Source organism: Urocitellus parryii, assembly GCF_045843805.1.
Source record: "Urocitellus parryii isolate mUroPar1 chromosome 13 unlocalized genomic scaffold, mUroPar1.hap1 SUPER_13_unloc_9, whole genome shotgun sequence".
NCBI classification, from domain to species: Eukaryota; Metazoa; Chordata; class Mammalia; order Rodentia; family Sciuridae; genus Urocitellus; species Urocitellus parryii.
In genome coordinates, this window is record NW_027551777.1 from 3,238,152 (window position 1) to 3,382,330 (window position 144,179).

General features: G+C 42.5%; 2 protein-coding genes across 2 annotated transcripts; one reads left to right on the top strand and one right to left on the bottom strand.

Moving 5' to 3' along the window:
• Nucleotides 1–8,578: 8,578 nt before the first annotated feature.
• LOC144251477 (cholecystokinins-like) lies at nt 8,579–12,633 on the top strand. The gene is made up of 2 exons (XM_077794360.1): nt 8,579–8,792; nt 12,500–12,633. The coding sequence occupies exons 1-2, from the start codon at nt 8,579–8,581 to the stop codon at nt 12,631–12,633; spliced, it is 348 nt and encodes a 115-aa protein (XP_077650486.1).
• An 18,327-nt stretch (nt 12,634–30,960) lies between these two features.
• Nucleotides 30,961–73,226, bottom strand: LOC144251482 (trafficking kinesin-binding protein 1-like). The gene is given in 14 exon segments (XM_077794362.1): nt 30,961–31,263; nt 31,266–31,822; nt 34,679–34,781; nt 35,893–36,111; nt 42,652–42,968; nt 43,952–44,188; nt 49,450–49,595; nt 50,289–50,363; nt 51,837–51,967; nt 52,950–53,028; nt 54,989–55,097; nt 55,948–56,048; nt 72,530–72,646; nt 72,939–73,226. Coding segments are annotated over 14 exon segments (2,718 nt in total). The 3' UTR covers nt 30,961–31,024.
• Nucleotides 73,227–144,179: the final 70,953 nt, after the last annotated feature.

The window sequence follows — 144,179 nt, forward strand, 5'->3', positions numbered from 1 at the left end:
TAGGAATTCATCTCAGAGATAGATTTACATGTGTGTAGAATGGTGTCTGTTCCAGGAAGCATCAATTATATGTAGAAAATATTGAAAACTACATACATTTCTATGTGTCGGGCACTGGCCAGATGAATTAAGGCACATCCATATGATGGATTATTCTCCGTTATTGAGTTAGAATTATACTAACCATATAAAGTGACATATTTTGCTCAGTTTTGACATAACTTACCAAGAATATGAGGGATATTAAGTCAAGTGAAGATTAAATGTTTTCTACTTTGCTTTATTTTTTTATGCTTCTGCTTGGAGTCCATGCACATGTGTGTATGTGTGTGTGTGTGTGTGTATGTGTGTGTGTGTGTGTGTGTGTGTGAGAGAGAGAGAGAAAGAGAGAGAGAATGCACATTGACATATATTTGATGTCTTCTATGTGCATAGACTCTTTTTAGAAGTATTTACTAAAATCTCCTGCCTCTGGGAGGTGGAGGGCGGAGGTGGGTGGTGGAATTTCTTTACATTCCTTTTTGTAGTTTAAGTTTTGAAATATGTGCAATTAATACCTATTCAAACCAGTTTGTTTAAATTTTTAAAAACGTTAAATCCTTCTCCAGTAAGATTGTCCTGAGGAGCTGTGTCCAAATTCCTAAATTGGACTCAGGGACATCAGGTGGGGCAGGGGGGAGTGGCTCCCATTTGGCTACCTGGCAGGTTGGTGAGGTGGGAGATGTCTCTGCTGGGGACTGGGATCATTTCAGGGGAACAGACTTACCCCCAGCTTCAGAGGGAAGGGGATCCATAGGACCAGAAAGACTCCTAGACCACCCCTCAAATAATTAGTCTTATCATTTGTTGATTTTTCCTGAGTGAGGCCATAGAGGCTTCTTCTAAACCTTCCGTAAAGGAAAGAGAGCTGAAGGGCAGGCCTGAGGACACTGGCAGACGGTTTCCCTGGCAACTACCATTCCTCTTGTGTTTTTTTTTTTTTTCAGTATTAGTTTGAAAAGCAAAAGGAAAGTTCCTTCTGCATGGAGATCAGCCAGCTGGGAGCTGACCTCTCCTCACTCCTGTCATCCATTCTTGAGGTAGTGACCTCCCATTGATTTCTGGTGGCTCTTAACATCCCTGACTAAAAGAAATGGCCCTAAAAACAATTCCTGTGATGATTTTCACCACTCTACGCCTTGTAAATCCAGTCAACTAAACGAAAACTTTAGCTGGTAGTGTTTATTGGTCACTTGGCATGTGTCTGGTACAATCCTTGCACTAGTGAATAAGTCATAATTTCTGTCCTTTGGCATACGGGCAGATGGTATCCATATAGATGAAGAGCTCATTCAACGCTTTTATTGAGCAACTTCTATGCACCAAGCACGTTGTAGGAAATGAGGTCAAAACGTGGTGAGTTCCAACGTTGGGCACATGTAAGTGCTGAGGGAGTACAACTGCTCTGTCGCTGCTCCACTCATACCTACTCAGGTCTTGCCGTTGTTCTGCCTTCGGGCATGGCTTCAGGTGCCAGCATCTGTGGCTCTTCCTTGGAGGGTTTGCCCTGGGGCCAGAATCCCTCTTGGCCCACACACCCAGCTAGTCAGAAATGCTAGAGAATGAATGTCCCCAGGAACTGCCCTTGGCCAGTGACTGACAGGAGCTGATAGACACGTATTCCAGCTCCCTGTCCCCTTCAGTGACAACAAGCAAGTGTTCTACACTGGGCCCTGGAGCACCCCAGGAGGATTAACCACTTAATCTTTATCACCGTTTTTATTTCTCTTCTCAAGCACAATCTCCTCACTCCACCAGGTGGTGTTGAATGAGAGGGCCTTCAAGGTCCTTCCTGGATTTAGGATCCCCTTATTCCATCATCTTTACAAAAATGCCATTGGAAAAAATGTAAACTCTTTTTCAGTGCACTGGGGTTTTCCACTCTGTTGTGGACTAAATGTTTTTGTACCCTCGGAATTCAGAGTTTGAGGTCCTACCCCACAGTACGCTGGTATGAGGGGGTGGGGGCTTTTGGGGGAGGTGCTTTTGCTTAGCTGAGGTCCCTGGGCATTTGTGTGGGAGGGGGTTCTCATGATGGGATTAGAGCCCTTATATTTAGAAACCAGAGACCTTTCTCTCCAGCATGCTGTTGCCCTCCACCCATCCCCCTCCCTCCTATGTGAGGACAGAGTAAGAAAATAGTCATTGGCAAACCAGGAAAAAAAGTCCTCACCAGGACTCAACCATGCTGTCACCCTAATCTTGGACTTGCCAGCCTCCAGAGCTTATGAACAATAAATGTATTTGTTTAAGCCACCCATCTTGTGGTGCTTTGTGACAATCTACACCAAGATGTGGTCACCGTTGAGTTCTAACCTTGTTCCTGTAGCTATTTCCACCGTGGCTGCCTGCTTCTCTCTTCTCTGCCTGATGGTTTTCTGTGGCATTGCAGGGGCAGGGAGGCCCATCTGGAAGTGAAGGGGGCATAACACCCCTTGGCGCAGCCTTATCCAATGGGGAATGGGAGTCACTGGGTAGATGTTGGGCTCTCTTCCTGGCCTCTGCTCAGCTGGATAAGGAGTATCAGATGAGACCCTGGGGGGATCAGCTTTAGCAGTAACTCACCCTTACACTTCAGCGTCTTCCCTCTTCCTCCTCCGACACCCCTGCTTCCGTGGGATCACTCCCAAACCCACCATGTAATCAGACACTTGCATCCAGCTCTGCTTTTATAAGAATCCAAACTAAGACAAGTATCCTAAGGAAATCCATCAGACACTAAGACAAGTGTCCTAAGGAAATGTTTTTTTTTTTTTTTTTTCAGTCAAACCATTTCGGATAAAGGCCAATGATGTTGGCTATGTGGGCCTTTAGATGTTTCAGAACAAATGTGAGATTTCTAATACATGTTCAGGAGAAGAAAAGACCCCAAATAGAAGCCTTCAAACCAATTCATTTCTGATAAGAGCAAGCGGCCTCCTGACCTCTGTTAAATGGAGACGGCTTGTAACATGTTTAAGTTCTATGAATAATAAATTAGAAGGTTCCTGCATGCCCCTGGAATTCTACCAATTTTTCTTTGATACAAAAAGGATATATATCTTTGAGACAATCCATAACTGGAAAATCTTACACTGAAAATATGATATTTCTCTCAAGGACTTCATTTATGCACTTTGATGTATCATACATAGATGGGATATAATTTCTCATTTTTCTGAGTGTACATGTTGCAGAATCATATTGGTCATGTGGTCACATATATATACATACAGTAATAATGTCTGTTTCATTCTACTATCTTTCCTATCCCCACATCCCCTTCTCTCCCCTCCCATCACTTCCCTCTACCTAATCTAAGGTAACACTATTCTTCCCTACTGCCCCCCCTTACTGTGAATTAGCATCCGCTTATTAAAGAAAACATTCGGCCTTTGGTTTTGTGGGATTGGCTTATTTCGCTTAGCATGATATTCTGCAACTCTAACCATTTACTGGCAAATGCCATAATTTCACTCTTCTTTAAAGCTGAGTAATAGTCTATTGAGTATACATACCAAATTTTCTTTATCCATTCATCTGTTGAGAGACATTTGGGTTGGTTCCATAGTCTAGTTATTGTGAATTGAGCTGCTATCACATTGATGTGGCTATGTCACTATAGTATGCTGATTTTAAGTCATTTGGGTATAGACCAAGGAGTGGGATAGCTGGGTCAAATGGTGGTTCCATTCCCAGTTTTCTGAGGTCTCCATACTGCTTTCCATAGTGGTTGCACCAATTTGCAGTCCCACCAGCAATTTATGAGTAGCATCTCTCTTCTTTACTAGGACGGAGAAGTAAAAGCCATTTCTCCTTAGTGTACATAGTAAGTCCACAAACCAAAGAGCCTAATAGAGGGTCCTCAACCAGAGATTGGCATATGTTCAAGTGAAGGGGCTGCCCAGCCCTCCACACGTCCTGTCCTGCTTCCCTGTGAACCCATCCATGACCCTCCCACATCAGTGTTCTTTTCCCACTATAAGAGAAGTACCATGAGCAGAAGGATTTTATGTGCTTTTGTTCACTGTTGTCCCCCTACAGTGCCAGAAAGACAGTTGGCATCTTCAGTAGGATTATATTGAAATCAGACAGACTTAGGGGCCTGCAGTGATGATGATCTAAGAAATCAAAAGTAAAGAGATGTTATCAAGGTCACTGCTACAGGCAAAGAAACTTTGGAAAGTTCCCAAGAGCTTCTGGAATGGGCCATACAGAGGAGGAGAAACTGCTTCTATCCCACAGACACTGAAGGGTGAGTTCACACCCTTACTTCCAGGCTGAACCCAGCTGGGCAGAGCCTTGAGCCAGGGAAGTAGAGTGGGGTGCTTTGAAAGCTTGAGGAGGGAATAAGGTTTGGGTATTTCAAACTCCCCAGCTCAGCAGCAGCTGGAGCCAGAGGGGGGGGGGTCTCTGAGCGGTGGTGAAGGGCACCAAAAGCATCTCCCTCAGGAAGCATTAAGCAAATGGATTCTCCTCAATGCAGATACGCATAGGTATTCCAGGAAAAAGTCAGGCCCCAGGCCCATTTTGCCAGAAAACAAAGGTCAGAATTATTAGTAAACTCTGATCCATTAAGAAGGAAAAATCATTACTATGGCCCAAAAGTTCAGACTTCTTTGGACTTTTTATTCTCTTGGCATATCTTCCATAACAAATTCCGGCTCAGAATTCCCATCCCTGGAGGGAAGTGGCTACAACTTTATTGTAAATAAAGACCTGTTGCCCCAGCCCTCCTTCCAGCCTCTGAAAGTCCTTGTCCCCTTTGACTTTTCTTTGCAGCATTTCCACTCTGGGCTCTTGGCCACCCCTCAGGTTCTGTGCCAGCTCCCTTTCTTCCACTCATTTCTTCTTGCTGTCACTCCTCGGGGTCTCTCTAGAGGCATCCACCCGCCCCACTACTGTCCTGCTATCTGCCTTTCTAGATTCTACCTACACCTCCCAGATGGGCAGCTGTCACCCACATGTCACACTCTAGATCCACACTTCCAGTGCCCCTTCTGCCCTGAGCTCAGGACTCAGGTTCCCAAACTCCTCTAGGATGGTCCATGCACAAACAATAAACTCAATCTCATGCTGATCTCATTACCCACCCCAGCCCCACACTCCCAATCTGTTCTTCCTCCTGAATTCCTGTCTTGGGTAACACTCCACCATCCACTCTTGTCTCCCAACCTAGAACTTCAAGACCAGCCTCAGTCATCAAGTCCCCCCATGCTTCTACTAGTTTCTTGAAACAGCAAGAAGTCATTCCCTGGACAGTTGGAAGGTTTACTTATCTCTACTTTTACTAATTTTACAACTTGCATGATGTTTGTCATGTTTCATAAGAATTAACAGGTTTTGTAATGGTGCATTGTCCTAAATATAAACCTACCTTTTTTCTCCTTGCTCCTCTGACATCCCATGGCCCTCCAAACCAGCTCTGGGTGCCCTTCTGTCTTTGGGACACCTTCCACATCATCATCAGACTCATCTATTGAAAATGCTAACCTCGTTTCTTCACTGAGCTCACCAGAGCATTTCTTCAGGATTATCTCCCACCACCTCCACTCCAGAGTTTCCAGATACATCAGAACCCCTTGCAGAGCCTTTTGTTTACTTATTTCTTGAGCTCCCCCATTGTACTGTCTGCTCCCTAGGGCCTGGCATAAAATAATGTTCAATAAACAGAGGGAGGGAAGGGAGTCAAGTAACTGGCCTAAGGTAAGGAAGTTCCATAGCCAAGTTCTCAGGCAACTTTTTAGAAATGCAGATTCCTGGACCCCACCTCAGACATGCAGAATCAGAAACTGCTGGCATTTGAACAGGCCCTATTACAATTCCAGACATGTCTTGACTACTGTCACAAATGAAACTAGTTTCCTCAACCGAACCATATAATTGTTAGCAGCCTCGTGGGAAAACCACTAGACAGGACTTAATCAGCTGTTCCTTTTCAAAAATGGTGCTTCTAGGTTGCAGAAACGCAGCTTCCCCTTCTGATTAGAAAGGCGGGCAGCAACCAAAGGCGTCCCTCCGCCAAATTCCCCTGCCTGCCGCCACCAGACCCCCACTCCAGGAGCGTTCCCACAGTCCCTCAATCCGGACAGTCCACGCCTGGGTACAGATTCCAATTTTTAAGGAAACGTTTCTAAATCTTTTCTTTGAATTCAAGATGGATAAAAGGAAAGGAGAAGGGAGGGGTTGAGAGACTGGGTTAGGGGATGACTGGGGATCCCCAGGCTAGATTTGGTGCACGCAGGCGGTGAGGGAATGGTGCTGACCCTCCGCAGGGCTATGCTCTTTCTTTCCCCCCCGAGTTTGCTGTCTGTAAAATGGGCTTAGCAGTGCTTTTTAAGGAACTTAGCGACCTCAAGCACCAGCCCTCGGACTCCAACCTATATGGCTTCATGTACCGCGCTCAGCGCGGCTGTGTGTGAGGAGCAACAGCGCAGGGAAGACACACTGCAGCCCCGGGTGCCCTTCTTCCCTCCTCTGGGCAAGTGAATGACAAGGGGCTGTGGCAGAATCCTTATCTCCAAGCCGAGCAGTCAGAATTCTGGAGAGGCGGTGGGAGAGGGGAGTGCGCGAGTACTCGCAGAAGGCCTGAGTAGCCGGAACTTGTGGGGTGCGGTGGGCCGCTAGTTCCCTAAGACACTCACTGGCGCCACTTGGCGACCATGAACATCAGGCGCCGCGGGTGTGTGGTAACTTTGCCCAGGAAGAGATCGAAGCCCTTTCTTAAAATGGATCCCCCTGAGCCAAGCCCCGAGGTGTCATTTCCATTTTACAGCTGCATGAAGAAAGGCCCAGGACACCAACAGCCAGCAGAGGCGGGATCCCTTTCCTGGACTTGAAACACTTGCCCTTGGAATCAAGGGCTTTTATTGCGCTGAGAAGCAAATGAAGATTCTGACTTCCCCCTTCTCCCTGGAGAGAGCCCTTACAAGTCCGGAGACCAGGGCCTCAGGTGATCCAAGAGGGGGCCCACCCACCGCCACACACGCCCCCTTTCAGAATTTCACTTAGCTGTCAGTCTGGCCTAGGGTTCCTCCAGTTTCCTTGGAGGCCCAACTGGTTCCCAAAGTGAATTAAACTCAGGCAGTTTATCCAACCCAGAGGCTAAAGACTTCTGGGTTTCCCACCCTGGAAAGCGCACTGCACTGGAATGGGTCAAGGAGAGGCAGGGGACAGAGCGAGGGAGGAAGTGCATTGGGCCCCCAGGAGAACCCGCACCGGGATCCCCGCCTGGGAGGGGCTAGCCCCCTTTTCTTGAGCCGTTTCCCCTCTTTTTCTAGAAGCCACTTCAATCGGTTGTCGACCCAGTGGCCTTCCTCTGAGCACGTGTTGCTGCGGGTCTGCGTCAGCGTTGGGTAAATAGATGACTGTCCTATAGCGCCAGGCGGGGCTATTTAAGAGGCAGCCACCCGCCCGCCTACCCTGAACTTGGCTTGGCTGTCGCAGCTCCGCTGGAAACGCTAAACCAGCTGCTTTCTAATCCAAAGGTATGTAGGTCCCCTTCACTCGCCCACGCGGATACAAGTGTCCTGTGTCTTTGAAGAATGCTGTCTTCAGTTTTGTACCCCTTTATATTTTTTTCTGTTTTCTGTGTCTTCCCCCAGCTTAGCTGAAAAGACATTCTTTAAACTCAGAAATAAGGGTGCTGGATTTAAAAATGAGGGCTGGGTGGGTAGCTGCCTTAGAGACTTTCACAAGCCTGTGTGGGTCTTTTTTGCACAAAACTTTGAAATAGCCATTTGCTAGGAGTCTCAGGCAAATTGGGATTTCCTAGCAGTTAAACAGAGGGGCGGAGAACTTTGCAATCTTTTCAAATAAAATACCAAAAAGTTTTAATATTTAAATCCATTTTCTAAATATTGCAGAAAATCCAGAGCTTTAAGAATAGAAATATGTGGATTTTCTGTCTAATCACAGTTCTAAAATTCAGTCAATCGGTGCTTTGGCAATGGCTGAGAACTAAACGCATATTTCTGATTTTTTTAAACCCTACCTATGTTTTACTTAGTGATTTATTACTAATTCCCACATACACCTTGAGGAAACTTTATACATTTTTTTAAAATTATGGCATCCATAATTTTAATTCGCCATTTACTTCCGTACTGAAAGCTTCTTTTCTAATCTGGAAAAGTCTTGCCTTCCTTCAAGGGTGTCATTTCTCTCTGCTGAGATCCTGTATTTTTCACATTATCTTTAATAGAGTGCTTTTCCACCTAGAACAAAGACGCTCTACAAAAGCTTTCTCAAACTTAAGGCGAACTGGAGACATTCTTTCTGCTAAAAAGGGTGAAACACCAGTTCTCTCACCGACCCTGGCACTTGGGTGCGGATTACCCTAGAGACAAGCCAAGCGCGCTTAGGCGCGCGCGCGCAGCTGTGTGTCACTCAGCTGAGGTCTGCGCTGGGTAAGCCCTAGCGCTGGCTCCAACCTAGCGGGTCTGGTGCGCCGGCGCTGGAGTGAGCCCGCTTCCAGGTGCCCGACTCTCGGCAGGCACTGACGGATGCCGAGCATTTTTTTTTTTTTTTTTACGCCCCCTCGCCTTTGCTCTCCACAGCCATGAATCTTGGCGTTTGCCTTTGCGTGCTGATGGCGGTACTTGCTGCGGGCGCCCTGACGCAGCCGGTGCCCCCAGCTGGTGCCGCAGGCTCCGGGGTGCAGAGGGCAGAAGAGGCGGCCAGAAGGCAGCTGAGGGCGGTGCAGAGGACAGACGGGGAGCCTAGAGCGCACCTGGGCGCACTACTGGCCCGATACATCCAGCAGGCTCGGAAAGGTAAGGATGCTGCCTTCTTGTCCCTCACTTCTGTCCCTGTTCTGGACTGTCAATCCTGTCCTTCTCTAGAGCCCACCAGATGAAGATATCCCTTTTGGGAGAAAACACAGACTAATGGGATTTCCACCTTCCTTTCCAGAGTTCCACCGCACCTGAGAGTATAGTTTTGAAGTCCTCTATAAGCAAATCAAAATGAGGTGTAGAGAACTTAATTTATTAGTAAGGAAAACGTTCTTAAAAATCTTTCTCTAAGCTAATTTTTGGCACAGTGTTGCTGATTAAGCTCAACACCATTTTATGAAAATGCTTTTTTTTTTTTTGAGATAATTACTAAATCCTGGAAAGGGGTTCCAAATACACTAAACAACCTCTTCTATTAATGCAGCTGAACCAGGAGCCACACAGATGCAGACAGTTGGAAACTCTCTAGCAGGAAGTGATGGATGCTGAAAATACTTGAGATCTGACAAAAACAAGTGAGAATAGGTCAGTTTTCACTAAAGTATGTAATGGAAGGAAAGAACAGGAGCATTTTTGAGTTTTCCTTGACAGTGAGTGAATTGAAATAATTACACATGAGATGATTTAAAAAAAAAAAAAAAAAAAAAAAAAAAAAACTACTGGAGAGATGTTCCCTAAGTCAGTTTTCTCAGCATTCCTTTTTCCAGGAATACGGTGATTTAGCAGTTTCCTGGCTTAGTGCCCTTTTCCTGGGCCTGACTTTCTCATCTGCAAATAGGAGGCCAGAGCTCCCTGGAGCCGCGGTTGGCTCTTTGTGTGATTCAGAGGGACGAATCATGATTTTTTTTTCTCCCAGCTTTATCCACAATGATACTGATGATGGACACTGGCTAAGGGGCAGTGTGCTAAACTAGATCAACAACTGAATTAAAAACATCCAGCAAACACTGCCAGGATGGCTGAAGGAAGTGACTCCTTTTCCATGAGGTTTTACTCAATTGGATTTGAACTTTAACTCATGGCTTGAGTAAAGAGGAAGAAAATGGAGGGCTTGGCTTTCTAGAGTCTTCTGTGGTTTTACATGAAGATGACATTAGAAACTTTTTGACAAGGGCCTTCAGAGGGAAAAGGACAGAAGGTGATTTGTAGAATTGCTCAAACTACACCTTTTGTGTTCTTTCCTGAGAATTAAACTGAAAGAATGGAAATACTAGTCAGATGACAGAAAGTCTGACAGTTTGGAAAATTCCTTCTGTTTGCCTATCTGAACGTAATTTAGAATCTGCTCACAGATGTGGGTTGAATTTCAGCCAGACAGTCTGAGTTATCCTAGGCTATTCATTGAAATGTAGATCTCTCTCCAGCTTTAGGAAAGACCCAAGAAAACCAGTTCTAGGGGTGGGGTGAGCTACTTGCCAAATTATTTCCTAGAACCAATACCCTACCAGTGGCTCTTACAGCATAAATCTTAGATGGGAAGTTCTTCCAATCCCCTCTTTCAACACCCTCCTGTCTTTGCCTTCAGGCTGTTGGGCCAAAGGAACCCTGGTGGGAAGAGCAATCACTTGGAAAATAAGCTGCCAACACCCAGGATCGGCAGAACTAGAAAACAATCATGCTCTTCGACTGACAAATAAGATGTAGGAACAAATGTCCTTGAATATTTTATATATTTTGAGATCATATTCGATTTGACTTAACACTAGAATACATCAAAGGTTCTAAATGACAAAATGTGTTCTTTAAGCAGTGTGTAAGAGTTTATCATTAGGAACTCTCTACAGGGTTCTTAATGGTTTGGGGAGAAGCAGTTCTAGTAGAGAGTGATTGGGGAGGCATCTAGTGGCATAGTGCATCTAATGGCATTCAGTACACACTTACCCATGACCAGCAAAGCCCCAGTGTTGCAGCTGTTGTCTCTCTCAGACCTGAAAACATTTCTCTGCACAGTAAGTATTATCATGCCCATTTTTCCCATATGGAAGCCATGGCTCTAGAAGGTTGAATAACAGTTTCTGCACATCTAAGCGGCAATAAGACTGAGGTTCTCTAAGCTCTGCTTCCCTAGAGTGTCTGGAGGCCATTTGGCTTCCCAGCGGTATTATCTGTTCAGGATGTTAAAGTTTAAAGAAGTCAGACCCTTCATTTTGACTCTAAAAATCAGTTGTAAGTCCCTACTCTGTGTAGTTGGTGAATGAAGACTATAGTAAGTACACCCAGGTGAGGACAGAGCTGTAGAATGACAGCTGTACACAGTGCTCACCCCAGCAACCCTGATTGCTTGCTCATATTGAAGCTGTCACTTTGCTTCCACTAGATGGAAATTTGGTGAGCTACTTTGAACTTCAGCATTATAGCATTCGTTATAGGATTATATTCATTATAGGGTTGTAGCATTCGTCATCAGAGCAGGCAGGAGGATGGGTCATATTTCCATGTTACTGTCCATGGAGAACTGAGTCTGCAGGTCTTGCTGAATTTAAGGACAAATATTTCACCATAAAATGTCCTCAAACAGTTAAACAGCAGGGGCCCTTTCCCTTCTGGATAGGCTAGGAATGTCTACAAAAAGGGCTCAAATGTGCTGTGTTGACTTAGCTCCCAAACTGGGAAGGGATGGGGGCAGAGAGAGAAAGGATGGGGATGTTGTTATTCTGTGTGGTGTGTCGGTTTTAAATGTAGCTGGTTAATTTCATTACCCATTATGACAGGATAACTGCCTCTGAAGGGTCACTTGTCAGTAAACAGCACATATTTGGGCTCCCTATGCAGGAGCTGGCAAGGAGAGCCTCATGCAGAGGCTACACACCAACATCTTGAGAGGTGGAGACATGGTGGCCCCCCAACACAGTGGCCACCAATGGGAGGTCCTCTATTTCTCTACTCAGGAGCTGGCCTGGACTTTGCCCATTCATGGCCCTGAAGCGCCGTGTTTAACCCTTCTTTTGCACAGATCACTGTCTGTGATCTCTGAGAGGCACTGTGTCACATGCCTCCCAAGCATCTACCTTGTCATACTTCTGCCCACTCAATGGGGGTTCTAGGCAAGAATAATCCTGTTCCCAAGGGCATGGTACCCATTCAATTTCAGTTATTGATTTTAGGTCAAAATGTCTGACTTCATTTACCTCTTTTATTCTCGCATCCTTCTTGGATTATTACTGAGATGCCAAGATTTCAATCTGATAGTGTATATTTTTCGGGTTATCTTTATTTTTAAGAAAAGAAAGTAGCTTTCAAATTAATAATTTCAAAACATTGTTTGATTATCATTGGGACTTGACCCCATCTTTTAAAGCCATTCCAATATCAAGATATTGTGATTGCACTACCTTAAAGCTCTCTGGACAAGTTGGGTATGGTCAGGGATGTTAAGCAATGAAATTTAGAAATGAGCAAGTACTAGGGAAATTCTTGCTTTCTGCTGAGGGCCAAATACACAAGGAAAATACTGTTAAGGGTAGGGGAGACAAAGAAAAATTGAGGCAATTCCTCAGTTTGTATAAGGCAGGACAAAATGAACCCATCTAAATAACCTGTGAACACAAAACACACCCATAACTAGTGAACATCACTTTTATTCATTTATGCAGACATAGGTCTTTCTCCTCTTTCATCTTTGTCTGTAATACCTTTAAGAATATAAATGTATATATTTGGCCTTTTCTGTTGTTTGCCTTCACAAATTGAACTGGTTGTATTCTTAGATATAATGCTCTTCTTTTCTTTTTCTCTGTCCCTTGTAGCTCCCTCTGGCCGCATGTCCATCATTAAGAACCTGCAGAACCTGGACCCCAGCCACAGGATAAGTGACCGGGACTACATGGGCTGGATGGATTTTGGCCGGCACAGTGCTGAGGAATATGAATATCCCTCTTAGAAGACCAGCCTCCATCCACCTGACTTAGAGGAGGCAGAATAAGAAAACAATCATGCTCATAACTCATTGTCTCTGAAGTTTGACATTTTAAGTATCTTATTTATTAAGTTCTCAATGTGAAAAATCCTTCTATTAAGATTGTCCTGTGCAACCACACACCTCAGCAGAATTGTGCAATTGAAGAATATGATGTTTCCTAACTCTGTGACTTCTGGTCCTAACATGTTGCTATGCTATTAAAGTGATTTCATTCTGACTCCTCATTCCTTGAATCTACTGAGGGTCCTCAGACCATGCAAGGAAGGAAGTCTGATCTGCAGTGCCCAGGGAATCCCTGCAGTAGATGGTCCCAGACACAGCTTGGGAAATGAGTACTAGGCATGGAGCTGACCCCCTGCTGAGGCAAAGTGGCTGGAAGGTGTCCAGCAGAAGTGCCTTCTGTGGTCAGGTCTATAGCCCAGCCCTGAAAACCCTGACTCCTGATCTCTTTTGCCAATCCTACTGCCCGCCATAAGTTTTCTCTCTTTAAATAAGTTATAGGGCAGTGCCTTACCCTGCCTTTGCAAGTATTTGATCATTCCGTGGCCTGTGGCACAGAGATTATTGTCCTTCCTTTATGGATGAGGAAGCTGTCTCTGAGAGGTGAACATGACCAGTGCACCTACCAACTAGAGTCACAGACTTGAGGGCTTAATGTTCCTGTGCTAGTGGGACCTCTGTCACTCTTAGCACTTCTCAAACTCTGAAAGTGCACAAGATTCACCAGAGTACTCTCATTAAACTGTATATTCTGATTTAGAAAGCCTGAGCCTGTTCCCAGGAAGTTCCCAAGTGGTCAATGCCACAGGACCCAGCGTTTTTGCTGGAGTAGAGAAGAGCCTGTGATCGCTTTCCCAAGAGTTCTGCTGTTTTTCACTTAGTAAGCATATTGGGAGGACTCTGGTAGTTATCCAGAGCAGAAGTCAATCTGTCTGTTGGTCCTCTATAGCGATCAGTAAAGGGAACAAGTGAGTACACAGGGACACCAGAGATGATCTAATAACTACCACCCACAGTGCAGACAGACCTTCCATGCCTCCCAGCCGAGGCTCCAACAATCTCAGATCGTCAACCAGCTATGGCTCTAGGTCTGACATAGAACATGGCAGCACAAAAAGGAACTGACATTGAAAACAATATTGGCAAATATATAACAGGTCCCAGAGGGACTCTACCCAGACCACCATCACTGTGGATATTCAGTGCACCTTCCTTAAGGGTGGAAAGAGAATGGCAAGCAAGTCCTCAAAGAGGGACCCCCAAAAGATCAAGACAGTGCAATTTTTAAACTTGAACTGAAGTTAGGATTCAGTGTAGACTCCAAATAGATAGCACTCTATATCATTCCCTGCTAAGGTTACTACTTCATTTATTTAGTCCCTGCCATTTGGTTTCCAATCACCTCATATGTTAGGTATCCAATTCCCATTCAGTCCAAAATATTCAGATGCTTGTGTTTTTAGCAACCCTCTCCAGCAAAGATCACTATTTTGTGGGCATGTAGAGGGTACTGGGTAGGTATGGGGATGGCAGCATGACCCTGTGTGGGTACACACACGAGTGTGGATGTGTATTGTTTGTGTTTTATGGAGGGCATGATGAGGAACTTAGAATTTAATATAAAATCAGTGGAGAAGGGATGAAGAAGGTCTTATCTGAATTACTGATTTGTGAATCATCAAGGAAGTAGGTGTTACGTTTTCAAAGGTAAAGTCATGGCTCATATAAATTTAAAATCAACACATGTCAAAGCTTCCATTAATAAAGGAACTAGTAAGATTTTACCACCATTTCAAAAGGAGAACTCAAGGACAGACACACACAGGTAGTCAGGATGGGGAAATGATTTGCTAATATACTCAAAACGGATGGGCTGGGGTTGTAGCTCAGTGGTAGAGCACTGGCCTTGCACGCGTGAGGCCCTGTGTTCAATCCTCAGCACCACATGAAAATAAAGACGTTGTGACAATCTACAACTAAAACCATATTTTAAAAAAGAAAGAAAAGGTGCATACGGAATGCCCTTCAAAAAACAAACAAACAAACAAACGAAAAACAGGTTCATGACGATGGGTCAATAAAATGCCATGTTTGGAATGTTACCCAGAACAGACATTATTTATGTCTTCAGGGGACAGTTTTTTCTTATGTTTCTGTTTGCATTACTATCCATTTTCTAGGGCTTACCTAGTGTAAGTAGCTCAAAGACAGCTGTCAAGAGCACTGAAAGAATGCCCAGTAATCACCTCTGCCCTCTTCAAAGTCCCTTGGAAATTTTCCTAATATGGAAAAGGGAAGGAGAGAACAATCCCTGGCCTCCTCTTAGGTACTGGACGCTGTACAAAGAAACTCATGGGCATCAGCTCAGGAAACTGTCCCAATCTTCCAAGGTGATCATGATCCTGCTTCTCCAAGAGGAAACCAGAACTTCAAGAAGCTAAATGACTGATGGATCCATACACTGCCCACAAGTGGCAGTGCCAGGATTTAAGCAGCTTGTGGTTCCAGACCTCAATGAGGAGATGCGGAGCCTTGGAGGAGAGCTGGAGCCTTGGAGGAGAGCTGGCGACTTGGAGGAGAGCTGGAGCCTTGTTTGGAAACTGTGCCTGCACAGAAACTGCTGAATCACCATGAGTGATACTTCTGGAGCCTTTGAGGGGATCTGATAAAGCCTCCTGGGAAGGGGTGGGAGGGAGCCTAAAGTCCTGCTTCCCAATGCTTTCAGCACCACCTCTGGCCACCTTCTAACTGCAGTGTCCCTGCTCTCACCTCCATGCCACATGCTGTTACAGGGACCCAGGAACTGGCATATCCCGGATCTTCCTCAGCCCTCGGCAGGGGGATCACATGGAGCTCCTACAGTTGAGCTGAGCAGCTCTCACAGAAGCCAACAGCTCTTCAAGTCCCACTTGAGAAGGATCTGAGGAACCCATGCCCACCAGAAAGCCCTCCCCTCTTCCCCTCCCTTCCTCCTTCTCTTCCACTTCCTTTCCTCAATCCCTTCCCCGATCTCCTTCACTTACTCCTCTCCACCCTGTAATAGTCCCCTCTGATATACATATATATATATATATATATATATATATATATATATATATATACCCCTCCTTGTGACCCAAACTATGGGGATCCACTCTTCTTGCTGTGGCCTATGATCATGCTTTTGTCAGTGGGTCTCCAATAATTTGCACCAGTGCAATCCTAGATCTGCCTCTTTCTTTAGTCTCACTGTATTTTGGGAATGGTTTCCATACACTGAAACCAGATTGTTCCAGACCACCCCTGTAAAGTGGAAAGTCCTCTGTTCACATTATTTATCTATTCATGGGACGATATGAGAATGAAGATAGTCGTGTCCAGAGTTTGGGGTCGCAAGTATTGTTCTTCCTCTTCTCCAAACTTCTTACAATATTTGTAGATCATCCTTCTAACAACTATGGCTCATATTCTCCTCGTTGTGACAGTTTACAGAGAGACACAGAGTCATAAGAATGGCCCCCAAACTACTTCTTCATCCAAATTCTTTACTGAAGAAATACCCCAGGTCTCCCCTGATGATTATGATAATCACTGAGTTTTGTCACCTGGGTGGCTACCCAGTGTCCACCATGTTCCCCTCCATGGCTGTCTCATTAATGCCAGGAAGCCCCCTGAAAATACCACCTCTGTGGGCAGAGTATTCCATCTGCTCTGCCCATCCCCAGGTTCTGGCCCAGTGTCTAGAGCTTCTGGTGATTCCTTCCTCAGGGTGGGAGCCTGGACCACACTACTACCATTTTGTCTTTACAGTTTTTAAGAGTACCTATGGGGCCTGAACACCACGGGACGTTTTCCAATAAGCACTCGTTTTAGAGACACTAGTCTCCCCGGTCAGGAAGTTGAGCTGCCACTCTTCACTCCTGCTGGAATGTTTCCAAAATTGGCTTCTGAAGGTCACTTTGCTCATCCCAAATCTCTGCATTTACCTTGCAAATTGAAAATAGTCGCCTGAGATACATGAGTGGTACATTCTTGATGCCAAGGGGCCACCAGTTCAACTGTGGGATGGAGCCCAGACAAACCTTTCTGTCTGAGGAATATGATCAATCCCTTTAGAACAGGTTTGCTCCTGTGAATTTTCTTAGTTTTCCTTCACCAGAGAATGTCTTTATTTTCCCTTCATTCCTGAAAGATATTTTTGCCAAATTTAGAATTCTAGACTAACTTTTTTTTCCCTTTAGCTCTTTTAAAAATACTGTATTCCTTTCTATGACCTCTATGGTTTCCAATGAGAAATCTAGAGTCACTCAAACCATTTTCCCACTAAAAACAATGCCATTTTTCTCTATTTTCAAGATTTTCCTTTGTCTTTAGTGTTCAGTGGTTTGATTGTGGTGTGTCTGGGTGTAGATTTCTTTTGCTCTGTTTGTGGTCTGTTTAGGTCTTAAACACATACACTTATATACATACATACATATATACAAGCCTATATGTACATATATAAGTATATATATATGCACATACAAGTATGTGTGTGTGTGTGTGTGTGTGTGTGTGTGTGTGTGTATTTCTCTTTCTCTGGGATCTGATGACACAAATGTTAGACATCCCCTCCTTTTTTTTTTTCTTCCCATATGTCAGAGAGGCTGTGTTCATTTTTTATATCCTTTTCTTCCTCTCTATGATTTATATTGGATAATTTCTATTTATCTTCAAATTCACTGACTCTTCCCTCTGTCGTTTCAATTCTGCTAATGATTCCATCCAGTGACTTCCTTTGTTTGGCTTTGTATTTCTAAATTCTCAGATTTCTACTTTTATCTCTCATGTCTTTGCTGAGATTTTCTATTTTAAACTTTGTTTCAAGAATGGTCACAATTGCTCATTTGAGCACTTTTATCATAGCTGCTTTAAGGACTTTGATAATTTTAACATCTGTGAAATTTCATCACTGGCATCTGTTGACTGTCTTTTCCAAGGACAATTTAAATGTTCATGTTTTGTTTTTTTTGTACACTCAGTAATTTTGATTTTATATTCTGGACAATGTGAAAATTATATTATGAGACTGCAGCTTATTTAAATCTTGTAAAAAAAAAGGTGATATTTTTATTTTAGCAGGTTATCCACCTGGTCAGGTCCTGGCATCAAGGACAACCCAACCTTACATGCTCTGATGACAATGTCAGTTGTTTTCAAAGAGTTTATACTCCTTGTTGGCTCCATTTCAGGCATTCATCAATCACTCATTGGCCAGGCTGGGAACTGGATGGTGATCTCTCCATTACTTCAGTTCTCAAAGTCTTTGGTATGCTAGTTAGGACCAGATCTAAACATGTCTGGCTGCAGTGGAGTAGCGACAATAGGAAACCTTGGAGTTCATAAACACATGAAGGTCCCTTTCCTCCTCTTTAACCTCTCCAGTGCTTTGTGTTCTTTGTGTTTTTTCCCTTTTGGGTCCTTCACTTAGAAACTTGGGGTTCTGGTTACTCTGGTCTGCTTCACATTGCCATATTTGGGGCCATGTTCAGGTCTCTGTGGTAGGAGAACATAGAGAAAAAAAAAACAACAATGAGCTCACCCTCTTGAGATGGCAATCCTTCTGATCAAACAGCAGGTTTGCCCTTCCTCAGAATTTTGGTTCTGCCAGTTTCATTACTGACTGCTGCCACCACAGACATGCTCTATCTAGAGAGTAGAGAAAGCTAAGAAAGGAAGAAAACCAGGAGCATTCATGCTCTCTCTCTGGGCATTAGTAGTCCCAAATTTCACTTCTTGAACCAAAATTAGGGGACTTCTCCCTGGAGCCCACTTGCAGTCTCCTGCTCTGCTATGTTCAAACCAGAAGGACACCAGAGTAGGTGAAATATAAACTCACTACTGGCTTGATGTACCTCCTTTTCTGGTCTTCTTCCCCAATCTGCTTGCTGCTCTTTTCCTTCCATTGTCTTCAAATAGCTGATCTATGTAGTCTCTCCTGGAACTATCATCAGCTGGAAGGATGTGTGAAGTGTGCTTACTCTTATCTTATCTGGATCCAAAGTGCTCATGTTTTTAAATATGGAAATTTCCCATAAAAATCCCAACTTCTTCTCAAAGTCTCACAATGATGATCCTGCTTTTCAGCAGGATAACAATATGGAGGGCAACGGTTGGCATGCCCTCTCTCACAGAGCAACTTCACACGTTGTGTTATTTTGCCACCTTATCTTAGGGGAGATTGAAACTAATATTTCCAGAGGGAAGCTGGGTGGGTATCACCTGGGCTCAGCTGCATATCTGCCTCTTAGTTCATCAGACCTTTATGTTGCCAGCTCTTTCCTGCTTTCCCAGCCTCTAGTCCAGGTTAATTTCTCTGCACTCTGGCCCAAAACCTCTTCTACTTTGCTCTGCCCCTTGTGGAGTCTCTGCCTAGATCTCCCTCCACCTCTCTCTGCTCCCTTTTATGTTGGTTCTCTCACTCCTGCTCCTCACTCAGGACCAAGGCTTAACTCTTGAGTGATTAAGTCCAGCTATGCCTGCTTGGACTCACCCTATGGTTGTCTCCCTGTCACCTACCTTTGAGAAAGGCACCAGTACAGACTTTGGGGCCTACCCTTGGCTTCTCAACCTACCAACCAAGTCTTGGCAGGCTCTGTTGGGACTCTAAAATATTGATGAAATATTTTCTCAAGATGTGCTGAAATTTAAAACCCCAGTCATTCATGGTATCATGATCTTCTGTAAGAATGGGAGGCTTTTCTATTGTCTTAATTTTGTGTCCATTACCAGGACTCCCAAGATGCTTCTGGTTTGGAAATTTTCCAGAAGGAACAAGAGTTACTGACAAATGAAATAAGGCACATCTAATTGAGTTCCAAGAACAATACCTTTTCTATCTTTTTCTTCTTGTGGCTAATATGCAAATAGGAACAGGTACAATTAGCAGTTGTTCAAGTCATACCTGCCCAGAATCCCCTGGGCTGCAGCCAGAATGATTTCAACATGCTTGATCTAAGTCCCGTTCCAGAAAAGATTCAATTGCTCTCCCTTCTTAGCTCACAGGGACCGTTTTGAGCCCTACACAGGCTCAGCAACACACACAGAAATGCATCTGTGTGCCAGGCACTGTGTTGATGTAGCTGGTACAGAGACACAGCCACGAGGTGGAGTCGGAAGAGCTGGCAGTTGAAATACAATGCAGCAAAAACTATGAATGTAATGAGCAGAACAACAGGGCTGACTGGATGAAGAGGAAGCCAGTTAGTCTCTGAGGGTATCTAATCACCACTGTGGCTCATTGGAACCTGAGTGTCTGTGAAATTTCATACTCAGTAACTTACCTAACCAGAGAAATGGACCTTGGTTCTGCTCCTGCAGAAGACCACAGCACCCCCAAGTGGACATTTTAAAACCACTTCTCCAGGTGCCAACTTCTTTCTGTTGAGGCACGTTGTATACATTGAACTCCGAGGGGTCCAGGCTCATTTCTTCTTGCCACCCAATCAGCTGAAATATTAAAATCAGACAATTCAGGACCTGAAACTCTTTTCTAAGAATGAATGGTTGGCTTTATAATTTTGTTATTTTACTTTTGAACTTTTAATATGGCTACCAAAAGACTCCTGAGTTAGGAAAATCATCCAGTGAAACTGAATATAGAATAAGGATCACTGACATGTAAAATGCCTTTTGTAGAATTAAAAGCAAGAGGGGGGGAAAATCCTCTTCAAGACAATTTTAAGACAACTTGGTAGCTATGGTTACCTCTAATTAGTGAGCACCCTATGCTTTCCAGATTTGACTGAAGGAAAAGTGAAAGGAAAACCAATACCAAATAAGTTAAAATGCTAAGCTCCACGGAGTGCATGTAGTCTAGTATTCTGAACATAACAACAAGATCAAGTTGGCTAATAACAAATCAGCCTTCTCCATCTTCACCTTCACTTTCTCTGTCTCTCTCTGCACAACAGGGACTCATAAACTCAAATGGGAAGTTAAGAAAACCTCCATGAAGAAGGTGACACCAGAGGTCAGGTGCTGGATAGGCAGCTCATAATAGAGTCACACTGGTGCAGAAGGCCGAGCTGGCTGAATTAAGGTGAAAGTACAGAGTGTCCAGAAAGGCTCCTCCTTTTCTGTGCTGGACACCAGGCAAAGGAGGCACCTGGCTGTGGTCCCCTGACAAGTGTCCAACAGACAGTCTGTAATTACTTGGATTTGAACTTGAACAGAGAGGGAAGATCCCAGAGAACTTGTTCTAGAAAGTTCTTCAGGTTTCATAGGAGATGGGGGCACAACACAAACAGCACATCCACACACAAAGAAAGAAGCCAGGAGGAGGCATCTCCTCCTCCACCTCAGTCCCTTGGCCCCTCCTAGAGCCGAGATGTTGTCAAAGCCCTGTCTTCTGACTGAATAAGTCTCCAGCAGAATCCAGGCTGGGCCACACTTATAAAAGAAGGACAGAAAGCTCCTGTGTCTCTCTCTGAGAGGTTTCTCTCTACTTCGGGGAAGAAGGACTTCAACTTACAAGTGATGAGCTAGTAAGATGGGTTTCCAGTGAACACCAGAAGCTGCAGTTTACAGAACCAAATGGTTATTCTCTTCCTGACTGGAAAACAAGTGTGGAGTTGGAGCTTGAATAAGAAAACTTTGGCCTCAATTGGAACCTCTGCAGTATACAATTTTTTTTTTCATCCATTCACTCAAATGCTATTTTCTGAGATGATTGTGGTCCAGGCACTGTGCTGCGCACCAGAGATGCTGAAATGAGAGCTGAAAGGGACTGACATCAGGCTTCCTCATTCTAGTGGGAAGTGATAAATCAAGTCAAAGAGCAAAGATTTGGAATCATTTGCACTTGGACACCTAGTGACATTTCAAAGTCAACTGTGCATATACTTCAACTCATGGATTTCTCCGGAAAATTTATCCACCTAATACCTTCCCCAACTCAACTGATGGCAACTCCATCCTTCCAGCTGCTTAGGTCAAAAGCCCTGGGACGATCTTTGACTCATCTCACCTTTCATCTAATCCTCAGCAAACCTCTTTGTCAGATTGGCTTCAAAATCTATTTAGAATTTGCCCTCTCTTCACCTCTTTCTCCACCACCACCTGGAACAGAGCCACCAACTATCCATCTCCTGGATTATTTTGCTAGCCCCCTAATTGATATGACTGCCTCTATTCTAGAGTTTATATGCATAATCATAGCAATGTGCTAGGGTCTTTGTTTCTAAACAGGCCTCAGAGCCATGGTTTATCATCACGATTTCCTTCCTTCACTGTATTTGCGACCCTGGGAAGCCCATCTAATAGGCCTGGCCACATATGGTTTGGATCTTTCTAAAATGAAAATCTTCATTACTCTCACAAAGAATTCCGACCAACAGAGGACAAAGTTGAACTAGGTGCTGGAGGAATGTCATCACAATTATCAACCAGTAGGAAGGACTGGCTTTATTTCAACAGAGAGAATATGGGGAATTGCTTAAGAAGGGGATGGAAGATTGAAAAAGCAAATGGAACTTTGGGAAAACATAGTGCTGATAACCACAGGAATCAGAGCCCCCACTTCTGTAAGACTTGGGGAGCAAAGGAAACAGGTTAGAATAAAATAAACTGAGAAGGCTGGAGGAGGGGGTCCTGAGCAGGGGAACCCAGAGCTCTGAGGGGAGGGTGCGTCTCCACTTCCCTCCCTGAGCAGGAGGAAGGAGTGTTGTGCTGAGGCAGGTCTAGGATGAGGGAGAGCGATGTTGTTGCCAGGGTGGAGAAGCGCTGATGAGGGAGACAGCTCACATGCAGGAAGAAACAGGTCTCCTGCTTCTCCTTCTGCCCTCATGGGTCTCCCTATCTGCAGCACCTGACACAGAAGCCTCAGCAGGGCATATAATGGTGAATTCAGAGCTAAGAGACAGTAACTTAATAATTAGATTGATTTTTTTTTGTCTAAACAATGCCACATATTTCCTTTGCTCCCCCAGTCCTACAGAATTGAGGGCTCTGATTCCCGTGGTTATCAGTACCATTGCTTTATCAATTTTCCCTTTTGCTTTTTCAATCTTCCATCCCCTACTTAAACAATTCCACAGTGAACATTACAATGCACTCTCAGGTTCCAGTTCATCAAGTCAGGGTCAAGAAGGACAAGATGTGGCCTGGACATCTCCTAGAGATCCTGCACTTCTGTTTGAAGAAAACCATGAATTTATGTTTCTTAGCATGAGGGGTGGCTGTATCATCAAGCAGAAATGTTCACTGATGATGTTTGTTTTGAGGTTAAGTAAGAGAAGAAGGGCCCATCCCAAGGCATCAACTTCTCCCCACTGCTCTGTGCCATGAGGGGGATTTTTCTAGAAACAAAAATAACAAATTATGTTTAAAAGCTTCATCACTTAACCATAAATTCATTATATTTAACAAAAAGGTACTTTATACCATAGAAGTCCCCACACCAGCACTACCTAAAGAATGGTCTGCGGGCTCACATCAGTCTGCAAACTGTCCACAATGAGATAAGAATGGAAAATGAGAGTAAATGGTCAGATGCATTTTGGACAATTAACATTGTCATCAAGTCCAAGCACATGACCAAGCATGTGAGTCCACTCAAGTGTCATGGAACACTTGGTTTGAGTTGCAGGTGGCATGAGCCACTAACTAATGACCATTACAACAAGTGATGCTTTAAGGTTTGTTTGGCAACCTTTAGCCAAAAATGCTTAAAAATCAAAGCAACTGAAAGTGTATATTTATTTTTCTAATTTATTTCTTTTACCATGAATTTATTTTTTATTCAAGCCTTTCAAAATTTAAAGCTTAACATTATCATCTAACTTGGAGGCATAAAAATTTGCATTGTGTATTCTTCAGCCTGAATTACAGGCTGGAAAACAAACCCCATTGGAAATTTTTTGTCAAGAAATTACTGTAGATATATCAGCTTCCTTTCCCAACATCATTTTAGACTGGTTTTTCTTTTTTTTTAATATATATATAGTTTTGATGGACACAGTACCTTTATTTTATTTGTTTATTTTTACATGGTGCTGAGAATCGAACCCAGTGCCTCCTGCGTGAGAGGCAAGCATTCTGCCACTGAGCCACCACCCCAGCCCTAGACTGGTTTTTCAATCAGGAGTTTTGTAAAAGAGAGCTGAGAAGCTTATACATTATCCCTTGTAAATGGGACGATTATCAATATGAACTAGCTGAAAAAAATTAAAAGAATCTTACTCATTTATTATATTATAAACCTTAATACTGATAAAACAGTGTTCATTCAAAATGTGGGTCTAAGTGTTTAGTACAGAAAATCACCACTTACCTATCTTTTTACTATTTGGTTAGTTATAGCTGCAGAACTATGAAAGTTGAATTTAACAATGAGTCTCCATACTAAATGCCCTAGGCACATTTTCAATGAATAATGGGTATTGTCTTCATAATGCTTTTAGTTTTCCCTATGTTTGTTCCTATATTTTAAAATGCATTTTAATGTCTGTTGAATCCAATAAAATTTGATATTATATTTTAGTTTCCTTTGCTTTTCATTTTATTTTTTTCTCATAATTTGGTGTTATGGTATTTTATAAAAATATTGACTCATGATGAATTGATAAAAATGCAAAATATGACCAACCAGTTATCACTGAGAGTTGAGAAGTACCACTCTATGTGTCTGTAAAGCCCCAGAGGCTTGGCTGGCTGTTGTCATCTGGCTGAGCCTTCCCTCTTCATCCCTGGGACAATTATGGTGGGTGGGGATTCCATCCTTGAGAGCACAGCCACTGACAGGGACCAGGGGCTAGACCACAGCTGATGGGCTGAGGGGCCTACTTACCTGGTTCCTGAGCCCTGCAACTTTACCTGCTTTGGCTGGTTGGTTCCAGTTTCTGCAGAACACCAGAACAGCTGAGAATACAGTACAGTTGCTTTTTCCGGGGCCTGAGGGTGGCAGGTGACACCACTGTTGGGGGTCAGGCACCCAGGAGAGGCAGGGGTTGGATATGGCTACAGCTATTCAAGGCCTTAGTGTCACAGGTAATAGAGGCCCTGAGGAGGACTGTGGGCTTATATATTTTGGGATGTGGAAGAACAACACATCTCTTTTCTGTTCTTTCTCTTCTAAAAAGAGGTCCCTAAACCTTTGGCTGTACTTCAGAAATATCCTCTTCCAATGGCTTCCCTGGAAACTCATGAAAACCTTGATGGATTCTGCCTTGCTTTTCATGTTCCAGGTTCCTCTCTTGCTTCCTTTTCCTGGATTTGTCTCATCTGCTATGTGTTGCTGAGCTGCTGGTCCCCAAGTTGCTGATCTAAGCTACAGGTCCAGATTTCCCTCACTGGTTTAAGTTCTTTGGGGCTTCAGAGCAAGATTAGCCTAGCATGGTGTATGCTAGATACCATTCAACAAACATTTTAGTCCTGGATTTAATCACTGTGCTGGGCTTTATGGGGCTTGGAAAATACAGGCTAAATGTTAAGGTGAGGGCTGGGGCTGTAGCTCCGTAGTCGAGTGCCTGCCTAGCATGCATGAGGCACTGGGTTCAATCCTCAGCATCACATAAAAATAAATAAAATAAAGGCATTCTATCCATCTACAACTACAAAAAAAATTAAATGTTAAGGAGGAAAAGGGTCATAATGCCTGTAACTTATTTGCAAATGTTTGGGGGGCAGGGTGTAAAAGGAAGATGCATTAATTAGGTGGGCTAATTTCAAAAGGTGGGAAATACCCTAATAACACAGAGCATTTTGTAAAGTATTTTTTAAGATGCTTTCCTTTGATCCTGGGTATGGCAGGAGGGTGTGCAAGTGGTTTCCTCTCAATCTGTGATGTTTCTTCTCTTACATCCATACCCGTGGGTAAGTGGTCTTCTTGGCCAGGCATGCCTCCCTGCACTTCACCCGGAGGACATCAACCAGGCTTCACAACTTCCTGCCCCCAAAGCAGAGGGACTCATTCAAATGTTCCCATAACCAGTTCAACTGCCCACGCACAGGGAGGCCCTCTCTGGATCCCCAGAGGAGCATGGAACTGAGATATGACTGAGTGGGAAGAGTGGGAAGAACCCTGAATCTGGTGGGAAGACCTGCAACCTAGGGAGTCCTTGCCGGCCTGGCATTGCCCACCTACCCCCCAAGGCAACTGCAGCCTCCAGAACCCACTGACGCTCTAGAAAGGATCCGGAATGTGAGGGGCCGAGTCTCCTCCATTGGCATTTCCTGCCACCGTGCACCCATGACAAACTGTTTCCTGGCAGGTGGTGGTGTAGAGGGGTTGGGAGGTTCAGCTCCTGCCCTGGATCTCTTCTTCTTAGGAAAGCAAACCCCACATACCTGATCTTGTGCTTCCATCATTAGAGCCAATTCATTCAAGTTTTCTGCTGGCTCCAAGTGCCCTCTACTGGCGACAGGAAATATATTCTCCCATGATTTTAAAATTACAACCCTCCCCCGCTACACACACACCACCTCAATTCAATCCCTAATATAAGCCTTGCAATCAGTTCAGATAATTCAGATAGACTTTCCCTCTCCTCCAACTTTTCCCAGGGTGGTATAGGCTTCTCCTATAACCTTGGACTCAGCTCATGGACAGGGATAGATGAAGGGCTCTTACATCTGATGTAAGTGGAATCCTTGTCCAAACTCCTCCTTCCCTTGTCTACTTGAAGAACATTTATCCAGTTCTTGTCCTAGGTGATTGGCAAGTGGGATTAGCAGGGTCAAATAAGCAAAGAAAAGAACTGGCTCAGCAAGTTTCCCTTCCAGATTGTTTGGTCTTACTCCAAACATACACTTAGGTTTTTCTTTCATCATAACCAGAAACCAAGAATTTGACATCTTTATTTTTATTTTTGGGTCCTGGCAACAGTCTCTTTGACAATTCCCCCCTGGAGCCACAGTCCCCTGGTTGAACTCTCTGGGCAGGGGGGTTGCTTGGGACCCACACAAAGAATTTCAGCAGAGAACAGGAAAGAAACAGAACCACCTCAGACATCCTCCTGCCACACCCACATGACAGAAGAATGCACTTTGTAGACTGTGAAACCTCTATTAGGGTGCTTCCAACTTTTTAAGATTAACATTTATTTTTTTGCATCTTCTTTTTGAAAAACTTTTTTTTTTTTTTTTGCTTTTTTCCAAAAACACTTGAAAGTGACTTGTGGACATGAAGTGCCTTTATGTTAATTCATTAGCTCACATCTCCTAGGAAACAGGCCAGGCTCTCATATATCCACAGTATAAATTATTGAAATTTCATATTGATGTAATATTTTAAAATATATGCTCTATATTTAAATTTCTCGGACTGTCCCAACATTACCTTTTTAAAGCATTTTTTCCAGTTCAGTATCCAATTCAGATCTGAGTTGTGTTAGTTGTCTCTTTATCCTCCTTTAATACAGAACGTTTCGACCTTTCATTCACGTCATTGCCATTTTCAAAAACACAATATTGTATCACCTTCATGATTCAGGTTTTGCATTTGTGGCAGGAACAGCACAGAAATAATGTGTGTGCCTTCCAATATGTCACACATCAGGGGACACTAGTATCACTTTGTCCCATTTTGGGGTAATGAACCTTACATTTCATGATGAACTTAAAGTGGGGTGTCACAATTCTCTCCACTGCAAAGATGCTAGCCCCCGCCTTTTGTAAATTAATAAACATTCTGTAGGAAGATATGACTCTCCTGCTCCCTAACAAATTCTCACCCAATGGTTTTAGTATCCATTCCTGTCTGAATTAGCTATGAGAATTATAGCTGAACCTGGTAGGTCTTTCTAAATTCCCACTTGGTAAATTGGGAAGAACAACACCAGGTCACCAGGCCTCAAAGCCTTGCCTGCCCCTGCTGAGCAGATAAACCACCCATTCTTTCTCTACCCTTCAAGCAAGTTAGAATGAAGTTGTCTGGCCTTCTCAGGGAGAGCCTGGGCAGGGAACCAGCCCTCCTGCACAGAACTCCCACCCTACACAGCAGTTCTCAGACTTCAGTGTGCCCTAGAATCACCTGGAGGGCTTTTTAAAACAGCTCCCTGTTCCCTCCCCTGGGGATTCTGGGACACCCTCCAAAAATCTTACTGGTTTGACACAAATGCTTAGTTAGTTCTCTTTCAGATGACAGGTCTAACACAGGTTCATGGGGAATACTCATTTACGTACTTGGAGATGCTGGATGATGGAGACTCCACCATTCCAGTGTATGGCTTTGAACTTTAACCCACAGGAAGAGAGGAGCATGCAGAACCGTGCCTGGGATTCCTGCTGCTCACAGCCCACTGGCCTGCTCAATGGCAGTGGCTGGGGAATATGGTGATCAGATGGACTCTTTGGTGAGTATCATGGTTTCTTTGACCCCACAGCATTCCATTATCCTACCAGCAAATGATCACATGGGCCTTCTGTGATCCTCACTTTTCTATTCATGGGTCTTTGCACCAGCTCCTCTCTCTGCCCAAACACACCCAGGCCAGATCTCACATTGGCTGATTCAATGCCCCTCCCTGGAGAGGCTTTCCCTGACTGCCCAATCAGAAGTGGCTGCCCCTCCCTCACACCCCTCTGCTGTAATTCTCTGCATAGACTTTCTTATTCTGTAGGGTGTTGTCCTTCTCCATTCGGTAGATTGCATACTCCATGACAGCAGGACTCCTTTTGTTCATCACTGTCTCTCTAGTACCTAAAACATCTGGCACATGGTAAGTGCTCAAAAAATACTTTCTCAACTGATTAACCCCAAGGTGGATTACTATCCTCATTTCACAGATTCAAAAGTGAGGGCCTAAAGAGGACAAGTGGTTTTCCTGAGGTCGCACCAATACCGAATGGTGGTTCCTGGTTTTAATCTATGTGCCATGTCCCACTAGCGCTGGCAGGGTTTCACAGCCTTCATCTAACAAGGTGGCAGAATAAGTTGCATCCGATCCTTTCCTTCTTCTCTCAACTGCCCCTCGGGTGGGCCTCCACTGTTCTTGGTTCTTAAGTCTCTTAACATGACTCCCCAGAAGGCAGCTGGTAATGTTTGTCTGGGAACTGGTTTCACAGACGTGCTCACATATGTGGGAAATCACATAGATGCAAGCTTTTTTCACTCCAGTGCTGTGATAGCGAAAGATTAGAACTGACTCCATGACCATCTGTACTGCACAGAGGAACAGGGTGTAGCCCTGAGAAGGGAATCATATTTTGACTGGGAAAGTGTCTCACCATAAGATATGGTCTCCTGTAGGAAGAAAGGGAGGCGATCGCAGCACGGGCAGTGTATGCCTTTCATTTACTTTCCCCAAAAGAGATGAACACCCTCAAGTCTGAGAAACCCATCTCCTGGATGATAAGATGAGAAGACACTAGTCAGGAAACTAGGGTGGTTTCCATCATTTGAATTTATTTTATTGATACTTGTTAGCGAATAAAATTTTATTGATTCTTTTGATGCATTACAACTCACTTTTTGGTAGTGGTTGCATAATGTTGATCATTTAATTTATTTACTATACTAAATACTGCAACCTCTGAATTGCCCATTTTTACACTGGTGTTCCTGATGGGTGGGTCCTCTCTGAATACATAAAGTGGTCTGATCAGTCCATGGTTTTTCATATTCCTTTGTTATTCAACCTACTGCTTTAAAATACATTCAAATAAAAAGGTGTAAGTTACTTGCAGAGAGTAAGAACACACTAGGGTGAGGGGAAATTGAGAACATAACCAGCACTCTCACAGTCAGAGGACAAATGGTTTTGAAATCATAGGACCGAAGCTGGCTCCTCAGGGACTTCCTCAAAGAATCCTTGGTGGACGTAAGGTTAAACTCACTCAAATGAAGCTCACATCTTTAGCTGGGACGGAGGGCACAGAATGACAATTTCATGTATAGAGGATATTATCCTTCCACAAATATCCGGAACAGGTGGTCATGGAACACCTTGGTGGGCAGTGTTCCCAGATGAGAAAAAATAAGTTATCTGCTTGGATTGCAATGCCACAGATACACAGACTGGAGCTGGAAGGGTATTTGCTTAAAATAGGACACACACAGGTAATAAATAAAAGTTCACAACTTAATCGGCTACAGCAACAAGACCAGGCTCTCTTGTGGGCTTGTGGTTCTTTTCATAAGCACCTTTAATCTCTCCCTAAGCACAAAAGGAGGCACAAGGAGACTAAGGGCTTTGGGGGAAGAAACTATCTCACTGTGACCATCCTGTTTTGAAACAAGAGGGCAAATGTGTGGGCACTGAATGGCGACCCGATGAGTAAGAGTGGGTTGCCCATTTCAGAGCAAGAGCTTGAGCCAGCAGAAGGCCGATGCCTAATTCCTGCCCTGACCAGGTGGGTATGGTTTAGCTGGGTTTCTTCTCCTTTACCTTTACGGTTGACGAATTTCTTGAAGAAGTCTTCTTCCTATCCCCTTTCCTCAGTCCTGTTGTTAGAGTTGTCTTGGGTCTGGCCTTCAATTAACCTGCTTGTGACACTGGGTCCCAGAAATAAGCTGCTCTCTCATTAGCAACTCGGTGTGTTTGAAATTTGCATTTTGGTGTCATGGAACCAAACAGACAACAGACACTGCCGGTACCATGGCTTCCCTGCGTGTATCTATAAAAAAAAAAAAAAGGAAAAAATAAAACAAAACGTCACACAGAACACAGAGGGACTGCTGAACAAAGCGGTGGGAGTGTGAATACATTCTCTTCCGGGTCAGCCATGTGGCCTGACAGCTGATTACAAAACACAGGATGACTTCAAGTTGTAGGCATGAAAAGAAAAGATCACACCTAGAAAAGGGAAACAACTGTCCACTGAGGCAGAGTAGTGGCGGTCTTGAAGAAGCTGGGTCACCCGTAAAAGAAAGAAAAGCTCTTTGTGAAAAGCTATGCCAGGTGCGTGTGGCCAGGATGGAGGCCCCTTAGGCTCTTAGGGTGGGCGAGGCATCCAAGGACACCCCGGGGCGCCAGATGCATTATGATCTGGGCTGCTTGACAGCCCCTGGGGTGCGGTGGGGAGCTGTCAGACACGGGATTCACTGGTTCCTATCCATGGGATAAGAACACACTTGGGAGTTTCAGTGCTTCTCAAAAGGAAAGAAGAAAGGACACCACCATTCCCAGACTCCACAAGGGAAGTCCTCACCAGAGGACAGCGTGGGGGCACTTCCTGTGGGACTGGAAGAAAGGGCGGGGCAGACACAAGGTCTCCAAGTCCTATGTACACACTTGACAAAGTTCCACTCTTCCCCCTTAGGCACAAGGTTGATTTGTCTAGCTCAGGAGGTGGACAGGGACGGGAAGAGGGGGAGAGTGGGCTGCAGGGGGAAGGGGAGGCAGGGAACAGGGTGGAGAATGCCCATCTCCTCCGGGGCACAGGCCCCCCAACCTCACCGCAAGCTAGTTTGTTTGGGGAGCTTAGCACCCATCAAGATGCCCGAGGTGAGAGTCACAGGGGCTTTCATCTGCATGCTGGATCCCACCATGGTGGGGAAGCTGCGATTCCATCGGATGCCACTGTTGAGCTGCAGTCCACCAATGGCACTGGTGACGGTGGGACATCCGAGAGGCAGGCCCTCGGGTACCAGGCCTCCAGGAACAAGGGCTTGTGCTGGCCCTGGGGGCCCCAGAGGAGAGGTCCCTGATCTTCAGTCAAGGTGGGGACATGGGCTCGCCCTGAGTTCACCACTTTGGCCACCCCAAACCTCCTGACTTTGTCCACCAGGTTGAGGTTGGAGACAGACACGTCCGTCTGGCTCTCGCTGCTCCTGACATTCTTCTTTTCTCTCACCTCCCTCAGGATGGAGCTGGCTGGCTTGGAAGCCAGGAAGCTGTCGTAGGGAGGGCTCCTGCACTTGAACTCAAAGGAAGGCGGGGAGGACATGGGGGTCTGCAGAGGCGAGTTCGGAGGGGTAGAGGGGATCACAGCCATCTTGGGAGTGTAGGAGTGCAGGAGGGAGCCCCGGGCAGCCCTGTCCCAGCTCTGTGGGTCATACACAGCCGCAGAAATGCCCCGCTCCTTGAGCAGCCACACCAGCCCCAGGGATGTGCTCATGGTGGTCGTGGACTCCCGGATGTTAGTGAAGGACTCGGCCAGGCTCAGTCTCCGTGGAGTGCATGGCGTGGCCACTGGTGTGGACTTCAAGTGGCTAGTGCTGCCACAAGCTGGGGTCGGGGCCGAGTTAAGGCTGAAAGGAAAAGATGACAGGTTACCCATCAGAAATGCCCGTGAGCACCAGGGGAAGGGTCAGTGGTCATTCCATAGGGTTGGACCTGGGACATAATAGGAGGACTCCCTGCAATGGGAGCCCCAGACACCTCTGTCCACATCTGTTTCTTCCCCTCACCCATGGAGGCTTGGGAATTCCTTAAGTAGGGCCCTGGTGTGAGTTGATGGAAGATGCATGTGATTCTCTTTGCTCTCCTCTGCTGGATGGTATAACTGTTCCCTTTGCAGACCAAGAAACAGCTCCAAGTTTAGGTGGCTTCTTAGTCACACCTGGGTATTAAGTGGATAACCCAGATTTAAAGTCTGAGTGACCCCAATGCTCTCAGATGGGGAAAGAAGTTCATTGGCAAAGAGGCCTTCCTCCCCCACCAAATCCACTCAAATTCCAGTGTTCCCTCCTAATCCCTAATTCTCCCTCAGGCAAGACACTAACCAGAACCATGGGATACAATGGCTTATTTTAGAAATGGCAAAAATGGCCCCAGGGGTGGGCCAAGGCCAGGTGGCGAGCACCTTAGCCTACTGACCACTAGGACAGAGCTCCCTCCTCTGCACCTTGTTGCCCCTCACCACCTTCACATGCTGTCCAAACCCATTTTGATGAGTGGAGTTATGGGGTCAGTGGAAGGAAGCCATGCCCTGTATTATGGGACCTTCATTTACAGAGTTTCCCAGCTTCAGGCTCCCGAGTGACTAAAGGAAAGCTGAAAGATCCTTCCTTCACTCAGTGTCATGCTGAGAACCCCTAGGGGCCCAGCAGACAAAGAAGTCTACAGGAGGGGAAGCAGGGGGAAAGGCTTCTGGGTCTGCTTATGAAAACAAAGAAGACTGATTTTTAACAGCTGCTCCAGGGATGGGGGGGGCAAATAGGCACTAGCCCTGCCCTGTTTCTGAATGAGTAGCCAAGGGCAAAGGAGTACCTCCTTCCAAAGGTCTCCTGGGACCTGCCCTCCGATTTGGCAGGGGCAGGTCAGGTGAGTGTCCCCAGCCTGGCCAGGGGAGGCCCAAAAACCATGGGCAGAGCACCAACCACATAAAGGGAAGGTAGGGGACCCTTTCTGGAGCAGGTCCCTGGAGTGACCAAAGGGGCCCTTCCTGGGAAACAGTTTAACTGGAAATACAGGCTGGAAACACCATGTGGCTCCACACTCAGGTGACCTCCCCACTGGCCAATCAGCAAGGGCAGTGACCACAGAACAGGGCCATCTCCCACAAGCTAAGGTGGGAGTAAGCTGGCCGATCAGGAGTACTCTGAGAAATGTGAGATTAGAAACCACAGCATATTCCTGTGGTTGAAAATGTGGATTTTGTAAAGGCACAGGGAGAATTTTACAAATGTTGATGTATCATTAGGACAGGGTAAAAAAAAAAAAATTCTAGACTTAAAACCTTGTGTGACCATCCTCAGGGAAATTTAATTGTGTTTCTGGCTACCTTTCTTTCCAACTCTGGTAAGAAAGCCTTTCCATACTCCTGACTTCCTATGGTTTTCCTGGTCCGGGACACAGCTGGGTGGTCTTCCAGATGAAGATCCACTTGGGTGCAGTCTGCATTCTGAGGCTGTAGTTAGAAAGGGCATCTAGTTGCCCTGCACCAGCCTTCATTGAGTTCTGTGGCTTTAAAGACAGCCTCTTCCAAACACAGAGCCACAGGATGGGAAAACCTGGTTCTTCTGGGCCAGAGGGGAGATGGAGAAGACAGAACTAAAATTTAGAGATCCACAGGATGAGACCTTCGGGTTAGGCCTGTATTAGCGCTGGCACTCGACTTGCTGGGGCAGTTTAGAGGGTTAGGGGTGTGGACGGTCAAGGCTCTGTTAGCCAGGCACAACCACAGAGACACATCCAAGCCTCAGTCCCCGGGTTAGTGGCGGCCACGCGTGCACACACAGCTCTTTCCATGTGATCTGCCAGGGCAGGCACTACTGGCCGTGTGCTCACCCCCTGCCTCGCCCGTGGGCTCAGACTCTCTGCCCTACATCTCCTCTCAGTTCAGCAGGGCACAGGGCTGCTTCGTGGTCCTCCTCACATGACCTGTGGAGAATTATTCATAGTTGAAGGTGCTCCTGGGATGGCTGCTCCCTCTAAGCTGGCACTTCTCACCACTCTCCCTTTCAGCCTTACTTTCCATAAACCTCAGAATCTTGCTTGACTGCACCACAGAGGGAACGGCAGAGGGGGGCATTCTGTTATGTTGGGGAGACCACTTTCCCTTTCACTGGAAGGTGTGGAGGGAAGTTGTGCAGCTGATCAAGCCAAACAGACCAACCCACGACATACAAGGCCTCTTTCCAGATGCTGCACTAGAAGGAATTGACCAGGCTGGGCTCTGGCTTGGTCTTGGAGTTTTATCATTCGGGTCATTGTAGTCTGGCTGTGGTGCATGGTTCCTGGGGCCTGTTTCAGAGGTACAAGGGCTTCCACAGAGCTCCGTAACTCCACCATGAAAGAACGCCATGCTCTACTGGCAAGCTCTGGGGCAAACATCCAGCAGATTTGGCTGCAGGTCTGTTGGATTTCAATTGTTCGCCTGTTCGGGAAGGGCCTGAGAGTAATTCCAGGGCCAAGAAAAGGGCAATGAAAGGTGGGTTGAGGTTTCTCCATCTGTGCTGCATCTGAATCAACAGGAGCTTCAATTCAAAAGCAAAGATCTGACTCAGCATAGATGACTATAAATGCTCCTAAAATGCTCAAGCTGGCTAGAGTTGGCTTTTGAATGCGCTCCTTGACCACACTTTGCTCCATAGAAGGCCTTGAAGGAAAGGGAGTGCCCGAGTTCACCCCACCTCTGCCCACCAGGGGCCAGGGACCCTTACCTTGGTGTGACCCATGTGAGCTCGTCTGAAGGATGCAGGATGTGACAGGTGGTGAAGGTGAAGGTGGAGTTGGTCTGTGACATGCACTTCCCAGGGTGGTGCGATAAATCGGGGAACAAAACATATTCCTTGCATCCAAGTATACCATGGTAAAAACAAAACTCCAGCACAGCAAATTCTATATCAGCATCAGAATTCAGGGAGAGGAATAGCAATTGAATATAAGAAAAGTCTGGGCTCTTTATTGGAAAATGTAAATTAATGCATTTTAATCCCTGCACATTAATCGCTTCTCAGCCTTTTGACTGAGATCAAGTGTAATACCTCCCCCATCCACGGTAGCACCCAGGAACCTTCTGGTCAGGTTGAGAGAGAGGAAGAATTTAAGTAGAGAAAGCATTAATTCTAAGAAGTCCTGTCCTTCGTGTCCCCAAAGTGAGCAGCATGAGATGAACCCACATTACCATTTTCTGAAAAATTCCACTTTGAACATGTGTAAGCTAGAAAGAAAGTGACATATATGCTTTCATTGAAGTAATTAAAGTCAAAAGGCTGGTCTATCAAGTGTTGTCTGGATCCTGAACGTTTTCTGGGCTTCTCTCTCTCTCAGTGCAACCCACAGGTAACAGATTTGTCATGTGCTTTCAGAATGACCCAGAACTCACAATTCCCCTAGCACTCCTCAGGTCAGCCCCGATCAGTAGGGAAATCACTCTAGAATCTGCCCCTCAGACATGGGGCGACACCGATAACAGGAAGAAGGGTCCTGATGTTCTTGGGAGGCCAATAACCCACTTCTTTTTAGCAGCCTCTCCTGCTCCCATTTAAAAATCCCTGCACCTCCAAGATGGGCAGGGGTACGCCCATTTGTTAGAAAAAGGAGGCAAGAGACTCTGTATTAAAAAACAGAACGGCACAATGGGAATGCTTTAATTGTCACCCACACAGACGAGCGGAAGCTACAGACAAAGAGCCACTACAGATGATGCCCGGAACAGAAGTGAGAATGGCCCAGAACTCTGCCTCTGGTAAAGGTGCCAGGTTTACAGGACTTATTGTGGTGCCCTCACCAGACCCCTCCTCCTCCTCCTCCTCCTCCTCCTCCTCCTCCTCCGTGGCTGCTGGCATCTCCTGCATCTCCTCTGGGGAAGCCTGAGGCCGGCTCGGGTAACTTCTGCTGCCTGAGACAGTCACGTGTGCTCAGGACCTCTCACCTGAGGTCTCTGGGTGCTGAACTGGTGTGGAGGTAGCTAGGCCCGGGAGAGAAATGTGGTCACCTGTGTCATCTTCTTCAAAGTCGTTAAGGCAGTACACTTCATCCAGGTCAACATCCAGTGTCCGGAAGCCCTTGGTGACCACACCGGGCCGGGGGTCCAGGATGCCCCCAAGGTGAGGCTGGGCCAGCTGCTGCCAGTGGTGAAGGGTGGCAGAACCTTGCAGGAAAAAAAAAGAGAGAGAGAGAGAAGGAGGGGGTAAGGGGGAGATTTAGGATGGACTCTAAGATGCTGTGGCAAGGATAACAGCACTGGGACAATTCCTCTTTTTCAGGGTCTGTCCCCTTATCACACAGAGCTTTGCAACATGTGGATCTGGGAGATCCAGGAAGAGTAATGATGCTTAGTGTGAACCCAGGGTAGGGCCTAGCCTGCTCTGGGACTGCAGAAGGCATATCATTATAGCTGCCTTAACCCTTCCTGCTGTGAAATAGTCACTAATCCCCACCACACCCGGAGGGGGCACCAATTTATGCAATCAAACTTTTATTTGGGAGGGGGGTACTAGGGGTTGAACCCACGGCATCACACATGTCAGACAAAAGCTCTATCACCGAGCAACACTCCCAGCTTCTTAATTTTTATTTTAAAACAGGGTCTTGCTAAGTTGCCCAGGCTGACCTCAAACTTGCAAACCTCCTTCAGCCTCCTGAGTATCTGGTATTATAGGTGTGCACCACCATGCTGGGCTCAAACAATTTTTTAAGTATAATGTTACACTGTATGTCAAGGAGGTTTGGTGATGCTCTTTATTTTAATCAACCAATGCCAAAGCCCCAAACCAACACAGCATCATTTTACAAATACAAGAGGGAAAAAACATGGGGCTGGGGGTGCATATATACCAATTTCGTGCCAAATACAGACCGCTGGGAACAAGGAAGGCTGAGACTATACAAAATCCACCCCGGGAGACACACAAAGAAAAGCAAAAGGCAATTAAAGCACATGGAGGTAAGTGATAGTCTGATTGTCACCTCCTTTACTTGGGTTTTCTGCATTCTGCCAGCAACCTTGAAAGGCTGCAGGGTTAGGGAGGGGGAACTGGGTGGAGAGAGGTGTGATTTAAGAACACGGTAAGTCTGCACAGAGGTCTAAAGCCGAGCAGCCAATTTCTTCAGTGACACCAGACCCTGGGACTCAGATGACATTGTGGAAGGTCTGTAATAACACTGGAGTGTGTCTTTGAGGACTTCAAGGTGTCCCAGGTGTGGTACAAAGATAAGTGTTCCAAGGCCAAGCATGCTTGGGAAACCTAGGTTCAGAGGTGTGTTTGGGGAAGAACATCTCAGAACATCTCACCACCTGCTCTGGTGGCCTGAGTTTCTGCCCAGCCTATTTGATAGAACAAGCCTTTTCTCCCCTTGAAACACTTAGTCATGCCTCACATGAAACCAGCGCTCTGGGGACAGCCTGGGAGACTGGGAGTTCAGGATCTACTATATAAGGACAGGAGTCACCCAAACACAGCCACACAAATAAATACCCAATGCTCAAGACAGAGGTGTTTAGAGAGGCATTGAAAGTGCTCTTAGATACCCACCTCAAGATCTGCCCCAGCCTTATATGTGCACAGGTAGGAAGGCAACCCACTTAACCTGCATCTACTGACTATAAATTAAAAAATATTCTACGTGCAAAAAAGGAAAAAGATAACACAGAGGTGAGCATAACAAAAGAAGTTATATCCCAGACCTGTCAGAACATCTAAAGCAATTGTTGTCAACTGGGGACAATTCTGCCTGCCCCCCTAGGGATCAGTTGCCCAAGTCTGGAGACATTTTTGGTTGTCACAACTGTGAAGGGAGAGAAGGATGCTTATGACACTTCGTGGGCAGAGGTCAGAGATGGTGCTGAACATCCTAAACTGCACAGGACAGTTCCACCACAAAGAATGATCCAGTCCCAAATGTCACCAGCGATGAGACTGAGAAGCCCTGTTCTGGAGCTGTGGTTCTTAATGTTCAGATCTCCTGAGAATCTGAAGGAGGCCACAGACCCTAAAGGGAGTTCATGTGCCAGCAACGCTACGCAGATATGGTCAGGGGTTCAGGGGGATCCCAAGTGCCCAGTGCTACAGCATCTGTTTTATAAAGCTACCTTGTATCGAGACACATCTGCACGCCTGTCTCAGTGTTTTGACATGCATCATATCAACTAAATGGTTTTACATATGAGTCCATTAATTCACTCCTCAAAACCACCCTAGGCAGCAAGAATTATCACTCACTCACACATGCCAGGTGGAAAATGGAGCATTCCTGAAGTTTGATGATTTTTCAAAATCAATTAGTTATGGCAGAGCCAGGATTCAGTGACAAAGGCCAGGTTCTTACACTGCCCCCCTCCCTAATGTACAGGTCTGAGAAGAAGCCAGGGCATCAGTGTTCTGGCCAGGAAGCCGGGCAAGGTGAGCAGCAGTGGCTGGCTCCCAGCTGCATTAAAAAGTCAACAGCAAAATTCCCAGGTGGGTGTCTAGGTCCCAGCAGGAGACCCACACGTTCCTGTGGGGGCCAGGGGCTTCTCTGCCACTATTGGGACTCCCATTTATACTATCCAAGGGCCCACTGACTGTGCCGGCACATTTCCTAGCAATAAAACAGTACCAGGGAGAAGACTTAAGCCACTGTCATGTCTAACTTGGGACTGCACCCTAGGGTCTTAAATGATGACAAGAAATTCCCAGTACAACATGTCCATGTCTCCTCGACCTGTGGAAGGGAGGCCAAGAGACTCTGGAAAGTGAAGAACAGTGGAAAGGAAGTGTCAGCTTTCCTCATTCCTCCTAAAAGGAGCTCAGGATGCTTAAAATCCACTGGGAAAGGACCCAGGGAAGCTGGAGGACTAAGCCCTAGAAAGAGTCCCATAGGCTTGGATCTTCCACCTGTTTCACAGGTTACCCCTCACCCACCCACCCATGGATGGGGCTCTAGAAATGAGGCTACAGTGGGTCTTTTGTTTGGATTTAAGGAGGCTACAGAAATGCATGGAATTAATCCATTCCCTGAAACCACATAGCCTAAGAAACTCCGTACAATTTCCCCTGAAATATGCTGAATGGTGTATCATACTTCAATTTTTACCCCGTGCCTTGGGCATCCCCTACTCACATAAGAATAGTCAACCTTTACTGACCACTTAAGTGTCAAACACTCTTCTGAGAGGTCTATGTCTATAACTTGTTTAGTTTTCACGATAACCCTGTCATCTCTATTTTACAGACAAGGACACTGAGCACAGGGAAGTAAAAGTAACTTCCAGAAGGCACACAGGTGGCAAGCAGCTCATCCGGGCCTGAGACGGGGAACGTGTCCATTCTCTTAATCATGTAGAAGGCCTCTCAGCAATGAGGCAGCCTCATATATGTAAAGCCTCAGGAGTCTAGAAAATAATGTCCCTGAATGGGCTTGCCAGTCCCCACGCAGGCGTTTTATATGCTGCACAAGTGACTCCTGGTGAAAGCCATCTCCAGCCCAACTGTTCAATTTCAGTTATGCCAGGCTGTGGGGCTCAGGAACCCTTTACTCCTTGCTAGTTTTCAGGCTCCAGCAGGGTTTGCTGAACCTAGCACCTGTGCAGAACACCTCCTACCTCCCAGACCTGCCACATCCCCAGCCAGAACCAACACCTAGGAATTCTATCCATCTCCTGGCTGCCTGAAGTCTTTCATGTGATACAAGGAGGCATGAAAATTAAAGAGTAAACATGAATTACATATTCAGAGCTGATCCCAGGTTGCCAATTTCCTAGGCCTCTTTTTTTCCAGTTCACTACCTTGCCTAGCTTCCTTTACAGAGCAGGAGAAGCACTGTGCTATTAGCTAATATCACCTAGAACCTAGGACCTGCTTACTCTTCTCACCCTCATGATTATAGGCTGGGGAAAGAGGCAAACTTTGAGTTCCTGGTTGGCACCAAAACCAAAGAGTTTTCTACAGAACAAGGGTGTGGAGAGCAGGGAAAACATAATTATGGTCACAGCCCCCTTCCCTCTGTCTGCTTTCTTCCACACCCCACTGTTTTATCTGAAAAGTTTTCCTCTAAAGAGAAGAAAACCAAATCTACTATGTCAGAGGAGCATTGGGGCTTAAAAGTCAGAATAAAATCTGCAGGATAACACACAGCTTAGAAGTGTATGCTTTCCCTCATTACATAGTAAGTTGTTTCTTTGGAAGTATCGCCTCAGTTATAATGAATCAGAAAGAAGAACAAAACAGAGGGAAGAAATACCACCTTCCTCAGTCTTTTTAACACTGATTTATCCCTCTTTCCAGTTGGAATATTTTGTTTGTTCTTTTACCTGCTTAAAACTCATAAGATGCAGACCTAAGAGTGCTAGGCTAGCATTCTTAAACATCTAGCTCAGCTATTTCGGTTGACACAATAAGCAGATGGCAAGATTAATCAAATGGGTAAGAAATGGTCTGTCTGCTAAGATCCCACCTAGCACTCTCCAAGGGCTTCAGCCTAGATGCCTTCACCTAGGCTGGTAGATGGAGATCAAGGGAATCCTGTCAGGTTCTCATCTGGGTCAATGGAAAAGGATAATGTAGGAAAATGATCCCAGTACAATGCTGGCCCAGGTCTCAACACTGATACCTGGGCCCTTGAGACCTGAGATGCTGGAACTAGAGTAAATTTGAGGTGCCTAAGTTTTAATAAGTATCTGTTGGGTGCTAGGCACAATACAAAACACACTGCATTAACTCTTCACCACAATCTATTTAACGACTATAAGCCTATTTCACAAATAAGGAAAACAGCTAAATAGATGGGTTATCTTATCAAATACTATAGTTACAGGGTACAGAAGCTAAGCTTCAGGCAGACTTCTATGTCACATCCCCCCTTATCAAATTAAACACAGTAACACAACAATTATAGAAGGAGTAATAAAATATTGCTTGTATTTTAAACAGCTAAGAAATCAGAGAACTACAAAATGGAGCCCAAAGGATCTTTATTATGAGGATGAGTTACAGGGTGTAGTGATAAGACATGACTTTTTAATGGTAGTAATTTAGCTTCTTGGGAACAGGGTGCTACAAATGAAATTTTTCTTGCATATCAAGTGGGATTTTCTCTTATTCTATTAACTTATCACAAAAATATTTCTAAGTCAGAGGTTAGAAGAAATAAAGATGAATTGGTCAAAATAAATTTTTAAAAATCTCATTCTGCAATATACTTGGGAAATTAATCCAAAAAACATATTCTTAGATGATCCAATGAAACACAGTAAAATAAAGAAAGGAAAGGATAGAGATGATAACATCCAATGATCTTTGAGAGACAAAGGAAGGAAAAGAAAAGAAAGGCAGAAAGGAAAATTGCAGAAATGGAAGATTTTATTGAAAGGAAAACAGACATAATTGAAAATCAGAAAACAATTGCCAAGCTTACAACTGAATAAATAATTTAAAAAAAAGAATGAGCCATCCCTTTTCTGAAATCTAGAAAGGTCTTAAATTATACAATTAAAAATTACCATGGAGACAAAAAACAACCCATTTTCTTCCCTCCTTTGGAAAATAAAGGATTTTGTCATGTCTTGAATCTTTAACAAGCACAACCTAATTTTACAGCCTGCATTTTCAACAGGGAAAAAACAGATGTCTTTGAGGTGAGAAAAATTATTCTCCTTTTAGGCACAGAATATATATTTTTATATTTGACATATATCTACATATAGATTATATATGGAGTACATAAATGATATTTCTATGATATTAAAATTGCATGGTGGGTGCAATTAGGTAAAAGTGTCTAAAAATGGTTCTTAAAGAGGTAATAAATGTTGAGAAGTATTGACTCACAGAAATTTTGGCTTTGCATCAGAAATATAATGCAGAATTCTAAAACACCTTCTCAAAGTCTCTGTGGGTTTCCACACTAAAGGAGTGAAAAATGAAAACTACAAATATGGTGGCTCTTGGCAGGTAGCAGTAGGCACAGGGAAAATGTTTTATAATACCCAAAGCAAAAAATGAAAAAAGGAGAAAGAAAACAAAAGCTGAGTTTTTCCATGAGTCTAATCAACCAAGAAGCCCTGACACTAAAAAGTGAACTGCCCCTGCAAAAGGGTGGCTTAAACTAGAGAGCTACAAAGCTCACTGGCCTACACAGCTACCCTTTCCTGGTCACCAAACTGCAGACTCTAGGAGTCTTGCTCAGAACACTGCATCTGTAGAAAGCCATACTCTTTGTATGATGATCAAATCAGAACACATGAGCCCACAGATCATTTTCACGTGGTTATTGAAAAAGAAAAAAGAAAAAAAATTATGGTAGTTGCTTGGCCCTACTCCTTGATGGCAAAATGTCTAACAAGTGAAAGTGTGAGCTCCCTATATTCCTCAGGCATGGCTAATGATTTTCGGGGTCTGTCGGCAGTGCCTCTGCCTCTCCAAAAGGTCTCATATCTAAGGCACTAAGGCAAAAGCAAGAGAATTAGAAGGCTACTATGTGCATCTCCCTGGAGTTACTTCGGTGGCCGGGGCATGCACTGCCAAACCCACTGAGACAGCAACAAGGCCAGGTTATGGGCCACCCTCAGAGGAACTGAGCCAGCAGCGTGGGTGGCTGTCACGGAAGAAAAAGGAGTAGGTGTGGCAGCGGTGGCCACGCCTACTGTGGTGGATGAGGGACCACAGGGAGTCGCTCAGGAGGACAGAGAGGGGCCATGGCCCCTTGCGATCACCTTCCAGCGGCTTGACGATCTGCAGCTTCTCGGGCAGGTAGGAGCGGCTGGGGAAGGACATGCCTGAGAAGCCAGTGAACTCGGAGCAGCGCGAGTGCGTGCCCAGCGACATGATGCTCTCGGTGGGCGTGAGGGAGCCGCTGCGCAGCTCGCCCTTCTCCGCCAGCTCCCGCAGCTTCCTCTCCTGCTCCTCCTCGAAGAACCTCCGCTCGGACAGGTAGTTCTCCAGGCGGAGGGACAGCCTCCACAGGGCCGTCTCCAGGTCATGGGAGCCGGGCGTGCCTGGTGTGCCTGGCTTCTTGCTCCGCTCCTCGTTCCTGCAAGAAGAAATGCCACGAGGGTGCAGTGGGGCAGCCGGCAGGACTGTTGAGGTGGGACAGACCCAGAGGACAGCTCCAGGGCGGGCAGCTTGGCTCTGCACGCAGGACTAAGGAAACCAAGGCCAGCGGCTGAAATGGAGGCAAGAATGGAGAAACAAATGCCTGTCGCCAAGAACTACTTCACTCTGTGGGTGTGAATTAGTGTTTTTTTCAGAAGGGCCATGGCACTAGGGTAGAATGAAAACTGAAGTAAAATTCACCCCCTAGTAGCATCTCCCTCCTGAGCCTGCAGGAAGAAACCTTCCATAGGCTGCAGTTCCTCTCTACCAGAAGGGCAGCCACTAGTTCAAGAGCGGCTTCTCTTTCCTCTTGAATTAAAGGAGCTGAATTTTAACTCTAAAGGAAATCAGCTCTGATCAAGGAGCTTCTCATCTGTCTTACTCTGTTGGTCCAGAAGAATCAGTTTTGATAAATAAGAGGACAAGGGTGTAGAAAGTAGGCAGTGCAGGGTTGGGGGAAGGATCTGCAGAGCTTCAGGCCAGGGAGGAACTGACCACTGCACAAAGTGCCCAACCTACAGACCCACAACATGGCAGACATTTGCTAGGTGACTGGGATGCCTGCACCCCACCTCCACAACAAACAAGACAGAGAGCCTGAGTCCTAAGCATTTTCAACATTCAACTACAAAGGGGTTCACAAAACAAATGTCAGTGATGATTAATGGAAAAACATATTTATCAATCCTCTTCTTCAACAGAAAAGCATCAACTTGTTACACCTCTTTCAAATGGGTAAAATATCAGTCTCAAGGATAAGGATGAGCTTGGTGGGTTTGTAGAATGTATTTGGAGAAGTACAGGTCTAATTTTCTAGGAAATTCTTATCAAGCTCCCTCTGATGACTAATGAGCCTGTGGTTCAACCCATACTACCTCTCTTCTATCCAAAACAGACACAGAAAACTCCCAGCTCACTCACCCCAGATCTGCTGCTTCAGTTTCCAAGATAATGCTGTTGGTCTTGTTATCAAGGACAACATTGCCAACATCACTGCCATAGAAGCTGGACTGGGGGGTGCTGACACAGCTGGACAGGAGGGAGTTCATGGCTGAGGACTGGTTGGAGCCAGGGATGTTCATAGGAGAAGGGGTCAGTGACCTCTGCTTGACAACCTGGTTGATGTTTCTCACAGTCTCAAAGACACGCTTCTGGTGACTGCAGAGAACACACAACATCCATGAGTAAGCAAGTTAGATCTCCCACAAAAGACCAGCAGATGGCCCACAAAGACACCTGGCCCTCAAGAAACCCCTGAGCAGCCTACTATATCCTGTGCTTTCAACATCTTTCTTAGGGTGTTGGGTGCCTCCTTCATAAAGTGAAACCAGAAGACTCAACACTCACTGATTCCAAGACTGTAATGCACAGTTGAATACTAAAGGTGATACTAGCAAATGTGACATTGCTTTTCATGTCCCGAAAGCTTGACTTACAAGTAAAAACACTTAAGTATAACTTGTGTTGGGCTGGGGTTGTGGCTCAGTGGTAGAGCACTTGCCTAGCACATGTGAGGCCCTGGGTTCGAGCCTCAACACCACATAAAAAAATAAATAAATAAAACAAAAGCATTGTGTCTGGCTACAACAACAACAAAAAAAGTAAAACTTATGTCTCCTAGCAACCACTCTTCTTTCATAATATCCACTCTAAAGCAGGCTCTAGGAGGGCAGTGTTCACTATTGAGCACTGAAACAGCAACAAGGCCAGGTTATGGGCCACCCATAATCCTGGCTATGCTATCTCAGTGCAGCTCAATAAATCTTTGTAAAAGGAATATTTATTGACCATTCCTATTAAAAAAAAAAAAGCAAGACCCCAAATCAGTCTTAAATTTCCGGAATGAAATGATAAATATCAGATTTTTCTATTTTCACAAACAGCTATTTCTAAGAGCAGAACCACACTTTGATGCTAATTCATTCTCTTTTGAGGAGAAAAGGGTAGATATGTTCCATAATGGCATTTCCTTTGGGGCCACAGTGGGCTTCCTTCGCATGAAGTCCTTTGGACACTGATACACCCGGGGTCCCATTAAAGATCTGTCTGGGGAGTATGGATACAGAGAAAACACCACAAAACCTGGTCTACAGGTTCCTTATAATAAGCACCTTGGAGCAGGCCAAGCACCAGATCTTAAGTTAGGAAGAGAGATGTTGAAGCTGATGTCCATACATGCATCCAGAAAGGAATTTGAAGCCTTGCTCACACCACTGAAGAGCCCTCTGCACATAGTGGGGTCATAGTGGGGCTTGATAAATATTTGTAGAACAAATATTTGTTGACCGAGCCTATATGCGCGTCAGGTCCTGGGTTTGATCCTCAACACCACATACAAATAAATAAATAATAAAATAAAGGTATTTAAAAAAAAAGCAAGACTTAAAATTGATCTTAAATTTGTACAATGAGAGGATAAATATCCAATTTCTTTTTTTTTTAGAAACTGCTATTTCTAAGAGCAGAATCATACTTCAATGCTTCACCTCTTCTTTTCCAACTTTCTAGAAGTTTGTAATATATCTTCACAACCTCTCAAGAGGAGATGAGGGATGTTAACTGCATTCTCTTATGTCCCTTTATCACCTGGGAAGGACCACAGTCATTACTGTTGATACCTAAGACCTACACACATGCTAGATTTTGAGCACCATGGATCACAAGTCATTCTCTGGGAGATTTAGCGCTATAAAAGTGGTTTAGAGTCTCTATGTAGACCACTGGATTGTGGGCACTATCATCTCTAGGCCTCTGTCCTTAACCTCCCCTGGCCTCCCACAAGGGAAGGCCCTCTCCCCACCAACCCACCCACCTTCTCTATGAAAGGCATGATTCCTGTTCCACTAGGAGCCTTGCATTTGCTCCCAAGCAGACCCCAAACATAAGTTCTTGCTAGTTTTCTGAACAGCTCACTCATTTCTCTTTCTACCTAGGTTGTGAGCTTTGGGATGAGGGAAGAGCCAGTCAACGATGACTTCTCACTTCCCCAGTGGTCCAGGCTCCAAGCTGAGACTCAACAATATAGACTGCCTGATGGAACCCCCTCTCCTATACCACCCACTGCTCCTCGCTATTTGAGGAAGAACCTAACACAGTCCCTCCTCACAGTGATGTGGCAGATGCCCATGGGGTCACATGTGTTCAGAAAAGCAGCTGCTGAGCACCAGGGGAAGACATGGAGGTAGGACAACCTAAGGGGAGGGCTAACTCCACGCTAACCCACAGAACTTTTGGCAGTGATGGAATGTCCTCTATACTGTCAACATGATGGCCACTAGCCTAGCACTTGAAATGTGGCCAGTATGACTGAAGACTGACTTTTTAATTGTACTTAATTTTAATTATTTAAATTTACATAGTCAGGTGTTGCCAGTGCTTCCCAGCGGGCAGTGCATGGAATCTCCTGGGCATCATCTCCTGGGCCCCATGGTCCGCAGGGACACTCCAGTCTGAAGCTGAACCAAGTGTGGAGACGGCAGAGGAGCCAGCAGGAAGCTCCATAAGTAAAGGGCTAGTGAGCTTGTTTTCAATCCTAACTCACAAATAAGCCATTTTACTTCATAATTACCACCCACAGATTGCCATAAGCATAAGCCTTGTTGAAGGGCTTCCCTAGGTGAGTCTGAGGTCTGTTAAGGTGAGGATATTTTTCTTAAGACTTCTATTCACCATGTGGTTTATATCCAGAGTTCTGTGGAAAAGAGAGAAAGAAGGGACCTTTGTATACCCTAAGAAAAATGAGATACCAAACTACTAATTTCAAAACCATGCTGGGGCAAGTCATAAGTGGGCTCCATGACATTTTGGAGCCATGACCCCCCTCTAATCTAGCAATCCAGGGAAACCTATGGATGCCTTTTCAGAATACAGTTTTTTAAAAAAATAAAATAATTAGGACTATAACGAAGACAAATTATTTACTTATGTATGTATTTGGGTTCAGGAATGATAACTGATTTTGACATGGAGATTAGTTAGCATCACTGATATTTTGAGGCATCTGTGACAACTGGTATTGCTATATAAATACCTATGATTTCTACTGGTCATAGATGGTGTTCACATCACTGTGGCTTGTTGCTTATCTTCATGGAGGAAGGAAATACTGAATACAGTTAGGGATTAATGAAAATAACACATGATTTTCCCTCCAAGTTCACAGGCCTCCTGAATTCCATCTGTGGATCCTAGATTAAGAAATCCTGCCATAAGGCAAAAGAACTGGGAACACCATTACACAAACTACTACTCGCTGTTTTATTCTACAATTAGAATGGCAGGGAGCGAAAGAGACAGAGCTGGGCATTCTGCTCCAGAAACAGTCATGGTATGATCTTTAGAACTGTTTTAAATACCTTCAATGCATAACGCACTTTAAAAATAGCCATCTTCAAAAACTGGGCTTGCCAACAACTACAGAAAAAAAACAAACAAAAGCTTTACATCAGCAAATATGAAAGCTGAGACTCCTTCCAGAAGGAAAAAAAAATGAAGTATGTGTTTTCAATTCAACTTTTCCCTTACAATGGTTTGGTTTTCAAAGACAGATTTGTCCTTGAGAGCTGGAGAGACAGTCGAGTGAATCCAGGTACTTACAAAACAAGACAGCCCCAGGAGCTCACTACATCAGACTGAGAAGCCAGGAGAGAAGGAAACCCAGGCAAGAAGTCTGCAGAGCTACACAGGCCAGGGGGAAGCCTCAAGCAGTTACTGCTAGATTGGGAAACTTGGGGGACAAAATATTCTTTGCTTTTATTAATCATCCATCTGCCCCTTAGAAAACCGACTCTTAACATTTTTCTTTTTGGTTTCCCTTACATTTCAATCAAGTTGTTTCTTTTTTAAATTTTTATTGTTTTTTAGTTGCAGATGAATACAATACCTTTATTTATTTTTATGTGGTACTGAGGATCAAACCCAGTGCCTCACACGTGCCAGGCAAGCGCTTTACCACTGAACCCCAGCCCCAGCCCCTCAATCAAGTTTTTAAGAGAGAAAGGGAGAAAGGGTCTGAGGTTGTGCCTAGCATGTGCGAGGCACTGGGTTTGATTCTCAGAACCACATATAAATAAATAAATAAATAAATAAATGATCCATCAACAACTAAAAAATATTTTTAAAAAAAGAGAAAGAAAGAAAGGCAGAGAAAGGTCTAGTCTGACTCTAATATGTAAAAGCAAAGAAGAGAGATCAGGATTTAGGAAGAAGACCCAACAGAGCGGGGAATGGCAGGATAGTGTCCTCCAGGGTCAGCAATGGGACAAAAAAGGGAAAAAGCTCAAGAAAAGGGGGACCAAAACCAGAAGGGAATTGGTTTTACAAACTTATATAGTCATCTATTTTTATCTCATTGAGATGAGCTTCTTTCCAAATCTCTTCTCACCTCAGAGAGAATTTGGTATTTCATCAAATCATGAAAATGAAGACTGAATATAAAGAAGTTCTTGATAGTTTGTTGTTTAGGCCTTCTATTCATCAATCATCCATTCATCCATCATCCTTTCATCCATCTATGCTTCCTTCAGCCATCATCTATCCATTCAGCCCACCAGCCAGCCAGCCATCATCCATCTGTCCATCCGTCCATCCATTCATCATCTGTCCACCCATCCATTCCACCCACCCACCGTAATTCAGCATCTATTAAGGATCTACAATACTACAACATACAAATTGCTGTGTTTGGTACAGAGTATTAAAGAGAGGAAGGGAGAGAAGAATATTACTAATAAGACATTCCTCTCCCCTTCCAGGGATTTATACTGATAGAAGATAAAATAAGTAAGCTGATTTCCCTATAACCAAATGCCATGTAGAAATGACCAAACAAGGAGCTTAACCCTAATGCTGTCCAGAGAGATTAACCTCCTGAAAAATCCCCTTCTCTACCACATTCCCCCTAAAGCACCAACATGAAACAAATTAAGTGAGGCTAAAGGAATAAGGTTGTGTGAAAATAGTATGAGAAAAACAACAACAAAACAAGAAAAATTTTTTAGAGATCACAGACACTGAAAGTCACCAAGAGAATGATTCATAAGTATACAGAGATCCAACAGAACTGTATGGAACTTTAAGAATTGTGGAATGTACTTTTGGAGCCAAAAGAAATAACACATACTCTAATAAGGTCAGAAAAAAAGTCATGTAGAAAATACATCTAAGTAAATAAGTTGATAGTAAATTTATGTTTTAATGGCAGGAGTAGGAAAGACAACAGATTTAGAGGGATGGAAAATAAAGCAACAATCTGTCTTATGCAGTTAAGAAGACATCTACTGGCCTCACTTGCCCTTGACTGTGAAATAAGAGGCTAAGTATAAACGCCCAACTCCAGTGCTCACAATATCAGGCACCACGGCCATCCTACCCGACAAGCCTCCCTGTGGGTGGGAAGAGGGGTGCTGGGAAGAAAGCACCAGCTCACCATGGGAAACAGGCCCAGTGAGTGGTAGCGCCGGGACATGGCATTGGGCATGGTTTTGTTCCTGAGGTTCTTCAGCTCTTCCTGCGCTTCGTGAAGCATCTCCATGCACTCTGCGTACTTGTCCTCCAGCTCACGAAGCTAGAGAAGACCAAGAAAGATGCAGAGGGTCAGGACCTCGTGAGTAGTTGGGCGCATGCCCCCCACAAGAGCCAGAAACACACATGCAATCTAACCAGGCCTCCAGTGTGGAACAGCTGCCCTGCTGGCCAAATAGCAAAAACTCTCAAGATTGGTTTTTCTTTAACTTTTAGTTAGAGTAAATCTACAGTCTCAAAAATCTCCTAAAATACCAACAATGAGCAATGCAGATAAAACAACCTTAAATGAACAGAAAAGCAAACCAGCATACCCTGCTTCAAGGCATATCCTTGAACAGGCTCCTCTCAAGCCATATGTTGCATGGTTTACACTGGTGAGCATTTACAGAGCCAAGATTTAGCAGGGGCCAGGCCCTGGGCTGGTGTGGAACATGGCCTCCCTGTGTTCACAACCAGCTACAGGGGCAGCAGGCACAGAACCGAGGTGAAAGCTATATTAAAGTCAATATAAAAACAGTTGTTCCTCAGCAACTTAGTGAGATCCAGTCTCAAAATGAAAAGTAAAAAGGGCTGGGGATGTGGCTCAGTGGTTAAGCACTTCTGGGTTCGACCCCTAGTACAAACAACAACACCAACAATAAAAACAGTTGTTACCATGGACATGAACAAAGCCTGTCAAGTTCTACCTTCACTGGAACCAAAAGCCCTCAAGAGGTAAGGGAGACACACCCACCTCGGCCGTGAGCTGCCGCTGGGCATCCTTGGCATCTCCCAGGTGTTGGACGAGTTCCTCATTTTCCACTGCACACTAAAACACAGCAAAGACACGTAAGTAGACACCAGATAAGCCCAACTCTTCCCCTCATTACCTGATCCATTAGGACCCCATCCCCTTTCTACAATGAAATGTGTTATCTCAAACTGGAGTAAAATTTTGTCTTATATAATTTTGAAGGTCTTACAGTCCAATTTCCACTCCCTACCTCCAATGTAAAGGCTGCTTTCTAGAAGCCAGTCTCTCTCCTTCCTTCCATCTTTCTTCTTTTTCTCTCTCTGTTTCTTTCTTTCCCCTTTTCATTTTTCCAAAATTATTTAGCCTCTCACAGCAAAGGTTTCATATGGGAAACAAAAACTGTTTTTTGCCATTTCACTTAATCCTCAAGGGGCTACTTGTACTGCACAACATACTTGGTGCACTGAGTCCAAACAAATACTAGGCAGGTGATTAAATTAAAGTTCAGAACTTCACATCAACAGCACCTTTTTATTTTATTTTATTTTCTAAATAATGTCCTCCTGTGGGATTTCTCATTGGCCAAACTCCCACAAGGACAGTCATAACTGCATTGTAAATTATCTAAGTTGAGTTCATTGAAAAATAAGAATTGAAATCCATTTAATTACAATAAGTGAGGAATGGATACACAACAAGTAATGTCTACAATAGTCCATCCTTTGACTACCCAACATCATCTATATAACTCTTCATGACCATAGAGCGAACTCCCATCCTTACCCCAAAGCTCATCAAAGTACTGAATCTACCTCAAAGTGGAGACCTCTGGATGAAGAGCACTGTGCTTCATCAGGTCTCAATTTAGATTCTAGGGAACTGGTAACTTAGACACTTTCAAATGCATGCCCTGAGCACATAATATAAAAGTACTGAGAAATAATAATAATAATAATAATAATAATAATAATAATAATAATACCACCTCCCATTAAGGAAAGAAGAGGAAGGAAAACATAGAGTGGCAGAAGTAGAAGAAAGTAGAATTGGGCAGGAAGAGAAAAATTTCTTGTTTTGTAAGTACAGTAACTCTCATTACCCTGGCCTCTGGCCTCTGGAGGAATGTTACTTCTCTAATTAATTAGTATGGTCACATCTAGGAATGTCACACTCAGAGGAGGATGTACTCATGGAAGGCTGCTCCACTCTAGTAACCCAATTCCTGCTGATGTAAATTTGGGTGCTGGGATTGCACTGAGGACTGAACAACCACAGGCTATTGTCAAGCATAATTACTGTGGCCAGTATATTAGCTTCTAATGAATTCCTGCAGCACCTTTTTTGATGAATTCTATTAATCTGTAGATTATTTTCAGGAGGTAAGAGGTTATGAAAAGACCCTTTGCCAACTCAGGGCCACAAGACATTTTATTACTGAATCCACTAAGCTTTTTCTCCAAAGGGGCAGCACACACTCTTCTAGAGTGATAGCCCCTTCCCATCTTGGCACAACCACTGTGGTGTTAGCCAGAGTGACAGAAGCCTTACAGCTTTTGCCTTTTTCTGCAAGTCGACGATCTGTGACAGCAGGTGCGTGATCTCCTCTTGCTGGCGGGCAGCATCTTCAGTCTTCTTGGCCAGCTCCTCTGAGATGCTGGCAATCTGCACGTTTGCATCCCCTTTGACAAAGAAATGACAAAGAGTAAGAGAGAAAACTACACACACAGACCAGAGAGAGTGGTTTCCTGGTGGTTCACACATGAAAACCCATCTTTATGGGGAGGAGTACAGAGGGTACATGATGAAGGGATGCATAGTGACTGTGTTCTTCCATGGTGAAGCAAAGTGGCTTCTCAGGACTCAGTCAGTCATGAGAAGGAACATGATCTTCCCATGGGCTGTCATCCTGGGCTCAGTGCAAGGGCCTAACCCCACTGATCAAGTCTGTCTCCTCAGAGCCAATCAGGCAGGCACTGGGAGTCAGCCAGGAGGAGACACCCCAAACATGGTACATCTGGCCAAATCTCAACATTCCACACATGAATGGATCCATGTCACCAACAGGAAGCCCTGCTACATGCACCTTGTTCTAGAAATCCCAGTTGCTGATGCATACTATAATTCCCTTTGGTTTTCATTCCTATTCAGACATAACCCATTTTATAAGACTTAAACATGGGGTATGGTTCATTTGCTTAGAATTTTGATGAAATGCAAAAGATTCTATTTGCCCTTTTATCTTACCTTGCAAACTTACAATGGAGAAAATGGTAGGGGGGTACTTATTTGCAAAACTGAGAACTTGGGCCTCAATTTTCACAAATCAACTCACTAAAAAGCAGTTTTCTTCATATTCTCAAGCCAGATTTCTGTATCTGAGCCAAACTTTGGCATTTAATAATTCTAATATTCCAGCAGAAAGCCAAAATTAAATATCCCTTTCAGAAGAAACTGAGATAATATATGGTTAATGGCCTAGAACCCAATTCACAAATGGGGAGGGGGTGCCATACAAGGTCAGGTCTCCTTTCACTGATTTCAGGCTGGCAGGGAGCCTGCTCTTCATCAAGGACGATACAAAGCCATTGGGTCATGACAATGGGAGATACAAGGAAGTAGAAGCTGGGGTGGGGGTTGGGAGCGAGTGGGCAGGGGACATACTCAGCTCCTTCACACAGTCGTTGACCAGCTGCTGCTCCTTCTCTTCGTAGGTGATGGTTTCTGTCTTTAGCTGGCAGGCCTGTAGAAAAGGCTCAGGTCAGGGCCCAGCACTCACACTGCACTGTGACTTGCCATGCGGGTGAGGGCGAGGCATGGAGCAGGGGCAAACCCGAGTCTGGGAAGTGCTGGTCAGTATCTCTTCACCTGTCATTAGTTAGGCCCTCAAGTACAAAACATTTCCTACTTAGTTAAGGGGACACTCTCAAAGCAGAAAATTGAAAAACACACACCACTAGATGGCGCTACACAAAGCCAGCACCGAAAGGCCACTCAGCAAGCTCTGTAAGATTCTGCAGGAGGGTCTGCCTGTTCATTTGTCTGTCCAGCTCATAGATACAGACACTGCTGTGGCTCTCACAGTGCCTAAGACCCTGCCCTGCCTATGGCAGGCATTCTAAGGAAAACCACAGGACTAGGGCTGTAGCTCAGAAGTAGAGTGGTTGCTTAACATGCATAAAGCCCTGGGTCCAATCTCCAGTACCATTGGAAAAAAAAAAAAAAGCCAGGTGTGGAGATCCTAAGGACAAGGATAAGCACACATCCTATGAAGCTAATGTACACTCTATCACTACTGTGTGCCAGGCACTGAACTATGAGGTTCTCAGTTGGAGTTAAACCTGCTGTGTTCAGCATATGGTCCAATACAGAAAATTTAGAGACCCAAGAGCCGTCCCAGGACCCTGGTCAGCTTCCTCCAGGAAGAGATCTGAAGGCCCAGTGAAAATGATGCAGTTTGAGAAAAGGTGTCTCAGAGCCCTCTGATCCTGGCTGTGGAGAGATAGATACTACATTTCTGAGAACAAAGGCAGGACAGTGAGAATCTATAGATGGGATCAGATTCCCTCACTGACTTTAGGTAAGATTCTGACAGAGGGTGGGATTGCTGGGTACTCAGAACTGGGGCATCTCCCAAGGGCTGGAACGGCAGTGCTAGACTCAGAATGGGAAACACTGGGCCTGTAACTGGCTAAGCCACTGGCTGGCAGAGCACAATGGGGCAACCTTGGCCACTCAGGGTTGTTTTCATTAGGAAGTGAAGAGCTGGAAGAGGTGAAGTCTACAAGAATAGGTCTTGCAGAAAAGCATCTTGTTAGGTTCTTTCCAATGCGCAGCAATTTCAAGGTGACAGACAGTGTGCCCCACTGAAGGGGCTCAAGGGAGTCTAGGGCCAGCTTAGGTGGGCACACAGCCTGAACCTGACATCATCCCTCTGGCTAAAGAACACAAACCCACTGCCAATTAAGACAAACAGTACTAAATTTTTATGCATCCATGTTTTTAGAGAAGGGCAGTAGGTGAAGAGGAAAAGTGTGGGCTGAGAGTCACATAAATGTCCAAATCTTGGCTTTGTCACTTACTACAGTCTGTGGGACCCCGAGATATCAAAACACTTAGCAGCCTGGAGCCTGGTTTTCTCACTATAAATGAGAATCAAAGTAAGCAACTTGCAACCTTGTTGTAGAAGATTAAAAATTATAATAATAACATACGCAAAGTGCCAGCGTAGTACCTTGCCAATAAAGGGAACTCCCTAAAGCAGAGTTTCCAAGTTGCCTCAGCTCAACCTTTTTAAGTCAACTGTTCAAGGAACATGTCTCCAGGCTCTGGAGGTACTGTTTCTTTGGAGCAAATCTGACTACAGTAACATGAAAACTGGCTTCACCCCCACTCTCAGTCGTTTCCTACACATTGAGACCAGAGCTGAAGAACACCGTGGAAAGACCCTATGGTGAAGGAGGAGAGATCTGCACGTCTTCTCAGTCCACATGCTGCAGGATTCAGCACCTGGGAAGGCAGTGTCCAGTGCAGGGGTGAGGCCTGTCTGCTGAGTATGCCCAGCAAGCCCAGGCTCCGTGGTTCTGCCAGAGATGGTGGCCTCTGAGGACAGCACTGTAACTGTGGCTATTCTCACCAAATACAACAAACAGGGCCACCACCCTTCCAGTGGGTGACAAGGACAGGGAGGGAGTGCACTTCACCTCGGATCGAAGTACGACATTCTCCTCTTCTAGGTCCTTCAGCTTCTTTTGAAGAGAATCCAAATGAAAGTAATTCTGGACTGAGGAGGATGACTCATTCCTCTTCAGCCTGGGAGAGAAAGTGTGCTTACCATCTGGGGAGGTGATGTCTCCTCCACTACCTAGCCAGCCCACCTGGAGACCCAGAAGGGCTGCCTCAAAGAAAGTTTGTGAGGCTTGCAATTAGACTGCTCCCTAATGCCCAGGAAAATAGCACCCCAGTGTACACCCCTCTATCCACAATTTGCAGTTGCTACATTACCTCAGAATTCAGAGGGATGGGATCTACACAAAGCCAACACAATTCTGGAAAGCCAACACAATTATTTGATATTTAGGATGCACTTCTATGTTCTAAGAACTGCTTTAAGTATTTTGCATGTATTAACTCGATGCTAGAACTCTATGACTTAACTGCTATTAGTGGCTCCATTTTACTAATGAGATAACAGCACAAAAATTAAGTAACCTGGCCAGGAGCATGCAGGTTAAGTCACAGAGCTAAGATTGAATTCAGGCCATCAGGCTCTAGAGTTCCACACAGGGCTCTGCTGACTTTCAGAACAGCCCCCACACCTTCTGTCCCAAGGACCTGCCATGGCACCTCCAGCTTCAGAACCCTGTGTTCCTTTAACAGCAAAGCCCACCTTTTTTTTTTTTTTTAACCTGTTAACACGCCAGGGCAGATCAACTGACCTGACAAGTAAGCAATAAGACCCAGTAAGAGGAAAATTTAAAACCTGCCCTTTTATGTCCCACGAAAATAGTACAAATCAATCCATCTGAGGCACTTAGAGATGCTTATTCTGGGGAAGGCTGACCTGTGCTGCTGGTGGAGGTGACCCTGCCTAGGTGACTCCAATGACATCAACAGCAGCCTGTGCCCTGGCCTCCAGAAACACAGCCCCCAGGTGACTTACGGGGTTGAGCAGACAGACTCCGGCTCTCTCTCCTCCGCAGCACTGGTGTAGAATTGGAGCAGCTCATCCTTCATGGACAGCTCATGACGGAGCTGAGAAACCTGCAAAGACAAGAGCCAGGCCCACCTTTTGCTTTCTAAGAGGTGATAATGTCCTCCTTGTACTCAAATACTTACTACTTAGAGACAAACTTCCCGTTGAAAATGAAGACACTAATCGGTTATGTGCTACTCAACAAAACAGGGGTTTCTAAGAGTTGAGTCTGATCCCACTTAAGAAAAACAGAATCCATTGCTTGAAGGCAGAAATCTCCTTCTCTAAATTAATAATTTTAATTTTGGTATAGAAAATAGACCCGAAGGCTCTAGAATGATGATGGAGGACATGAGATTACTTCTGGGCTTTGGAAGTAGTTAGATGACCAGCTGGACACACTACCAAATGAAAGAAGAGGCCTTTCACTTCTGCTGGAACCAAATCCAACTCAGAACAGGATCATGGAGATGCCAGCTCTGGTGGACTGCCATAAGCAGCTAGTCCACCCTACCTGGAAGCCCACACAGCCCCACCTGGTGACTGATACACTTTCATGGGGCTCCTGGCCACTCTCGGTCAGTCCTTGCTCAACAATCACTAGACAGAAATTTCAGATACAGGAGGAAAAGAGCAACTATCAAGAACTGATCACACAACTACTGCTATGGTGGTTTTGCAAATCATGGAGATTTATTTCAGGTTTTAAAGTAAAAAAAAAAAAAACTTTTGCTATAAAACTCTTCATTTGCCCTTCCAATATTTAGTACTGATGAACATGAAATCAGTACTAAAAAGAGTAGTGCAACTCTGTTTTCTTTCTTATTTAGAACTTGATGTGAGGTCTATGGTTAAGTCCAATTTCTGACCCAACACAGGGAGTGAATTGTTTCTTCCGAGGAGAAGCCAATTTATTATATACACAAAGGCTTCAACACCTAGACTGATCATTCAATGATGTGCCAAAGAGGAACATGCTATACTTTGTAAATTCAAAGCTTTTCCAAGGCAGGGGGACAAAACATTTCAAATCCCAGAGAATAGGATATTCTTGTATGTGGTAAGGAATTCCATGAAAGAATGGTAATTTGATTTATTGGTTCCTGAGTGGCATGTTCCTCTGCCCAGAAGGAGTGAGGTGGCTACTAGGGAGGATGAGGGCAGAAGGATCACAAGTTCAAGCCCAGCCTGGGCAACTTAATGAGACTCTGTCTCAAAATTTAAAAAAATAAATAAAAAGGTCTGGGGATATAGATCAGTGTTAGAGTACCCCTGGGTTCAATCCCTCGTTTCAACAACAACAACAACAACAACAAAATTGCAGTCTGAAAACTATAGAAGCAGCCTAAATGTCCATCAATAAATGTACAAGGAATGATTTTTTAAAACGTGGTATATTTATACTGTGGAGTTTTATTCAGCTATGAAGAGTAAAGAAAATATTTCATTTGCAGGAAAATGAATGGAACTAGAGAACATGATAAGTGAAATAAGCCAAACTCAGAAGGCCAAGGGCTTTATGTTTTCTTTCATATGTGGAAGCTAGAGAGGAAAAAAAGAAAAGAAAGTGGATAGAAATCTCACATAAATCTAAGGAAGATCAGTAGAGGAAAGGGTAAAGGACCAAGGGGAGGAAGGAGAAGAGGGGAAAGGGAAATACTGGAAAATGATATTGTCCAAATTATAGTGTTATACTGTTTGCATGTAAGAATGTGTTAACAAAAAATACCACCATTAAGTATAAATATAATGTACCAATTAAAAAATGAAAAAATTGTAAGAAGGGTCCCAGGCTAACGCCCACACTTTCTTCATGGTCACCTAAGAGAAGGGAGGACTTCTGGTCACGATGCTAGGGGCAGGGAAGACAGGGGTCGACTTTATTTCTCCTAGAACACAACAGTATTCTACTTCACCATCTTTAAAGATAGCCTGGGATTAAATCTTTTCATATAGTATGACAACTCAACTTCATCTTATTAAAATTGCCATTAAACCCAGGTTGGGAATCGTTTCAGTGAGAAGAAAATTTGATTACATCTTAGGGACATGGGTAAGGATGCACACTCCCAATAAGGAAGTTCCTGATAGAAAAATAAGAGAGAAGCTTCCTGTCAAAAAAAAAAAACTGTCAAAATTTCACAGTCAAAATTCACTGTGGAAATAGGGTGACAGGAAACAAGGGCCTGACTCTCAGCTTCCTACTCCTGTTCCAGAAGCTCTGGCTGACTCCATTGCTTCCTTCCTCCTGGCCACACCACATGGCTTCAGAAAACAGGTGTGGATCCTTCTCATCCTCTTAAGATAAGTCTGATAAGTCAAAACATTTCATGCCCTTCCTGTAGCCATTGATAGTCACCAGCCAAGAAGGGCATCATGAAAATAACAGGGTTTTTTCCATGAAAACAATAGGCTAATTTTTTTTCCTATACATATGATATTACATTACAAGGATGAATGCCAGTCACCACCCTCCCCTGCAGCAGGAGGTGGCCTTCTCTGGCCCAGCCACCTTCTGCTCACTTGCTGTTGTGTTGGCCTGTATGTGCTTCTGCACACTATTACCTAATGGGGTAAACACACTGCTACCAGGGATTGAACCCAGATGTGCATGGTGGTGGGAGCTGTCACAGCTTCACACGTGCACACAACACAGCAACATGATTTGTTCAGTATCACTCCCCAGGATTTCCCCTTTCCTGTTCCCTACCCCTGGTCCCTTTTCTCTACTCTTTCCTTCATGAGATCTTCCAACCTTTCTTTCCCTTTTTCCTCCTAGATTCCACATAAGAGAGAGAACATACAACCCTTGGCTTCAAATATAATTGTTTAAGTTTCTACCACTGCTACTGTCACCATAATGACCCAACCATATGATCTATTAGAAACAAGAGTTTTAAAATAATTAACCTGAGCATTGACATTGAAAAAAAGAAAAAATTCAATCTTTGTCAAAATATAACAAATATTAAACTCGGAATCAGTAAAATAAGATAAAAGAAAATGGATTAAAAAAATTCAATATGAACCTGGATATTTAAAAAAACATAATTGTTAAATTCCTAACCATACTGATTGAAGAGGAGGACAAAAATTGTTAGTATCAGGAATAACAGAAGAGGCACCTTCAATGCCCCCCTACATATTAACAAGGAAATGATATAATACTATATAACTCTTGATCCCCAAATTTGACAATTTATGTAAAACAGATAAATTCCTGGAAGTAGATTTTCTATTAGTTATTTGAAATGAAATGGAAACTTGAACTGGCAACTCTTCTTCCTAGGCCTAATAATTGGTATTATAGTTATGTGGTCACAAATCATGTGCCACCATGTATTGCCTGTGTCTAATTTTTAAATTAATTTCTTATTTTGAATAAATAATGTGTGAAGATATATATATATATATATATATATATATATATATATATATATATACACACACACACACACATATGTGTAAAGAAAATGTAATCTATTTGGTTTAATATGTATGAAAAGTACATATGGGGTTTGGACAAACAGCTCACAAACAAAATATTGATGGGCTCTTGGTTTTCAAACATAATACTGAAAGAGGAAATAAAAGGCATGGGAGAGATGAAAGGAGAATGCACCAGAGTGCACACACAAACTTCTCTCTCGTTATCTCTACCAAATGAACCAGAAGAGGAGATAATTTAGCGCCTCCATTTAACCATCATGGGCAATGTTAACTTGAGCAGTCTGTGAGTATTATAAAATATGTTTCCAGTAAATGGAGTTGATATGACCTTGGCAGAGTTACTTAACAATTCTCTACCCTTTTTCACCCAAGAAACTGGATCCCCTTGATTCCTCAAATCCTTCTCAGAAGTTTTAAGAGATTTTTGAACCTTGAAAAATATTTGTAATTAAATATAGCAAACATATCAATGTTACAAAAAGGACTAAGAGTATGGAATAAATTTTGATGGGGAGTTTTGTTACCACCTACTCTGCTGGCCCTTCATATGAATTAGATTAATAGATAGACAGATGATAGACACTGTCATTTTAGAAAAAAATGCTCAACTCTATGGATATATTTTAAAATAGTAATTCTATTTATTTATTTATTTGTTTGTTTGTTGTAGTTGGACACAATTCCTTTACTCCATTTGTTTATTTTTATGTGGTGCTGAGGATTGAACCCAGGGCCCCGTGCATGCTAGGTGAGCTCTCTACTGCTGAGCTACAATCCCAGTCCCTAAAATAGTAATTTTTTAAAAACATTTTTTAGCAATACATAGACACAATATAATTATTTTGTTCATTTTTTTTAATGTGGTGTTGAAGATTGAACCCAATGCCTCACATGTGCAAGGCAAGCACTATGCCACTGAGCCACAACCCCAGCCCCATAAATAGTAATTCTTATAATTTTTATAAAAAATATAAAGCCATAGGCTAAAGGGCAGTAATTAATTCAAAACATATTTTTTAATATAAGAAAAGAATGGATAGCATAAATTAGTTCATTCACATACTCTTTGCCATTATTCATTTCATAGCCTTTTGTAAAATTCAATACTCAATACAAGATTCAGTCTAATTTCATTTAGATCTATATCTATGGAGATTATAATCCAAAGGGAAGTATGAAAATTATCATTTACAGGAGACAGAAAAATCTTTTGAGGGACTGTTTTTTGGCATTTCCTGATAAAACACTTGTACAAACAACTCCTTAGGAGTCTTAAGTTTTGTTGAAACAGCCTCAAATTCAGAATCTGCCAACCTGCAGGTCGTGAGCTTTTTGGGAGAGCATGGGAGAATAGTTGGAGGGAGTTGAAATTACTCAGGAAAACACACTTGCTAATGGCAGGCTGGGGGCCAGTGTTCCTGAGAAATTAAACTCAGAGTTTAATGCACTGTCTTCATTTATATTACTGCCTCCAGTTTTTTGTAGCTTAATCAAAGCACATCTATGGTTCTGCGGGCCCCCACATTGAGCACTTGCTGTGAGTGGTGTGTTCTTGAAGGGTTTTTGGGAAATGAAGCAATATTTCCAACAGTGGTCAAAAACAGGTCAAGAAGGCCTGGGTAGTAAAAGAGAAAACTTTAATTTCTTTTTCTTGGGTCTTAGGCAATCTAAGATTGAGTTTCTTATCTTGCTGTGGTGAAGAAAGTTGGCATCTGTATTATGAACACAGGTTGAGAGAAAAACAGTAGGACTCTCAGAAAGTGCTCCCCAATCACGTTGTACTGTGTATCTACCTATATATTTATCTCTGGGTTTCTTATTTACTATTTTCTTATTCCACAACTATGTCTTTAAATATCAAACGTTTTTATTTTGCTACCAAAACATGTAGTGGAGGATCTTTTTAGTTTTGCTACAAAAAGATACAGCAGGGACTTGGGTTATGGCTTAGTTGTAGAGCACTTGCCTAGCATGTGTGAGGCCCTGGGTTCGATTTTCAGCACTGCATATAAATGAAGGTTCATTGACAACTAAAAAAATATATGTGTCCTCCTAAATTTAGAAGCTAAAATGCATTTGCTCCTCTTTGGATCTATGACACAAAGCATGCTCTGTAACTTGGGTAACTGTGCTTGACCTCCAACTGGATTATAAACAACTTCCCTGGCAGACCCTTTCAATTTAGTTAGAATCCCTGACAAATGCAGCATTCTCCAAAACCTATAGAACAACAGCTCTGTGTTTTTAGAAAAAAAAATCAAGGTAAACAAGATTCACTGGTTTTATGACTGTGTCAAACTTTAAAGAATGTGCACTGGATTTATTTACTCATGGAGTTCTCAAAACCTCAAATAGGGAATGAGGGAACTAAATGAGCTCTCTGATTCCTAGCTCACACTCTTAGTGACTTTGACCTGGAGCAAATTATTTAATCTTTCCAAGGATTAATTTACTTATCTGTAAAATGTAGATACAAACACTTAAACCACAGAATTGGTCAGTGGATTAAATAAGATTAAAATATCTAAAATAGTAAGATTTTTTTCCATTTGTTTTGAGATGTATTTTGTATTACTATGCTGTCATATAATTTAGATTATGTCTTTGGCATACTGAAAATGTATTATCCTCCACTGTTCATTGATTTTTCTATTGGAATTTTATAGATCATTAAATGACCCTGCACTAATGATGCCAATGTGTTTTAAAATATTGAAAGGTAAACCAATGCTTCCTACATACAGTGCATGCCCTTCCTGAGAAATTAAATTCCTTTAGAGGCATTGTCCTTTGTTCTCATATTACAGTGAGTTGAGTTGCCTGACTTGCTACTCAAGAGCCATTAGGATATCAGAGCTCTGACTTCCCTGTCATGTACTTTACATCTTGTCACATCACCCATTTTCTTTGGAGTGCAATAAAAATCTTCACAGAAGTCACTACCTTGGTGATAGTTCAAGTGTTAGTTTCAGCCCATGAAAAACTCAAAGTAAATCATACCATTTTTGGCTATTCAGAACCTTTCTATCCCATTTCATAAGAGATCTCATTTCAGAGAGATAAGGGGGATTTTAAATTCTTAATATAGGACTTTGTAAGCATGCCCTTTGGAAATAAGAGAGAATCATGACTGTAGGTAAGAAACCTACTGACAAACTGTGGTTTAACTCATCATTTTTTTCAAAAGTAGGCATGATGTTTTTAAAGTTACTCTAGGCTAATTTCAAAAGCTGACAGCATGTAAGTCTCATTCTTATTTTGTGTGACAGACTTATTAGGTAGGGAACCTAAGAGTTAAATAGTATTTGCTGTTTTCTTTTAGATTTATATGATATCAAAGGTTTTTAGCCCCATTTCCATGTGGTATAAACAAGCTATTGTCAAAGTTTTCAGGGAAGGTATAGGAGTATAGAAGAATGATTATCACTTTTCAATACTTTGCTTATGTAAGACACAGTGCACTGAGTGTACACCATGTACCCAGCTCCAAAAAAACATAGAGGGCCTCTGTCCTCAAAAGTGTACTGTCTAATACTTGGAGATGCAAATGATGAAAGACAAAATTTATGGCAATAGGTAAAGCAAGTGTACACTGCAGATGCTAAAGGAGCTCAGAGAAGAAGAGAAGCTAATGGGTTATGGACAGGTAAGATGGCTTTTTTTGAAAGAAAAGAACTTGATCAGGAAATTTAAATACAGTAGGATTGGCCAAGAAGATGAGGAAAGGGACTTATGGAAGTAGGAAAGGAATGGCAAAGAGTAGAGTGAATGAAGGACCTGTAAAATGATTGTTGTGAGTGAAGTGAATGAATTAAATAATCATTTTGGACAAGCAGTTTGGATCAAGTGTAAGTCAAAACTCTGAATCTCTAATTTGACCTTGATGGATGTAACATAGATTCTTTAGGTAAGAAGGGGCAGTAGGAAAACATATCCACAGGAAAAAAAAAATTACTAGTTTTACTCAGGATGGGTTAGAAATGAAGAACTTAGGGGTTGATCATGGGATGATCTAAGATGGTTACTGAAGACATAAAAATCATAAAAAGGGTGGAGAAGAGATGATCACAGAAATATTAAGAGGAAGAAGGACAATACATGGTAAATATTCTCAATTATTAAGGTAATTAATCAATGAGGGAAATATTGCAATAATTATGGGCTTTATAATTTAGAGTTTGAATCCCCTCTGGATTCTTGCCAACAGTAACATCAGGAAAATTATTACATTATTTGTACTTAAGTTTCCCCAAACCTAAAATGAAAATAAAGTTGTTTATGTGAGGACTGAACAAGCTAACACATAAAATTCCCAACAAATGCCTGGTATTTAATAGGTACTCAAAAATATTATCTCCTATCCCACTAAGTTAAAAGTAAAACATCCTATAATAGGGAGCTTGAAAAAACAAAATGGAAATCAACTTCAATCTTAGTGGCTAGAAATGCAATTAGCTAGTTACTATGGTAACTTGAACCATAGTAAGAACTTGATAAATACTAGTTGTTATTACTGTTGTTGTTACTGTTAGAGGTGTTGGAAAAAATGGTAGAATGAATTCTGGAGAGAAAAAAGTCATAGTCATGAAATGAACAAGAAAAGTTAAAGTACAAGGTTATCCCTGGTGTATTATGTTGCAATAAATTAAGATAAGAACTGCAAAGTGATTCCAAAAAAATAGATTTAGTCAGTAACCAAAGTGACTGGCTTTTTAAATTCTCATTTCTGGTCAGGACTCACTCTTAATTTAGGAGGGAGTAGGTAAGTAATGCTAGGTAATGCTCATTTAACCACTTGAACTGTTAAAAATGTATGACTTGTCCACTGTCACCAAAAATACTCCTTATGGGATAATAGTCTTTCCATGGAAGGAACAGAAAACCAAGGTCCTTAAAATAAATGTAACTAGCAATCTATTTTAACATAGGTGAAAATAGGAAACTAGAATGTTCTCTCGGATAAGTAGATGCTGATCCATAATGGGTTTGGGGGTGGGGAGCATGGGAAGAATGGAGAAACTTTAGCCAGGGTAAAGGGGAGGGAAAGGAAGAGAGTGGGCATGGGGGTCAGAAAGATGGTGGAATGAGATGGACATCATTACCCTAAGTAATGTGTGAAGGCATGAATGGTTTGACTCTGCATTGTGAACAACCAGAGTCATAAAAAATTGTGTTCTGTGTATACTATGAATTGAAATGCATTCTGCTGTTAAGGTTTAGTATGCCTGTTGAAGCCCCCTAAAGCCCAAGGTTATGCAAGAGCAGTGGCTAAGACAAAGGTCAGCTCGGGCAGGCCCAAGCTAGGAGGATAAAATGTTCTTTTCCCCTTGTCTTAAGTCACAAGCTCAGCATACCTGGGCCAACAGGGAGAGGCTCTTGGCATGCTTAGCCTGGGAACAGTACATAGTAAAGAAACACATGCAGCCTTAGATGATTAGATGAACTCTATAAAAGAACTCTTGGCTTTACTGAGCAAATAAATAAGAACGATCAGACTTTAGTTTAATATATTAGCTGAAGCATGTTATTAGGACAATGTGGATAAAGTGATGTAAAAGAATTGTTTGCCTTATGTCTAGAAGTGTATAAAAGAAGCTAAGAAATAAACATCAGCATGCAGTTGCATTTGCTGCCTTTGCTCTGCATCCCCTGTGTCCTGATTTCTTCTCGACCCTTACCCAGGGACCCGAACGCACTAGACGTTCACATTCTGCTATCATGTATAATAAATTAAAATGAATACATAAATTTAAAATAAAAAAAAAACTGGGGATAGAAATGCAAATCTGGATATTATATATTAAGGAACACATGAGGTACATTAATTATGAAACAGTAAAGACTTATGCATTTTCCTCAGTGCATCTTTTATATCTTTGATATGAGAAAGATACTTGTGAATATAAAGAATTATCTAACCCATATTTGGAAATTTAAATAATCTCTTGTTTAAAACAATGGTTTAAGGGAATCACAAAGTTAACACACATACATACAACACACGCATACATGCACACATCAATGATTGTTTTCTCTTGCACTTTGACTTCAAACCACATTTATTATAGCTTTTACAGAACACTACACCTATGCATCACTTCCCATTACAACATAGATTCTTCTTTGATTTGATTTTTTTATAACTTGATAATGATACTCTCATTAGAGGTGCTGAGAATTAATTGAAGAAAATCAACAGCTTTAGAGAGTGAATCGATTATTCAAGAAACACTAAAGCTCCAACATTATGTGGTGATATAAATGGAAAGAAAAGGCAAGCATACAAGATTATTAAACATGTTCCCTTTGTCTTCTGCTTATGACCCAACAGCAACCATTCCTAGAATAATGGCAAAGAACGACAGACTTCATAAATCACAGTGCTTCACTTGATTTTATATCAATTTGATTCTAAAAATTAAATCTCTCAAATTAAAAGAAATATATGAAATTTAACTTTTTTTTTCAAAAATAGGAAATGCAGTGCAGTGATAAAGAGAATAAACTTTGGAATCACAAAAAAAAAAACCCAAAAACAAAAAAAAACACAGTTCCTTGTGATGATTTTTCATAAAGCCAAACAACAAATATTGGCTTTCTCTTGTATTGGAAAATTAATAGATAAAGAGTATTGCAATGACCTGAAGTCTTGGATAAAGAGAATAAATAAAGTATTGACACATGAGGAATAGACAATTCTCCATCCATTGTTGAGATTTTTATTCCTTGTGGAGCAGATGGTCTAAATAAAGCAGCCAAAAATAACAGGTAGGTTTTTATTGCATTAAACCATTGAAAACATTAAGCATCTACAGTTTAAATCATGTTCAAGATAACAAGCCTTAAAATAACTTTGGATTTTTTTTTAGAGTTGTGAAACACCTTTGCCCATTTTAAACAATATCAAAGCACAAAGACTAATGTGTAGATGAACATATACTTAGGGACAACACAAAAGAAACAGCTACTCTTTATGAAAATGGTTTAACATAGGGCTGTTAAATCATGTTGGTAGACTCAACTGATATGGATAACATCACCTTTTCTGAGGCCAAACAAAGCTTGGGTCTAAGTCATTGTTGCTTTAAATCTGATCTGATAACATCACATGTCCTACACATTTCCATTTACCAAATGGAAGTCAACTACAAAGAACTCAAATACATTACTCCTCCTATAATTTGCCATATGCATTCGTCCAATTAGAATTCAAATTGAAGTCTAATAACACCCATTCAATATTTTATGCATTTATTATATAATAAAAGTTTACATAGGTCAAGGAAGAGTCTGTGATGTAGGAATGGATAAAGTAGAATATATTAACTGGGTTATCAATTGAGGAGATAATATAACTCTGTTCAACATTGTTATATTTTAAACATGTATTAGTGCATTATAATTATACATAGTATTGGAGTTCATTTTGATATATTCATATATATATATATATATATATATATATATATATATATATCATAGTTTGCTCCATTTCAATCTCCAGTACTTTTCATCCATCCCCTCCTCCTACCCTTGATCCTCCCCCTCTACTCTTTTGGTCTTCCTTCTATTTATTTACTTATTTTTAATACATACATAATGTTTTCATACACAAGAGGACTGCATGGGATGACTTGTGGCATACAGGCACATAATTTAATGCAAGCATATAATTTACTCCCTAATTCTTTTCTTCCCCCCCCCCTTTCCTCCCTTCTAATTTTTTTTTTACAGAAAATAAGTATATTTATTGTAGTCACAGGGTAAAAAGTCAATATACAAAGATCATTTCCATTGTATTCATCTCCCTTCTAATTTTGAGACATATTGTATTCTGTTATAAATAAGATGTGGTTTTTCACTTTAAAAACTCTAGATATCAAGTGAAAACTACATATTTTTATCTGTCTTCCCCAATATCCTGCTTCCCTGGAATAACTACCATTAACTTTTCAGAATCTGTGCAAGTACCTTGACAGTTGAATAAATGCTCAAACCATTAAGTCTACAGTGCATTTTAAGAATCCCTTAAATTCATAAAATATCTTCATTCTTCTTGAATAATTTAAAATCATAGCCACTTTCCTGGATATGAAGGATGCATTATATAAAAAGTGGGATTATGTCTTCACTTAATGTTTGTAATTTACTTTTAAAAAATTCCACATTGTCTCATAGCCTTTCTTTATTATCATACATGGAGATTTATTTCATACTATTCAATGTCCTCTCTTTAGATAAATCCTAGTTATTTTTCAAAATATGGGTATTTGTTTAATTTCCTTGCATAGAGACACACTTTCTTATGCAATTGTATCACTATTTCTACAGGTAAAAGGAGGACATGATATATCAAAGACTTCATAGACTTTTATTTAAATGCCTTTTGGAACATCCATTTAAAAAAATTCTCAATGTCTTTTACTTTCAATAATCCATATTATTTTTAATAGTATTTGCTTCTTTAGGGGGAACTACAATGTCTCTTGTTCTTGCATCTTAGCCTGGCTGCACTTGGGCATCAATTAAGAACTGTGTACTATTAATAGTTTGTAGGGCAAAAAAGAGTATATAGTAGAAGAGAAAAATATTTAAGCCTTGAGTCAATAATACAGAGAACAATGGTACTGCCATTGAGTGTAATAATACAATTAATTAGTAATAAATAGTGTATTTTTGATAAATCACTAGATAAATAAATATGCCTCTGGGGTTTTGATTGTCAAACAAAATCTATTTTATGTAATCTCAGTTCAAATACAGATACTTGCAAAAGAAAATGTAGGGTATAAGTATGTGGTAGGAGTGTAATCAGCAAGAGATAATTTCAGAGAAAAAGATATGGTGTGGCAATATGCTATTATGGTAGTCAGAATGAGACTAGATAAATGAGAAGAAATAGAGAAATAAGAGGGAAAGAAAAGGGGGGATTTGATCCTTGAAGATACTGAAAGATTTAAAAGGAAAAAGATATATTATATGTAGAATATAGAGGTATAATTTTAAGGTGCAACCCCCAGCCTTGTCTCCCCAGAATCAAAAGACACGGTATGAAAACAGATATAGTGGGATTGGGGTAGGAGAAGAGTAGAACTAGTAAATCACAATGACTAAGTTCCAGGCAGGGCCAGGCACAAAACAAAGAGGATGGGTACTCAGCAGATTTTTAAATTAACTAGTGCATATTTTGGCTCTACTAAATTATGATAAGCAGCTGCAATTTGATTACTTGTATATAGGTTTTGGACTCAATGAAGCAAACATCTGTCCCCAAAGAATGAACTGAGGCCAAGAATGATCAGTCGCTCAGCTAAGGAGGAAAAGCCAAACCTGGAGTACTCTCTTCTGACTCACTGAGCTGGATTTCCCTTACCTGGTATCACATTGTCTAGACTGATGAAAACCTCCTCTTTGTAAGTAATATTAGAATTAAGGCTAGATACAGAATAATAAGCATTTGTTGGTCTATTTTTTCTTACTCTGTCCTGGAGTATTTTATATTTTATTCCAAATTCATATATATATATATATATATATATATATATATATATATATATATATACACTTTACATATGGGCCTCAATTTCATATTATAAATAAAATTGAGAAAAGAACTAAGAAATTCTCCTTTCTCATCAGAATTGCATTCTAGCAACCTCAGGCCTACTTTACCTAGCTATTTTTTGACCAGAAAAGATAACTGAATTCGTACTGGGGCTGTAGCTCAGTGGTAGAATCCTTGCCTCGAATGTGGGAGGCACTGAGTTCAATCCTCAGCACCACATAAAAATAAAGATATTGTAAAAAACTAAATAGAGCTTTAAAAAAGATAACTGAATTCTCAAGAGTTATTTTGGTCTATATGAGGTTCAGTTGTATTCTCCCCATGTTTACACTTTCTTGAGATGTTCAAGAAAATGAGTAATCATACTTTACCTGCTTAGTTCATTTAGAGCAATATCTTCCAAGTTCATCCACATTGTCACCTACTGCAGACTTTCCTGCTTTATTAAGGATGAATAATGGCCCATTGCAGGCATATATCACATTTTACAGAATAGAGTCACTTTGTATTAGGCAGAGACAAGTGAAGGGAGGGGAGGAGAACAGGGGTAGTAAGATAGAATGAATTGGACATTATTACCCTATGTGCATATATGACATATATGACTGGTGTGATTCTGCATCATGTACAACAAGAATGAGAAGTTATATACCATTTATGTATGACGTGTCAAAGTGCATTCTACTGTCATGTATAAACAATTAGAACAAATAAAAAAGTATATACTAAATATATGCATTTTTGTATATCAGTTTTCCTTATTTACATGTTTTGCAAAAGGAAGGTGAAGGTGGTAGGACGGCAGAAATTAAAACTGTTAACCATTACAAAGGCAAATATGGTCTTACCCTCTTATTTTCTATTACAACTCAGCTGGCCGTCCATCCCTGGGGAAGGTAGCTTTTGGTTTCTAATCAACCTTTATTGGCATATGCACATGCTCCCTGGGTCTCTATTGTCAATCGTCATGGCAAATTCATGCTTCCCACTGGCTACTCAAGGAAATTTCTAGGGTGCAGTGATGAGCATGTTTGCACAAACATTGGCTTCTCAAAGATTGTACCACATGGTGCAATACTTTAAAATATTTGTTTGAGTCAATCAGGATTTCATTGTAGCCTCTTCTTTCTTTCCCTTCCTCTTTCTTTTCAAGGTGCTAAACACATGTATTTTGTGTTAGGACAGCCTGAGTTCAATCTTGCGTCCATCTACTGAGTAAATAGTAGTATAAAATTTGTAGTATATTTTAAGTCTCTGTCTCCTTAAAAAGAAGGGTAAACTTAGTTCTTTTGTGTGAAAATTAAATGTGATCACAAATGCAAAGTGATTGGCATACTATTTGACATGATGATACATTTAGGTCAAGTTGGTTGCACTGAAAACTGGCAAACCAGGCAGATCAGCAGTGGAGAACTGCAGGAACTGCTAGGTGCAGCTGTCAGATGATCTCCAGGGAACTGTTGGAAGCAGCTGGCTACTGATCCCAGGAAGGCAACATGAGAGTTGCTACCACTAGGAACTGAGAGTTCTTGACATTCAATCTCAGGGCTATTAACACTAAGATCTGAGATCCATCAGTTAGTCCTCAGACCTCAGAGATGGGAGAAGTGCTTTGCCTCTTTGTGACTTCTCTTCAAAGCAGGCCCTCAGATGATTGGTAAGGGAGATGTTTAAGGGGCACAGATCATGGAGAGATGTACAGAGAAGATCCCCTAAACCAAGAGAGGCCTTTTCCATGGGGTGATGAGTTGGGTTTTGGGATATTGTCTGTTTTCTCCCAGGATTAGGGGGGGAGGAGCAGTCTAAATCTGGAAACAAGACCCAATAGATGGACGCTTGTGAGCCCTCGGTCCTGGCAACCCCAGTTCTCCCATCTTGGTTCTCACTGCATGGAGGTGCACAGACAACATGGCAGAAGGCAGCAACTGGAGAAGATTTTTTCCCTACCAAACTTCCTTTATTCCCAGTGACAGTCAAACAAGGTACAGCTTCCCACCCAGGATTGAACATTGTGACCCTCCCCTCTCAGTACCTCCTGCAGCCCCTTTTTTTCTGACAACCCACAGGAACTGTCCTATGTGAGGAAGAACCTTTGGCCCTTCCAGCACAGAATGAAGCAAAGGTGAGATCTTGCCTGAGAGGCAGCCATCTCAGAGGCCATCAGCCACCACGACTGTCCTCAAGGCCTCTTCTTCTTTTGGTTGCTCAATGACATGCACTTCCTCTTTTGAGTCTGTGAGGTTCAAACCAGCTCCAGATCCACAACTTGCCCTCTGGTGGCCTGGAGCGGAGACCCAGAGCAGGGCATCTTTTCCATATTGCATGAGCATCCAGTGAGAGCGCTCTTCATGGACATGGCACCTGAAGGAGGGTGGCAGCTGAGGCATCCTCTCTGGGGAGGTGGGGCCTGGATTGCTTGATCTTCTGAGCACAGGGTTTCCATTCTAGGAGTCTGGCTCTGCGACAGTCCCCAGGGCAGCAGGCGGTGCTTGGAGCTAAGGAGGAAATCCAGGCTTTGGAGGTCATCATCAACACTGCAGCCATTGGCTGTCTTATGTGGCCACCCAAAAGAAGTGGCTTTTCTGAGACCCACTATGCCTTTGTTTCCCAGGTTTATAGAGGAGGATCTGTGGTTCTGGGGAGGATGGTTGGAGTGGATGTCCCCCAATGAGGAAGACCAGTGATGGCCTTTGAGGATAGTAGTGTCCTTCGAACCCAGTGGCCCTGCTCCTCTTCACAACCTGGAAAGCCACCTCTGTGGGCCAGTCCTCCATGCTGTCCCCTTGATCAGTGTGATGTTTCTGCTTCTCTGCACCTTGCTTGGCAGATGCCGCAGAAGATTTTTTGTCCAGTTGAAACATACCATGAACTTGAGGAACCTGCAAAGGTGCTTCTTCACAAGATAAAGGAGGATATGGGCACTGGCCAACTCTTCTTCATGCATGAAATGGGCCATAGGGACTGGGACAATCATATTTCAGTGGGAAGTGGAGCTGTCACTGTTCTTATTCTCAGAGAGACACACTGAGTGTCTGCTGGCCACCCTCCTGGGCTTCCTTTCTGCTTGATATCCTCAGCTCTTCCATGGTTCTCATGTCTCCTTCCTTTTTTTTTTCCATCCTACATCCTGTATCCTAGAACAGACTCACTCAGGGAGCCATCACAGACAGGATAATGATAACATCCTCTGGGCCACATGAGTAAGGTCCTGTGCCTTCCTCATCTACCTGCTATCCCTTGCTCCCCTTGCTCCCCTCTCCACCTGTGGTAACTCCCTTTCTGTATACTTGTGTCCCTTTGTCTCCTAGTCTGCCATCTATTGCTCTGTGCCTTTGTGTCTGTTCTGAAACCCTGGTAAACCTGATGTCCCTACCTCCTTTGTTCTACCTGGTGCCCCTTTCTCCTTGTCTAACTTTTGTTTCTCCCCAACCCCTGTTTTTCCTGGTGTCCCTGCACTTCTTTATCAAGTGTTCCTGCCTCTCTTCTGTACCTCCTACCCCTGGTCTACTGGGAGACCTTCCTTCTGCTTTCTACCTGGTCAGTGTTGAGTCTTTCCTGATGCTCCAGCTCTTTTGTTAGGGCCAAGATATTTATATATGGTTTGGAGGAAAGCATTTCTTCCAGGAAGCGAGGATGAATTATATTCTCTGCCTGGGATGAGAAGGAAGAGAGTGTGAGTGACATTGGGAGGAAATGGCCCCAAGTCAGAAGGATTTCTAGGAGAAAGAGGAAGCAATAAGGATCCCATGCTCATCTGTACCAAGGAGTGGTTATATCACAACTACAGGCTACACCCGTTTACAAGTGTAAAACTGCATGTAAACACTCACTCTCACACACAGATAAACACACATACACTCACAATGCTATTATTCTAAGCTATGTAGCTTAATTCCATGGATCTTGAGACCTTGTATACACCAAGATTGTAGGCCCAGCTCACCTTGTTGACAAAGTCCTCATCGACATAGCTCAGGAGACTTGGATCTGGGTATAAATCATCCTGTATTGGCTGTTGCTCCAGTCCTTCCTCTCCCATGTTTGCAGCAAGCTCTTCTGTGGACAAGTGGGAGGGCTCCCACATGGCAAAGTTGGTAGGCCCAAATAGCTCCATGTACTCTTGGATGGTTTCAGGTGGGATCTCCTTGGGTGCCTTGGTCTCAGGCCCTTTGATCTTGGCCACCTTGGTCTTGGCCATCTTGGTCTTGCATGCCTTTTTCTCAGGCACCATGGTCTATGGTGCCTTGGGTTTAGCTGCTAATGAGCAGGCAGGACATGCCTAAGGGTTGGTCTTTCTGGAGGTGCACACCATGACAAGGAGGACCAGAATGGCGCATGTATGAGGGATCCATAGTCATTTCAAACACTTGGTATTAGACAGGGTTGAGGGGACCTAACCTGGCATGCCATGCATGAGGAAAATCTGACCCAGGACCCAAGGGATGTAACAGTGCACCAGATGCAACATCTAGGAGAGTCAAGTGGGAGGACATTTGGATTTACTTGTATTGCATGCACTTTATCCTGCCAGGACCCAAGTCCTAGGCAGATCATGTGTTATTTCTTTGGACAGACAAGGAGAGAAATTAGATCTGTACTTGGCCCAGTCAATGTGCAGTTCAAAGCTGGGTGGACAGGACCTCGGGTGCTAGGGGCTGTTTTGCTTGTGAGACTGAATACTCAATACTGAAGGAAAAGTTCTTATTTGGGAAAACAACTTGCCCTGGCCCTTGTCACCATTTGGACACTATCATGTGCTACTGTGTGAATGTGGGAACCCTACCTGGCTGTTGGACAGCCTTGGAGACTAGGGGCTTTGGAATTTCCATCCTTGGATTTGCAGGAGGATGTTGGCACTAGAAGGCCCCTGAACAACTGCATCCTTGGATTCTCTATCTCCTCTGCAGCTTCAAACTCCATGAACCTTGGTGAGATTGGGGTAAGGCAGGCACAGGCTGAGCTGAGAATTAGGTTAGCCATACAGGGAAGGTGCTGGTGTGTGATTCTAGGCTATGGAGTATTCTAAGCTACCAGTCAGGAGCTGGTGGCAGGGATATGGAGCTGTGTCCTGGGGTGGGTCAGGCCAGTCCCAGGAGGGAGCTGCTACACAGGAATAACAGCCATTCTCAGGAAACACTACATCAACTATTACCTGAAAGGAATCAGATATGAGGGACCCAGAGAGGGCTCCTAGCTGTCCCTAGTTCCAGCTCTCTCCTGTTTCTGCCAGGAACCACACAATCATATTACTTCTAGAAACTGCTCAGGGATGTGATTTATTTCAGGGAACACCAGGGGTCCTGAGACAAATCAGGGGTATTGAGGCTGGGACCATGGACCTTGAAAGGATCGCCTGGGAGACCAAGTTACAGGCAGAGTCATGTGGAAGTGGAAGTAAAGCTGAGATCATTGGGTTGCTTCCAATGAGGGCAGGTTCTTCCTTTCCCTTGTTAGAATGGCAGGGATTGCATAGAACAAAGGCAATAAAGACCAGAGACATATCCTCGGGGCACCTGAGATGCTGGCTGGCCCTGTCCATGCACTCCCCCCCCATCACTCTCTTCTGGAACATCAGGCTGAAGTAATGGCCACTTTCATGAGTTATAATTGACCCCACTCCATAAAGAGGTACCAGTTCCCAGGCAGGTGGTCTGAGTGAATCCAGTGCAATTTTTCCCCTCTACAGAGCCAGCAAAGCAGAAGCAGACCCTCTGTCTGGGCTAGTTACTCCTCCAATCCTGATCCTGAACCACAAGGCAGAGTTGGAATCAGGAGTATGGAGCCTGGAGTTTCTGGGAATTTTACTGTTGGTATGTGATGAGTCTCTGGACTAATACTTAGGTCCTTTACTTTGAGTTGATTTTTGTGCAGGTTGAGAGACAAGGACCTAATGGTTTTCAATTTTCCCAGCACCATTTGTAGAAAAAGCTATTGTTTTGTCCAATGTATATTTATGGTATCTTGTCTAATAGGAGATAACTGTATTTATGTGAGTTTGTCTCTGACTTCTGTTCCTTTGGTCTTCATATCTGTTTTCTTGCCAATACCATGCCATTTTATTACTATCGCTCTGTAGAATAGTTTAAGGTCTGGTATTTTGATGCTTCCTGCTTCACTCTTTCACCACAGATTGCGTTGGCTATTCTAAATCTCTTATTTTTTCAAATAAATTTTGTGATTGTTTTCTCTAGTTCTATGAAGAATGCCATTGGGAATTTAATAGGAATTGCATGAAATATGTTTTACATTTTTTTGTAGTGTGGCCATTTTGACAATACTAATTTTGCCTATCCATGATATGGGAGATCTTTCCATCTCCTTCTAAGATCTTCTTTCTTTAATGTTCTGCAGATTTCATTTGTTAGATTTATTCCCAAATATTTTTTTCTTTGAGGCTCTTGGGAAAGACAGTTTTCCTAATTTCTCTTTCAGTGGATTCATCACTGATGTATATAGGAACACAGTTGATTTATGGGTGTTAATTTTATACCATGCTACTTTGCTGAATCTTTTTAGGATTTCTAGAAGTTTTCTGGTGGAGATTTTGGGGTCCTTTAAATATAGAATCTTGTCATCAGGAAACAGGGATAGTTTGAGCTCATCCCCCCCATTCTTATCCCTTTAATGTCTTCCTTTTGTCTAATTGCTCTTGCTAGTTTTTCCAGGACTATGTTGAATAGAAGTGGTGAAAAAGGGCATTCCTGCCTTGCTCCAGTTTTTAAAGGCAAGGCTTTCATTCTTTCTCCATTTTAGAATGATGTTGGCCTTTGGTTTAGTGTCTATAGCTTTTACAATGTTGAGCTATATTCCTACTATCCCTAGTTTTTCTAGATTAATGGATACTGTATTTTGTCAAATGATTTTTCTGCATCTGTTGAGATGATCACGAGATTCTTATCTTTAAGTCTATTGATGTGGTGAATTATATTTGTTGATTTGCATATGCTTGCCAACCTTACATCCCTGGGATGAACCCCACTTGATCATTGTGCACTATCTTTTTAATGTTTTGTATGCAATTTGTCCGTTTTTTGTTATTAGAGAATTTTTAATACTTGTTCTAATTACTAATACATGGCAATGGAATGCATTTTGATGCATCATATTTAAGTGGAGTATAACTTCTCATTCTTCTGGTTATACATGAAGTAGTATTACACTGGTCATGTAATCATATATGCACATAGGATCATAATGTCATATTTATTGTATTATGCATCTGACTTCCATACCCCTCCTCTCCTTTCACTCTAATGTCTAATCCAATGTACCTCTATTAATACCTACTTCCACCACCTTTATTGTGAATTGCAATCTGCACAAGAGAGAAAACATTTGGCCTATGGTTCTTTGGAATTGGCTTATTTTATTTGGCATAATATACTCCAGCCACATCCATTTACTGGCAAATGTCATAATTTCATTCTTCTTTAAGGCTGAGGAATATTCCATCATGTGTGTGTATAACTATCACATTTTCTTCATGCATTCATCTGTTGAAGGGCACCTAATCTGATTCCATACTTTACTTATTGTGAATTGAGCTGCTATAAACATTAGTGTGGCTGTGTCACTGTAGTAATACTGATATAAACCTAGGAGTGGTTTAGCTGTGTCATAAACCTTTGGATAAAAACCTAGTAGTGGATAGCTGGGTCAAATGGTGGTTCATTCAATTTTCTGAGGAATCTTCATAATGCTTTCCAGAGTGGTTGCACCAATTTTCAGTCCCACCAGCAATATGCAAATTCTCACCCATATTCTCACCAACATTTATTGTTGCTTATACTTTTGATAACTGGCATTCTAACTGGAGTGTGATTTCAATCTTAGAACTTAATCTAAGTTTTACTTACATTTCTCTAATGGCTAGAGGTATTCAGCATTTATATATATATATATATATATATATATATATATATATATATATATATATATACTGATTGCATTTCTTCTGTGAAGTCTCTCTTCAGTTCCTTAGTCCATTATTGATAAGATTATTTGGGTTTTTGGTGTTGGAATTTTGGCATTCTTTATATATTCAGGAGATCAATCATCTATCTGGGGTGCATGTAGTTAAAAAAATTCTCCCCATTGTGTCAGCTGTCTCTTCATGTTATTTTTTCCTTTCCTTTATTGTTTGTAAAGGAAAGTTTCCTTTCCTTTCCTTTTACTTTGATTCCATCCCATTTATTGATTATTTACTTAAATACATTTTTTAGTTGCAGATGGACATGATACATTATTTATTTATATTTTATGTTGTGCTGAGGTTTGAACCCAGTGCCTCACATATGACAGATGATCACTCTAACACTGAGCCACAACCCCAGCCCCCAATTATTGATTCTTGATTTTAATTCTTGTGCCTCAGGAGTCTTGTTAAGGAAATCAGTTCCTAAGGTGACATAGTGCAGATTTGGGCCTACTTTTTCTTCTCTTATTTGCAGGATGTCTGTTCAATTATTCACTTTGAGTTGAGTTTCATGCAGGATAAGATATAGGGGTTTCATTTCATTTTGCTACATATATATTTCCAGTATTCTAAGCACCATTTATTGAAGAGGCTCTCTTTTCTTCAATGGATGTTTTTTGACACCTTCTTCTAGTGTGAGATAAATGTGGATTTCTCTCTGTATCCTCTATTCTGTACCATTGGTGTACAAGTCTACCATGTCATTTTTGTTACTAAAGCTCTTTAATATACTTTAAGGTCTGGTATTGTGATGCCTCCTGCTTCACTTTTCTTGCTAAGAATTGCTTTAACTATTCTGTGTCTCTTATTTTTCGAAATAAATGATTGTTTTTTGTTCTTTCTGTGCAGAATGTCATTGGGATTTTAATAGGAATTGGATTAAATTTGTATAACATTTTTTGGTAGCATAGCCATTTTGACAATACTAATTCTGCATTTGTTCTGTACCATTGGTCTAGGTGTCAAAACATTGCCATTTTATTACTATGGCTGTGTAGAATAGTTTAAGATCTAGTATCATGATGCCTTCTGTTTCTCTCTTCTTGCTAAGGATTGATTTGGCTACTCAGGGTCTCATTTTTCCAAGTGAATTTCATAATTGATTTTTCTAATTCTATTAAGAATATCATTGGGATTCTAATAGGAATTTCATGAAATCTGTATAATACTTTTGGTAGTATGGTCATTTTGACAATATTACTTTTGCCGCTTCAAGAGCATGGAAGCCTTTCCATCTTCTAAGATCTGCTTCAATTTCTTTCATTAGTGTTTTTTACTTTTCATTGTAAAGGTCTTTCACCTCTTTTTAAAAAATTTATTCTCAGGCTGGGGATGTGGCTCAAGCGGTAGCGCGCTTGCCTGGCATGCGTGCAGCCCGGGTTCAATCCTCAGCAACACATACAAAGAAAGATGTAGTGTCCGCCGAGAACTAAGAAAAAAAAAATATTAAAAATATTAAAATTCTCTCTCTCTCTCTCTCTCTCTCTCTCTCTCTCTCTCTCTCTCTCTCTCTCTCTCTTCCCCCTCTCTCTCTCACTCTCTCTTTAAAAAAAAATTTATTCTCAATTATTTTATTTTTTGAAGCCTTTGTGAATGGAAGAGTTTTTATAATTTATCTTTCAGTGGATTCATTACTGATGTACAACAGCGGGTTTGATTTATGGATGTCAATTTTATATTATACTACTTTGCCGAATTCATTTATGATTTCTAGAATTTTTCTGGCAGAATTTTTTGCATCTTCTAAAGATACAATTATGTCATCAGCAAATACTGATAGAGTTCTTCTCCTATTCTTATTTATTTAATTTATTTATTCTTTCTCATCGCTCTGGCTGAAGTTTCCAGGACTATGTTGAATAGGAGTGGTGAAAGAAGGCATTCTTGTCTTGTTCTAGTTTTCAGAGGCAACAATTTAAATTTTGGCTCATTTGATGACATTGGCCTTGGCCTTAGTTTATGTAGCCTGTACAATGTTGAGATATGTTCCTACTATCCTGAGTTTTAGTAGTGTTTTGAACATGAATCATTGATGTATTTTGTCAAATGATTTTTCTGTGTCTATTAAGATGACCATATATGATTCTTGTTTTTAAGTCTACTGATGTCATGAATTACACTTGATTTCTCTGTGTCAAAACAATATTTCATCCCTGGGATGAACACCACTTGATCATGGTGCACTACTTTTTAATGTTTTTGTATGCAATTTGCCAGTTTTTTACTTTGAGAATTTTTGCATCTATGTTCATCTGGAATATTTATCTGAAGTTTTCTTTCCTTGATGTATGTGTCTTTGGTTTTGGTATCAGGGCGATGGTAGCCTCATATGTCCTATGATGTCTACTATGGAGATTGGATGAGTTATTGGCTGATCCTTTTGGGGTAGGTAAATGCCAAGCATGGGAAACATTCCTTGCCAAAAGGCAAGGATGTGAACCAACCCTTGACACTGGGCTCTGACACTAATAATTATCAGACCTTCCAGTATGATCGGTTTTCTTTTTTTTTTCTTTTAATTTTGATGAAAGATTTTGCATTTACTTAGTATTTAATGAGTTGAGATATTATCCTGGATTATGTTAAAACATGACAGCCTTTGAAAAGTAAGATGATGTTAGTGACATGTGGGACCCATCTGATAAGCACTCTTTCAGTTTTTTCTCCCCTAGTTTAATAGCTACTTAAAGCTAAGGCATCCTTCTCCTTATTATTCCTGTCTTAGGAAGGAGTGTGGCTCTTTCTAAATGTAAATTTTGACCCTCTTCCAAATCTTTTTGAAAGCTTATCCTATTGATTTTTCCCCTCCCATAGTATTTCTCTCATGCTACTGCTTTCTCCTCCTAAAACAACTGCTGTCACAATCTATTTGTCACTTCGGTTTGTATAACTGATTTTCTAGGATCAGCAAGATAGTTGCAGGACTTACCTAACACTCACCTAACAGCAGGATAGTTACAAAAGTGTTTTTAATTCTGTAAGTTTTTAGTGCACCAAGAAACTTCTTTTTAAAAAATTTTTACTTTATAAACTTTTAAAATTTGTTTTAATTAGTTATATATGACAGTAGAATGCTTTTATACCCTTTGATATACAGAATTAGGGTATAATTTGTCATTTTTCTCATTGTACATGCTGTAGAATAACATCAGTCATGCAGGCATATATGTACATAAGGTAATAATGTCTGTCTAGTATCATTCCTATCCCCCTATCTCCTCCCTTCACTTCACTGTCCTCTACCTAATCTAGAGTAACTTTATTTTTTCCCAAGAATTCCCACCATTTTCTTGTGAATTAGCACCTAGTATTAGAGAAAACATTCAGACTTTGGTTTCGGGGGAATTGGCTTATTTCACATGGCATATTCTCCAACTTCATCCATTTACTGGCAAATGCCATAATTTCATTCTTTCTAAAGCTTGAGTAATAGTCTATTGAATATATATACCAGACAAAGACATCAAGGATAGAAATCTTCAGACTAATATCCTTGATGAACACAGATAGAAAAATCTAAATAAAATTCTGGTGAATTGCCATTCAAAAACATTTAAAAAAATACTTCAACATTATCAAGTGGGGTTCATCCCAAGAATGCATGTTTGGTTCAACCTACATAAATCAATAAACATAATTCATCAAATCAATAGACTTAATCATATGATCATCTCAATAGGTGTAGAAAAATCATTTGACAAAATACAGCATCCATTCATGTTCAAAATGCTAGAAAGCTTAGGAACTTACCTCAACATCCTAGAAGCTATATATGCTAAGCCCAAGGCTAGAATATTTTTTAAATTAAATTATTTATCTATTTTGATTTGTTATACATGATGGCAGAATGCAATTCATTTCATATTACACATATACAGCACAATTTTTCAAGTCATTGATTGTGCACGAAGTATTTTCACACTATTTGTGTCTTCTTGCATGTACTTAGGGCAATGATGCCTAATTTATTCCACCATCATTCCTCCCCCCTTTTCCCGCCCATCCCTTCTCTCCTCTTTGCCCTACCTAAAGTTCCTTCATTTCTCCCATGTTTCCTACCCATTGCCATTACTAGTCAGCATCCTTACATCAAAGAAAACATTCAGCCTTTGTTTTTTTGGGATTGGCTTGCTTCACTTAGCATTATATTCACCAGATCCATCCATTTTCCTGAAATGTCATGATTTTATTCTCTTTCAACATTCATTACGGTAAACGATTATTAAAAACAAAACAAAACAAAACAAATCAAAACAAAAACTGTGGAATGAGAAATAGTTTTTTTTGCACTGCATATTTTATATCACTGCTTCAAAAAAAAAAGAGGGAAGGAAGAGTGAAAGAAGCTTTTTAGTGCCTGAATATCATGGTTTGCCCCCATCCTGCCATTTATTTTAAAGACTTATAATAAGGTGTTAATATTTCATAAACACCCAACTGTGCCTTTTGCAAGCCAGGGATGGGATAAAAAATAATCAACAACAAGAAAAAACACTTTATACATAAAACACAATCCACAACCCACAGTTTTTTAGAGTATTGACTGTTTATACTCTTGATTTTGTGGCTCATGAGCAACATGGTTCACTGGTACTTCCCATCAGGACAAGCAAAGATGATTCAGTTGTTGAAAGAGAGGGCCACCTGAAACACCCCTCTCCTGTGGATTTTAGAAAATACTTCAAAATGACCCAGAGGCACATAGCACTTGTGTCACCCTTGAATTGCCTGAAGAGAACCAGAGGTTCTTCTATACCTATCAGAGCTCTTCATGGAATGTCTGCCCAGCCCCCACCCAGGCCAGCTCCTCTTGACCCCTCCAACCCTGCAGAATGTCTGGGTCCAACATTCCACTGGGGTTTAAATTTAAATTTTGCCCAACTTGGCCAGTTGGACCCTGAGCATCTGTTACAGACAGGTCACTCTCTGGGTCCTGTACTGAAGTTTCCCCTCTGTGGAGACTGTGAGACACTCTGTCAGATGTCCTGCCTGACCTTCAGAAGGAGGTGAGTCTGGAGGGACAGAAGTTTGTTATCTGAGGGCTAGTCACCTCTGAAACCCTTGGGAATTAGAATGGAGTAAATTAGAATGGAGTACTTCCCCTGTGGTCATTGAGGCTATACACATAGAGTGTGAAAGTTATAATGATTTAGAAGACCCCCCAGTGGCTCAAATCTATGTTTATTGAGGTTTCCTGGGTTCCCTGTCCTTCTGGAATCAATGACACCTAGTGTTAGAATGGAAGGAGAAGTTTTCCTGGGCAGGAAGTTGGTGAGGGACCCTGGGCTGTGGCAGTTGGAGTAGTTGAGCAGATGTAAGGGAAGAAAAGAGCCTTAGACAATGCACTTGACATGGCCCAGGAAGCCCCAGGAAGACTGATACTGCTCATGCGGAGGAGGGCTCCTAAGACCCATGTTCACACTAATCAGAGAAAGCACACTGGGTCAGCAGAAGGGAGAGAGGCCAAGGGATTGATTCCTTGTAGAATGTACACAGGTCACTGCATCATGTTTTTTTAGGCAGTCACAGATGGTGTCATAGTTGTGATCAGTTAGGGCTGAGCCCTGTGTCCATTCATCAGACACAGGGAAGCTGCCTAGGTTATCATTCTGGAGAGGACTGAGTGAGAGTCTCAGATCATAACTGGGCAGTGGAAAGAAGTGCTTAGCTAGAAAACTGCCCAATGGGGATCTCAATGGCCACAGATGCAGTGCAATATATTCTCTGTGGGTGAGGCTGCAGGACACTCCAACTGCCACAGCCCAGGGTCCCTCACCAACTTCCTGCCCAGGAAAACTTCTCCTTCCATTCTAACACTAGGTGTCATTGATTCCAGAAGGACAGGGAACCCAGGAAACCTCAATAAACATAGATTTGAGCCACTGGGGGGTCTTCTAAATCATTATAACTTTCACACTCTATGTGTATAGCCTCAGCTCATTGTTTTCAAATCAACAGGAAGACTGCTTATCTTGCTCGTTTAGTTGGTACTCCATGAAAAGGGAGCACATGTGGGGTGTTCTTCATTTTCCAGGACCAGGTTTGAAGATGACTGGGTTCTTATGAAGACAAGAAGGAGAATAGCACACAGTTAGGAAGGGGCTCTACTCATATTGTCATTGGAATTTAGGCAGGTGTCCTGATTAATACATGCAAGTGCTGAAGTGTGGTGCATGTCCCATTCCTTGACATCATTCTGCATAATGTCTTGGTGAACAGAAATGTTCTCCCAACAACATTGCCACAGGTAGCAGCTGGTGCAGGCCTGAGTCTCTGTGACACTTTCCTTCCCATTATTGGGATTGCAAAGGAAAAGGACCTCACAATTGCTCCAATTCCCAGGCCCAATAAAAAAATGACGAGTGGCTGTGAAAATATCTGGAAAACTCCAATCCTCACCATCCCATCAACTTCATAAATCTCAGTGGCCTTTGCTAGTCAGCCCAGAAGAGGATCTCGGTGACTCAGTGTCGGTCACATAGACCTCTTCCCTGGGAAAGGAACTCCATGTATCATGGCAGGAAACAGAGAACACTAGGGATACAGCTGGCCAGAATCTGGACCCCCATTAGTGTTTGCTGTGGGAAGTGCTGGGAGACGCACCCACATGCTGGGCAGGATGTGCTGGGCAGGGTGAAATTCCGGATTCCTCAGCATCTATCTAGGCAGAGATCTAAATCAGGTGTTTTTTGTTTGTGGAACTTAGGAAAGAAGTGGAAGGTATACAAGGAGTATTAGCAAAAGGAAGGCTGAGGAAGTGATGGGGCAATAATCTTTAGAAACAGTCATCTTCACAAATGACCCTGGAGTACATGCATATGCCCTTTCTGTTGGAGAAGACTGCTTTTCTGTTGGTGAGCATGAGGAGGGGCATGATGCCACTGAGCAAAGTCAAATTGATCCAATTCTGGGGAGTCACCTAGGAGGCCAATGGGGTGTCTGCAAAGGATGCACAAGGGGCCTCTCAGCGTCAGGGAAAGCTGAGGTGTCACAGTCAACTGGGAATCCTGGTGTACTAGAAATGAGTTTTCTCTGGGTAGAACTATGACTAAAGGAACACAGCATGAAATTCACTCAGGGACACTTGCAAACTGCATGATTTAGCTTCCCAAAAGGCCCTGAGCTGTGAGAATTTGTCCTTGGATTCCCAGTGAGTAAGTAACTGGAGGTCCTCAATCCTGCTGCCATTTCCCCTCCTCCATTCTCCGCTTTGCTTTGCCTCCACAGCATCTGCATCACAGAGATCAGGCATGAACTTCAATCCTGGTACCCACATGTCTGTGTTCAGGGGCCTGCTCTTTCTTCCAGCTGCCCCTATGCCAACACACCAGCCATTCTGGGAGCTGCCCCTGGCACCATGGGTGACTGCACCCATCTCCCAGGGTAACTTTCTGGTGCTGTCTACTTATTCTGGACAACCATATGTGCCAGAGCTGTTCACCTTTGGGAAATGTGGGCCACAACTGAGGCCAGAAGGGCCTCCTCATATTCAGAACATTGCCCACACTCAGGCACCCCTCAACTGGAGGGCCCCATGGGCCTTCTGTGGGGGTATGGAGCATCCTGCTCCATTCCTCATGGCACCTTCTGCCCTGAGGCCCAGTGTGCCTGTTTCAGCCAGTGGGGGGGATCCAAAACTATGGGATCCACTGGCACCTGGGCCTTCACCCTCCAACAACATGACCATTTTCCCAACTGTCCCCCATCATGTTCCCAAAGAATGTGCACCAATGACCAGGTACGGTATACGGGGAGGGCACACCACCCACCTTCCAGGCTGCAGTGCCAAGAGATGACTCCAACAGACCTCATAGCATCTATGAGAACTTCCAGTGCTGGCAGCACTTCAAGACCCTGGTCTGCAGGCACCTTCCTCAGACTCTCAATGTAGAAGCAGTTTCCTGTTTCCTTGTGTGAGTTTTCTCCTCAGGCTCCTCCTTGAGCTCTGCAAGGAGGAAAAGCAAGGGTTGGAAAGAGGAGTCTGGGATGTAGGGGAACTGGAAGCAAGGTCCTGAGGGTGAGGGTTAAAAGCTGAGATACCTATATTCCCAGATGTATTCACCTAACACCAGGGAATGAAGTGTGTCTTATGTCAGGTGCCCATCACAGGCCTGTGAGTGCAGGCAATCTTTGTTTCCAATGATCATCACCATCACATGGAGGACTCAAGGTCAGAGGAGGTTCCTGGGGATAATGTGGGACAGGAATTGAAGTTGGATGTCTGACTCCATGCCTCTCCCAACCATTTCACCTTCCACCATAGACCTGATTGTTCCTGGAACAGGGAACATCACAACCACAAGTGGGTTTAGGGGTGCTGGCCCCAACACAGAACTCTAAGGATACCTATACACATTGTTATGAACTCCTGATTGGGACCCTCTGGTGATGTGACACCTAGGAGAAGCTGTCTTTGGATACTGGATGGGCATGTTTATCTTTGCCCCAGTTTGTAACTGTGCTCCCAGGCCATTCTGTCTTAGCCTGGGCCACCATACATGATACTATGGAACATGTGGACACAAACACAGGCAGGTATTCCTTTCTCATAGTTCTGGAATCAGGATTCCCAGGTAAAGGGTACCTGACCTAAAGTTCCATGAATGCTCTCTCTTCTCCATGCTTGAAAAGATAGCTGGTTCACCTCTGTCCTCACGTGACTGACATCTCTTCAGTGTCTCCTCCTTCTCCAGGAAGAATACTAATGCCTTCATGAAGCACCACCCTCAAGATCTCATCTAACCCTCTAAGCACTAAATACAATCTTTTTTTTTTTTTTGAGAGAGAGAGAGAGAATTTTTAATATTTAATTTTTAGTTTTCGGTGGACACAACATCTTTGTTTGTATGTGGTGCTGAGGATTGAACACGGACCGCACGCATGCCAGGCAAGAGTGCTACCACTTGAGCCACATCCCCAGCCCCACTAAATGCAATCTTGAGATACCATCCCATTGAGGCTAAGGGATTCAACAGGTGAATGTTGGAGGATAAAAACATTCAGCACACAATACACCATATCATTGAGGAATCCAAGCACAATCATGCTGGTCAATGTAGCCCTTGGTGTTCCTGTTTGGTATAAGTGTACTGGAGTCCCAATGTCAATACTTTGAGTTGAACCTGATGAGGCAAAGATAACAAAGTAGGAAATTATGTTGGTCTGCTGATAAAGGAGGATGACCTTGCGGACACTGATCCTTATGAATTCCAGCCCAGTGCTTCGGTCTCTGTCCCAATGGGAGCCCACCATGACCATGGAAGAGGGCCTGCTGAAGGGTTTGCAGGAATGGCATCACACCAGAAACTTTGACCCAATGGGCTTCTATGAGACTGCAGAAAAGTGAGCCAGTTTTCAGGGCCCAGAGACTATTGGTGGGGGATCTTGGTTTGCACACCAAGGTCTGGTATAGCCTGTCACCTACCTATATTTTGGTTCCGAGGCATCTAGCTCTCCAAAGAGTAGCTCCCTCTAGCTGGAGGCCTGGGCATTCTCTCTGCAACAATCCCAGAAACTCCAGGCTCCATACTCCTGATTCCAATTCTGCCTTGAAGTTCAGGGTCAGGATGGGAGGAGTAACCAGCCCAGCCAGAGGATCCGCTTCTGCTTTGCTGGCTCTGCAGAGGGGAAAAGTTGCACTGGATTCACTCATGCCACCTGCCTGGGAACTGGTACATCTTTATGGAGTGGGGTCGATTATAACTCATGAAAGTGGCCACTACTTCATCCTGATGTTCCAGAAGATGGTGGCGGTGGGGAGTGCATGGTCAGGGCCAGAGAGCACCTCAGATGCCCCAAGGACATGTCACTGGTCTTTACTGCCTTTGCTCTATGTAATCCCTACCATTCTAACAAGGGAAGAACCCACCCTCATTGGAAGCAACCCAATGTTCTCAGCTTAGCTTTCACATGACCCTGTCTGTAATTTGGTCTCCAGGTGATCCTTTCAGGACCCATGGTCCCAGCCTCAGTACCCCTGAATTGGGTCAAGACCCTGGTGTCTTCTGATATAAATCAAATCCCTGACTAGGTTCTAGAACTAAACTCATCATGTGGTTTCTGGCAGAAACAGGAGAGAGCCAGAACAAGGGTCAGCTAGGGGCCCTGCCTGGGTCCCTCTGACCTGATTTCCTTTCCGGTGCTAGTTGATGTAGTGTTTCCCAAAATTGTTGTTCTTTCTGTGTAGCATCTCCCACCTGGGACTGGCCTGTCCCACTCCAGGACACAACTCCACATCCCTGCCAATAGCTCCTGACTGGTAGCTTAGAATAATCCATAGCCTAGAATCCCACACCAGCACCTGCCTGGTATGGCTAACCTAATTCTAAGTTCAGCCTTTGCCTGCCTTACCCAAATCTCACCAAGGTTCATGGAGTTTGAGGCCGCAGAGGAGATGGAGAATCCAAGGATGCAGTGGTCAGGGGTCTTCCAGTGCCAATCTCCTCCTGCAATTCTGAGGCTGGATCCCAAGGCCTCCACTTCCCAAGGCTATACAACAGCCAGGTAGGGTTCCCACATTCACACAGTAGCTTATGATAGTGTCCAAGCAGTGAAAAAGGCCAAGGCAAGTTGTTGTCCCAAATAAGAACTTTTCCTTCAGTATTGGAGATTCAGTCTTACAAGCAAAACAGCCCCTAGCACCTGAGGTCCTGGCCACCCAGCTTTGAACTGTGTATTGACTGGGCCAAGTACAGATCTCCTTTCTCTCCTGTGTATCCAAAGAAACAACACAGATCTGCCTGGGACTTGGGTCCTGGTAGGTTAGAGTACATGCAATACCATTCGCTACAAAGGTCCTCCAACTTGATTCTCCTAGATGTTGCATCTGGTGCACTAAAATAACCCTCGGTTCCTGGGTCAGGTTGTCCTCATGCATGGCATACCGGGTTAAGTCCCCTGAACCCTGCCTACTACCAAGTGTTTGGGATTAACATGGATCCCTCATTCACACACTACTCTAATCCTCCCTGTCCTAGGGTGCAACTCCAGAAAGACAAACCCTAAGGTACAGTCTGCCCGCTCATTAGCAGCCAAACCCAAGGCACCAGAGACCAAGGTGCCTGAGATAAAGGCACACAAGATCAAGGCACGCAAGAATAAGGTGGCTAAGACCAATGGGACTGAGACCAAAGTACCCGAGGAGATCCCACCTGAAGCCATCCAAGAGCACTTGGACATCATGGATGAGCTATTCGGGCCTACTAACTTTGCCATGTGAGAGCCCTCCCACTGGTCCACAGAAGAGCTTTCTGCAAACTTGGGAGAGGAAGGACTGGAGCAACAGCCAATACAGGATGATTTATACCCAGATCCAAGTCTCCTGAGCTATATTGATGAGGACTTTGTCAACAAGGTGAGCTAGACCTACAATCTTGGTGTATACAAGGTTTCAGGACTCATGGAATTGAGCTTCCTGGCCTAGAATCTCAGCATTTTATGTGTTTGTGTGTGTGTGTGTGTGTGTGTGTGTGTGTGTGTGTGTGTAAGAAAGAATGTGTATGCACACATGTGGACTCGTACATGAGGGTAGCTGGTAGTTGGGATATAATAACCCCATGGTGCAGATGAGCATGGGATTATTAGTGCTTCCTCTTTCTCCTAGAAGTTCTTCTGACTTGGGGCCATTTCCTCCCAAGTTCACTCACACTCTCTTCCTTCTCATTCCCAGGTAGAGAATATGATTCATCCCTGCTTCCTAGAAGAATTACTTTCCTCCAAACCATATATAAATATCTTGGACCTAACAAAAAAGCTGGAGCAGCAGAAAGGACTCACCACTGACCAGGTAGAAAGCAGAAGGAAGATCTCTCAGTAGACCAGGGGTAGGAGGTGAGAAGAGAGACAGAGATACCCGATAAATAAGTTCAAGGACACCAGGAACAACAGGGGTTGGGCAGAAACAAAAGGTAGACAAGGAGAAAGGGGCACCAAGTAGAACAAAGGAGGTAGAGATACCAGGTTTACCTGGGCTTGGGAACAGACACCAAGGCACAGAGCAATATATGGCAGTCTAGGAGACAAAGGGTAACAAGTAAACAGAAAAGGGAGTGACCAGAGTTGGAGAGGGAAGCAAGGGATAGTAGGTAGATGAGGAAGGCACAGGACTTTACTCATGTGGCTCATGGGACTTTGTTTATCCTTATCCTGTCTATGATGGCTCCCTTAGTGAGTCTGTTCCAGGTCACAGGATGTAGGGTGGAAAAAAAAAGGAAGGATACATGAGAGCTATGGAAAGGTTCAGGATACCAAGCAGAATGGAAGCTCAGGAGGGTGCCCAGCAGACACTCAGTGTGTTTCTATGAGACCAAGATGAGTGACAGCTCCATTTCCCACCTCCCACTGAAATATGATTGTCCTGATCCCTGTGGCCAATTTCATGCATGAATAAGAGTTGGCCAGTGCTCATATTCTCCTTCAGCTTGTGAAGAAGCACCTTTAAAGGTGCCTCAAGGTCATGGTATGTCCCAATAAGACACAAGAGCTTCCAAGGCAGCTGCCAAACAAGGTGCAGAGAAGCGGAAACATTGCACTGATCAAGGGGCCAGCATGGAGGACTGGTCCACAGAGGTGGCTTCCCAGGTCATAAAGAGGAGTAGGGCCACCAATCCAGAGTTGCTGGGTTCAAAGGACACTGGTATCCTCCAAGGCTGTCACGGGTCTTCCTCACTGGGGACCATCCACTCCAACCATCCTCCCCAGAACCGCAGATCCTCCTCCTTAAACCTGGGAAACAAAGGCATAGTGGGTCTCAGAAAAGCCACTTCTTCTGGGGGGCCACATAAGACAGCCAATGGCTGCAATGTGGACGATGACCTCCAAAGCCTGGATTTCCTCCTTAGCTCCCAGCACCGCCTGCTGCCCTGGGGACTGTCCCAGAGCCAGGCCCCTCAAATAGAAACCCTGTGCTCAGGAGATCAAGCACTCCAGGCCCCACCTCCCAGAGAGGACGCCTCAGCTCCCACCCTCCTCCAGGTGCCATGTCCATGAAGAGCACTCTCATTGGATGCTCATGCTTCATGGAAAAAATGACATGCACAGGGCCTCCTCTCCAGGTCATTGGAGGGCAAAATATGGATCTGGAGCTGGCACAAACCTCACAGCCTCAGAAGAGGAAATGCATATCATCAGGCAACCAAAAGAAGAAAAGGAACTGAGGACAGTCGTGGTGGCCGATGGCCTCTGGAATGGCTGCCTCTCAGGCAAGATCTCACCTTTGCTTCATTCTGCGCTGGAAGGTCCAAAGGTTCTTCCTCACATAGGACAGTTGCTGTGGGTTCTCAGAAAAATGAAGGGAGTGGGAGGGTATACGGAATGTAGAAAGAGAGCAGCAAGAGGGTACTGAGAGGGGAGGGTAACAATATTCTGTCACTGGGAATAAAGGCAGTTTGGTAGGAAAAAAAAATCTTCTCTGGCTGCTGCCTTCTGCCATGTTGTCTGTGCACGTCCATGCAGTGAGAACTGAGAGATAACTGGGGTTTCCAGGACCCATGGCACACAAGTGTTCATCTATTGGGTCTTTTTTCCAGATTTAGACAGGTCCTCCCCCTAATCCTGGGAGAAAACAGACAAGATTCCAAAAGCCAACACATCAACCCATAGAAAAAGCCTCTCTTAGTTTAGGGGATCTTCTTTGTGTATTCCTCCATGATCTGTGCCCCTTAAACATCTCCCCTACCAATCATCTGAGGGCCTGCTATGAAGAGAAATCACAAAGGGGAAAAGCACATCTCCCTTGGTATTCACAGCTCTGAGGTCTGAGGACTAACTGGTGGCTCTCAGATCTTAGTGTTACTAGTTCTGAGATGGAATGTCAGGGACCCTCAGCTCCTAGTGATAGAAACTCCCATGTTGCCTTCCTGGGATCAGTAGCTAGCTGTTTTCAACAGTTTCCTGGATATCATCTGACAGCTGCACCTAGCAGCTCCTGCAGTTCTCCACTGCTCTGGGTCACTCTCTGTGCTTGCTGCCTTTAGGCTGACCTTCCAGGTGTGCCAGTATTCAGTGTAACCAACTTGACCTGCTCTAGTTGAGATGAAAGTAATGAATATACAACTCTACCATCTACTTGATTAGGATTTATGCTCCTGCAGAAGGAAAAGTGGTATAGGGTCTATTTGCATAAGGAAATGGGGAAGTAATCTTATTGGAATTTAAAAGGTGAACTCAGGAGTGCACAGTATCCTTCCAAGATACCCATAGTATTTCTTCTTAGGCATGGTTAGGGCAGGGGCTCTCTGCACTCCACACTAAGGACCACTGAAGGGTCCCAAAGGGTTGAGTCATGTTGAGCTCCTGTAGGTTGGAGTCATCTGGGGAGGACCTGGTATGGAAGTAAAAGTTTCTCAGTTACTGTGAGTCATTTGTGGCAGCCATGGCCATCACAGACAAGGACACAATTTTTTATCAAGTACCTCTTGAGAACTTTGGGCCCTCCTGTCTCATTTGGATGGAGAGCTGCTTTTGAGCCTTCAAGCCCCTGTGCAATTAAATAAATTCTAGAAATAAGCCTGGGAACAATGTTTTTCGTAGACAGCTTCTTTTTCCTCTCCTGAAAGATGATGACCAATATTATTTGACTGATCCCAGCATGGCTGTGGTCTTCCTGTGTAGGTGTCCTGATGAGAGGACAAGGCCTGCCTTCACACCTCTCCAACCCCCTCTACAGTTCTGACTGGGAACTCACTAGGGACCCAACAGGCTGCAATTCCTGACTGCATCCCAAGACAGACCCTCCCCCACACTGACACAGTGCTCTGACCCCCCCCCCCCATACATAGTATTGGCCCCACCCCAACACCAGCCTGACCTATACTGAGTGTGGCTGGCCCAAATATAATCAAGTTCTTTTACAAATCAATGAGGAAAAAAGAAGGCTACACACCACATGGTTTTCCAATCAACAAAATGTGGAAGTTTACAAAGAAGAATAATTAAATTGCAAGGAGGCCAAAGTTTAGTGCCATTTGTGGGATAAAGAACTGGGATGACTTCAAATATGCACAAAAGTGATTGGAAGTGAAGTTGTTTGTGGTCTGTCATGTGTAATCAAACTCCATGATTCTTCATAGGACCCAGGTTCCATGGCCATCAGAGTCAGGGCACAATTTTTTATCAAGTACCTTTTGACAACTTTGAGTCCTCCTGTCTCAGTTGGATAAATAACTGCTTTTGAGCCTTCAGGCCCCTCTGCCATTAATCAGTTTTCTAGAAGTAGCCTGGAAGCAGTATTTTTGAAGACAGCTTCCTTCTCTTCTACTGAGTGATGCTGGACAGTGAGGATGGATGGAACTCCAGCATGGCCACGGTCTTCCTGAGTAGGTGGCCTGATGAGAGGACCAGCCCTGACTTCTAGGAGAAGTTGCAGCATGCTAGGGAGTCATCAACTGACACAACCAAGACCCACTCCCTCCAGTAATGAAAAGCTGTGCTTTCTGACAATGACCACAGGGGCTGGGCCCTTGTGGGGGCCCCCTTTGGTAGCTGCATCCTTATTGAAACTCAGTTTAAGGACCTCCTCCTGATCTCTGTGCACTGGCCAGCACTGATCAGAGTCTCCTGTTTCCTGTGATCTTGGCCAGGCTGTGGCACGCTGTTCTAACATCTGAGGTATTGTCTGCTAACATCTTACTATTTTTGCAGCAGGTCACTACAAAATAACTTTAGGAAGACATTCACATAACTCACATCACCCATCAAATATTAGAATTCTAAAGTTTTCATAGACTTTGCCACCATATCAGTGATAGACCTTTCTTTCATTATAATAAAATATAGAATACTTCAGTCAGCTCAAAAAGAAATCCCTTACCTTTTAGCTATCAACCCCATTCCCCATACATTTTCCCACCACTTTTCAAATATCTCTGTGCCTATCAACTCTTCCAACCATTTATTTGATATGTGTAAGTGTGGCCCTTGTGTGTTCAGTTTCAGCACTGCATCTCCCATGGTTCAAGAGTTAAGAAAGATTGACATTCTTTCTATTTTACTAGAACATTCTTAACTAAAATTGTCATTTCTCATGCAGCTCGGTGGGTGGGACAAATAAAATCTCTACTAGTACAGTTTAGGTCCACTGCCTTGATTCATTTCAAGTTGAGAACAGTTCTGCAACCATGGCTTTTGCACCTCCAGCGAAAATATTCAAGTTCTAGTTTACTTGTTGCCATGTCAAGAATTCTCTTGGGAAAACCTTCTTTACAGATACACTGAGGTGCCAGAATCTGTGTCCTCACTGGTGTTTGTGGTTAGAAGTGCTGGGAGAAGTACCCACATTCTGGGCAGGATGTGCTCCTGATGACTTTCAAGATTCCTCAGGCTCTAGCTAGGGAGACATTTCACTCAGGTGCTTTTGTTTAGTTGTGCAAGTCCAGGGAAAAAACATAGGGTTTTCCAAAGAGATTCAGCAAAAGGAATGCTGAGGAGGTGATGGAGCCATAAATTATGAACTTGTCACCTCCACATAGGCCTTTGGAGTGCATGGAACTTTCTTGGAGAAGGGAGGTCTCCTTCCTGTTGATGAGAATGCCGAGAGGAATGGTGCCACTCGTCAGAGTCAGTTACCATCAAGATGCCTTGGACATTGATACATTGTCAGCAAAGGATGCCAAGGGGCCTCTAAGTCAGGGAAAGCTGAGGTGTCAATATAGACCATGTTCAGGGAATCTTTGATTACTGGGATCAAGATTTCTCTGAGTGTAACTTTTGATTGGAGGAAGGAAGCCTAAATTTCACTCAGAGAAAGATGCAAACCACAAGATTTACCTGCCCATAAAGCCCTGAGCTGTTGTTGCCATTCCTCCTCAGATGCCCTATGACAAAGGCTGGGGAGCCTCACTCCTATTGCCACTTCCCCTTAATTTGCTTCCACAGCATCTTAGATGCTGAGACCAGGAAGAAACTGGTTCCCCTATGTCTCCCTTCAGAGACCTGCCCTGTCTTCCCTCTGCTACTGTGCCAACACACCAGCCATTCTGGGTGCTGCCCATGTTGCCTCTTGTGACTACAACAATCTCCCAGGGTAACCCACTGGTGCAGTGTGCTTACCCTGAAATATCAATGGTAGCAGGAGGTGGTGTCCCTGCTGTGTGTGTGTCTGGGCAATTCAACTTTAGTCAACCTGGGCCAGATGGAGGCCAGAAGAGCCACATTCAGAAGGTCGCCCTCACTGAGGTACCTCTCAACTGGAGGGCCCCATGGAAAGGTGAAAATAGAAAGGCATTTGGAATAGATATTAAAGGCCCTGAATTTGCCATTTTTAGAAAATTTGAATTTGTTCTGGAAATAATTTGTAAGATACATGCATTTATTTTTCTTTTTTTTTTTTTTTTACAAATTTCAAAAGTAATATACACTCATTATGAAATTTTAAAAAATTAATAGGAAAGGAATCACCCACAATCTTACCTCCAAAGAGAAGCAACATTAACGTTTTGACTTGTCATTTCAGATACACACACACAACCACACACACATATACACACACTCACAGGCCCAGATGTGCAGATGATCTTATTACTGTTTTTTTTTTAATGTAACCACATACTGTGAAACCTTTCTATCTCATTAGATAGAATTTATAAAATCTACATAATATCCTACCCTATAGCTATATCAAAATTTATTTAACTAATCCTCTACTGTGGATATTAGACCATTTGTAATTTTTCCACATTTTAATGAAGCTATAAAGAACATGTATGTCTGATTCTGTTTGCATAATTGCTTGCTTGTTGCCATAATTTAAAATTGCAATTTCTAATTCAAAGAGAGTACAAAGTTTAAAGTCTTTAATTTATATTTCAAAATTGTTCTTGAGGCAAGCTATACCATTAAATGCCACTTAGGGTATAAAAGTGTCAATTTCCTTATTTCCTTGCCATTATTAGGTATTGCATTTCTATAATTTTTGCCAATTTGTTGGCCAAAACTAATATATTATCAACACTTAACTTACATTTAATTACTACAAGGGTAATTTTTAAATATCCATTAGCCTTTTTCATTTTCCTTTTTAATGAAATGCCTGTCCCTGTTCTAGGACCATTTTTCTAGTAAGATATTTTTATTTTTCTTATTTATAAAAACTACTCATACAACATTAAACTTTTGCATCTTACAAATACTTTTTCAAACCTGCTGATTTTTTTATAATTTTGTATACAGTAATTGAAGACCAAACAGGTTTTGAATTTCTATGAGGGCAAAACCATCAATCTCTTCTTTGAGAAAAGGGTATCTCTGAGATCAGATGCCAATTTGCTTTCATATCTCCTATTTAAATACTTAGTGTATTATAAATGTATTTGATGTTTGGGTACGACAAGTATCTAGTTCATCACTGTAGTAGGATGAATAATGGCCACTCAAAGATATCAGGTTCTAATCCCTAGAACCTGTAAGTATTATCACACGCATTAAAATTTTTTTTTTTAATCTTGACAATTGTGATTAAGTTGAAGATCTTGATTCGAGAAGATTATCCTGAATTATCTGTATGTTCTACAAGCCCAATCAGTGTCTTCACACACGAAATATGCAGAGGGAGGTTTGACACACACAGAAGAGAAGGCCATGAGAGGATGGTGGCAGAGATCGGACAGATGCCACCACAAGCCTGGGACAAGCAAGGGACAGAGTCGCATCTATGTCTCCAGAGAGAGTTCAGTCCTGCTGGCACTGATTTCAGATTAGTGAAACTGATTTTGGACTTCCAGTCTCCAGATCTATGAAAGAATAACTCTTTGCTCCTCTAAACCATCAAGTTTGTGGTAATTTGTTATTGCAGCCCTACCAAATAAAAAACAATGAATCTTTTTTTCTTACTTGTGTGAAATGTCATCTGTATCACATATAAGCTACTTGTATATATATATATATATATCTGTTGGCTTCTAAGTTTATTCTCAGTCTATTCTTATGTCAGTAAACGTCATGTGAATTATCATGTCTTCCAATTTCCTCTCTGGCAATACAAACATTCCTTTGTTATTTTTTTCCAAAGTACGTTTACCATTCTTAATTAGACTTCCAGATAACAGAAGATTTAGAATAACTCTTTAAAGTTCTCTTAAAAATTTCATTTAGGAATACATATGTTATGTTCATAAATTAATATGAAAAGAAATTACCTTTTAAAAATATTACTTGTTCCCATTTAAAAAGTAGGTATATATTATTAAAATCATTATTTTATGTCCCACAGTAACTCAAAATTTCCTTCATATAGTTCTGCCCATTTCTAAGTGTCTACCTAGTGTGTTCTCCCCACCCCCCATCATTCATTCCTTCCTGTCTTATCCTTCTTTTCATCCCTTTCTCCCTGTCTTTCTGCCTTCTTCCTTCTTTTTTCTTTGTTTCTTTCTCTGTTGTTGCTTATATAATGTTTTTGAGCAGAGGAATGGCATATGATTTCTTCCTTGGCAGCTACTTTAAATTTCCAACTTTGTTGTGTGATTTTCTTGGGCTAATACTGAAACTCATTTTTAGGTTCTAGCAGATGCCATGTAGGTGGTGGCAAGAGGGAGTGAAAGTTTATGATGTGTAGGGGGTGGGGGTAGGGACACAGCCTGTCATTTTTAATTAGCACTTGATAATCAAGGGATTGTTATTCATATATTTGGAAATTGGGTACAGCAGGGCCTTGTGACTGTTTTAAAGAGAAAAAAATAGGTCCCCAAGAGCTGCAGTTAGAAGCCCTTGAGTTCTAATCAATCATCATCTATCCCTTTGTCTTAGATGTGTTGGGGGGTGGGGGACCCTCCTGCACATCTGTCTGAGCCTCAGCCCTTCAGTCAGGATGTACAGCATGAGCCAGGCAGGAAGTTGTGGAAAGAGGGGTGGCCAACAGCTCTGCAGAACAGACCTCTGGTTTCCCAACCAAGACCATCACAAGAAAGAGTGTGGTGAAGATGAACTCAGTAAAGACACAGGGAGAGAAAGACATGACACTCTTCATCAGTGGAAGAAATGGATTAAAAAGAAGATAACAATCTTCACTTTACTTTTGCCATCCTAAATGTGCAGAAAAACTGAGGCCCGTGGTTTCCAGTCTTGGGAAAGAAATGGAGCAGATGTTTAATGGCACCTCTTGTAATGCACTGCTTTAATGATCATGGAAGACTAATTAATGATGGTGATAACAATTATAATATAATTTTATTAAAATGCAAGAGCAAACTGTAAAAAAATAAATCATCTCCTTTGCTAAACAGACTTTCTTTTGCTAATCAACACTCTGCCAAGGAAAAGGGAACATTCTGCCAGAATTTAAACTGGAAAAAAAAAATCCTCAGGCACGTTTATATAAAACCCAAGGAAAGTGATACATAATAAATTAAATATACTGAAATAAGCAAAGCATGAATATTTAATCACTTGGCTATTTTAATTCAAAAGCGAGCTGTGAGACCCGGGCTCACTCAACACAGGATGAAAAGCTTAAGCCAATATTGGCAACCCCAGCAGCTGTCCTGAATCCTTCTTTATTCAGGACACTGGCAAACATAATGTGGCACCAACATGGCATCAAGCTGCAGGCCAAGCCAAACATTTGCCAAGGGCTGATGGTGTCCCAGAATCTACATGGCTGTGGAACTTGGACCATGAACATACAGTGCATCTAGCTTCTTGAACCATTCATAGCCTGCAGGCATCAAACAATTTTGTCAGGGTCCTGGGATGGACCCAGGCCCCTGATGGAGCCTAATTTCTCTAATCAACCACAAAGCAGAGAAGAACTCAGTGGAACTCCTCAGAGGAGGTCAGGAAGATAGAGGGTGGAGCCCAAGAGGTAGAATGGGATCCCACTGCCAGACAGAGGGCGCCTGTTCAAGCTTCAGCAAAAGAAGGTTCTGTGTTCTTGAGAAGGTTGCTCTCCCTCTCTGGATCTTACTTTCCATCTCTGTTTGGAACCCTGTCGTATGATACTTCTGTAAAATTGATTCTATAACTGCTGTGCCATATTCTTCCAGAGTCTAAGGCATGCTCTCTAACATTTCTGTTCACAAAAATAACACACAATCTTCTGTCCTCTGGGAAGGAATAGATATGTGACAAAATAGCAGGGAAAAGCTCAAGAGGGGAGGTTTACTGACTGGGCCATGACAGAACAGCAGAAAGATGAAACAGCAAGGATGAGTGGAAGTGACTTTGCAAACCGCAGGAGGTTGGTGCCCCTGTCCTCTGGTGTAGGAAAGAGGCTCCAACATGGAGCACTTGTAACTGTTTGCTTCCTACCTGGAACTCTACCGACAACCTTGTGTGCTTGATTTTATTTCATCCTTGCACAGTTGTGAGATAAGTGTAATTGTCTTCACCCTACTTTATAAATCAGAAAATAGTCCCTGGTAGGTTAGAGAACTTGGTGAAAGGAAAAAGCTAGTAAGTACCAAAGCTGGCACCCAAACTCAAGCCACAGCTCCAAAACCCATGCTTTTTATCTTCACACCATATTACTTTCTAATGGCAAAACAGCCAGCCAGCCCAAAATTTACAAATATGGCAGATTCAGGTACATACAGAGCTAGTGAGCAAGGCTGGGAGGGCCCATGTTCTTATTTGGCCATGTTACCACTTGCATGCATCTACCTTAAAATATTCAAAGAGTTAACTGATTCTTGAAAATAACTATTACATTTTGACAGGTAGCACTAGAAAATATCAGCTAAAGCAGTAAATTAAAGTAGTTAATGGTCTCAACAAAAATAGACCCACAATTAAATGCTCTGATTCTATAGCTCTTCTCACCGACTAGGTTAGTGTTTCCCCAAAATTCTTGTAAATCCCTGTTCATGTTTATTCTGTGAAACTGCCCCATTGTCTCTTGGTGACATATAAAGAAATGAAAACATCTGAATTTTTTTTTCTTTTCTCCCCAATACTATCAGAAGAGTATTTATTCTATATTAATTTCATGTGCAAGGAGAATAAAGTGTGGAGAAGCTATGTCCTGGGTGTGCACGGAAGGTGTAGAAACAGGGGCAGGATTCTGATTACCAAACATGCATCTTCAGTGATGCAAGTTGTCACTTTGCAATTGGTAGGCAGAAAAATTCCAAATTTCTTCAGAAGAGATTACTGACACAAACAGATTCTTATCAGCCAAACTAAAATGCTTTTCACAAGCTACAGTGAAACACTCCGTGGAAATTCATCTGGCAGGATCTTTTTTTCTTTTTTTTTTCCCCTTTTGAGCTTTAAATATGCAAAGGCAGGGAGATAGATGAGAAAGAAGAAAAGCCTTCTTTAAGCGTTACTTACTGATGAAAAAAGCACCAATTTTGTCAGAGCTTTATAAAAACACCTCAGGTCTAATCCAGCGTGCAATTTGACTTGAATCTCTTACCCATCAGCCTTAGGAGAACATATTTTCTTTCACTTCTACAATTTCCATTTCAGTAATGCCTTTTGGACTGGCATTCAGAACCACAGTCAGCCTTAAATTTCAGAGACAGTCCCTGCGTCCCAGCTCTGCATGCCTTACATTATCTTCCTTCCACTCCATCAAAACTGCACCTCCCTAGGTGGAACGCTGGGCTTCTGGGTCAAAGTATGGTCAGCCCAGCTTTAGGTACTTCTCCTGGGAAGGGGCAGTTCCTAATGGCCACACCCTGCCTTCTCTGTTACACATGTGGTTTCCTGACTTATACTTGGTCATTACACTGAGACAACGGGTGCTTATTAAAGTGTTCAACCACTGCATCTCTTGGTGTGGGAATTAACCATATCTGGGCTCTGTTGATGAAAGATGAGGAACAGAAGCTGGCCTAATATTTTCCCCTTTATAAAATAATTTAATGACAAGAGAGTATTTTATTATAGATTATGCATTACTATTTATACTATGTACACATATCTAAAATATGTTATATATTAATATGTATACCTTCACCATATTATTTGAATTTTTATAACTAGAGTATATCTATGTATTTTTATGTAATGTCACATACGTTTTTTAAAAGGTTGAATGTCACATTTACATTTATAACTTTTTTTTTACATTTATAACTTTTTATATGGTAGGAATACATTCATTTAAGAAAAAGCCTTAGGATATACTGATTAAAGGACTCTAAACAGATCAATCATAATCATACATTTATAAATAATCTCCAATAATACTTAGATGTATAGCATTTCATTGGTTTCCCTCCTGGATGTATACACACATATGGAGCTATTCTTCCAAATACACACACACAAACACACACACACACACACACACACACACACACTAGATTTGCCAATTTGAAATGACTTTGTGTACCCTTTCACTTAAAAATATATTATGAACGTATTTCAATTTGTGAATATACACACATATATATGTAATCAGTTTTAAAATAACGAAGTGCAGTGTTCCATTGTTAACCACTACTGTTAATTCCAAATTTTTCTACTGTAAACAACAACATTACTTCCACACATTTTTTCTGCTCCTGTCTTACTGCTGGAACAAAGGGCATATCTCTTCAAAGAGATTGTGTGCTTGTTATAAAACTGTCCTCCAGAAAAATTGTGCTGTTTCATCCCCTCCAGCACCGTGTGAGAGAGTCCATTTCCCCACACTCCTGCCAATGTGGTATTATAATTCTTTTTCATCTTCATCAATTTGATAGGCAAATTATTTCATTTAAACTGGGTATTAAAATGGTGACTCACTGTGTTATTTGATAGGCAAGTATAAAGTGCTATTACTTTTAGTAAAGAAATGATTAGAGAAAATATTTTTCATTTATTTTGATTATTTGTTTCTTCCTTGGGGATTAGCTATTTATTATTCCTGTGCTTTTCCTAATGGGAATTTTATCCTTTCTAATTTAGCTATGAAATTTCTTCATATATTAAGAATACCAATTATTTGTCTTTTATTATGTTGTAGAAGTTTCTTTGTTTTAATTTTCCTTTAATTTCCAAGCTAATCTTATAGATTGCTGAAATTTTAAAATTATCTGTAGTCAAACTTATTGGTCTTTTTCTTTATGGTTTCTACCATTGGTGACATTTGCCACACTATTCTCCAAAGTGCTTATTATATAGTGTATCTCATAGATGAAATGTCAGCTGACATATACCCGAAGCTCAGGCACAAGACTGAGCTCTAACTATGCTAAATAGCTTTGGCAAAGAAATGTGATATCTGCTGGAATTGTTCAAAGATTCTGAACCTTAAGAGTCCCAGTAATACTCAGGGGTATCTAGAGATGTTGATTGTGATTACTTTGAAGAAAAGCTTTAACATGTATCTCCTTAATGTCACTGAGATAGCAGGTGGCAGGCGATATTTTCTAGAGATAGCCACAGCAATATCTCCCATCCCACATGTTCTGGCAACATGTCTTTAATCTCTTCCCTCTGCCATGGAGAAGTGGGGTTTACACTTTCTGCCCTTGAATCTGGGCATGGCTGACACTATGATAAGGAAGCTAAGGCTTTCAAAAAGCAACACAGCTTCTTTCTGGTTCTCTTTTTACCTTTCAATCTCTGGTCCTCCAGGAAAGAGTTTAAGCCTTTGAGGCCACCATGAAAGGGGCAGGGGGTGGGGGAGGAACTAGCCCATTGGGAAACAGTATACAAAGACTCCAAAGTAAGACTCTCTGAGAAAAGGATGCACAGCCAGCCTCCAGCACTTCACTGGCCTCAAAACCCCTCCCCCCACCCCCCCATGCCAGTGCCTTTCAAATCTAACAGGAAATGTGAGAAATGGAATTATTCATGCCCCTCTCAGAACTTCTGCCCCTTACCACTTCAGATCACATCAACCCTACTTACAATTGCCGTCAGCAACACTTCCTTGATGAAGCACCAACTCTGAGCCCCCCAAGTCCCCTCTACATGTCCATGCCACAGGGTAGCAGTGCCAAGGAATTCACTTCCTCCCCCTGAACCACTGACTAATGCACACGGTGCCTACACCCCAGCTCCCCCACCCCTCACACAGGATAACTCTGCCATGCCGAGTTCCACCCTGACTCCCACATTCCCCACAGGGTCCACATTCATTGTCATCCAGTGTTATGGTTTAGATATGAGGAGTCCTTCAAAAGCTTCTGTGTCCATGCAGGAATGCTCAGATGTGAAATGATTAGATTATCAGAACTGTAACCTGACTGGTCCATTCTAGTTTGAATGAACTATACAGGTGGTAACTGTAGGCAGGTGGGGCATCGCTGGATAAAGAGGGACACTGGGGATGTGCCCTGAAAGGGTTCATCTTCTCAGCGGTGTCTCTTCCCCACCCCACCCCACCCCGGCAGCCATGAGCTAAGCAGTTTTCCTCCATCATGCCCTTCTGCCATCATATTCTGCCTCAACTTGAGCTCAAAGCTATGGGGTCGGCCAACCGTGGATTGGACTTCTGAAATTCTCCCGTGTTTTCTTGCTTTTCTTGTCTTACTTGCTTACTCCATTGACATTTTGGTTTTGTTTGTTTTATTGAGGATTGCCTCCAAAATTAAATTATAAGCACTCAAATCCTTGTCCAGTAGGGAATATGTCTGAAACTGACCTAGCCTTGTGGGTCAGAGGAGGCTTCCTGGAGGAGACGAGGCAGAGACTGAGTGAGGGCTGAAGGAGAAGGAACAGGAGTCTTCCCATTAACCCCTACTGTTCATTCCAGATTTTCCTAATAGAAGGAATACTGGGAATACTATTCCTTTCCATGCTTTTCAGTGCACATTTCTTATTATTCTCATTGGATAAACTCCTAGATAAGGAATTGCTGGATCAAAAGGCATTTTCTTTTCAAAGGAGTAAAAATAGGAATATATGGGGCAGACTTAACCTGGAGGGAATTCTACTTAAGGATCAGCATGACAAAGGCCAGAGGCAAGAGCTAAAGTGGCAGGTGTATTAAAAGAAATGGAAACAATTCAGTGTGGCTGAGAACGAACCAGGAAAGGTACAGAGATGACTGATGAGGCTGGAAAGGTAAGATATAAATAGATCATGAGAGATCCTATATACCAGGATGACACGCATAGACACAAGGGCCTGTTTTCAGCAGAAACTTTTTTATCATTAGCATTTCTGGGTCTTGCTAGAATTTGATATAAATGTAAGATTTGGATAATCTAAGCATTTTTCTCTATGATTTTTAAAAAACCAATTACATGCCTCTTGCTCTGTCCTTCCTTAGGGTAGTTTTTTTTCTTATTCTTCAGGAAGCCATGCTCCCTCTGTAAGCCTCTGGTTCAAAACTGAGCTTCCAAGGTGGGGAAAGATTCTATCCCATTCTCCTCTGCACCCCACAGTGCCTAGTACAAAGCACTGGTAATGGTCCTGGCCTGCTGCTCCTTGGTGTCCTAACAGCCCACTGTCTTTTCCTCCCTTTTTCTCGGTCTCTCTTTGTCCCCTCCTCCTACTGCTCAGAACTTCTTTGTAGTCGATGCACATTATAAATCACAGACACATTTCCCAAAGGGAAAACCCCCTCTGCCAACCAGCTGGTCCAACCTCATTCCATTAACATTGCTGAGTGGTAACTGCCCCATTACACAACCGATTTCACTACGTATGGCATTCAGACTCTACCTCGGAAGAATTCTGAAGGAGGGGGTTTGGCGACCCAGTCCAGTGTGTGCTGAGCAGCCCTCTCTTGTTTCACCAAACTCCTCCAAGTTCTCACCTTCCCATCACCTTCCATCTCAGTTTCTTTTCCTGAAGGATCTGAGTCTTTGCTCTCAAGTTGCTCTTGTCATCCAGTACATGTATCTTGGCCTTCAAAGTGAAAATAAAGAGAGACACTAGGAGACACTAGGAGACACGGTATTGGGAATGGTCCAAATCTTAGAACAAACCCTTTGGAACTAGAAGGGACTATGAGAATTTTTTTATTCATTGCCTTCCCATCGAATCAGGCCATTGAATATGAAGAGCAATTACAGAGTTTTAGAGCTTGAAAAATGGAAATCCTTCAGATCAGAGTGGAACAAACCTTTTCTGTTACAGATCTGATAGTAAATACTACAGATTTTGTGGGACATAATGCTTCCATCTCAACTCTGCCTTTGTAGTAAGAAAATAGTCATAGGAGATAAGTAAACAAATGGCCAGAGTTTAAGTCTGAACTGTTCCACCTTGACCGTATTACCACCATCACCCATTTGTCCCACCCTGATGGTTTGAGACTTCCCAATGGAAGTCAGATATCAGAATTTTAAATGTTAAACCCTTCTCCCAGGCTTCCTGGTATTTTTAGTATAATCTATGTCTACTTTTGGAATGATCAACCTCCAGCTCCGGGTGTGTGTGTGTGTGTGTGTGTGTGTGTGTGTGTATGTATGTACGAGTGCGCATGCATGTCAGAGAGACAAAGAGAACAATGTACAGAAAAATTTACAGATGACTGTCAAGAACACTGACAAAGGATCAGATAGATCGTGTTCAAATGAAAGAAACCTTTTCTAGTTTGCTTAAACCCAACGTTAAGTTGTCCACATTTATTAAAAAGAAAGCTTTTAAATTAGGCAAATCTGAAGAAGTTGAAGATGAAAAGTAAACAAAGCAATGAAAGCTATCTGAATCACTGGTAGAATGTTCCAAATCATTTAGCCCGCTGCTAATGACTGTAAAAGCCAAGAGGGACGACAGAACTAGTTCCCACAGAGAGCCTCATTTGGTCTCACATTTCAGCTAGACTGGGCCTTGAGTCTTGACTAGTCAGAAAAGTGTTCTCAGTTATGGAAGAACTTATCTGTCCTTTTAAATAGATGCCTTGAAGGTGTTTCTTCAAAACTCAAGAGAGAGGACAGAACATCTTTATAGGCTCAATCACAGGCAGATCATTGTTATTTCCATTTTTGTAGGTGAGGAAATTGAAATTCAAAGAGGTCAAATGTTTTGACAAGATCACAAACTAGTAAATGACAGGCTCTAGATTTAAAGTCAGTTCTGTTTAGTCCCAAATGCTTTCTGCTGGCTCTTCTCGACCTGAAACCATGACCATCAATGGCCTAGTTTAATGGAATGGCAAAGAATAACAAACTTCTAGCCAGCATGGTGGCACACGCCTGTAATCCCAGTGGCTTGGAAAGCTGAGATGGAGGATTGTGAGTTCAACGCCACCTCAGCAATGGTGAGGTGCTTAGCAACACAGTAAGACCCTATCTCTAAATAAAATACAAAATAGGGCTGGGAAGTGGCTCAGTGGTCCATTGCCCCTGAGTTCAATCCCTAGTATAGTACCAAAAAAAAAAAAAAAAAAAAAAAACCTAAAAGTTTGATCTAGGAGTTGAACCATTGCCAACACTTAGGAAGAACAACTACAGATGTGCATCAAAGGACCAGTGATACCTATGCAATGTCACCTTTTATTTCCCCTTGGCCATGTCAGTCATTCTCCCCAAAGAGGCTTCGACTAATTTCAATAGGGTCATCTTCAAAATGACTCAATAGCATTCATAAAATCAATTAATAAATAAAATGATGTGAAGCTATACCTGGAGGGAATTGTATGTATTCTAATGACGACTTAGGAATTATATGAAGTTACTACCATGATGATAAACTTTGGCAACAACTACAGTGAAAATAAGAGAATCTCCTTCCTGACTCCTTGTTCTAACCATATTTTAAAGTTAAATTCCCAGTATTAAAAATCGCACATCAACCAGGAAGTCCAAGGACATTATGACTGATCAAAATTAACAAGACTCATTCTTTAAAATGAGGGACATAAACTAATGTGCTCCTCCCCAATCCCAGTATCTCCCTAGATATTTAAGCTTTGCATTTATTTTTGTATCTAGTTAATAAATAAAAAACTAAACTCCCTAATATTATTACAACATCAAGAGAGATCCCACCTCAACACATCTCCCTGTCACAGTTTTTCCTCAAATATTCCTATGATTTAATGAAAATAATAGTATATATTTAGTGGATAAATGAATAAAAGAGTGAACAGAAAAAAATGCAGGGAAAAAAATCTTAAGTCACTCCATTCACGCATAGACCAAGAAAGCAGTTATCTTTCTTGAAATTATTCTTGAAAAACCTCCATGAAGTCAGAGGAATTTTTCTTCAAACCATCAGAAACTGTTAATTATAACATTCTTCATAATATAATAAGAGAGCCAAACTTTCCTAAATGCCTGTTATGCTGATTTTATTCTAATTCTCATCACTTTTCTGGAAGACAACCATTATTCCCCCAAAATTTTGTAGATGAGGAAATTAAAACTCAAAGAGCTTAAATGTTTTTACAAAGATCACAAACTAGTAAACGACAGCCCCTAGATTTAAAGCTGGTTCTGCCCAGCCCCAAATGCCCTGTGCTCTCTGTACCATAACATTGCCTTCTACTGATGAATAAAGAAAAGAAATGGTCCTTGAACAATGAGGTGACTATAAAGTTGTGCTCAGAGGGAAGAAGAAGATCAAGTTCATTTTTTAGGAAACGAATATCAGTCCTATTTCAAAGTTATAGACATGAAAAGGCAAGATCTAGGTTCTATTGCAAGTCATTGGTGACAGCAATAAAAACTCAAAACTCTCAGGTTCCCAACTCACTATTTTTGTCCAATAGTTCTACACGGATTCAGACACTTTGGAGATATCTGATGTGGACAGTATACTTTGCAAATTTAAAACTAACCTCAATAAAAGTGATAATATTCCCAATTGAAGTCTCTTCTCCCAAACATGAATAATGTCACTATAAATATTAATGAAATGCAAAATATTTTAGAGGGCTGGGGCTGTAGTTCAGTGGCAGAGTACTTGCCTCTCACTTGTGAGGCACTGGGTTTGATCCTTAGCAAAAATATAAACAAATAAAATAAATACAGGTTGTCCATCTACAACTCCAAAAAAAAGTCTAAAAATTATTTACTAGAACAAAGTGAGCAATAATGCAGCATTTATGAGTGGGCAATCATAAATAATATTTTTATTTGTAGTGAGAAATTTTGTTTCCTTATTATTTAAATCCACAAAAGAATGACTTCAATACTTGCAAATGTTGGCCTTAAAAGATCTGCCTATTTTACATTGTGTAGGAGAAAAAAAAATGGCCTCACTGTTATTGTTTTTATATAACTTCTTAGGACTCACACATTGACTTTTGTGTACAGCTAGCCACAGATTCCTTTTTTCCTTTTGCTGATTTCATGGGGTATTGATGATGGCTGTAGTTGAATGAAATAAACATATGCATTATTTTGAATTGGTTAGTAGGGTATGTAACCCAAAATAAGCCCTGAAGTGAAAGTCTCCATTTTACTTTGTTCAGACATAGGAAAATTATAATTTGTAAATAGTGATAGAAATAACCACCAGGTTATATAACAAAGAAACCCTAATGCAAATAAAAACTAGTTTTAGATATGTGGGACCCCCAAACTGACATTAGATTCATTAGGTGTTGGGTATTATATAGACACAAACTAGATCTTGTGCAGACAAAAGAAATAAAAATACTCAAGTCATCTAAGTTTTTCTCTATGTAATGGATATAATGCCACATCATAATTTTATATGAGTATTAAATAACAAATTAAATATAAAATGTTACAGAGTTCTGATAAGCAGCCACTGAGACGGTTGCCATGGTTGTCATCATTGCTAGTTTGACTCACATTATTTCCTCAAAGCTTTTTTTTTTTTTTTTTTTTTGTCTCTGAGTGAATCCATTAGTATGATACATGCTGTGATTCAGGGGAATTGGGAAGATATCATAGGACAAGACAGTGTCGCCCTATGTAATTCTGTAAGAGGCTACAGTCCAGAAAAGTAGTTATAACGAGCACAAACAACATCCCACTCCCTTTCTTACATAGAAGAAGTAAAAAAAATTTCCAATTTCATTCTTGAGTCACCAAACCCTGATAAACTAAGAAAATAGTCTTTAAACCTCAAGAAATATGCTTTGGGAAGTGAGTGTTCTCAGAAATGCAAACTGTTTTCTCAAACATAAATTGAATAAGAAACTGTAATTTAAATCATTTCCAAGTAAGGGGATCTGTGAATTATGCACAAAAGTAATCTTCTTTCTTTGAAGGCAAAGGCCCTTCCTTGATGTGGTAAAAATTTGAGAAGAGGCTATTGATAGGGTTGCTCCAAAAACTTTGTCCTTCTCAGTCTATTCCCAGTAGTTCAACACTCAATATAGAAAGTTATCTAAGAAGTGTACTCCTGGGTCTCTTGGGTCATTGAAAGACTATCCATATTGGATTGGAATTGGAGACATGCTTTTGATTTTTTTTAAGTTGGTCCAGAGTAAACACTGACTTTGCATTTTTATATTCAAAAATCTCTCGCTATCCACATCTGTCTAAAGAGATTTTTCCAACATATGCACATGTAGAAAGTTCTCCTCCTTCTCTCTTTGTCTTTCCAGATGCCATCCTTAATCTTGGGTGCAGTATTACACCAGGGTAGACACTTGATCCAAGCAGAATCAATCAGTCTTACTCTTCCAGGGACTTGGAATTGAGGCCCAGAGACTGGGCTGGTTAGTTCTGGGAGGGACAATGGAAGGTCACAAGGACAGGAAACAAGACAGCTATTTGCGGGGGACTATGGAAATCACCTGCCAGGAGGTGAGTCAAAACGAAGGTCTGCAGGTGAAGACAGATGGAGTGAGTGAAGGGAATACATGGGGACAAGGTCAAAGAATGGACTCTTCCAGTGATTTTCCAGTTCCCAGGAGACCTTGCTGTCTGTCTTAGAGCTGTGTTTCTGTGGGATCCCTTTACATTCTTATAATAAATGCCCTATTCACTTAAGCTTATTTGAAAGGATTTCCTTTTCCAGAAAACAAAAGTTCCCTGGCTAAAACATCCTCCAGCCACCCTGGCGTTTTGTTTTGTTTTGAACTCCCGCTCTCCCTGCCCCAGTCTCCCAGAGGCTGCAATCACTATTATCTTAAGGAGTGTCTAACTGGTAGAAGGTATGTTGATTGCTGGTGAGAAATGGAAAAGAGACAGACACAGAAACTCATGAGAAGTAAACAGTGAGTAACACTAAAGAGAATAACAAAATCCTGTCCTGCCCTAAACAAGAAGGTGGAGTACCACCACTGCCTTTGAAACGTGCGTTGTTTTTTCTCAATCACCTTAGGTAGGTCTTTGGTTGTTTTAGTAGTATTGGAGCAAGAACTAAAAGAGTCTCTAGTGGGGCACACTGGCACATGCCTATTGGTGGCACATGCCTATAATCTCAGCAACTCGGGAGGCTGAGGCAGGAGGATCACAAGTTCAAGGCCAGCCTCAATAACTTGGTGATGGTCTAAGCAACTTAGTGAGACCCTGTCTCAAAATAGAAATAAAAATTAAAAAATGAAAAGGGCTGAGGATGTTGTTCAATGGTTAAGTGTTAAGTGCTCCTGGCTTCAATGCCCAGGCCAAAGAAAGAAAAATGGAAGGAAGGAATAAAAAAGAAGGAAGGAAGAAAGAAAGAAGGAAAAGATAGATTGGGCTTGTGGCTCAGTGATAGAGTACTTGCCTAGCATGTGTGAGGCATTGGGTTTGATCCTCAGCACTACTAAAAGTAAATAGATAAAATAAAGGTATTGTGTCCATTTACAACTAAAAGTATATTTAAAAAAGAAAGAAAAGAAAAATTTCTGCAGCCCAGCTATTGCTCTATTCCAAAAGAAGACTGATACAAATTGACCCCAACATGCTCATCACACCTTTATGGGTGGATGTGTGAACACAAGCAGCATTTTCCTCTGCTTTAATAAATGATAGATGTGAATGGCATTTAAATCACCCATCGCAGGTTATTGATCATAAAATCTTCCTTGAATAAGAAACAGAGACACACTTGAATAAACAATGTCCCAGAAGGGACCTAAGCACCAAACAATAAGAAGGACAGTGATTCCAAAATGGAAATCACAAAATTTGTATGGCTTTTATAACTATATAATTTGGACACTAAATCTTATAAAGCATGAGGTTTGATGAAAGATGCCTTGAATTTAGCATGATGGGGCTGGTTGTTAGGAAGAAAAATGACTCAGGTGCATAAATAGAAGCATTCAACAAGAAAGTGACAAGACATACAGAGGACAGATAAAGAGGCATGGAGCTGTGGGAGAGGGATGCACACTTCCACATGGAGGTGGGTAGGGGGGCATTGTGGTCAAAGGCAGAGACAGGGAATTTGGAATAGGTGCTGTTGGGTATAGAGCTACGACAGAAGTGACACAGTGTCTCAAATGACTACAATATGTGTCTCTGTGGCCAAATCTATTCTGGGAAACCAGGGTTGAATATCTAACATAGGTGTTAACACTTCTAACAAAGAGATTCAGAAAAGAGTTCTTACCAGAAAAAAAGGGAGATAACTAGCTGGTTGTGACTATTTTCTTGGGCAGGCAGCAGAGAGTAGTGATCAGACCCCTCAGAGCTAGAAAAAAGCAAGCAGATGCCGCACATCATAAGTAGATCTTGTGGGTCTCCCCTGCAAAGTGTATACATTTTGAGGCTATAGATGCAAGACTGCCAGGAATGCTATCCCAGTGCAGAGGAAAGCTAATTAGGAGATTATTTAGAGGTATCTATGAATGCCTCCGTGTGGAACCTAGAGTGTTTGCCACTCCAAGACAATGGGGTTTTAGGTTGGTCTCTGGGTTCCCACACAATGATTTTTTCCACATTACATATCACACAAGAATTCAGTCCCGGCCCCATCACACGCCACAGAACTGGGATTTAACTCCCAGTTAACTCTGTTTCCACCTGTGGTCCATGGCAGAGAGCCCAAGTCTGTGCCATTCTAGGGATGGGGTGGACATTTTCTTCTCCCCATTCATGAGAACCTTTTTGGTTCTCAGGTTTTTTGTTTTGTTTTCCCTAAGAACCAGGTTCTGGCTGCCTCTGACTCATGAAAGTAGATGACTTGTACTTTCACATCAGCAGGAAACCTTTTCCTTCAAGCCACACATCTCCTGTGGGTGTCCACTCAGCCCATCCAACCTGTGTGCTCTCTCACCACTGTGAGTCCATTTGTAGCTCTGGTCCTTGAAACGTCCTCTGATTCCTTTAGAATTCAATCAGGTATTTTTAATTATTTTTTTAAATTTAAAGGCTGAATATTTAAATATATATAATATGTAAATATTAAAACTGGGATGGGGGTTCCCATGGAAGCTCAGTCTATTGTCCTCCTCAGTTTATAGGCAATATAGCTGGGGTTTCAAATCTAGATATTCTGAATCTAAAATCAGGGTAGTTCCTTTAATACATATTATATTAAAACACGTTTCTTCCAGATCATCTCACTGAATTTTAACAAAGGAAGAAGAGAGTAAACTCACAGAATTATGAAATGCCCTCCCCCCATCAAAGCTATTACAGGATAAAAGTAGACATTTGAGGTTTTAGAACATTGCAAGGAATGAAGTCTTTTCTCCTTTCTGGCTGTAGCAGGAAGGGACCATGTCTCAGAGGTAGGCCACCCAGTCTCATAATTCACACCCACCTCCTGTGCACACACATACACACACACTCCCAGTGTGAAACCAAGACCATGTTCAGAGCAAGCTCAGAAGTAAGTCATGCCACCTAGTATGTCTTGAGGTACTGGCTAAAGAAATATGGACACCAAAGATGCTTCTAGAAAAAGAAGCAGTTTGCTCCCAACTGCTATAAGCCTCAGGTAGGCTGCCATAATTTTTATACAAAAATTCTATGCACTGGAAGAAAAGTCTGATCACAAACATAGCTCTGTTGATTACTCAGAGTTTCCATTTCTACTAAGGCTATCTCCTATTATGGTAGTAACTGTGTATCGATCGAGTATTGACTACACTTGAACAATTCCCTTAACTGACTTTTCTAGGAAATGGAGTGCTTGGTTAAGTGAGTTTTCTGTTTCTAAATAATCCAGGAGGTTTGAATCTGCCTGTAAAATTCATCTTTGTGCATATGTAGATATATTTATGGACTTAAATTAATAAACATTTATCAAGTACAAAATAGAAGAGCCTCTGCATGGACTGGCTGTGTGATCTTGGGAAAGTTATTTAACTCCTGAGCCTCAGTTCCCTCATCTGTAGATTGGGGACAATAAACTCCATTTCCTAGGACTGTTGTGAGGATTATATGGGATCATGCATGAAGAATGCTTGGCACAGGTCCTGACACAGAGTTCATGCTCGACCAGTAGCACTGATTATTATTATTATGAAATTGAAACTGTCTCATTGCAGTGGAGGCTCTCATTGCATGACAAATCCAGAGTAGATTAAGAGCAACCCACAACCAAAGTCATTTGGGAAAGGTGAGGTTGGAAAATGAGGGCGGTGATTGGCCTATGAATTTGCACAAGAGAAAATGAGGTGAGTAAAGATGAGACGCTGGGCACCCGGCTGGTGGCTGCTTGAGTCAGTGCCCTAAAGCCCATGCGGTTGGTTGTTGACAGAGAATTCCTTGTCCCTATCAGATGCAAATCCCCAAAAGGTTCCATTTAAGAGCCATTTTTTTTTTCAGAATGGCTGCTATAATCCAGTCATCGGAACCAAGATTGTTTTTCTGTGTGATTATCGCCTGGTCGGAAGAATCATGGCCTGGAGTCTCACTAAGGAGATTTAGAATGTTGTCATTTAGGGAATTCCAGCTAATGAACCCTCACACAGCAGGAAGTGATTTTAGGCAGATCAGGAGACATTTATCCTTTAGAAAAGCCATCCGCTCTTTGGCCTCCCAGTCCACCCTCCAGAGCCCCTCTCTGGTTTCCCACTCACAGCATTTGCTCCTCTGGGCACTGCTTCTCTGGAGGCTGGGAAAAAGAGATTGGTCTTCCAAGGTTACCAAACTTATCTCCTTTCTCTTGCTATACAAACAACTATGTGAAGGCCACCCAGATTTCTACAATTAAAGAGGAGCTTGCAGGGAAGGGCATGGCCAAAGCTCTTTTATATTCTGCCAAGTTGAAGCTCAAGTTGCCTCTGTGGGAGAAACTCCCCTGACATTCCGAAATAAGCAGCCTGCCGGTCCATGGGAAAAGGAACTGGAGTCCCAAGTCACTTTTCTTGCCTCTGGGCAATGTTCTAAGCACAATCAGCGTCTGCTCAGGGACCACAAGTTCAAAGTGACTTCATGTTAGCAACAGGGATTCACACAAGGGAAATTCTACACACCCTGATGACCTCTAGCAGTGTTCTCAGGGTATGCCCTGGAATAGTAGCAGCAGCATGACCTGGGCAATGCTTACAAATACTAATCTTCACCCATTCTTACCTACTGACTCAGAACCTATGAGGGTTGGGCCCAGCGAGTGTTTTTAAAATTCATTCTGTTTTAAAATTTTTAGGCATACTGGCCTGATGAAACCCTAGTATTGGGGATGAAGAAAGTCATTTTGGAGAGAGATCTAATGAAAACCAAAATGTAACTAAACAAGTGTGCCTGTCCCCATTTGCCATCTTTAACCAACTCAGAAAGGAAAGCCATGTGGAGGTAGGTGCTTGGATAGAAGAAATATACAAGAGAAACACACCTGAGCCTGAGTGGTACACAGCATGTTTCCATTTGCTCATTTTTAATTAAATATTTTTCAGTCCTTATAGCGGTTTCTGTTTGTCCTCCAGAAATAGCCATCGTTCTGTACAAGATTCTCAAATTGGAAAGGTGGGGGAATGATCCAGGAAGGGCAGGGAGCAAAGGAAAACAACATCACCACCAGCCCCAAGTCAGAATCAGTTCCCAGCTCAGAGGAGAAAAGAAGACGAGCTGAAAAGAAATGAGAAGCAGAAAATAGATGGAGGAACAGACTGGATGATTAAACCCCAACATCGGTAGGGCCAAGGACAAAAGGACAAGTGGAGACCCATATACCATATACCCCATATGCTCTATGTCTAAATATTTACAATTGACTATCAAGGAACAATGATTAAGTTGTACAACTTCCTCCCACATGGTGGGTAAAATTCAGAAATCTTGGACTCCTCAGAGTTCTAGACTACAGTATCATAAATGGAGTGGTCACCTGTTCAGTCTCTGGCCTACAACCTGCTTCCTTTTTCTTCTCATCAGTTCCCACACCGGGAGGGACAGCATTCATATGCATGTATACCCCAGCTCTGAGTCCCAGCTTTATCCACATCCCTTTCAAAGAGCCTCACTTGAGTAACATTCACACAGAGCATCAGAGGTTAGACCCAGGGAAGACACTCATACATGCTCTAGAAATAGGCTCAGAGTCTTTAAAACAGGGAATTCTGGGGTCCCAATTTCTCAAAGCATGATCTTGAAGGGGAGCTAAATCTAAGTGGTCAAAATTCCTTGGCCTATATATTCTTCAATCCAAGGGAGAACAAGGAAAATAAGGGTAGGTCCTCTGAAGCATGGATCCAAATCAGGTACCATCTTGCCCAAGTTTAAGAGTGATGCCAGATAGAAAAGACAAGGAAGGGTCAAGTAGGAGAGAAGGAAGAAATAATAAGTGATAAAGATCTTCAAAGAAATTCTTGTAAGTAGCTTTTACTGTTATCCATTCCATGAGTGACCTGGTATTCTCTGGTCATCAAGTTAATGATTCCTCCTCTGGATTAGCCTCACTGCCCTATCATAGGGTGAAATGAGTGCCCGTGCCTCACTTTCATGTTCTATTCCTCCAAATATATTACAGACAGAGACCAGGGACACCTCATTTTCCCATCACAACTATAGATCCACAATAATTTCCTGTGTGGCATTCTGAAAAGAAGGGATGGAGAGAGGGAAGGGTCTAGTGATCACAGACTAGCAGTTTCTCTGGATGAAACAAAGGAATATTTCATCAGATAAAAAACTGAAAGGCAAGTTTACATGGAAAATTGGTAACTTGATGCAGTATTTTGGACTTTATGATGTGGGTTGATTGTTACTTGGCTTAAGTTCTGATATTGCAAAAATTGCATTTGTGAAAGTTTCTATGGCCAATTGTTCTGATGTAGATTATTTTTTAAATTTTTTTTTTGTAATTGTAGATGGACAACATGCCTTTATTTTATTTATTTATTTTTATGTGGTGCTGAGGATCGAACCCAGTGCTTCACATAAGCTAAGCAAGCTCTCTGCTACTGAGGACTTGATCAAATAATGATGATGTGGATTATTTGAGTTTTGTTCTTTGTTACTTAAAAGACATGAAATATGATGGATTTTCTCTGGGTATGTTTCATTTCCTGGGACTGGAAATGCAAGGGAGTTAGGTGAACTGCTGCATTGCTGAGCCATATAATCACAGTACAGAGGTGCAGGGCAATCCAGAGCTTCCCAGACTTTAAAAGTTCTCTTTCAAGCATTGTTTCTTGGGGGAAAAAATTACTTTCTAAGAATGAACTGAACAGAGGAAATCACAATGGAAAACCATAAAAAATGTAAAACATCATGAAAAGTGTAAATAAAAAGCAAAGTAGGAAATAGTTATGTTTCAAGTATGACAAAGGGAGCAATTATTAATCTATAAAAACTTATACACACATATGTTAAAAATCACCAAAGCTATGGTTCTAAAAGTATTCAAGAGAACAATTGCAGACTATTTACAAAAGAAAAATTACGGTGACTAAAAAATATTTTTGTATATTCAAAACAATGTAATGTAAAAATGAGATTATAGAAATTGATATGACATTTCTGAATAGAGCTTCACAAATGTGTCAAGAGCCTTAAAATTTTTCATAATCTTGACTCTGGCAATTTTTCCCTAAGATCTTATTAGGAATGTAACAATGTGTTGGTACTTCCAGGCATGGTGGCAAACACCTGTGATCCTAAATACTTCTCAGGAGGCTGAGGCAGGAGGATGGCAAATTCAAGGCCAGCCTGGACAACTTAGTGAGACCCTATCAAAATAAAAAATAAAAAGAGTTGGCGATTCAGCTAGCTCAGTGGTAGAATGAATACTTACCTAATGTGCAGAAGGCCCTGGGTTTAATCCCCAGTACTGCCAAACAAACAAACAAACAAAAAGTATTGATATAAATGAGTTGAACTTTGCAGCATTATCTGCAATAGAATTTTTTTTTTTTTTAAGACCAGACCTGGGGGGTGGACTTCAGTGGTTGAACATGCACTTAGTATGCGTGAGGCCCTGAATTTTATTCCTAGCACTGCAAAAAATGGATTTTAAAAAATTATTTTTTTAAATTATTATTCCCCCCCATCCCACTGGCCACTCACCAGAGTCCATATAATACTTTGGTTCAATTACTGAACATGGCGGCCGGCGAGGAAGCAGCGACTCCAACGTCTCCACTTTAACGGGATATGAAAGACTCATCGAAACAGCTGCAGCCTAGCTACGGTGGAACTTCTAGCATAACTTCCTTAAGAGGAGAGCTGCCGTGAACTGGTAGGTTTACTCGAAGTGACAGGTTGCCCCAGAGAAGTGGATCTTGGAAGACCACGCGGGCACAGAGGTCTAGTCCCCCAACCATCAGCCGCTCCGGCAGGCGGCTCCCCCTGGAGGCCTAGCTCTCGCCCTGGGAGAAGCGGCCCCACCCGCCCGCTTCCTAACCAGGCGGCCACAGCTACTCGGCGATAAAGGTGCCCACGTGGCGGGTGCAGAAGTTAAGTCCTGCAGATGCCAGCCACCTTTGCAACCCCCGGGAACCCTGAGTGGCTTGGCCCGCCCCGCCCGAACTGGCAGTCCTCCGCCATACGGGCTCCCCCGGGAGGCCTAGCTCTCGCCCTGGGAGAAGCGGCCCCACCCGCCCGCTTCCTAACCAGGCGGCCACAGCTACTCGGCAATAAAGGTGCCCACGTGGCAGGTGCAGAAGTTAAGTCCTGCAGACGCCAACCGCCTTTGCAACCCGCGGGATCCCTGAGCTGCTTGGCCCGCCCCGCCCGAACCGGCAGTCCTCCACCATACGGGCTCCCCCGGGAGGCCTAGCTCTCGCCCTGGGAAAAGCGGCCCCACCCACCCGGTTCCTAACCAGGCAGCCACAGCTACTCGGCAATAAAGGTGCCCAAGTGGCGGGTGCAGAAGTTAAGTCCTGCAGACGCCAGCCACCTTTGCAACTCGCGGGAACCCTGAGCGGCTTGGCCCGCCCCGCCCGAACCGGCGCCGGGTGCAGAAGTTAAGTCCTGCAGACGCCAACCGCCTTTGCAACCACCGGGATCCCTGAGCGGCTTGGCCCGCCCCGCCCGAACCGGCAGCGGGTGCAGAAGTTAAGTCCTGCAGACGCCAACCGCCTTTGCAACCACCGGGATCCCTGAGCGGCTTGGCCCGCCCCGCCCGAACCGGCAGCGGGTGCAGAAGTTAAGTCCTGCAGACGCCAGCCACCTTTGCAACCCGCGGGATCCCGGAGCGGCTTGGCCCGCCCCGCCTGAACCGGCAGTCCTCCGCCATCCGGGCTCCCCCGGGAGGCCCAGCTCTCGCCCTGGGAGAAGCGGCCCCACCCGCCCGGTTCCCAACCACGCGACCGCAGCTACTCGGCGATAAAGGTGCCCCCGCAGCGGGTGCAGGAGTTAAGTCCTGCTGATACCAGCCGCGTTTGCAAGCCGCCGGCACCCAGTGCGGCTTGGCCCGCCCCGCCTGAACCGGCAGTCAGCCTCCACCATCCAGGCTCCCCCGGGAGGCCTAGCTCTCGCTCCGGGAGCAGCCCCCTGCAAGCTAGGCGAACCTTCGACCCATCGGGAGGTTAGGCCCAGCAACCTGCGGAGTGATAGAGGTGCCCCTCGTGCCTGCTGGGTAGGCGGACCTTTGACCGACCAGCAGAGCAGACCTAGGGCCTGCCAGCGTGGTAGACGGATCACACCAATTGGAGGAGGATCACAGCCACTACATGCCCTGCAAGGGTGATTATTCAACTATACAAGAGCAATATAAATAAATAGAGGGAAAATTTCAAAACACAACAGTTTCACCAAGCAGAAAGAAACGCCAGCAGTATGAAAAGACAAGGAAAGAAAGGACCACAGGCAATGCAGGTCAACTCAACTTTAGAAGAGGTAATAGGTGCAACAGATGGAATGTCAGATAGAGAGATCAGGATATACATGCTTCAGATGATCTGGAGTCTCAAGGAAGACATGAGACAGCAAAATCAGATAATGAAAGATCACATTGACAAACAAATCCAGGAAGTAAAAGATCAATTTCACAGGGAGATAGAGGAAATAAAAAACAAACAAATAGAAATACTAGAAATGCAGGAAAAAATAAACCAACTTAAAAACTCAATTGAGAATACTACCAGCAGAGTAGATCACTTAGAAGAGAGAACATCAGACAATGAAGACAAAGTATTTCAACTGGAAAAGAACATAGACAGCTCAGCAAGTCTGCTAAGAAACCATGAACAGAACATCCAAGAAATATGGGACAATATCAAAAGACCAAATCTAAGAGTCATGGGGATACAGGAAGGCACAGAGCTCCACACCAGAGGAATACACAGCCTATTCAATGAAATAATACGAGAAAACTTCCCAGACTTGAAGAATGAGACAGAATCCCAAATCCTAGAAGCCTACAGGACGCCGAATGTACAAAATCATAACAGATCCACACCTAGACACATTATAGTGAAGATGTCCAACATACAGAATAAGGAAAGAATTTTAAAAGCTACAATGGAAAGGAAGCAGATTACATTTAGGGGTAAACCAATCAGGATAACAGCTGATCTCTCAACACAGACTCTGAAAGCTAGAAGATCCTGGAATAACATATTTCAAACACTGAAAGAAAATGGGTTCCAACCAAGAATCGTGTATCCGGCAAAATTAAGCTTCAGGTTAGAAGATGAAATTAAAACCTTCCATGATAAACAAAAGTTAAAAGAATTCGCAGCTAGAAAACCATCTCTTCAAAAAATCCTTGGCAAAACATTGCAGGAAGAGGAAATGGAAAATAACATTGAAAACCAACAATGGGAGGTAGGACAGTAAAGGGGGGAAAGTAGTCAAAGAGGATAACAAATCAGGTTTAGTAACATCAACAAACAAATATGGATAGAAGTACAAACCATATCTCAATAATAACCCTAAATGTCAATGGCTTAAACTCACCAATTAAGAGACACAGGCTAGTAGAATGGATCACAAAACAAGACCCAACAATATGCTGTCTACAGGAGACGCATCTGATAGAAAAAGATATCCATAGACTGAAGGTGAAAGGTTGGGAAAAATCATACCACTCATATGGACAGCGGAAACAAGCAGGCGTGTCCATACTCATATCTAATAAAATAGATTTCAAGCCAAAGCTAATCAAAAGGGATAAAGAAGGACACTTCATACTGCTCAAGGGAACCATAAACCAACAAGACATAACAATCATAAATATATATGCCCCAAATAATGGTGCAGCGGTGTTCATCAAGCAAACTCTTCTCAAGTTCAAGAGTCTGATAGACCACCATACAATCATCATGGGAGACTTCAACACACCTCTCTCACCACTGGACAGATCTTCCAAACAAAAGTTAAACAAGGAAACTATAGAACTCAACAACACAATTAATAACCTAGACTTAATTGACATATATAGACTTTACCCCCCAACATCAAGTAGTTACACTTTTTTTTCAGCAGCACATGGAACCTTCTCAAAAATAGACCATATATTATGTCACAGGGCAACTCTTAGACAATATAAAGGGGTAGAGATAATACCATGCATCTTATCTGATCATAATGGAATGAAACTGAAAATCAATGATAAAAGAAGAAAGGAAAAATCAAGCATCACTTGGAGAATGAACAACAGGTTGCTGAATGACATATGGGTTATTGAAGACATCAAGGAGGAAATTAAAAAATTCCTAGAGTTAAATGAAAACACGGACACAACATATCGGAATCTATGGGACACATTGAAAGCAGTCCTAAGAGGAAAATTCATTGCTTGGAGTTCATTCCTCAAAAAAAGAAAAAAACAACAAATAAATGATCTCATACTTCATCTCAAAATCCTAGAAAAAGAGGAGCAAAACAACAGCAAAAGAAGTAGAAGGCAAGAAATAATCAAAATCAGAGCTGAAATTAATGAAATTGAAACAAAAGAAACAATTGAAAAAATTGACAAAACTAAAAGCTGGTTCTTTGAAAAAATAAATAAAATTGACAGACCCTTAGCCATGCTAACGAAGAGAAGAAGAGAGAGAACCCAGATTACTAGCATACGGGATGAAAAAGGCAATATCACAACAGACACTTCAGAAATACAGAAGATAATCAGAGACTATTTTGAAGCCTTATACTCCAATAAAATAGAAGATAGTGAAGGCATGGATAAATTCCTTAAGTCTTACGATCTGCCCAGATTGAACCAGGAGGATATAGACAACCTAAACAGACCAATAACAATAGAAGAAATAGAAGAAACCATCAAAAGACTACCAACTAAGAAAAGCCCAGGACCAGATGGGTATACAGCAGAGTTTTACAAAACCTTTAAAGAGGAACTAACACCAATACTTTTCAAGCTATTTCAGGAAATAGAAAAAGAGGGAGAACTTCCAAATTCATTCTACGAGGCCAACATCACCCTGATTCCGAAACCAGACAAAGACACTTCAAAGAAAGAAAACTACAGACCAATATCTCTAATGAACCTTGACGCAAAAATCCTCAATAAAATTCTGGCGAACCGGATTCAAATACATATCAAAAAAATTATACACCATGATCAAGTAGGATTCATCCATGGGATGCAAGGCTGGTTCAATATACGGAAATCAATAAATGTTATCCACCACATCAATAGACTAAAAAATAAGAACCATATGATAGTCTCGATAGACGCAGAAAAAGCATTCGACAAAGTACAGCATCCCTTTATGTTCAAAACTCTAGAAAAATTAGGGATAACAGGATCATACCTCAACATTGTAAAAGCAATATATGATAAGCCACAGGCCAGCATCATTCTGAATGGAGAAAAATTGAAGGCATTCCCTCTAAGATCTGGTACAAGACAGGGATGCCCTCTCTCACCACTTCTGTTCAACATAGTCCTCGAAACACTGGCCAGAGCAATTAGACAGACTAAAGAAATTAAAGGGATAAAAATTGGAAAAGAAGAACTTAAATTATCACTATTTGCAGATGATATGATTCTATACCTAGCAGACCCAAAAGGGTCTACAGAGAAGCTATTAGAGCTAATAAATGAATTCAGCAAAGTGGCAGGATATAAGATCAACACGCATAAATCAAAGGCATTCCTGTATATCAGCGACAAATCCTCTGAAACGGAAATGAGGACAACTACTCCATTCACAATATCCCCCAAAAAAATAAAATACTTGGGAATCAACCTAACAAAAGAGGTGAAAGATTTATACAATGAAAATTACAAAACCCTAAAGAAAGACATAGAAGAAGACCTTAGAAGATGGAAAAATATACCCTGCTCATGGATAGGCAGATCCAACATCATCAAAATGGCGATATTACCAAAAGTTCTCTATAAGTTCAATGCAATGCCAATCAAAATCCCAGCTGCATTTCTTGTAGAAATAGATAAAAGAATCCTGAAATTCATATGGAATAATAAAAGACCCAGAATAGCAAAAACAATACTAAGCAGGAAGTGTGAATCAGGCGGTATAGCGATACCAGACTTCAAACTATACTACAGAGCAATAGTAACGAAAACAGCATGGTACTGGTACCAAAACAGGCGGGTGGACCAATGGTACAGAATAGAGGACACAGTAACCAATCCACAAAACTACAACTATCTTATATTTGATAAAGGGGCTAAAAGCATGCAATGGAGGAAGGATAGCATCTTCAACAAATGGTGCTGGGAAAACTGGAAATGCATTTGCATCAAAATGAATCTGAATCCCTATCTCTCGCCTTGCACAAAAGTTAACTCAAAATGGATCAAGGAGCTTGATATTAAATCAGAGACACGGCATCTGATAGAAGAAAAAGTTGGTTATGATCTACATACTGTGGGAGCAGGCTCCAAATTCCTCAATAGGACACCCATAGCGCAAGAGTTAACAACTAGAATCAACAAATGGGACTTACTCAAACTAAAAAGTTTTTTCTCAGCAAAAGAAACAATAAGAGAGATAAACAGGGAGCCTACATCCTGGGAACAAATCTTTACTCCACACACTTCAGATAGAGCCCTAATAACCAGAATATATAAAGAACTCAAAAAATTAGACAATAAGACAACAAGTAACCCAATCAATAAATGGGCAAAGGACCTGAACAGACACTTCTCAGAAGAGGACATACAATCAATCAATAAGTACATGAAAAAATGCTCACCATCGCTAGCAGTCAGAGAAATGCAAATCAAAACTACCCTAAGATACCATCTCACTCCAGTAAGATTGGCAGCCATTAGGAAGTCAAACAACAATAAGTGCTGGAGAGGATGTGGGGAAAAGGGCACTCTTGTTCATTGCTGGTGGGACTGCAAATCGGTGCAGCCAATTTGGAAAGCAGTATGGAGATTTCTTGGAAAGCTGGGAATGGAACCACCATTTGACCCAGCTATTCCCCTTCTCGGTCTATTCCCTAAAGACCTAATAAGAGCATGCTACAGGGACACTGCTACATCGATGTTCATAGCAGCACAATTCACGATAGCAAGATTGTGGAATCAGCCTAGATGCCCTTCAATAGATGAACGGATTAAAAAAATGTGGCATTTATACACAATGGAGTATTACTCTGCATTTAAAAATGACAAAATCATAGAATTTGGAGGGAAATGGATGGCATTAGAGCAGATTATGCTAAGTGAAGCTAGTCAATCTTTAAAAAACAAATACCAAATGACTCCTCTGATATAAGGGGAGGAAACAAGGACAGGGTAGGGACGAAGAGCTTGAGACGAAGATTTTCATTAACAGGGTTGAGAGGTGGGAGGGAAAGGAAACGAGAAGGGGAATCGCATGGAAATGGAAGGCGATCCTCAGGGTTATACAAAATGACATATAAGAGGAAAGGAGGGGTAAGACAAGATAATTCAAATGGAAGAAGTGATTTACAGTAGAAGGGGTAGAGAGAGAAAAGGGGAGGGGAGGGGAGGGGAGGGGGGATAGTAGAGAATAATACAGACAGCAGAATACATCAGACACTAGAAAGGCAGTATGTCAATCAATGGAAGGGTAACTGATGTGATACAGCAATCTGTATACGGGATAAAATTGGGAGTTCATAACTCATTTGAATCAAACTGTGAAATATGTTGTATGAGGAACTATGTAATGTTTTGAACGACCAACAATAAAAAAAAAAGAAAAAAAATACTTTGGTTCTCACATTGGCTCAATTCCCTGGGATTTCATTCAGTTATTCTCTCATATACCATCAATATCTATCTTCTCCCCCCACTCCACTCTCTCTCTTCTAGATACAAATATACTCAGGATTTCCCCAGTATTTAAATCCTTTTTGACTTCACTTCTCCCTCTGCCTGCCACTCTACTCCTCTGCCTCCCTTAACAGGGAAACTCAAGAGTTAGCGCCATATGTTTTCTTGGCCTCCTAACCTCCCATGCACTCACAGAGTGCCCTTTCTTGCTGATGTCAGAGATGGCCTCCTTCTTCCTAAGTCCAATGAACACTCTACTGTCCTTCCTGAAACTCTCAACAGTATTTATTATTCTTGTTTGGTCACCCTCTGGGTTTCTTTCCTTGGCTTCCAGGACACCCCATCCCTGTTTGTCCTCTTTCTTCAGTGGCCGCTCTTTATTAGGCTCTCATCCAATCCTGTGGTTTCTGATGTCATCTAACATCCATGACTGACATGTATATGTTTGGATTGAACCTCTCCCTGAAGTCCAGCCCCATGTAGCCAACTATTGCTCCACAGACACATGGGTACGTCTTAGGTATCTTAAATGATACCCGATCAAAGGAGACCTCTTGACCCCATCTCCCTCCCTGACAAAATATCCCAAATACCTATCCATCTTAAGAGAACCATCCTTCTCCTCAGTTACTAAAATAAGATAATTGCATATATTCCTTGATTCCTTCATTTTTCAACCTGTACATCCAACACTCAGCAAATCTATGGGTACTGCTTCCAAAATATATCTTACCTTTGACCTCTTTCTTCCCTCTGCACTGCCACCACATTGGTCTCTGTTACCATTTCTCCTGCCTTACCTTAGTCACAAAGTCTCCTAAAATGATCTCATGATTTCTCTACTTCTACTTCTATGCTTGTCCTCCTTACTTCTACAATCCTTTCTTTCTTTCTTTCTTTTTTGGTACTGGGGATTGAACCAGGGGACTGTTGGGGGAGGGGTGTGCTTTACCACTGAGCCATATACTCAGCCCTTTTAATTAATGTTTATTTTTAAAATTTTGAGACAGGGCCTTGCTGAATTACTTAGGGCCTCGCTTAGTTGCTGAGGCTGCTCTTGAACTTGTGACCCTCCTGCCTCAGTCTCCCAAATTGCTGGTATTACAGCCTGGGGATTACAGGCATGCAACATTATGCCCGGCCAATGGTCCTTTCTTTAAGCAACATCAGGATTTTTAAAATGCATGTCAAACCATGGCTGCCCATTTCACTTCAGATAATCTCCAAATCCTCAGGCTGTGCATGCTCCCTGCCTAGTGCTGTGATATATCTCATAGCAACTGCTGGCATGCTCACTCTAATTCTGTACACACACACACACACACACACACACACACACATGCTTTCCAGAACACAGATTTATGCACGTGTGCCCACGCAGTGGCAGTGGAGCTCTCACTGCAGTCAACCGTGAAGAGACTGGTAAGATTTAAAGGACAGAAGTTGATTTATTTTTAAACACATTAAACTAGTTTATTAACATGTACCTTAGATTTGGCAGCTGAACTCAAATTTCTCATTAATTAGGAATTAATTTTGGCTCATGTCACAATGGCATAAATAATGTACAGGGTATTTTTCTCTCTCTCTCTTATGTAACATGAAGTCCTAGACATGAATGAGGTCCAAGGCTAAGAGCCATTCAGACACCGTCACTCACTTCCTGGATGTCTTTATATTTCCTCTCCTCCACTGAATGTGGGGTTTCCAACCTCAAGGTCATCTCCTTGTCTGAGGGTGGCTGTTACAAATCTAGTCATCATAACCATATTCCAGAATAAAGGAATAAAATTGTTGGAATTCCATTTGAGACTAATGAAGTACGGTCTTTGTAAAGGAGAAATAGAGAGTAGATAATCCTCCCATGACTTCTCACAAATAATTTCTTGGAAAGGAAAAGAAGGAACATTAGTTTGGTGATAAAATAAATATGTTTTCTTATAACACCAAGGACAAAGGGATCTGGAACCGAGAGCACCCTAATTGTGTAACTTTTCAGATACTTTTCAATATCTCAATACACTCCTGTCAGAGAAGAGTCTTTCATAGTATGATCTATGCCCCTACCTGCCCAGAAATCCTTAAAGAAACCTTGATCCCCCTGTACCTAAAAATGTGACTATATTTGGAGAAGGGTCTTTGAAGAAGTGTTTAAATTAAAATCAGGTCATTGGGGTGGGTCCTAATCTGTTATGACCTGTGTCTTTGCGTTTTGTTTGTTTGTACCAGGGATTGAACTTATGGCACTTAACCACTGAGCCACATCCCCAGTCCCCTTTTTAGTTTTTATTTTGTGAAAAGGTCTCACTAGATTGTTTATAGGCTTTCTTAGTTCCTGAGGCTGGCTTGGAACCTGAAATCCTCCTCCCTCAGGCTCCCAAGAGATTGGGATTACAGGTGTGTGCTACCATGCCCTGCTTGACCTGAGTCTTTGTAAGAAAAGGAGATTCGGACATTGGTACACAGAAGGGAGACCATGTGAAGACACCTGGAAAAGATGGTCATCTATTAGCCAAAGAGAGAGCCTTCAGAAGAAACCAATGCAGCCAACACCTCCATATTGGATTTCCAGCCTCCAGAACTGTGAGAAAATTACTTTCTATTGTTTAAGCCACTCAGTTTATGGCACTTTGTTCTGACAGGCCTAGGAAACCAACACATGTAAGATTCAGTTAAAGAGAGTTAACACTCTAAGAAGATAACTTACCCAAGATCACACACCAATAAGTGGCAGTGCCAAGACTCATTCCCAAATCCAACCTCAAAGACTGTGTCCTTTTCCATCCTGCCAGGTGGTTCTCTTCTGCACCCATTCCTCCTCTGAACTAAAGAGAGCTTACTTCCCCTAAGATTTAACTGCTCTACATTATGCTTGAATGTTCTCATCAAAAGGTAGAACACTCAGGAAAGATGTGCTCATCAGAATGCAGAAAAGAATGTTTCAGGCACAACTTCTGAAAACCAACCAAGACAAGATGGCAATGAAAATCACTTACCAACATGCAGCATGTTCAGGAATATTTTAAACACTTTAAATCATCCGTCAACCCAGATGGAAGATGATCGTTGATGTAGTCCCCATTTCACAATGCTTTAATATTTTAAGGAATTTTAACTTTTTTGGTTGTGCTATTCTTTTTATAGATCCTGGTAATTTTAAAACTGTTGATTCCCATGAAATTAGAAGGGCATTATTATTTATACCTTGCCTTAGGCAATGCTCTGCTATCTCTGGTAACAACATTTATAAGTAGTTTGAATTCCTGGTGGAGCAGATGATCACCTAGAAATCCCCTTCATTTATAAATTAATGTCATATATACACATAGACAGGGCAAGAAGGAAAGTCCAACAGAGCTGAGACTTACTAAATGACAACAGCTGACCTGATCTGATAAACTTATTGACACTGAGATGTGAATAAAAGATGGCATCAGAATGAAATAACTCAATATCTTAAATGGAAACTCAATCACAAGATTCTGTTCAAGATAACAATTTGAAGCCACATCTTAATCTTCTCTTCATCCACAATCCTATTGAAATGAACAAGGAAGCATAAAAGTAAAAAAATGAGAGGCAGGAATGTAGCTCAGTGGTAGAGCACTTGCCTAGCATACCCCAGGCTATGGGTTCAATCCCTAGCACCACCAAGAAAGAAAGAGACAGGAAAATGTCTTTATCTATATGGAGTAGGGAAGGTTAACATGAAAGGCTATGCATTCTGAAAAGTGTTTGCAATACATAAAAATCATAATGGGATTGAAGAGGTCCCTGCCTGCAAGTTAACATTCATGTTCCACTTATCTACTGCTGGCTAACTAAGCACCCCTGGATTTAGGGACTTAGAACAACATTTATTTTGCTCATGGATCTCATGTGGGCAAAGTTTGGCAGAATCAGTTTTTGTCTGCTCCATGGAGAAGCTCAAAGCCTGGGATATAGAATGATCTGGAGGCTCCTTCACTCTCATATCTAGTGGCTCAAGCTGGGAAGACACATGGGGTCCCTGGGGGCATCTCTCTCTAACTCCATGAGGTCTCCTTACAATTTCTCTCCACCATGGGAGCTTCAGCATAGCAAACATCCTGCAAGTGGGCCTGGGACTCCCTAGGTGCATGCATGCTAACAGGAGAACGGTCAAGGGAGAGACAGACAGGAAGAACTAGGATAAAGCCATGATACCTTTCATATTCTGGCATCAGAGGCCATGCCTTTTATTCATAAAATCTAGACCATTTTCAATGGAAAATATATTTCCTTTTCAATGGGAAATATATTCCTTTTGTGATAGGAAAGGCTTCAAAGTCAGGCAAGAGAATGGCATGTCACCATTTTGAAAATACATCAAATATGTGACAGAAAAACACAATAGGAGGAAGTGACTGTGGTCATTAACAAAGTCAAAATACAATCTCAAGGTCAGTGGTACAAGGGCTAGAAGTATGGATGAGCTGAGGGGCAAATGGGCCTGGGAAAAATCTCACACAGGGCAGGTCCCCTTGGGGATCTTGCCACAAGGTTACTTGATGTGGGCAGGAGGAGACAGCAAAATGGAGCATTGTTTCAGCCACCTTTGAAGAGGGCATCTTCCTCAGTTAGAAAATAGCACCAGTTAACTTCAGGTTGGGACAACACATGTGCATAAGAGTAACTTCTCCGCCCTGGGGCCTTCTCTGATCTAATTTTCTTCCTATCCTTGGCAGACAATGAGAAGCTCGGTTTAATTAAATTAGACTAGAGAAAATGCAAACTTCCTATGTTCTCTTTAGTCTGGAACTAAAATGTTTGGACAATTACCCATATAAACTCTGATAAAGTCTCTCTCAGCACCTAAAATTGGATAGTATTTTCTCTGTGGTTAAGAAGGAAAGAAGGGAGGGATGAAATATTTTTGGATATACAAAAAGATAAAATCATTCAAAACAATTTTAAAGATTCAGAGCAAATACAAGCCCACCTCCAAGAAAGAGGGAGAACAATAAAAATCTGAGACCTATGGTTTCAGAGATCTGAGAAAGCACAATGGGAAGTTATTTGAGGTTATTTTCAGATCTTAAAAAGTAGCAAATTAAAAGTTTGGTGTAGATAATAGAGGTGATAAAATAAGCTAAATACTAAATTAATAAATAAACAATATCAGAGAAGATTTTTGTACATAATTAACCAGGAGAGGATGAAGAAAATTGTGCAATGAGTCAACCTATAAGCACATAGAGATCAAATCCAATAAAACACTTTTCCCAGGAGAGAACAGTAATAATGTCCCTGAAGAAAGACTCAAGAGGCCTGATCAACTATATATAAATTATTTGAGGAAAAAAATTGACACATAGGCATACTCTGGTTAATTAGAAAAATTCAAATTAATCTTTAAATTTAATGGGTATGGAAACCCACAAGCACTGTAGTGTAAAAAATTATAGTCTAAATGGAAATAAATTAGATTATCAGAATTTCTTGTAATACAAAAATCGCAAAATATAAAATAGTCAAATCCTGATAAATAATTAGAACAAATAAGGTAACTTGATAAGGTGGCTGGTCACAAAATAAATAATCTGAAGTAAAAATCTTTTCTTATTATGAACAATATGACAAAGTAAACTCGATTCTGAAAAACGCCAGTGGGTAAGAGGGAAGTTAAAAACCTGAAACAATGGGAACCCATGGGAAGGTACCAGGTTTTGGGGTCTTGACTGAGGATTGGACAGAGGATGATCTGGCATGCTACAGAAAAGAGTACCATTGGCATTTCCTGGTCTTTGCCCTTCCACAGCCCCACCTTGCATCAGGCAATTCACAGCTGACTCTTACCCTAGTGGAACAAGAAAGCATCACCCTCAATCTGGTGCCAATTACATCAATGGAGGAGACCAGGCAATGTCACAGGCTGGTGAGATGAATCTGAAACAGCAGGTGGAGGTATCCAGCCCTGGGAATGTCTCCTCTCCCAACTCCCTTGGGCGACATATCTGTCCCTGTTGGCACATAACTCAGGGAGGCAAGATGAGCACACTCATCATTCTCTTACATAGAACTCTCAAGAACCCATGCCATTTAGCAATTCCCCACCCCAACTTAGAGTGCCTGCTTAACTTCATCTGTGGCAGAGAATGTGCACCAGACGCTTATCTAGGGGTGTTTGCTGTTCACCATGGCGGATAGTTTCACTTAATGAGGTGGAAGCAAGAAGCCTTCCCTCCAAGGTGCTTGCGGTACCCACCACACAAACATACAAACATGCACTCATCACCATCACTATTACCTCTGCACCGTCCCCATCATCATACCACCTCTGAGCCACAAACACACCACGCCACACCCAATGCACACACTTACCCAAAGCCACCTATGCACACCATCACATCATCGTATTGTCTCCATCTCCTATACCACACCATGCTTCACACATACCACACACCACTGGAGACGCCACCCTTAACCCCCAGACACACATGTGTATACGGAAGCACATGTGCACACACCTCATTTTAAGATTCTGTTTGTCTGAAGTACAAACCCGTGACTCTTCCAATATTCTCAGGTTAGTGAATAACTTAGGATCTGGTAAATAGGTGAAGATTTGGTAAATAGATTTGGTAAATAGATGAAGAAGGGTTTTGAGGTGAGTCTAAAAAGGAAGCTATGCTGCCAGAAGGCCATTGTTGCCTCTGCTGGTGTTGCTGGGGGACGGGGGGGGGGGAAAGGGCTGCACCTTCTGACTGTGGCATGGCTCAGCACCTTTCTGCATGGCTACTCCCCATGCTGCCCTCACACTTATAGATCCGCTCCCCCTCACTTCCTGCGGTAAATCTTTCTGAAGGCTGAGCATCCCTCCCTGGTAACGCGTCCCACAGGGCAGCTTGCATAAGCCCCACTTTATGAGCAGTTTCTCCAGGCTGCCTTCCTCCCTCTGGCCCAGAAGAGACTGAGTCAGATGCGTGAGCTTAACCTAGAGTGGGAGGTCACAAAGTGGACAATCTCATGCTGGCATTTGCCTGTGAACTTTTCTTAAGTCCATAAAGTCAAGGCAAATACTGGTATCCTCTAAGTCCCTACTATTAGGTCCCCAAGGCAATGTGCTGGCTGGACCCAGTGCCTCCAGGAGGATTTGGATTCCCCCTGAGGGGTCGAAGAAGCTCTGTCCAGAGTTGGCCAGATCACTCAGTAAATAGCACACTTTCTGGGCCCAAAGAGGAGCAGCCTCCATAAGACCTCTGTCCCTCCATACTCAGACTTCAGCCAGAATCAGTCTAACTGCTTAGCTGCCCCAAATCTCTCAAGAGAAGGGAAAGATGTGAGCAGAGGACAAAAGTTCTAAGAAAAAGCACAGTATTTAATCAACTTCCTTTTAGCTTTATTTCTTAGTAATATCATACAAGAATATAGACTTGAGAAATACTGACAGCCCCAATTAGCTTCAGCCCATTTAACTAGGCTCTCCTAAGTTTCACATTTGGAAAGAAGACATTTTACCATAGGGAGGGTGTCATACACTGGGCTGGGCTCTGAGGACATTCATAAATGCTAGGTGAGCCACCTCAGCTTCAGACCTCATCTGGGGATATAATGGTTGCTATCCGTACTCTAGGGCTGTGCTGCAGATAAAGTAAGTTGTAAAAAGTAAAATGGGTAGCACTGTTCCCAGATCATTATAAATAAGTGTTAGTGTTTAGTGTTCAACAAGTATTGACTGAGCTTGGCCAGTGCTGGGTGATGGGATATGGCGGGAGTTAAAATAAGAAATCCATATTGCCTTCCCTTTTTTTGCTGCCCCCCAGGTCTTGGCAACAGCATCACCTTGTCCAGATGAGTATGAGGAACATTTCAAGGGCGAGGACCTCCTGTCAGGGTAAACCCCAGGACACTTCCAAGTCCTGGGCCTGCTTCTGACCCTCTGCTTCCTGCTCAGCACTTAAGGACATATGTACCACACTCTCTCTTACCTTTGTGAAGCCTCTCTTCCTTCCCAGTGGCCGCCAAGCTGAAAAGTTTTGCACTTCACTCCTCCTGCCTGCCGAGTTTTCAGAGGATGTTTTTCTGCTGATAACTCAGGGAAGAGCACACTCCTAGGCTTGTGGAAAGACCTCTCCCTTCCCTCCTCACCAGGGCCAAACTGCACCTATACCTGCACGTGACAATATACTTACACATGGACCAAGGCACTAGCTCCTTAAGATGGAAAGGTGCCAGTAACAATGACCTGAACAAGTCAAGGACGTTTCTGGCACTCAGCTGAAAAAATTTGTATTCAATGGGTCTGCAGTGGCCCAGCCAGGAGTGGTTTTGTTTTGGTGTGCATGGAGTGAGGGGGTACTAGGGATTGAACCCAGGGGCACTTATCCACCAAGCCACATCCCCAGCCCTATTTTGTATTTTATTTAGAGACAGGGTCTCACCGAGTTGTTTAGTGTCTTGCTTTTGTTGAGGCTGGCTTTGAACTCTTGATCCTCCTGTCTCTGCCTCCCAAGCCACTGGGATTACAGTCATAAGCCACCACACCCAGAGCCATGAGTGTTTTAAAAATCTCCCTGGTGGTTCTGATGTTCACACAAATCCCAGTAAGATCGAAGGGATGCACAGCTCCCTAAGACTCCTGACCATTCAGTACAACACTGCAAGCAGGGTCTGGCTGAGTCCCAAGCCTGGTGGGAGGACGCTGAAGGTGGACAGCAGCTACAAGGGACCTCCTCTCACCCCTCCCCTGGGTCACTGCAACCTGGGAAGGGACAAGCAGGAAAAATGGCAGGACCCCCGTACACAGAAGGTAGAGCATTTGAGAATGATGGAGAGGAAAGGAGCAGAAGAGGAGGAAAACTCACAACAATGGGCAAGGTAAAGGATTCCTTCAGTTATGGGGCTGCCCAGCCAGTCTCAAGATCCTAAGCAACCTCCCTCAGGCCTCTCAGAGATGCCTGCAAATCAATTCACATAATTCAGGGACTGTGTGTGCTGCAAATTGCCATAGGTTTTTTCTTTCTTCCTTTTTTTTTTTTATTCAAAAGCTCCACTCCCCACCCCCCTTTTTTTTCTTTTTAAGTCACAGGATCCCAGCCCTCCTGGCACATCCCAAGGGAGACAAATGGCTGCTGGAGAATGAGCTGTGTGCCCTGGCTCCAAACACGCTGAGACTGCAGCTGGCCCTTTGTGTGCCAGGATGCTGCTATCGCCCTGGGGACGGCCATGGGCTGTGTCCCCAGCAGGTGTGCCAGCAAGGAAGCGAGAGTCTGAAAGAGACAAGAGCTTTGTACAGGGCTGGACCTAGAAGCTGATCCAAGCTACGTTATTATGAAAAGTTATTAACTGATATTCAGTTACAGTATCGTGGGCTGAACAAAGAATGAGGCTCAGCGCAGCTCAAAACCATATGGTATTGGGGCTACGCACACCTGTGAGAGAGCAGCTGGCCTGGTTAGGAACTGTCATCAATTCTAGGAAAGCCATAAAGTTTGGACTTGCTTCATGGCACTTTCTAATTAACTGTGTGGTGAGTTTTCTCCACTTTCTTATAAAGGCCTGTGCCCCCTCCCCCACTCGTCTCTCTCTCTCCCACGGCCCAAGACATCTGGGGAGAAATTTCCCATTAAGATTCCTCAGCACTCAGAGCATGGAAGTTGTTGTGTGTAGGAAAAGAGCGTTCACCTCTGTGACCAAAGCAAAAATAGAGGGGAAGCTCTTAGAAAGTTATCACAGAGAGATAATTGAAAAGGGAGGGGGGGAAAATGATGTTCTTAATATAACAGCAAGAAGCTGAAAGCCACTTGCATTGATCACATGTAGGAAAACAGTTTAAACAATATATTTATCCAACAGACCAGATAAGTAGAGAATAGAAGATGAATGTAAATTCTAGGTGGTGACCTATAAAAAAGACTTAACATGAAATGTAGATTTTTTTTTAAGTAGATGTAAAGATGGATGCCTGCTATCATTTTGCTGGTAAAATTACCTGTTCACATGACTCTGAATAAACAAGGGTGATAAAACTGAAGATAGTTTGGCTAAGAGTGGCAGCAGGATTGTGGGGTTTTTTTGTTTTCTTTTTCCTTGCCTTTTACTTAGAATTCTGTTAGTGCTTTCATAGTGTTTGCATAATGCTCATTTAAAAATAAAATGAAGAGGAAAACAAAAGTAAAAATTATTATTTAAAAAATGAGGTGGGTGGAAGACAAAAACAGACAAGACGGTCAGTGCCAAACCTACTCCAAAGTTTTCCAGAACAGTCCTGTGAAGTGACTTTCATGAGGAACAATTCATTTTTCACTGCTGCTCATCCACATAAGAAGAAAAATGAGCAGGGTGTTGGAACAGAGCAGAGATTTCCACAGCCTTCTTCTGTGGGCGGGGCAGTGATTTGACCATCAGACTCAAAGTTGCTGGTTGGCAGTTCCAGGGTGAGGCTGTGCCTGGTTTTACTCCATTTAACTTATGTGACGGGAGCCGGTCAGAGAGATAAATGTCAACCAAGCATAAAACAAGGCCCCCAGAGCCTGGGAGGATGAATGTGTCCCAACAGCTGCAGGGAGCCAGGCAGGGGGAGATGTGTGCAGAATTCCCAGAAAGCCGCCCCTGGGCCTCTCTCAGAGGGAGACCTTGCTCTGGGGCAGACTCCTCAAGGCTTTACCGGAAGACTTGGCCACTAGCTGCCCAGCTGATGGATCAGCAAAGCTGGCCGTGCCGGGGGCCCAGGCCACACTGCACTTTGCAAAGGAGTGGCTCATGAGAACTCAGAAGTTTACTCTTTATGGATTAACAGATCCCCTTCTGCTCTCGCAGGATTGGTGTAAACTCAGAGTCCAGGACCCAGATGGAGGATTGAATGAATATACTTAATATTTAAAGTTCAAGAGACTCCTTAAAAGAGGACAACTCATCTCGGGGCTAGGTTTTCATTCTTTATCACTCTGGATGTGAGAGGAAGATTCGGAAGAAGGGACTGTGTATTCAAAAGAGGAGAAGGGTCAGGGGAAAGGGTCCCCCACCCCCTACACCTCTGTGTGCTCTGGAGAATGAAACAAGCTTACAAAATAGCTCATATTCCGGCCCCAGAAGGGGGGCCGCTGCACTGTGGAATATTTTCAGTTAGGAGAAACACATAAATGTTTAAGAAACAGCCTGGAATAATCAGGGTTATAATTCCTGGCTGCAGTAAATGGAAGGGTGGGAGCAAAAGAAGCCACACAAGAGTAATTAGGCAATTGGGTGACCATGGCTCTGAACTGGCAATCACTGATAAACACAATATAAATTTTTTAAGGGCCACACTGCATGGAACACAACTTTGATATTTGAGAAGCAGTCAGACTTTGCTCTTACGAGGAATCAACTCAAAGCTTGTAAAATACACCTGTGATTCTAGCACATTTTTTTTTCAGGAGAATGTGCTTACTGCTTGCTCTTTGCAGCTCTTCACTATGAAACTGCTATTTGCATATCTTCTTTTGAGGAGTTGGCCTCTTGCTGCATCAGGGATGTTTTAGAGACAGTGGAAATAGTTTTACCAGTTGCTGCATCCCAGCAAGGGATTTCTCAAGGGACATATTAAATCTGGGGGCAGTTAGCACTCCCTGGAGAAACGAATCCAAAAGATAAAAGTCTTTTTTAAGCCCTACAAGATTCTCTGCTTTCAAGCATCTTCGATGTTTTAAAAACCCCTCCTTTGCTATTGTTTCATGGCGTTTACCTTTGTGTTTCAGCAGACACATGAAGATAGGATCTCTGTGAGGATGTCCACTGGAAGCAGGTCCAAAAGAAGAAGTCCTGCTTTTCCAAAGTATATTGTTCTTTCCTGCCTTTTGGTCAAAACTTCCCAAGTTCTGGCCTCTTGCTGCTGAGCATCTTGCAAGGGGAAAGTGGGGGGGAAAAGCAAGCAAGAAAAAGAAAATCTAGGAAACTCAATGGAGATTGAGTCTAACAGTCATAGGAAGACATGCAAAAGGAACAGTTGACCCCCTCCCAGGTCACAGGTGTTGGCATACAGAAAATGTCTCTACTCTCTAGATGAAATTTCTTGCCCCCATTTCCAAACCTCCAGCTCCTACCTATTTCTTTCAATGCCTCATGTTCCCCAAAGTTTTCCCTGATCTTCTTAGTCCCATAGGCATGAGAGAATTCATTGTATGCCAGTTAAAGGCACAGACTCTGAAATCAGATTCCCTCTATTCACATCTCAACAATGCCACTTGGCATCTGTGCCCTAGTCTCCTCATCTACAAAATAAGATACAAAGAGCAACTACATCCCAGTTTTTTATTTTGTTTTGTTTGGAGGGTACTGGAGAGTGAAACCAGGGGTGCTTTACCACTGAGCGTTATCCCCAGCCTTTTTTATTTTAATTTTTTGAGACAGGGTCTCTCTAAGTTGCTTAGGGCCTCACTAAGTTACTGAGGCTGGCTTTGAATTTTTAGCCTCCTGCCTCAGCCTCCCATGTGACTGGGATTACAGGCGTGTGCCATCACACCCAGCTCATACTTCTTTTAATTAAATGTCAATGCATGTGAAGCTCTTATAAAAGAGTAACTGTGTAGTAGTCGCTCAATATTTATTAACTACTGTTATTATCCTATTATTACTTTTTTAATTTCTCACAGGATTACTTAGATGCTGTCAATTGGCACTTTTTTTTGCCTTGTTTTTTAAATTTTATTTATTTATTTATTTTTGATACTGGGGATTGAACCCAAGGGCACTTAACCACTGAGCCAGATCCCCAGCTCTTTTTATATTTTATTTAGAGATGACTTCTCTCTGAGTTGCTTAGGGCCTCTATAAGCTGCAGAGGTTGGCTTTGAACTCACAATACTCCAACCTCAGCCTCCCAAGTCTGAGGTTGGGTTACAGGTGTGCACCCCTGTGTCCGCCTGCCTTGTATTATTCTTATTTGAAAGCATATATTTTTGGGCTGGGGATGTGGCTCAAGCAGTAGCACACTCGCCTGGCATGCGTGCGGCCCGGGTTGGATCCTCAGCACCACATACAAAACAAAGATGTTTTGTCCGCTGATAACTAAAAAATAAATATTAAAAATTCCCTCTCTCTCTCTCTCCTTCTCTCTCTCTTTAAAAAGAAAGCATATCTTTTTTTATTCCTTTCTTTATCTAGTAGAAAAGAGGGATTGTCTATTAAGTGAATAAATAATCAAAGGCATAAAAATGAGAGCAGATAAAAATGGTGTGAGGGTTGGGGAGGTAGCTCAGTAGATGAACACGTGCTTAGCATACACAAGATCCTGATCATGATACAGAGAATGGAAAGTAAAAGAAACTTTGAAATGTCATGGAGGCTTGAATTTTCAGCTGCATAAAGAAAAGGCATGGGGCTGGGGATGTGGCTCAAGTGGTGGCGCGCTTGCCTGGCATGCGTGCGGCCCGGGTTCGGTCCTCAGCACCACATACCAACAAAGATGTTGTGTCTGCCAAGAACTAAAAAATGGATATTAAAGATTCTCTCTCTCTCTCTCTCTCTTTCTCTCTCTCTCTCTCTCTCTCTCTCTCTCTCTCTCCTCTCTCACTCTCTCTTTAAAAAAAAAAAAGAAAAGGCATGAAATAAAGAGAAAGGGAAAGATCCCAGGGCCACCCAGGCCAGGGAATGACATGTGGAAAGGCAGAGTACCACCAGGTCCAAGGTATGCAGTGTAGATGGTCTGGGCAGTGCTGGGAAGTTTTCCCCAAAACTCTAACCTCAGAGCACATTGTAATCTCCCTTTAGCATCCAAGTGCCCACATCTGTGTCTTCCTAGGATTTTTTCAGCAGCATGCAGAGCTGCTTTGGAAAGATGGAGAACAAACCCAAGGCTCCTGCACTATCTTCCAGGGGACCTGCTGCCCTCCTTGACCTCCCCTGTGTGCCACGCACTCCCCCGCAGGAGCCACAGACTGGCCCTGTGCCCCACACTTCCTACCCACAGGCAATCCTGCTTCCCTGCCTCTCTCATGCTACTAGCAAGAATGAGCACTCCATCAGGAGGCTCTGGCCCTCTGGCCCTCTTTGTGCAATGGGGATATTCCCTGCAGTCTCAAACATTTGTGAGGGTAGGCTCCAAAGACACCAACCCAAGCAGTTACACCCATCTGCCAACCCTCAGGAACCACTGGTTGCCCAGAGCATCAGAGCTTGTGAGAGTACCAAACATTGCCTGGCCCAGTCTCATTTCAGCAACATGGAGAAGGAGGCACAGGTCACAGGACACACTGGGTAACAAAGCCCATACTGGTACAAGCCAAGGCTGGCTCCAAGTCCTGCCTTCAGTCCCAGGCTCTTCCTGTTCCTTTTTCCTGTGGGAAATACATTTCCAAATTCAGATGCTGTCATTTTCTTCTTCTTGCTGGTCTCATTTTTCACATAGAAATTATATTGAGTCTTCATTATATTTAATAGGATATCAAAGGTATTTAGAACTATGATCTTTAAACTTTTTGGATCATAATCCTCAAAAAGAAAGAAATTTCAGACATATACCTTTCGGTATACCTTCAAATATATAACCAAATCAAAGTGTTCACAATGGAGAATTTAAACTAACTATGATGCATACATCTATATATAAAATTTGTTTATTTATTTATTTATTTATTGGCACCAGGATTTCAACCAAGGGGCACTTAACCACTGAGCCACATCCATGGCCCTTTTTTGTTTTGTTTTGTTTTTATTTGCAAGGGTATATATATATATATATATATATATATATATATATATATATATGACAGCGGAATGCATTACAATTTATATTATACATATAGAGCACATTTTTTCATATCTCTGGTTGTATATAAAGTATATTCACACCAATACATCTCTTCATACATTCCATGGCCCTTTTTATATTTTGTCTTGAGATAGGGTCTCACTAAGTTGCTTAAAGCCTCTCTAAATTGCTGAAGCTGGGTTTGAATTCATGATCTTCCTGCCTCAGCCTCCTGAGCCGTAAGGATTATAGGTGTGTGCCAGGAAGTCCTGGCCTAATATTTTCTATTGTTCAAAAATGGTCAGCCCTGCTAAATGGAATTCATGGCAGATGGTATGAAAACATTGACTTAGGAAGTGTCTTTGGGTGGGAACCATGTGAAAGCACACTTAAACCTGGACTTTGTGAGGGGCGCTTTCTCCACAGGTAAGTCCAGGAAACATTCCTGACAGGGAAATGAGAAGGAAGTGGGGAAAAGCCACCAGTGAGTCATGTAAACAAGCTGGGGCTCAATCCCATTTGGAACATAGCCCCCAAATTACCCCACCAGGATTGGGGAACCCAGGGTTGGTCACTCACAAACTCTCTGAGTTTGCCGACGATTCCTGCTGGAAAAATTAAACCTATAAAACTACTGCTGTGCTCTGTGAGTCTGAGCAGCTGCCATAGGGCTATAGGAAGCCCCTCGAACTGAAGAAAGCAGAGGATCCAGGTGCTTGAATTGGGAAACTGACAGCATCAGGAACTGTCCACCTGGCCTGCAGGCCAACCCGGTGGTGGGTTAAAAAGACCTGCGGGAGGCATCCAGAGCACCTGCCACAGTGTCTCATGCTTCCTCCCCTCCTTGTAAATATCCTTAGTAGATTTCAGATCTTAAAAAGCCAAAAAGTGTAATGTTGATAAGAAAGAAAGGGTTAGCATAATTAGCAATGCTGTGAGATTCAGTCAACTTGGAGAAAATACCAAACAATCCCTTCTCGGTTTTCATGTCACTGTAATATTGCTGACTTTAAGAAAAGGTGAAGAGAAAATTAACTACAATCTGTAATCAAACTCTGTGGGATTTTGCTGCTTGAAATGTTATGATTTGAAAGGTCTGTGGTAATCAATCCAAATGTGAACAGTATGAAGATTTTGACTTCGAATTTTTCTTCCTCCATTTGGATTTTCTACCCGCCCTCCAGCAGTGGGTGTCCAACAGCTAGCCACCCCCATAATACATGGGCCTGCAGAATGACCCAGAAAGCCAAACAGAAGGCCCTGGCATATTTCTCATCTAGAACAACTTTGAAGACTTTGAGGTTGAAAAACTCCATGTAATTACAAATTGTCATCAGAACACAAATATGTCTGGGTAGACAAGTTCAAGGGAAGAATGGATTTTCACCAAGGACCAAGCCCTCGAGTTCACTGATCAAACACACATTTCAAATTTCCCAAGCCTGGCATGTTCACACTCCAGCATGTGCGGTCCATCTGGAACACATGGTCAGCGTAGGCAGACAGGCTCCGGAACTGCTGGTAAGGGACCTGGACGCTAGGCGTGCTCTGCCCATAGCCATGGGATTTTGGATGAGCTGATTAAATTCTCTGAGCTTGTTTTCTGTAAATGGTGAAAGCATTTTTTAAGGGTAGGAAAGGGCCATGCCATAATCCTGCACAAGGGAGCAAACAGAGAAGTGCATCTTAGTTGCAGAGTTGGGGACATCCCGCTTTGGGCACTCCCCTGAACTTTCCAGTCCATCTTTAGATGCATAAACTGCACGAAGGACAACAGACAATGGAAAAATACCAGTTTAATCAAAGGGGATTCTCTGTCCAACTGTTTGTCATCATCTTGCTTTAAGCTCCATATCAGATCCAAGAAATGGATATGTCCTTTTTACCTTTCTGTCCTCCTTTTCATATTTACATCCTCACTGTCAGCATCTCCTACCCTCACAGCACACTTGTTAAATTTCTACAGTGTACAGAGCATTGTGCTAAGGAATCAGTGGGGACACAGGGGCTCTTAGGCATGGTTCTCATGAGGACTTCATTGAAAGATAAAAATCATTTGTATAAATTGAGGCATAACAGCACGAGGCATCATGTGATAAGGACTAGATGAGTGGCCTGACCGTTGGTGTGATCAGAGGTTACGAATGTCCCCTCGTATAAGGCTCTTACTCACAACTGTGCAAAAAAAGTGATTTTCTCTTTTTTACTGTTATTTATGGTATTCTTTAATTAAACCATAGGATATTTACAGTTTTACTGTTCTTGGCCTTTTAGATATTTTCCAATTGGGGTTTATTATGAACAATGCTACAATGAATTTTAGTGCACCTATCTTTTGGTGCACATATGTTAAGAATTTCTGTTGTGCATATACCAAGAGGTATAATCTCTGTCATGTAAGATATATTATGCTCATCTCCAGTAGATATTACTAGGGAGTGTCCATGGTTTTGGGGCCAACTTACATTCCAATTAGCAGAGCATAAGTGTCCCAGTTGGATTTGCTACCTGAATCTTCACAGAAAATATTTGCCAATCCCCAACTTCAGCCAAAGGACAAGAGGAACAAAAGTCCTAAGGAAGGAAAATACCTGATATGTCTTCAAGAAGTGTAAGAACACCAGTTTGTTCAGGAAAAAAAATTACAACTCAGAGGTCAGCAAACTCTTTCTGTTAAGGGCTAGAAGTAATCTAGGCTTCATGGGTCACATGGTCTCTGTTGTAATATTCAACTGGGCCATCATGGCTCAATTGAATTGCGTCCGCAAAGAGTGAGTGAAAATTGTTAGTGATATGTAGCACTAAACTTTATTTAGGGACACTGAAATTTGAATTCTATATCATTTTTACATTATCAAAGAATAATATTCTTTTTTTTTACTTTTTTAAACCATTGGAAAAATTTAAGAATCATTTTTAATCTTGTGGGGCAAACAAAAACAGGCAGTGGGCTGGGTTTGGCCTGTGGGCCATAGTTCGCTAGCCCTTTCTGCAGATAATGGAGATCTAAACCTAACAATCCAAACTTTATTTGGGAAGCAAAATACTTAGTATTTTTGAGAAAGCATAGGATGTATATAAAGCAGTGTTCTGGCAAAATTGAGGTGGTAACAATTTTTAGGATGGATGAAGGAGGGAGAAATTAGAGGTGGTATGACTAAGAAGGCTACTGATGTAATCCTCTAAAGGATGATGTGGGTCTATTATTTAATGGTGAAAGAGAGTAAAAGCAAAGAAACATGGTAAAAGCAAGAAGATATTGGGGAAATATAAGAAAAGGGTTTGGTGATGATGAGAGAGAAGAATCAGTGCCTGTTACCAGGATTTTGAACATTGGTTATACAATAAATGAGAATTTATTGATATAATGGCTGACAGATACTGAGGGTTCAGTATTTAGAGTATGACTAAAGCCCAGATGCCTGAGTCTGAACTTTGCCTCCCTGATTTACCAGCTCCAATCTCTTTCCCCCTCTGCAAAACGGAATAAATAACAACATCTACTTAATGGGGTTGTTAGAAAAATTAAGTGAGTTCATTCACATAGAGTGCTTAGAAACAGTTACAGGCACTGGACAAATGCTAGCTTTTATTATTAATTGTATAGTCTCATTTTAAAATTTCAAAAAGTAAAAATGTTAAAGATAGGAGACAAATTTAAGAAGAAAAGTGATATCTGGTTATAAGCAGGTGGAATTTCAGCTCATCCTGGTCATGAGACAGACATGACACTGGGGATGAAGGTTCAGAGAGGCCAAGGAAAGTGCTGGAGTTGGGGTGTGCTCATGTGGAGCATAGCCAGATTCATAGGAGAAAATGGTTCCCACACCAAAGATATCAATGCAAACACACATGGGGGTCAAGAGCTCAGGCTCCAGTTAAATCTCTTCTCTGACATTCTTAGTAGCCATAAAACCTTGTTGGGGATTGCTCTTTAACTTTCCTATACCTTAGATTTCTCATCTGTAAAATGAATATAACCATAATACTTACTATATAGAGTTAGTATAAAGATGTTTATAAAGTGAATGTGAAGTTATCTTAGTCAATTCTCTATTGTTATAGCAGAATACCTGAGACTGGATAAGACATATAGAAAAGAGGTTTATTCTGACTCAAAGTTCTGGAGACTGGGAAGTCAAGATCCAAAGGCCTCGTTTGGCAATGACCTTGATCTGCTTCAATCTACTGGTAGAAAGTGGAAGTGCAATTAAAGAGTCAAAATACAGAGGGCAGGCTTAATTTATAACTCATTCTATGTACTCATTCTTACTAATTAACCCATCCTGGGAGAAAGGCATTAATCCCTCTTAAAGACCTTAGTCATCTCTTAGAGGCCCACTACCTCTCAACACTGTTACATTAGGGATCAAGCCTCGACATGCCTTGGATGATGACAAACCATACTCAGAGCATGAGCTGAGGCCCAAACAGCACCTATGACAAAATGAGTGTTTGAGAAATGTGAGCCTTTACTACTTGACATTTCAGGAAACTAGAGAACCACAGCAAAGGAGTTCCCAAAAGGCAAAGAAATTTGCACAATGCCATTGTCCTTGCAGAAGTCTCTGTCTCTTTCTTTCTCTACTGTACTGCATCAGAATTAGGAAGAAGGATTTTCTGAGAGCTTGATCAACTCTTTTTGGATCCATGGGTGAAATCCCCAACTTTCCATTTAAATGAAGTTGACCTAAATCTCCTGAATGGCAATGTCTTCAGGACAGCTCCTGGTGCTTTTCAAGTGACACTGATTGCATTGCCTAGAAAACCCTCTGACTTAAGGAAATCTCCTTTTCAGTGAGACTGGGAAAGGCCTCCAAATCACTCCTTTCTGCCTCAGGAGGAGAAGGAGCTGCTTTTTCACTGGAAAAAAAAATCAGCCTCCTGCTCTTATTCTGCCGTTGAGCTCTACATCACATCAGTCAGGATCTGACACTACAGAGTTGCTCATCTTCTAATCCACCATGACTGAGGGTTATTTATTTGTAAGATTCTTAATTTGCTGCTTAGAAAATTACTTTTGGTGGAGGCAATTAGTGTTACTTACTTTTGATAAAAAATGATAGCCTAGCCTACTGACTGCATGGGCCGGAGATGTCCTCAACATCCCATTCCAGTTTCTTCTTCTTTTTTAAATTTTTTCATGACCTCTATTAAAATGTCTGGCCCCTTAAGCCTCCTAAGATAATATCTTGGTGCCATGTTTAAAATTCCCAGAAGCCACACTTGGCAAAAAAAATAAAAGAGCTTAGCTGTGAAGATGTAGTTGACAGTTTCCCCAATAAAAACTGACTTCAGGAAGGTTTTCCTGTTCTTTGAACTGATAAACACTGCATATGGATATTCAGTGTAGGGGTCTCGGAGAGGCTGGGCAGGAAATAGAGACTGATGTAGGAAACTCTGGAAATTTTCTTAGTGATTACAGCCTCTCTGATGTTGTCTTGGTCGTTCCTGGAAAAAATCAGAGTGGAAACCTCCAGTAAGCCATCCAAATAGAATTCACTAATGGGAAACAGTCAGAGCAAGCCAGAAAAAGTCTGAGCAGCTGGCCACTGAGGAGGGACCTGGGGACTTGTCAATCTAACCATCAGAGAGAGATCTTCCAAAGAATGGTGATGTTTATGCTATGAAATACCATACTTCTACTTATTTTATGATAGATATTACAGTTCACCCATGCCATAGTGAACCAGGCAAGGAGGCAAGGGAGAAATCTCACAAGTTACTTGGATACAAAGTTCATTGGTCTTGCAGACCCAGGACAGGAGTTGGCGGTGGTTCATTGGTGGTGTTCTTTGGAGAGCATCTTGCCTGAATTGGTGCAGGCCTAAATAATGTTAAAGGTGAACCTCGTCACACAAATGTGTATGTGTGCAGGGTATTCAAAGCATGGAGTGTGTGAAGAATAAGTACTATCTTTTGGGCCTTTAGAAAGTCCTTATCTCAAATGAGCAGGAATGAGCCCTTCCCTCATCAATTCCCAGCTTTCATTCTGCCTGGATCTGACACCAAGGATTTCATCTCAGTGTGGTCAGCTTTCACAGACTGGTAGAGGTCAGGAGCTTTGCCTCCCTGATTGTGGTGGTACCAGCACTAGCCAGAGGCTGCCTCAGCTCCTCCTATCTGACTCCTGAAGCTGGCAGGTGTCCTGTTTAAACATGGTTGCCTGCCAACCTGCACTTAACTGCCTACCTAGCAGAAGGACTGTGTATATGCCTAGTCATATACACAGAGTTGCAGCTTAGCATTTTCAGGGTCCTTCTCTGACTTTTTTAGCC

Excerpts from the sequence above, each read along its gene's own strand:
- LOC144251477 (XM_077794360.1), top strand. The coding sequence starts at position 8,579 with ATGAATCTTGGCGTTTGCCTTTGCGTGCTGATGGCGGTACTTGCTGCG. Across the intron at positions 8,793-12,499 it reads CATCCAGCAGGCTCGGAAAG|CTCCCTCTGGCCGCATGTCC; the intron begins GTAAGGATGCTG and ends TGTCCCTTGTAG.